The 144179-nt window shown below is 32.7% G+C and overlaps 1 pseudogene; it reads left to right on the top strand.

The window, feature by feature from the left end:
- LOC145260027 (U2 spliceosomal RNA) overlaps window positions 1-47 on the top strand; it is a 139-nt pseudogene extending 92 nt beyond the window's left edge.
- The last annotated feature ends 144132 nt before the right edge of the window (window positions 48-144179 follow it).

Here is a 144179-nt window from a genome sequence, read left to right as displayed (position 1 = left end):
AGGATCACTTTTCTGGATTAATTTAATGTAAAATGATAACACACTTTACAACCAGTCAGTCTCAAAGCCATTCAAGTCATTCTCCAGATCATTCAAATGTTTTTAAAGGATTCCAGTTATTTTTAAGCCTTCAAGTCATTCTTAAGGTCATTCAAGTCATCCTTAAGTTCATTAAAGTCATTCTAAGTCATTTAATTTTTATTTAAGTCATTTCAGCCCAATTGTCGGTCATTTTAGTTTATCCTTAAGAATTTCATGTCAATCCTACATCTACGCATTCATTCATTACACGAGAGCACGCGACTAATGGCTATCGGCCTTGTTTTTACTCTAGACTATATATCAGTTAATATATTATATGTTTGTAGATAGTTATGTGGTTCTCAATTGATTAACTGTGTCTAAATGTGTCGGATATATCCTCAAGAGTAAAAACAATGAACAGAATATTCTCTCGTCATAGCCGAAATCATGTTACATTACTACCGAACATATTTTATTTCACTTCTGTTTTTTTTAATTATAAATTAGAAAATAAATGATGTTGAGTTAACTTACGGCAGCCTTATGAGACTTGCCTTGTTCATTAGTCCTCATATTCCATAAGCAATGTTTCTGACAGAGAGGGGAGTATTGCTGTCTACTAGGTCATAATCTATTCCATTTAAAACTTATCGTTGAAAAGTTTTGTTTTTTTACCAGTAATAGTATTTTTTGATCCTTACATTCAGTGATTTCATGTCTTATCTTGAGAAATTTCCATGAAACATAATTTATTCTGACTATAAAATATTTAGATTAATACATTTTCCTAACTCAATGCTGTAATATTTTAAGTTATAAATTTATTATATTGTTCACTAGAATATCTTGTCCTTTTTTTTCAAGTTTTAACAACTAGTCATTTATTTTTCCATGTTTAAGCTTAATCATATTACTTTTCATGTTCATATTTTTCAATTGTCTACATAGTTTCTTAATACTTTATAACTTTTTAATCCTTTATGTTAATTCTTTATTTCTTCTTTGCTTGGCCGGTTTTTTATCTGTAATTTCTGTTTTAGTTTTTAAATATTCCTATCTATCTAATATAGCAATCTACCTACACATTCATATCCTGTATGTATATTTGCTTATATTTTACTATATGCATTTACTAACATACTTACTTGCTTTATCCAGAATTTGCAGATACTGGCCATCCCCTCCCCTTAAAAACATTTTTATTTTTTATTTTATGCTTTTTTTTTATTTATTATTTATTTTTTATTTATTATTTATTTATTATTTATTAATTATTTTATTATTATTTCCATTTAGTGTCTTTTCACAACTTCTGCTGACATTTTCTTAAGTAATAACCTGTGCATTTCAATTGGGCTCTTTTTGTTCCCCTATGTTTTTCGCGCCTTTTAACGTCATTTTGTCTCAGTCATTTTGACATTTGCTTTTCTCTTTTATATTTAATTCTATCACCATTTAATTTTTTTGTTTCTTCTTCACTGATTTTCTTAATTACATTTAATCTCGGCAGCCGTATCAAACGCATTCTTTGTTTTTCTTTTATTAATATCATTGAAATTTTCCCCCTTTTCCTTGTACATATTTGTGAATTATTTCATGGATTTCGGCCTTTTGGATTATTTTGGACCATCTTCCAATTACGTGATTTCCTTGGATTTCACTTGTGGGAATGGAATTTAAATTAACTTTCTTGGATTTATATTTTTGGATGTTACCGTCATTGGATGATTTACCTTTCACCAGATTGAAATCACCATATTCCCTCTGCTTCACTTTTTGTCATAAAGTAAGATCTTTGACTTACTTGCAGTTTCATCAAATACTTTTGTATGCAAAATCCGATCCCGCATTTTGCCACTTCCTACCCTCTGATGAGATGGAAAGTATTTTTTCGAAACTCTGCGGATTAAGGACTATCAACTTATTAAGTGTTTCCTTTTCAGATTAAATGTTTTAAACTCTTTTTCAACGTGTTTTAACATGTTTTATTAACTATTTGCTCTTATATATATATGCATATATATATATATATTATGAATCATTACCATTTAATATTTTAACAATAATAGTGAAATAAAAATAGCAAATATTTACACCATGTCATTTTCTATATACCTATTTTAGTTAACACCTAAAGCATCTCATATATTTTAGAAATTATCTATTATTTCTATTTTATATAAATTTACAAAAATATATAAAGTTAAAATGTATAAAATTGTTTTATTCTCTGATAAAACCAATATTTATTATATTCTATGTTAATTTGTGTTAACAACATACAGAAGGATATATTGAAGTTGTGAGTACGAAACTAATTTCTGTTTTTATGAAAAATGTATTTCGTATTCCGTGTAACGAGGACAAAACGTTATCGTATCGTAATGTTACTTGTATGAATTTCATTTGTTAATCATTTTATTTTTCGTCACATGTAAATCCATATATATATATATATATATATATATATATATATATATATATATACTCATAATTTATATGTTCAATTTATTTAAAAATTAGTCAATTTTCAAATAAAAATTAAATTTTATTGCTTGAATCAAAGATTGCCAGAATGTTTCCTTTGAGAAGATGTACTTACATTAAACACCTATGGATTAAGGACATTAATTTAAACAATTCTTTGATTTCTAAAAATAAATGTTAAATTTTATTTGAAAATTGATTCTTTTAGATTAAATTTGAACATATAAACTCGCATTTTTATTTGCTGTATCTAGTGTATTCAGCAATCTTGTTTAGCTGGGATTGTCTTATATTAATGTTTTCTTCTAGTCTTCTATAAGACTTGAAACCACTAGATTTCCCAACCTGTAATCTAATTCATTTTAATACCTCAAATATATATACATACACATATATATATATATTGGGGAGAGGATGGGCTGCTGTGTGATAGACGACCCCGTCCCCATGTGTGTTATGGTGGATGTATTTAATGGTAGAGGAATTGAAAAGGCAAAAAGGTCGTATAATGAGGACGAAAACATACCGTTATATGTCAGAGAAAGAAATGCAATTAATTTACATAAACAAACATGAAGAAGTGATAGAAAGAATAAGAGTTCGTTAGAATGAGATTTCGTTACTTGCGATGTGAAAGGCTGACTGGCTAGTCAGGGCGCTGTGGTGGCTCATGCCACCCGGAGCGGTGTTTGTTAGATCTTCACTGCGTGAAGGTCAAGGGCAAAAGAGAAAGAAATATAGGTAACAGGAAGTGACGTAGCTAGATCGCTCTTCTGAGTTAAAGGGCCACAATTTAGTTAGCCTAGGGGTTTCAACTCCCACAATACTCCCTTCCTAGTTAACTGGAAGCTAAAAAAGAAAATTGGAGAAAAATACGCATATATACGTGTGCGTGTGTGTCCACTGTATAGAGAACGAGAGCGATTTTTTTTAATTTAAGTAGCAGGTGAAAATATAGAGTTGTGGCGTTAAAGGATATCAGGAAAAAAGTGTTCAAACTTGTACAACTGTGGAATGGTCACAGGAATGACGTTATGAGTTTGAGTGCAAGTGTTGCGGGCATAGACTGTATTGCCACGTGCGCAAGGGTCAGCAGGGTGGATTGGAGTTGGTTCACTTACGGTCACAAGTGGGCCTGCGAGGAAATTTTTCCGTCTGTAGAGAGCTGTGTCAACATTGTTCAGGTGCTGGGGCGTACTCAGTGGCTCGGTACGGACTGAACGTCCAGGGATGAGTGTATCAGTGTGCATGATGCAGCTTACTCATGTTATCTGGAGAACTTCAGTGAGGTGAGGTGAGATGAACCGTTGTGAAATCCAAACGGGTACAGTGTTTGGTTAACATCTTTGTGTTGGTTGTCACGTTTGTTGCTAGAAAAGGTTGATATCCTGTGAGGTGTTGCTGGAAAGGGTTGATATGCCGTGGGGAGGCTTGTTGTCCCTTATTCCTTTCCATAATTGTGGAAAACTGGATTTGAAATAGCGTGAGAGTTGCTATTTGAGTTTTGCAGTGGGCTTGTTGCCACATGTTCTCCATGATGAAATTGAAAGCTAAAATACTTTTTTCTTGCACATGGCAAACAAAATATTTCGATAAAGTGAAGAAAGTAGTTCGTTGGTATCGTCGATTTTTTAACAGACATCGTTGTTTAAAGATACGCTTCGTTATAAAAAATGTGAAGAAGAGAATAAAATCTCTATATTTTTTATAAGTGCGTGAATATAGATAAAACTTATTGTTCTCTTTTTATTATTATTATTATACATATTTAGGCTAAGTTTTAAGTCGTATTTTCTTTTTAAATTAATTGAAAAAAAGTGTTTTTTTAAATATGAATATGAATACACAAAAATATTATACGACTATAGATAGTATATATTTTGATTGCAGGATAGATGTTACAAATCTTAGATTTACTTAGTACATATTGCTCCCCCTAATATTTACCGTTTCGACGTATACTCTACGTTATTTCTAAATATTTCCCATGCTCACTTAGCTACGGATGTTGGTTCCATATTTGTATCGTCATTAATATTTCTAAAGTATAATGTATGGTTTCGGAATCTGCCCTTGTACCTGTAACCGTAGACCGTATGTTTCTCCTAGGTCTAGTTTTCAATAACGTCGCATGTATAATAGTGTGCATTGTGGTTTTACATGATTATAGTGGCTGTAATCGCTCCCAATTACCGTAATTGTCTCATCTATTTTGGGTTACTTGAACCTATTATAGTTTTAGATATGTTGATGGGTGTTGAAAATAGACAATTTCACTGTGTTTTTGTGTATGACATTACCTATATTACTACAGTGAGAGAATTCTTCTCAAGAATCTGGTAAAATATCGTCAGTGCTTTGTTAAGGATGTGGGAACTGTAAGGTGGAATAAACAATTCTAAATTTATATCTATATATATATATTATTTGTTATTCTCATTTCCGAGAAGTCCCTGCTGATTCCATAACTTTTCCGGATTTGCACTATTAGTGCTTATTATATTGCTATTAGAATTTTTAAGTTTAAGGTTGCTTGAAGCAATATTATCTGATAGCGTCTTTGTTCTACTCCCCCGCCCCGTGATCCATTAGGTTCACCTTTTACGTGATTTATTCTACTATTATATCCTGACTTAGCTAATGTTTTCTTTTAATGTTTTCTTACTACTAAATATATGTTCGTTATAAAATAGTTTCAGTATGTTTTACAGAAGCTATGGATTTTTCACCTAGCATGAGTTAAATGTAATTCAGTATAAAGCTTGATTAAGTTTATTAGATAGTTCATATCTATTGTTATCAAAGGTTATGGTAATATCTTGAAGATTCATTACTTTATGATTATTTTTAGGTCTACATCTCTGAAGAGTTGATGTAACGTGTATAGTTTGCTTCCTAATTTCTGTCCCCAGCGTTCGCAAAAAAAAAACAAAAAACAAAAAAACAGCGAATCGTCTCTATATAACCTCCGTCAAATACATGGTATCTTTTTATACATCTTTTTATGAATGTATAATCCAACTATATCTGTTACCTCAATCGACTCGGAAGAACCCATCGTAATATCAAAGTTAAGCTGTTTTTCTTCGCCAAAAAATATTTTTGTGTTTAATTAATATTCTCCTATCTAGTTTTACTATGCCATTTTCCAAATTAAATTAGTTTCATCTTTGGTTAGCTTTAAAGCGATGTCCAACAATTGCAGGAAATAGATGGTTAATAAGAATCTATGTCAAACATAATAAATTTATGGTTCATCACATGGGTAATTTTTCAAATCAACTAAAACTTCGTCTGATGAAGCTATTAACCACTTATGATTTGATGTTAGACATGATGCTATATTGACTTATTTAACTTATTTCTCCTATATTTGAGGTTCAAGGAGATATTGATCTAATGCTATTGGTTGTTGTTAAAATCTTCCTTGTGGTCCTTTAGCATAAACCTTGGGAACTTCGTAGTATATAATTTAATGCTATTCTAATTAATATCATGTATATCGTTTTTATTTTCAGTTTTATAATTTCTTTTTCAGACCTTCCATACTTAACTTATTGTAAGTATAGAATCCAATACACATTGTAACTATTAAATAAGGATCATTTTTATTTAATTTTTAAAGTTATATTCATTTTGTTAGTTGTTGGATTAAAGTGTTTTATTTCTATTTAACTTCAAAGTTTCCAATCATATAAAGCAATCCGTGTTCTAAGTTCTCCGAAGCAGTTACATTTCCATGATTTGATTTTGTATAGGTTTTCGTATGTTTTGTCCGCACATATTGGGTCGGTAGTTGCATTATAGTTTTGTTGGTTTACTCTTGGTGGTGTTTGATCTTACCGCTTCCTACCACCTTCTTCTAAGTTATGATGATGAAGAACTTACCAACCGGATTCTCTTCGCAAAAGAATTTATAACTTTAGTTATGCCTATCGTGTTAGATGTTATCGCTTGAAATAGCTAAGTTTTTGTGTGATAATGTTACTCCTTAACTATTTAAAAGAATCCAATATAGTATTCAACTCAAAAAGAAGCGCAGTAATATGTTTTTGAAAAAAACAAAAGCTTTTGCGATTTTATTTCACTATGTGCGTATCCAATTCTTTTATACTTAGAAGCTTTATACTTATTACCTATGACAACAAAACGTATTTAAATCTCTCTCTCTCCCTCTCTCTCTCTCTCTATATATATATATATATATATACATATATATATAGTTATTTATTACATTAAATATAAATACCTACAGACACTAGTGTTTCATCCTTTCAGGAATCATCAGTGCAAGGTGTCACGATTAACAGCAGTCGACAGATTCGAACCGGCAACGAACCCCTATCAGACTCCATTAGCAAGGATCAAATCTATTCGGCCACCGGTAACCGCGAAAAATACCGTTGAAATTTAAACATTTATTTTTAAATTTTTTAATGTCTGTCGGAGTGATCTAATAATTATATGATGGTATGCGCATGCAAGCGAGATTGACCGACTTTATTTCAACTGAAAGTACTCAATGATAAGAAACTAGTTCCTTAATCAGTCTGACATAATTATTTACTATAATAATTATAAATATAAATAACTACAGACTCTAGTGTTTCACCCTTTCGGGAATCATAAGTGCAGGGTGTCACGATTAACGCCGGTCGAGTTATTCGAATCCGGCAACGAAGCTGTCTCTGACTCTATTAGCAAGGGCCAAATCCATTTGGCCACCGTTAACCGCAAGAAACACTGTTGACATTGAAACATTTATTTTTAAATGTTTTTACTGTCTGTCAGAGTGATCTAATCATTATATGATGATCTGCGGCTGGTAGCTAAATTGACCGACTTTATTTCAACTGAAAGTGCTCAGCGATGAGAAACGAGTTTCTTAAATGGCTTGACATAATACACACACACATATATCAGGCAATATATAATATATATATATGTGTGTGTGTGTGTGTATGTATATTGTTTACAGAAAGATTTTAGATGAGACAACTCATTGGTACCGTCGGTTTCAAACCCGATAATTAGGACCGTTTTAGATACCCATGTCAAGCTCTGGTCAGCCAATGCTCATCATTTATATTTATAGAATAACAGGTGGCTCTGTTTTAACTGAAAGTATTAAACACATAACTTTGCGTTCGAACTTGTATTTATGTTGCTGAGTCCACTCACAGATGAGTATTGGATGACGCAAGCTTAACATGGGTATCTAAAACGGTCCTATTTATCGGGTTGTAAACCGACGGTACCAATGACTTGTCTCATCTAAAAACTTTCTGTAAACAAGAAAAAAGTATAAATACGCTCTTATTTTCGGATTTTCCTCATAAGTGAGTACTCTGCTGGCTTTCCTTTTTCCAAACAAACTAATTATAATTATACACACACACAAGCACACGCACACATACACACACACACATATATATATATATGTTACTTGTTTATTGTTATATAAACATGCTCACATCCCGCTGCTACAAATAGCCACTTGTTTCAATCAAACAACAGATATCATCAGGCAGCGATTGACTATTCAAAATAGAATAGTCAAGTCGCTGCCTGATGATATCTGTTGCTTGATTGAAACAAGTGGCTATTTGTAGCAGCGGGATGTGAGCATGTTTATATAACAATAAACAAGTATTATCAGCTCTTTTCATTGAGCATTATCTAGCAACCTCGTTGAATTCATTAGTCCATTACTTTTGAATATAAAAAACCCGAGTATATATATATGTATATATATATATATATATATATATATATATATATATATATATATATATATATAATAGATGTACCCGGCCACGCGTTGCTGTGGCTCAATTTGTTAAAATGGAACACATTCCTGAAGAAAAATTGAATTTTGTTCGTTTATTTACTTTTATTATTTTTTGCAATTTTTTTAATCAATAAAAGTTATTTTTCCCCCCAAAAAAGATTTATTTTTTACCATAAATTCTTAGGTGAAAGTTTTTTTTTCAGGAAAACTCCCCCCCTTTTTTTTCTTAAAGAAATTTGGCAGTAAACGTTTCTCTTTGAAAACGGATTTTTTATTATAAATAGAACAGATGAATGCTCCACATGAACACTGTAAATAGTTATGTGAAAGTAGAGAAAAGTTTGATTCTTTTTTTCATGAGAATGTACAAATTATTATTTTTAACAGATGTTCAGAAAATAAACAGAAAAATACTTCCATCATTAATTATGCAGAAAAATAAATAAAATGTTGATTTAATTTTTCAACATTATGCTTATAAATTAGAACTTGCTGAGTATGCGCTGTTTCACGGTTGTTGTAAAAATGGAACGGAAATTTAAATTTCGCTCCGTTTTAATCTTTCTTATTTTTTTAATTGTGCCCCCCTAAAACGAATATAATCAAAACAGTAACATTCAACAATTGTACTTTATGTGTATAAAACACAATATATTTATTTTTAAAAATAGTTAATAACGAAAGGGAAATAATTCCATTTTTAAACGAAAAAGTCAGTTTGGTATATCTTTTTGTTATTTTTTACATAAGTCCAGCTTACCATTCACATTGGAAATGTCGACATTTATAGGTTGTCGGGTACGTTTACAACGAATAAACACTCCAATCTAGTAGATGTATCAGAATTTTTGTAGGAATTTTTGACAGCCCTATCACGAAACTGCGAATAAAATATAGAAAACTCATGATTTCTCTTTTAAAAGTGGGTTGTTTATTTTCTTTATGGATTATACTTCCGAAATAAACTATTATATTGTTTTAAAATTAATAGAAATATTATTTTTTTTATTTTTCAAAAAACAGTAATGAATTTTACGAACTCAATATTTTTCAATTTTTAAACTTTAAAATCTATCAAAATTTTTCTATTGATTCTATTTTTACGATATTTTCAGGATCAATGTGAAATTTTATGCCCTTTCCAATAAACTGAATATAATATTTTAGACAAAGGTTTTTTTTAATTCACGCCCCCCCATTTTCATGTGTCTATTAAAAAGTAAATAATTAATTTACACACCAAAGTTTTATATATCACAAATTGAAGAGTAAAGGTCAATAAATAATATATTCAAATTAAAAACAAAAAAGTAGTGCTTTTTAGAAATTTACCTGTAAAGTTCGAAGATTTTTTAACCACGTTGTTTGTTTTTTCTTTTGATTTTTTAATGAAACCTTGGTCCTAGCTCCTTTAATTCGAAAAAAAAATTAGGGCTTGAGTTACATTTTCCGAGGAGTTATAAGCTTGGAAAACGGAGTGGAATTATTCACTATTTTTCACAAAATTTCTGACACACCTACCAATCTACCCATGTTAGAACGGCTTTCGGAATAGATACCCCTAACCTTGCCAGCATACCCGAAAAGCTATAAAAGTGTACGTGTCGAATGTGAACGAGGAGTTGGACATAATGTAAAAATGTACCGAATTGAAAAGGGAACGAAATTCAAATTTATGTTCCATTTTTACAACAACAGTAAAGCAGAGCATTCTATGCAAATTTTACATAACTTACTGTATTAATGCTATTTTTTAAGCAAAAAATATATATTTAGGTTTGGCTATAAATTCCTAAACTCATTTCACCCTAAATAATTTAGGTGACTGAAATAGGAATCTAATTGAATCTTTAATTTCCTGATAGTATGTGAGAAATTTATTTTTCTTCAAGTTATATCGAATTCATTAATACGGACTTTAGGGGATTTTTTCGGAATGTTCCTGTAAAAATTATTTTTTTAATGTCACAAATTACGATGCTTTATTTATATAAAAAAAGCAAAAATAAATTCTTGCGTTTTTATTTACTACTGAAAACCATAACTTTAGTAAAGGTATTTTTTGTTTAAACAAAATAAAACATTGTCACTAAGAGTTAAGTAAAAATAATTAGTTCATTATATTTTGCGATCATTATTTGATGAATACTGAAATTTTCATTAAAATTGGTTAATATCCTGATTTTTGGTGAATTTTTAAGTAAAGGAAGAAGTCAAAATGTGTATACACTTTGAGCGTCGGCATTCATTTTGTGTGTACCTACCATTTTTCGATGAATATTTGAAAGGAAAGCGACCGCGTGTGGTTAATTTAAATCAAATTTCAATCACATGGTTACATTATCAATAATCATGTGATTAAACCCATTGAAAATTTACCGATATTGTAAACACATTATGTGTGAGACCAAAATATCCTTTTCTGAGATTTTAAAAAAAACGCGAGATCAGGAGAAAGAAATGTCCAGAAAATCGCTAGATTTTTAACTTTTATCATCTGAAATTTCCAAAAATCGCTAATTCACCCCCCCAAAAAAAACTCCATATTTTAACTTCCTAGCATAAAAAATTATAAATATAGTATATTCAATGTATAAATATTCCGTGTTTTCTCATTATATGTTTCTGGAATTATATTGAAGCGGTTAGCTCCCCATAAAGCTTACATATTTTATCAGCTAGTTTTACCTGTTTTTTTTTTCAGAGAGGGTTTTTTTTTGCAAGAAACAAATCATAAACACAAACTTTTTATAATAAAAGTTAAATTGAAATATACTGCAAATTAAACATCACAATAATGGTGCAACATATTTTGATATTAGAAAAATAAAAAAAATAAAAAAAACTTTGTTTTAGCATGTTAGAAGTATTTAGGTTGGTAGATAATTAAATTCTACTGTATTGGTATAAGTTTTTTTCTTTTGCTGTTGTTTCTTGCTTTTTACAATTTTCGACTAAATACTTCTGAATTAAACGGGATTGCTTAGATCGTATTCTAAACTAAACTTCGGAGGTTTGAATGCCCCCCCACCTAAAATGTACCTGGAAAAATCGATTTAATAGTAAGATTTAAGAATGGTTCGCCGAAAAAAAGGTGAAAAACAAAACAAATAATCAATAAATAATTGTTACCAAAGGCAATAAATGCTACTTTTTGTTTACTTAGATGAATGAGTTTATTTTATGTTTTAAACTATTTACAATTGCGGGTGTGTGGGTGCCGAATATCTCCAGATTTTCTAGGATTCCCCGCTACATTGCAAACGAAATCTCCAGATCTATCAGGAAAATCGCTAAATTGGAAACACTGGTCACGTGCCAGGAAGCGGTAATAAATAATTGTCCCTAAATAAAATATGGCCTATCGGTACAAAGAAAACCACCTATTTATCATAGAAAAATTAAGTATAATGTTATAATTAAAAAGAAATATATAAAAACACACATGGATATAGTAAACATATTATACCAAAACGTGTAAGCCATCTGTCCAGTGTTTTTTTTAGACTATTAATTGCGAACGAACCAAGAGTTACATTTATATATATATATATATATATATATATATATATATATATATATGACATTGCCTGTTAAAATTAGCGAAAGTTATAGAGTGTTGCTTTAGAATGAGTGCTTTATGCAAAATGGATAGTTAGATATGATTTAATTTGTGCTTGTTAAGCTAAAAACCTATTATCTCTAACTCTTACTTAGAACTGCATGCCTGTGGAACTATGTTCCGTCTGCCTGCTTCCAACATGACTACAACTTGGATGTGTTCAAGTCCAACGTAAACAAATTCCTAATGAACCGCCCCCTTAAGTAAACACTTCATCAAATCTCCACACTAACGTAATGTACTTGCAATAACCCTTATCCCTGGGTGGCTTCCGGGTTTGATAAGTGGTGACCACTGTGTAAAAAAAAAAAAACTGTGACTGAACGGATACTATAATGCGCAGACGTTACACCTTCTCATGGTGAAGATCCATACCGAATTTAAGCCTGATCTGACCGTTAGTTTCGAAAAAAAATTATAGAATAACAGGTGGCTCTGTTTTAACTAAACGTATTAAACCCCTAACTTTGCATTCTAACTTGTATTTATGTTGCCCAGTTCACTGTATTTTTGTATACCAAATCCTCCTACAAAATTTAAGCCAGATCGGTAGGGTAGTTTCCAAATTAAGGTGTAATTGACAGATAGATAGTGTAAGAGAAATATAATATAGATTATGTTCACAGATGCTTCCCTTTTCTATTTGATGTAGACAGTTGGAGTCCGTCTCGACACAGACTGTGTTTTCCTTGTTATTTATGTATTATTTCTCAGTTGGGAACAGATCAGAGATTATTTACATTTTGTCGCGGGCGATTTTTTTTCCATAGAAATGCTGAATTGATAAAAGTTCACATACAGCGACAAGTTTTGCTCGCACTTTGTATAGGAGAAAAACAGCTTCTTTTTTTTTAATAGACAGCATTTTTTAAGCAACGAATGGTTTATTTCATAGATACGTCCCCGAGTGTCTACGTGTGAATATTGTCCAACAGATGCCCCGTCTTGTCTTTTCAGTCATGCTTCTGAAATAAATATCAATATTTTCAACACAGAACGCGTATACGTCGTTCGGTTCATCCGCTACGCTTAATTTTGAAATTTAATGATTGTACTGACCATTTGTTCTGATAAAGTGCGCTAACCTAAGTGTCATGGTATCAGTTCGATTTACAGTAAGTGATTTATAGGTGTTAGGCATCACAATATTACATTTAGTGAGAAAGTTTTCTCGGAAACAACTGGGCCGATCTTTCTGAAATTTTGTATAGATTTCTATTGTGATGAGATGCAGCGAAGTAGTATCCGTCCAATGCACTGTTAAGGATAATAACAGATCAATGATTACAATACCATATTTACTCCAAAAGTGTAATTGAAAAAATTCAAAAATGATAAAAAGTTGAACCAGATGAAACCGTCAATGCGGCATGAAGCGTAAATTTTAAATCAACTGTCGCGAATGTTGTTTCGTAACAGGTTCAAACGTCTTGTATTTCGTAAACTTACGCGTGGCAGACTAAAATATATTTTAGCTCATAGGTGACAAATATCGATTGCTATTTCGATTGCTGCCCATCCAGTTAATGATTCAAGTAATTTAAAGTTTCCTCTCTTCCTTCAAGAGAAAAGGATATATTTTGTAACTTTCCAGCATGACTGCTAGTAGGGGCGTTACTCACATTACGTCACCGAACTTCTATGCTACTCTATGAGAGGAATTTAAATAAATACAATCTAGGCTAGAAAATTAGATTAGAAATATAATATGTCGGGTCGTAGTTAACTTTTTGAAATATTTTCGTTGGTCTCTCAAACTTGAATTTGAAAAAAAAAATTCCGACAACCTGTCACGTTACAATTTAAAACTACGAGAAGCGTTCCAAAAGTAATGCCTCCTATTTTTTATTTCGCTTGAATATATCAGCAAGATTACAACGTGCCTTGTTGTAATAGAACGAGGACGCGCGTATGCAAATGTATACGAAATGCGAAATTACGTCATTGTAAGGAAAAAATAAAAAAAAGGAGAAGGAGCACGTTAGAGGGGATGATTACGTCCGAAACGTTACGTCCGTAACGAGAAGTCACGTGTGTTAGAGGAATGAATAAAATAAATGTCGTTGTTGCGCGAAAGAATGATTTCGAGTTATTCTTTATCCTAGTCTCCATTGGGACGTAGATTGCATACAATGTGTGGGCCGCGGGTGTAAAAGGTACTACCTTACATTGTTATGATGATTGAACTTATGCATTTATGACCTGAAACTTTTACCTCTCTGTTTCAAATATTTACAGTATGAGGCTATTAAATCAATCCCTGTCAGAAACCTTAATCAGAAGGAGAAATGCATTATTAAATTCCTGGCAAACGTGTAATGAGAACGGTGTGACTATGTATATAAATAAATTCTGGAGAATCAAATGTGGCTCGTTTTAATAATGCCAGTCTCATCTTCGTAGCTCTTCAACCTTTTTTTTCAGTTAAAAAATTAGAGGCTTTACTTTTCGAACAATTCTCGAAGACAAAGTGCACTCCAGACACCCATGCACAGCCATCGTTCCTTGCTGGCAAAAGTGCATTGAGAAGGGCAGTGGCTGTGTAGAAAAATAAATTGTGAAGCACACACACGTCATTCGTTTTAATAGTATTCCTCCCATCTTCGTAGCCTTTCAACTTGTTGTGTTCTAAAAAATAGGAGGCGTCATTTGGAATCGGCCCTCGTATTTTTGTGGTATTTTATTTCAGCTTTAAATTGTATTTTTTGTCACCTTGCAACGCTTTAATTTGAAAAAAAAGCATTTTCGATAGCCTTCCATGATGAAGGTTGGTGCACTTTTCGTTTGCCTGCCATGTGTAAATTCCAAATAGAATTATTGGCAGTTTCTCACAGTTATGTTTTAAAATATAACATTGATATCGTGCTTTAGAATATCATGTTCGTTATGTTTCTTTTTTCAAATGAGGATTACTTATTCTGTTCACATACTGGGTCTTACAAGGTGAAACTCTAAAAGTATCACCCTGAAGAAAACAAGACTAAAGCTTTATTTAAAAAAAACAACTTATTATTGAAAAAATGTCAATTCAAGTAAGTTGATTATGTAGTAGAGCTGACATTAATTAAATGTAACCGTTTTCCACAAGCGCTGGAGGGAGCTCGGCGAATACTCGTCGGATGGCGACGATCAGGCTGGCTTTGGTATAGTGGGAAGTCAATTTGGTCATGTTCTCGACGTATGATGAAACGAAGTAGTCCAGTGGCTTTTGGTCAAGAGAGAAGGGGGAGCCAGTGAGAAAAGGGTACAAAGTCGTAGCACTCTTACTGAAGCCAAGCCTGGGTCTCTTTGGACTTGTGGGCCTGCGCAGAATCCTAATGCCATACCCAGGGTGTGCCAGCGGCTACCTGATAACACTAGGGGATAATCACACTCTTCAGCACATCTAGGTAAACTTTGGTGTGCATTTTCAAGTCGATTTCGAAAATATGAGGTGACAATATGTGGCCCTCACTTGAAACCAAACCAAATACGATAACCGTGGCTGGAAACTGGATTTTTATCACCCTGGGCACGTCACTGTTATTCGTGGCAATGCACTGATGCATTTTGAGGGTGATGTGCGTAGTTCTGTTGTCATCACTTGAATCGGTAGAGAACATAAGTTGTACAGCGGCGCATCCCCGATCTCGCTCATTCAACATTGTGTAAATTTCAGAATTGAATGCCAGTTTTTGTCTGTTCTTTCTTCTATCTCATTTATTCTCCTGGTATTTGTGCACAATTAGTCAACTTTTAGATGGTAAGTAATAAAAAAAAGAAAACCGGTTTTCATCAAACAGAAATGGAATCGCGTCGTATTTTCTACTTTATTGTTCCACTCTGTATTTTCACAACAGTTTGGTCGATTTCACCTCTGACCTCCTTTAAATGTAACTTGGCAAACTCGAGAATCTTTCTCTCGAACTTTGGAATCTGCACAAAATTTGGAATGGAACTCTTCATTTAATCTACCGGAATAGCTCTTGTTCTGCAATTGCACCCGCACTACGCACTGAACATTTTAACTTCAGACGGGGACACGTGGCGTAATGGACAGTTGGTAAAATTCACTCGTAAACGACTCTCATTTTTTGGTTGAAAGTTCAAACGTCAGTGAAGGCCATATTAAGATTCAAACCTGCACACAATCATGACGGACAAGACCAGAACAGACTACACCATCGATTTAATGAATTGTTCTTTCCCATTCGATTATAAAGATTCCTGAGTTCGACGAAATGTAATAAAAAAGTTCGGAGGTTACATCGGTGGAAACGTTGTGGGAATGATATTTAAGATGGGGAAAATAGTGCGATTAATACAAATAATGCAAATGTGTTTCCGTTTGTCTATCAAGATTTAGTGTTAAAAACAGGATCTAAAAAAAGTGTCCAATCCAATAGGTCGCGCAAAATCGGTCAAGCTCTGCCCCATCACCACAATGTTGCATACCTATACCAGTTTAACAGTATTTAATGGAGTGTGCTTGCGTGAACTAATTCTTCTTGAATACATACTATTGATGAACCCGACAAACTACAAAATCCTGCCTTTTCACTGCTGTGGATTACAAGATGCTAGAAACTCTACTACTCCAATGGTTTCTTCTCTCAGACTGCTAGACTTTGAAATTCCCTACCTGTTTCCTACGTTACAGACTTCCTTACTTGCAGAAGTTTAATTGTAAGGTAAACAGAGATCTCACTTCTCATCTTTTCGTAGTCTCCTTTGAGCCGCTCATACCATAGTTGCTACATGCCTGAATTGGAGTGATGAGAATCATTGCAGTTTGAAAAGTTATTTTGCATTGACTTAAAATATGAGAATCGTCCCAACATTAAAGCCTCCTATTTTTTATTCAAAAAGTTGAAAGGCTCAAAACACCGGAATTAGATTATTAAGAAGAGTGCCGTTTTGTACCCCAGAATTGATTTTTCTAGATAGTCACATCCATTTTCAAAGCACTTTTACCAACGATGAACGATGGCTGTGCATATGTGTCCGAGTCGCGCTTTTCTATAAGAAGGTCGTACCAATATAAAAGCCTTCTATTTTTAAGGCAAAAATCGATCAGTTACGAAGACATGGCACCATTAAAGAGAACCGACGTTTTGTGTTCCAGAATTCATTTTTTCTACATGGTCAGCACCATTTTTAATGTTACAAGAAAGGTTCCCCTTTTCTTGTAAGAAAAACATTAGATAAGTGAAAATGAGATTAGGATAGACCGAGATTTGAACTTTGCAAGCAAGGTTCAGAAATGGAATTTAGCATTGTTCAGTTTCACATAAAATAGTTTAGATATGTTGTTGTAAAAGGAATTTTAATTGTTCAATTCTTTTTTATGAAACTGAATTAAAATCTGGTCAGCTAGAAAACAATGAAAAATGTAATTTAAATATGTTGAAAAATAGGTTATGAAAAAATAGGTTAGTGAGAATTCTTTGTCTACAGAAATGGTTTGGAAACATGTGCTCAACCACGTATGTTTAAGCCACGTGGGTCGATCACATTGACAGACACACGTATGACGTCATGACAGAAATGAATCCTCAATATGAGCTAGTTCAGTCGAAGAAGAAGGCAGTCGGGGCAGTCGAGCAGAGAGAGAGAGAGAGAGGGAGAGAGAGAGAAGTCAGCAAATGCAGTCAGAAGAGGGACCCTTTAGAAGCGAAGGGAAATCCTTTAATCATGTAGTTGACTTTGAATTCCTGGATGTAATCCCCATTTCGACCGGTCAAATGGAATAAAAGAGCATTTCATATTTTTATAATTGCCGTCTTCGTGTCGTCATTATACAAACAAAGGTAATATGTAATCATTAATAATGAACTTTGCATAACCCTTCCAAGTAATGTGCCCCCCTCTCCATCCCAAGTAATGTGTCTCTCTATCATAAGTAATGACGGTCACCTCAAGTGTGGTAAAAGAACTGACCACCCTCTCTCCTCGCTAATATATGTGTTAAGAAGAAACACTACAGAAGTGTATAAATGTACCTTCCCCTCATCAATATAAATGCCCCCATCCTATCTCTTAAAAAAGACTCCGTCCCTATGCAACATTAATGCACTTTTGCTGGGAATACTATGAAAATCTCTTCTTTTGATGCATGCTGATGACAGGAGTAGCTTTCTAAGAGTGTCACACTGTCAATTCCTGCAATAAAGAGATTAATTATTCAAGTCATGCACGCATGAGTTCAGTCATCGTAGCAATGCAATAATCAATCGTCTCTGATTCATTTATGCTGAACAAAAAACAAGAGGCATTAGTTTTGAAACGATCCTCGTCAAAAAAATTTGTCAATCAAGATTAAGGTTGAATTACAACTTACTAAGGCCAAGCGAAATTCGAGGATAAATTGTAATGACACTGTATTCCGGATCATAAAAATGCTACGTGAGGGTAGAAAGCGATAAATTAAGGGACAAGAATACGCATGATAACATTTTGAGAATGATTGTTTGTCATTAAACTTGAAGACCATCATGTTGTAAGGTAACAGCTTCGTGTAATGTGCTCGGCAGATGAGATCGCATATGTTTAAAAGAAAACATAGAATGAATAAAATCCGATTACTTCACGAATAATACAAGCGGTGTAATGTATTTCCGTTGGTCTGTCAAGATTTAGTTTTAAAAAGCACTTTATTTAATAAAATCGCAGATTAAACAGACGTATGTTTAAAATATCCGGTCTTTCTTTTTTTCTTCTTCTTTTTTTTTTTGTAAGCAAAAAAAAAAGGTATGAAGCTTTTAAGAAACGTGTCGATTTTGGCTTTTGGCCAAGACATGTTTTTTTTTTCTTATTCAAAGACAATAAGCAAAAGGAAGAACTCTGCTTACACCTGGAATTGCATTCTGTTATTCACCATTGTTTGCCAGAAGACATAAAGAATAAAAAGAATAAATGGGATAGAAGAAAGAACAGACAAAACTGGAATTCAGACTAGAACATTTTATGCCCAAGAGAAGCTGTTTTTCGGTCTCATGGAAAACTTTGTAAATCTGTTTCGTATTCCATTTATTACGCTATGTCTCCTGGCTTTGATAATGTTGTATTTCTACTGTATTTAAAAGAATAAGGGCGCACTAGATATGAGATATGAAAATAAAACAATATATCATGTCAGTCACGTTTATAGATGTTTGCGTGTAAGAGAACATGCAGGGAAATTCGACGGGTCCAAATCGTCAACCAAATCTGATACTCTTTTCATTCAATATAATTTGTGAGCACTTGAGATACCGTTTTGGGCAATATTCCACTGTAGTCCGTTTTATTCGACCATTATCGTTTCACTGGATTCACCTTACTTTGATACCACCTGTGTAATCTTTTGCCGAAAATGACTATTCAAACGTAATACTTTTAGATGATCTTCTTTTCGACAATTGGTTAAGTTTTTACTTCTTTGCAGCAAGTTTCTGTGCCAGATCCATATTTTTTTATTCAAATGACATTTTATTATATTGGATAATGTTTTAATTGTTGTTACATTTGGCCATGCACATTCTTTTCTCAAAATTATTTCTAGAAACAAACAGCATTACTATTAAACAAGGTATAAGGTCAATAAGTTTTATTAAAATTTATCTTTTGGGACATTTGATAATTATGCTGTTGCCCTTTGCATTTGTCGTCCAGTATACGCTTTTGTCAAGATGATTTCCTGGTACGCACGACCTAGATATCTAATAATTACAATTAAAGCGTTTCACATTTGTACACGCATAAAAAGTATGGAATAGTAAAAAAAAAACAAAAAAAAACGGGGACTTACTTTACTTTGATGGAAATCCCTTAAGACAAAACATGAAGTCACTTGATGTAAGGAGTTGACGAGAATGAAAAATTATTACCGAAAAAAAACAGTAGATGCCTAGTAATCTTAGTTTTAAAAAGACCAAAGATATAGGCAGAAAAACGATGGTCAACAGTCTTAAAGATGCTATTGGAATTGAAAGATTTATTAAAATGAGGAGTTAAAACAGGCAATCGATGGAGACATGAGTCAAACGAGATTGAACAAATGAAACATGGAATAGGTCAGATAATTCTAAAAAAAAAAAAGACATGTCATTAGAATATTTATAGAAAATATTGACATTGGCAACGCCTTTATACGTGAGAGAGAAACAGAGAGAAGGAGAGAGATGTTACAGAGAAGTAAAAAGAATGCATTAAACGGCATCACGGATATGTGTTTGCATCTTTTCAAGAATCCTCAAATACAGTAACACAAAATGTCCCTTGTTCTCGCAGTCGAGTAAAATAAAACAGTTTTTCTCTATGTCCTAGTTCAATTATTCGCACTTTTGTCCTCACCTTGGCTATTATTCTCATAACGTTTCGGCCGATGTAACTTCCGATCTCATTCACGCGTATCCTTGAACTTGGTGATCTTTCTGCTGAACTCGGTGATCTCTCTGTCGAACTTCGAAATCTTTCTGGCAAACTCGGAAATATTCACGGATTTTTTTTTTTAATAAGAAGGACTAGCATGCACTATAACCAGCTAGAAGTCAACGTAATTCGTAACTGTATTCTGAGTATCACCCGCCCTGCAGAAGATATCTTCGGCGTCCAACAGATAGTCCTTTACAACTGAGTTAACTAAGTACCTTATCCGTTACGCCGCAGGTAATATTAAGAAACATAACGAAAATTATCTTTCAAATTAAAACACCATGTAAATAAAAGAGTTTAAAGCCCAACTGTGAAAAACTGCCGATAATTCTATTTCACCCTGATGGAAAACGAAAACCTAATTATAAACTAAATGTTCTGACCAACAAAAACTGCTTAAACTTCACGGCGAGTGACTATAGAATTATCCTATTTTAATTTCAAGTGTGACAGACTAAGGAAAATAATTTTATTTAACTCATATTGATGGTGTTAAAAAAAGTCATGCTACCAAGTTGTCATAAGCCAGCATTAAATTAGTAAAACTATCATTAGCATGTTCATGCCATAGCTCAATCTGGTCTGTCAAGACATAATGAAAACTCCACTACATATTGTCCGAAAAATGAGATACAGGCTGTCCCAAAAGAAGCTGATGTATTTAAATTTGATTAACTTCCTCAATATGTAAGTTATGCTTACCAATTTTCATATGTAGGTAGATGTTCCTCTCCGTGATGTTTTTAGATATAGTAAGATATTATAGTGTACTTATTCTAATTATACCTACACAACATAATCTAGGGTATGTTTTTCATAAGGTCTAATCTTAGTCATGAAAAATGATGTTACTCAAATGTCCACCAATTCCGATTACTTAATCCGCCATTACTCTACACCATACTGTACATTTTTGAAGGTGTAATTGTCATTTTGCTGTTGCGTGGGGATTTTCTGATCTCCACATCTTGCAATTTTGCTTATTTATGAATCCATTCAGATAAAAATTCGGACATAATGAGGTTTTGGAGAAAGATTGGAGCCCCATTGGCCAAATCCTGGAATTGTATGGCGTATTCCAGCCCTTTTTCGGATCGTTTGGTTGAAGCTCTTGCACCAATTGAATGTTATATGTAAATTTACCCTCTTCCTAAAGCATTCTGTGAAGAGATGATCGAGAAACCCAAATTTGACTTGATCTCCTTACTGATGTGGATGGATCGTCGGCCACACTCTCTGCTAATCTCTGACGATTCTCATCACTTCTTGCCGTAAGGGGTCTACCAGATTTAGGAAGGTCACATACAGACCCTTGCGCATGAAATCGAGCCACCGCAGCTTTTATTGCATTGGGAGTAGGTGAATTTCTTGTGCTGAAATTCTTTTTGAGTTTCTGATATTGACTCATTCAACCGAAAATACGACTCTACGTAAATATCCGCTCCTCAGTGGTGTAACGACTCATGATGACCTTGAAATGGTTATTCTAGATGATATGAAACAAGAAAAGAAAAATATGAGTAATTAGGAAAGTTATGTTTTTTTTAACCATCAGCTTCTTTTGGGATACCCTGTACTTCGAAGGTAACGCAGAAAAAAAAACTCCATTCACGATCCTCTCTTATAGTTTTGTCGTGCTGTTTTTCTCCCTCTTACGGAATGATGATGTCACACAAGGTTAGGAAAGTGGGATTTGAAAACCCAGTGTCCTAGAGGAAGAGCTTTATGGTCTGCAAACACATATCCGTGGGGCACTGACGAATTCCCTCACTAGGACACCGCAGGTGATTAACAATAAATTGATCCTTTTTCTCAAAGGAGGAAGGCAAAATCTCTAAGGCTGGACAGTCTAGAACTGCACACTACCAAATCCATATCTTAGTGAACACGGAAAAGGCTCAACAATATCTTATATACTATTGGCTTTGGGGACTGTCTGAAAAAAAAACTCGGTCGAGTCAAGCGGACAACAAAGTATTGAGGATTTTTTTTTACTACAATTCAACTCATTCTTGTCTAAAAATGCTTAGCATAATACTAGCACGGAAGGGGCGACTGTGCTAAGGTGTAAATACGCTTACTATGGTATTTTAATTCGTCCAGATTTTCGTATCTGTTATTATAGGGACGTGATTACGAAAGTAAAAAAAAAATATTCAAGTCCCATCAGCTAGAACTGAAATCGAAGTATTCAAAACTGGTGAGGTTACCACTGTACCAACGTGACACAAATACAAACCGATTAAAAAATTAAAATACATTAAAGTAAAAAACAAAATTATTTAAGTGCCATCAGCTAGAATCGAAACCGAAACCGCAGCATTAAAATCTGGTGGCGTTACCACTGTACCAACGTGACACGACTATAAACGGATTAAAAATTAAAAATAAATTAAGATGAATGTACAAAATGTTTACGATTATCCAAGTTTGTCCTATTTTTGACCCTTAAAAATTATTTTAACCGGCTGAAGACCGATAAAAGAACGGCCTGTAAATATGCCAATCATTTGAGGCCCCTAGCGCCGCTCTGCGACTTTGAGTTTTGGGGGGTATAGATTTGTAAAATGTGGAGACAGACAGACCTTCAGACATACCGTCAGACAGACCGTCAGACAGACCGACAGAGAGAAATATAGCCATTTATATATTAAATAAATTTTTATTCGCATACAATGGGGAAAACAACATCAGTCCTCATCAGTCACACTCTCCTAAACTTGATTTCATCTTCATTTCAACGATATATAATAAAAACAAGATTAGATAAATGGATGAACATATTTATTACCATTTTCAGGGCAACCGACAGTGGCTGGAATTCGAGTTTTAAACGTAAACCTCAAGAGTATCGCATTAATGGAAAAGGTTTATGCCTTCATAGCGTCCTTTCTTTCTGATCGTGGCTTGAGAGTGATTGTAGATGCTGTTGTTCTAGACATGTCTATTCTCGATCCAACACTGCTTTTCCCGCTATATCAATGATCTATCAAAAAATAAAGACGACGAGCGATGCCTCCGCTCAGTTTGGAAAGGCCAATGATACCCCCTGTAGGGGCAGCTGCGCGTTTAATTGTGAGGCAAGGCGTGCGAAATCTCCAACCACAACTGTCCTGATTCGACACTGTTTGAGTCCAGTGGAAAAGGGAAGTCCAGGACAACTGGAAACAATGCCGAGATAAGCGGAGGGCGCATACAGCGCCTGAAAGTCCCAGATGGTCACCTATTTAGTACTGACCAGGTTCAACGTTGCTTAACCTCGGTGTACGAGCGGGAAACAATACGTCAACATGATTAATTAGTTAACTATAACGTGTAATTATATTCATGTAGATATTCTACTGGTTTATACTTGCGTTATGTTTGCGTAAAAAGCTTATAATAAACACAAACTTATTTATATATATATATATATATATATATATATATATATATATATATATATATATATATATATATATATTTTAATCCTTGCGCGAAAGAGCAGGACACAAAATGTTTTAAATAATAATAATAATAGAATAACAATAACAAAGATTTTCGCTGGCGAGGACTACTATTGACCGTAACCAGTTATACACTCCTTTTGAAATTTTCATCTTTATTTTTCTCGTTATGTACTGAATATTTGTTAATGAAACCTATATGAAATATGTTCCTTATTAAATTTTAAAGATTTTATATTCTGAAAGATGTTTAAAAAATGTCATCTACAAAAGTTATTTTAAAGTGTTTGTTAAAAAAATAAAGATTTTCTCATTATTCAGACCTGTATTACAAAAAGGATGTTGCAAAAAATGAGGTGTAATGTGAGGAGAACTACAAACTGAAACAGAGAGAATATTCAGACCTGTAATAATACAAATAGGGGGTTGCAAAAATGAGTTTGGTGTGAGGAGAAATACAAACAGAAACAGAGAAATATTCAGACCTGTAATAATACAAATAGGGGTTTGCAAAAATGATTTGTGGTGTGAGGAGAAATACAAACTGAAATAGAGAGAAGGAGAGTTTTAAAATATAATCTTAAAAAAATAAGATACAAGTTAGAAAAGCATTTCATCCAAGGCATGAAAATTGTTAAACAAAATCTTTTTTACTATACGCTTTAAAAATAAAGGTACAAAATTTAATTTGAAATTTATTTATCTTCAAAGTACAATTTATAAATTTTACAAAGTAAGGTATAAAAACTTAATTTAAATTGAATTAAAAAAATTACCTTGGATTTATTTTATGTAATGTACATTTTCTTGCAATTTAAAAACATTATCTTTCATCCAGCAATTTGTTTAAAAAAATTGCCTACCATACTCCTCTGTCAGTTTTCGGTCTACAGATATGAAACTTTATATATATATGGTATTCGAAACGATGCGAAATATTATATTTGGGTTTAGCCTAGGAAGATCGGTGCAAAAGTTTGAAACTTAAAGAAATGGAATTTGCCAGGTGTAGGTCGAATGACGTCATTACGAATATGCATGCGTAACGCAATAGCTATTCCTTTATGTTTTAATTTTTAGCCTTGGAGCAAACATGTTACAATAGCTCAGGTATTAATGTCAAATGGAAAAAAATAATCGTAAGCTAAAGGTTTCTGTTTCGCTTGTCGATGGTGGTGCACGAGTCATTTTTTAAAAACTTTTTAAATCATTACTATAATAATACGAAATCTGCATTAATTAAAATATCATATTTAAGCGTATTTTACGATCGGGTAAATCCAAGCGACTTGCTAGTGTTTGTATAAATCAACCTACTTAAATTTCGTTAAAATTTTCATTGAGATCTTTTGTCATAAACACCAAGGTTTCAGTGGATTTACAGCCATGGAATCTACAACGACACAGTTAATAAATAAAGTCTATGTAATACATGTTTGTGTATTTTAATCGATTTTTTATAGTAGAGTAAATTAACTTTCTTTTAAGTACATTAAATGTGAATGGACTTCGACCGCGTTTAAACCAACGTGATCAATTTATAGTTTTATCGACATAGACTACTTATTTATTGTAAGCTGAAACGATTTTCAAGAGATTTATGGATGGGCCAACAGAAAACAATTACCGCGGTTCCTCAACTATTATGTAAAATTGATAGGTCAATGTTCTTTGAGTTTTTTTTCCCCCCGAAGAGCAATTGTAAGCGTTGAATCAAACTCAGGGTTAGCGCTAGCAAATATATATCAGGTTAACAAGAAAGTTCTGGCGGGGTTTTTGATCTTTAAATTCAGATTAACATATCTCGGCTTTAACAAAAATGTATTGATTGAAATAAGCATGATCACATTGAACACACTTTTATCAATGCAAACAAGTGTATTTATCTCAGAAACGTTGACATCTGCATGCGTTGTTGAGGTCGCTTATGAATTTGAAGAAATTCTCGCGCAAAACGTTGTCGAGATGCTTAAAAAGTGGTAGTCAGTAGGTGAGAGGTCTGGAGAGCATGACGGATGAGACAGAACTTCTTAGGCCAATTCTTTCAACTTCTGCAGGGTTGGTTAAGCAACATGCGATCCATCATTGTTGTGGAGGATAATTGGGCCTTTTTGTTCATTTATTCTGAGTGTCGTTGTCGAAGTTTCTGGTGCATTTCATCAATTCGTTTGACCACACTTCTCTGCCGTAATAGTTTCGCAGCATTAAAATCCTGGAATGGATGAGATCGACTGCAGATCACCAAATAGCCACCATGACCTTTTTTGGTACAACTTTTGCTGCGAGAAGTGTTGTGAAGCTACCTCGACATCTAATCGCTGTAGTGAACACCACAGATTATCGTAGAGAACCCACTTTTCATCGCTAGTCACATTCCTGTCAAGAAACGAGGTGTTCTTGTGCAGAAAAAGGAAAATAACACTTCATAACAGCCATTCAATTCATACTTCATAACAGCCATTCAATTCATACTTCATAACAGCCATTCAATTCATACTTCATAACAGCCATTCAATTCATACTTCATAACAGCCATTCAATTCATACTTCATAACAGCCATTCAATTCATACTTCATAACAGCCATTCAATTCATACTTCATAACAGCCATTCAATTCATACTTCATAACAGCCATTCAATTCATACTTCATAACAGCCATTCAATTCATACTTCATAACAGCGATTTTTAGTTGTCATTCAATTCGTGAGGCACCAATTTATCAATTTTTTTTTTGTCTTTCCAATCTCTCTCGGGTAGTTGGAAATCGTCTTTTACGTTACGTCTAATTCAGAAGCAGATTCCCGAACAGTTGTGCGAAAATTGGCTTCGACTAAGGTTCTTAATAGATCGTTATCAACATCCTACGGCCAACTACTACGTTTATCATCTTCAAGACTCTTGTCGCCGCCGCGAAATTACTTAAACAACGATCGTCCTCTGCGTCTAACAGTGGTTCCTGAGCCAAACGCCTCGTCGTAATCGCGAGCTGTTTCAGCAGCTTTTCGGCCTAGCTTGATTTGACATAAGCAAATTGTGCGAATTTGTTTTTTTTTTCCATCTTGTATCAAGTTCTGAAAAGAAGACCTAAATGTTTTAAAATTAATCTAATTTAAACGGCTATACAGGGCGAAAACGCTGTCCAAAATAATATATAAAGTAAAGGTAGTATTATGAAAAGTTATTAGAAAATATATCATTTGAAATCAAAATCAACAACTCCGAAAGAACCTTCTTGTCAACCTAGTAGATAACTCAATTATCAGAAAAAGAAATGTCATGTTTATTCAGATATATTATTAAAAATCATACATTTATTCAGAGTGTATGAAACAGGTGATTCTATTTTGGGGCATTGGTTTCCTCCGATATATTTCTAGCCAGAATTATATCCAGAAAGAAACTGAGAACTTACAAGAGAAGCTACGTGAAGACTGCGAACATCTAAAGTTATATTATTTCTGTGGAACAAATTGAATTCGAATTTGGCACCCCCAGGTCGTCAGTCCGTGTCTTTAACCACTCTTCATGATCATATCGTGTGAGTCCGAAAATTATATCACTAGAAATGTTTTCCCCGATATATTTTAGTCACAATTCTTATCAGAAAGAAAAGACATTGGTTATTCACGTGAATTTGCCAATAGCCTAAGTGAAAGTGATTTTTGTAAATCGAGCTGAATTCGAATTTGGAACATTCAGGCCGTAAGTTCATGTTATTCACCACTTGACCATCGTCAGGTCGAAAATATTGTAATAGCCATCCTTTTTAAATGTAACCATTTTAAAGACTCTCGTCGCCGCCACGAAATTTCTTAAATAATGTTAAAACACTAAACATATATTGTTAATTATTGTTTTTTTTACTCGAAATAAAATGTACCAACATTTAACAGTTACATTTCAGAGTTTAAAAGCTATTTCTATACAATATTATTACGAACCAATGTATATGCCTACGTTGGTGCTATTTTTGCCAGTTTGGACGGAAAAAATAAAAACGTATAAGCGCGAATAACTATATAAAATTTCTAAAGATAAATATTGTGCGAGCAAGAAAATAAAGACTGTTTTTTATAAACAAATAATGTTTTATATTTTTTATAAACAAGTTTATATGTTTTATATTTTTTTATAAACAAGTTTATATGTTTTATATTTTTATAAAAAAGTGTTTATGTTTTATATTTTTATACACAAGAGTATATGTTTCATATTTTTTATAAACAAGTTTATACGTTTTATATTTTTTATAAACAAGTTTATATGTTTTATATTTTTTATAAACAAGTTTATATGTTTTATATTTTTTATAAACAAGTTTATATGTTTTATATTTTTATAAAAAAGTTTTTATGTTTTATATTTTTTTCTAAACAACTTTTTATGTTTTATATTTTTTCTAAACAAGTTTATATGTTTTATATTTTTTATAAACAAGTGTTTATATTTTATATTTTTCTAAACAAGTTTATATGTTTTATATTTTTCTAAACAAGTTTATATGTTTTATATTTTTTATAAACACGTTTTTATGTTTTATATTCTTATAAAAAAGTTTATATGTTTTATATTTTTTATAAACAACTTTATATATTTTATATTTTTTATAAACAAGTTTATATGTTTTATATTTTTATAAACAAGTGTATATGTTTTTCATTTTTATAAACAAGTTTATATGTTTTATATTCTTATAAACAAGTTTTTATGTTTTATATTTTTATAAACAAGTTTATATGTTTTATATTTTTATAAACAAGTTTTTATGTTTTATATTTTTATAAACAAGTTTATATGTTTTATATTTTATGAACAAGTTTTTATGTTTCATATTTTTTCTAAACAAGTTTATATGTTTTATATTTTTTCTAAACAAGTTTATATGTTTTATATTTTTATAAACAAGTTTATATGTTTTATATTTTTATAAACAAGTTTTTATGTTTTATATTTTTTCTAAACAGGTTTATATGTTTTATATTTTTTCTAAACAAGTTTATATGTTTTATATTTTTATAAACAAGTTTATATGTTTTATATTCTTATAAACAAGTTTTTATGTTTTATATTTTTTCTAAACAAGTTTATATGTTTTATATTTTTATAAACAAGTTTTTATGTTTTATATTTTTATAAACAAGTATATATGTTTTATATTTTTATAAACAAGTTTTTATGTTTTATATTTTTTCTAAACACGTTTATATGTTTTATATTTTTTCTAAACAAGTTTTTATGTTTTATATTTTTATAAACAAGTTTATATATTTTATATTTTTTATAAACAAGTTTATACGTTTTATATTTTTTATAAACAAGTTTATATGTTTTATATTTTTTCTAAACAAGTTTGTATGTTTTATATTTTTATAAACAAGTTTATATGTTTTATATTTTTATAAACAAGTTGTTATGTTTAATATATTTATAAACAAGTTTTTATGTTTTATATTTTTTATAAACAAGTTTATATGTTTTATATTTTTTCAAAACAAGTTTTTATGTTTTATATTTTTATAAACAAGTTTACATGTTTTATATTGTTATAAACAAGTTTATATGTCTTAGATTTTTTATAATCAAGTTTATATGTTTTATATTTTTTCTAAACAAGTTTATATGTTTTATATTTTTATAAACAAGTTTATATGTTTTATATATTTTAAAAGCAAGTTTATATGTTTTATATTTTTATAAACAAGTTTATAAGTTTTATTTTTTTCTAAACAAGTTTATATGTTTTATATTTTTATAAACAAGTTTATATGTTTTATATTTTTTCTAAACAAGTTTATATGTTTCATATTTTTTAAACAAGTTTATATGTTTCATATTTTTCTAAACAAGTTTATATGTTTTATATTTTTATAAACAAGTTTATATGTTTTATATTTTTTATAAACAAGTTTATATGTTTTATATTTTTTATAAAAAAGTTTATATGTTTTATATTTTTTATAAACAAGTTTATATGTTTTATATTTTTCTAAACAAGTTTTTATGTTTTATATTTTTATAAACAAGTTCATAGGTTTTATATTTTTATAAACAAGTTTATATGTTTTATATTTTTATAAAAAAGTTTATATGTTTTATATTTTTTCTAAATAAGTTTATGTTTTATATTTTTATAAACAAGTTTATATGTTTTATATTTTTATAAACAAGAGTATATGTTTTATATTTTTCTAAACAAGTTTATAAAAAATAAAACATATAAACTTATATATAAACAAGTTTATATGTTTTATATTTTTTCTAAACAAGTTTATATGTTTCATATTTTTTCTAAACAAGTTTATATGTTTTATATTTTTATAAACAAGTTCATATGTTTTATATTTTTCTAAACAAGTTTATATGTTTTATAATTTTTCTAAACATGTTTATATGTTTTATATTTTTTCTAAACAAGTTTATATGTTTTATATTTTTATAAACAAGTTCATATGTTTTATATTTTTATAAACAGGTTTATATGTTTTATATTTTATAAACAAGTTTATATGTTTTATATTTTTATAAACAAGTTTATATGTTTTATATTTTTATAAACAAGTTTATATGTTTTATATTTTTATAAACAAGTGTATATGTTTTATATTTTTTATAAACAAGTTTATATGTTTTATATTTTTCTAAACAAGTTTATATGTTTTATATTTTTCTAAACAAGTTTATATGTTTTATATTTTTATAAACAAGTTTATATGTTTTATATTTTTATAAACAAGTTTATATGTTTTATATTTTTATAAACTAGTTTATATGTTTTATATGTTTTCTAAACAAGTTTTTATGTTTTATATTTTTTCTAAACAAGTTTATATGTTTTATATTTTTATAAACAAGTTTTATATTTTTATAAACAAGTTTATATGTTTTATATTTTTTCTAAACAAGTTTATATGTTTCATATTTTTTCTAAACAAGTTTATATGTTTTATATTTTTATAAACAAGTTTATACGTTATATATTTTTATAAACAAGTTTATATGTTGTATAATTTTTCTAAACAAGTTTATATGTTTTTTATTTTTTTCTTAACAAGTTTATATGTTTTATATTTTTATAAACAAGAGTATATGTTTTATATTTTTATTAACAAGTTTATATGATTTATATTTTTTCTAAACAAGTTTATATGTTTTATATTTTTATAAACAAGTTTATATGTTTTATATTTTTATAAACAGGTTTATATGTTTTATATTTTTTCTAAACAAGTTTATATGTTTTATATTTTTTATAAACAAGTTTATATGTTTTATATTTTTTCTAAACAAGTTTATATGTTTTATATTTTTCTAAACAAGTTTTTATGTTTTATATTTTTATAAACAAGTTCATATGTTTTATATTTTTATAAACAATTTATATGTTTTATATATTTAAAAAACAAGTTTATATGTTTTATATTTTTATAAACAAGTTTATATGTTTTATATTTTTATAAACAAGTTTATATTTTTTATATTTTTATAAACAAGTTTATATGTTTTATATTTTTATAAACAAGGTTATATGTTTTATATTTTTATAAACAAGTTTATATGTTTTATATTTTTTATAAACAAGTTTATATGTTTTATATTTTTTCTAAACAAGTTTATATGTTTTATATTTTTATAAACAAGTGTATATATTTTATATTTTTTTATAAACAAGTTTATATGTTTTATATTTTTTCTAAACAAGAGTATATGTTTTATATTTTTTATAAACAAGTTTTTATGTGTTATATTTTTATAAACAAGTTTATATGGTTTATATTGTTATAAACAAGTTTATATGTTTTATATTTTTATAAACAAGTTTATATGTTTTATATTTTTTCTAAACAAGTTTTTATGTTTTATATTTTTTCTAAACAAGTTTTTATGTTTTATATTTTTATAAACAAGTTTATATGCTTTATATTTTTATAAACAAGTTTATATGTTTTATATTTTTATAAACAAGTTTATATGTTTTATATTTTATCTAAACAAGTTTTTATGTTTTATATTTTTATAAACAAGTTTATATGTTTTATAGTTTTATAAATAACTTTATATGCTTTATATTTTTATAAACAAGTTTATATGTTTTATATTTTATCTAAACAAGTTTTTATGTTTTATATTTTTATAAACAAGTTTATATGTTTTATATTTTTATAAACAAGTTTATATGTTTTATATTTTTTCTAAACAAGTTTCTATGTTTTATATTTTTATAAACAAGTTTATATGTTTTATATTTTATCTAAATAAGTTTATATGTTTTATATTTTTTCGAAACAAGTTTATATGTTTTATATTTTTTCTAAACAAGTTTTTATTTTTTATATTTTTGTAAACAAGTTTATATGTTTTATATTTAAATAAACGTTGTCTAAAACAATAGCGAACTTCCGTACATTTTTTATGTTTCCATATTTTGTCTGGTGATCTTTTTAGTGTGTAAATCGAGAGAACACATACTTAGATCATTCGTAGACATTTATGCTGACGACACTATGGTAACAGATCAAAGGCCGGAAATTACTAAGTTCTCCCTGGTAATCTCTCCTATGATATTGAGTGTATGGTACAATTGGGGCAGAGGTGTTTTGTCACATTTAATACAACTAAAAACAAGCTTCTATCTTTACATCATCAACTCTCTGATTCCCATCTGGCATCAACTGAAATTAATGGCTCTCATCTTGAAGAAGCTTCATGTTTTGACAAGCTTCTGGACTTGACCTTTACTCCTGGTCTGAAATAGAACACGTACTTAAAATCTGTTGTCATGGTCACTGGAAAAATGTTTGGATCATTCTATCATTCCGGTAGCTTTCTCACTGCTAATGCAATTCTCCATATATGTAAAAGTCAAGTACATTAAGGGATTGAGTACTTTTGCCACATCTGGGCAGGTGCTCCTAGAAGCAGCTTATCCTTCCTTGACATACTACAAAATAGACTTCGTAGCTTAGTGGAGGATGCCCTTTTCTCTTCCCTGCAACCTCTTTTTCACAGAAGGGACGTTGTGAGCCTTTCTTTGTTTTATCGTGATTTCCAAAGCAAGTTCTCGTCTGAGCTCTAATCTCTGGCCTCCAACTCGCCAATCTTTCACGAAAAACACCCGTCTAGCTGAAACCACTGTCCCCACTCTTTATCTGTGCCTAAACCTAAACAAAGATTCCATGAACAAAGATTATTTCTTAGAACTGCACGCCTGTCCAACTCGCATCTGTTTGCCTGTTTCTTAGCTGACTACAACTTGGTTGGCTTCAAGTCCAACAGAAACAAATTCTTTATGAACCGCCCCGTTAAGTAATTTAATTTACCAACTTTCCATGACTAACAAGAACTACGATATTATCCCATTGATCACAATACACTCAATAACTATTATCCTCAAGTGGCATCCGAGCCTTGATAAGTGGTGACTCCTATGTAAAAAAAAAAAATGGTTCAATGTGTCCTTTGCAGTTGGCCGCGGTGGTGTTTTTCGTTTTTCCACGAAGACATCGTCAGCAGTGGTTGCGTGATTATTATTTGCGAAGAAGACTTGTATAGTAGCCGCGATGAATGCGAGCGAATGTTGTGACTGTTCGGTGCGCAGGGAGGAGTGCCTAGCTGTACGGTCAGTACAAGCTCACTTAGGGTGAGGGGTCTACGACTAACATTTTAGTATATTCGGGATGGAATGAAATGCTTTTTGGTAAAGGACAGGTTTTTGCGTGTTAATGTATATAGCGTAAAGTATTTTTTTTTTAACTTATTGGCGTTGGGTTCGTCGTGTACTATATATGTATGTTACTAGCAGGAATGGCTCTAACTTCAGAGGGGTTACAATTATCTGTTTGTGTTGTTATGTTTTTATATTGCACTAGATTGTGTATTATGCACGATAAGGTGACGTGATAGCGTGGAGATTTTGTATTGCATATATAATTGAGGGTGTGTGTGTGTTAGCAGAAGTTTAAGTAAAGCTTTTCTTTGTAGATAGAAGCAGAATATATTTACGTAATGATAACAGTGTTCAGGATGTCTAGAAAACATGTCGCGGAAGAGAGTGTAATCGTGGTTCGCTGCTTTCTCTGTAAATTATTTATTTATTTAAATTTCCTCATAGTTTTCTTCTAACTGGAGATGGTTCGTCCTACCAGATTCAAGATATCCACCGGCTATCTCACACATTCCAACCGAGAGTCTTTTTTTAAAGATTCTAACGTCGCTTTAAGTACAATTACTTAAATCCTCTTGCACTTTGGTAACTTGGTATATATATATATATATTTGGAGTCATCGACATACAGTCCTGTTTCGTTGTATAACAACTCATCAGTGTGCTGCTAGACTAGCATCTCTCCCAAGCCAAAGATTGAACCTAGAACCGTCGTGTTGACAGTCGGCAGTTCTCCCACTCGACTATGGAATTGACGCCCGTAAATAACTCGTCGGAAAGTCTATTTAAATAGACACCCGACACCACTTTTATAGTGCTCAAATCGCCTGTTCGTAAACAAGCAAACAACGAGCTTCGCATTTTCAGCCAATTAAGTAGCGGGTGAGATTATTTACGACAGTGCTCTACCCAAAGAGGGTGGTTTAAAATATAGTTGTAGTCATCGACATACAGTCCTGTTTCTTTGTATCACAACTCATCAGTGCCGCTAGACTAGCATCTCTCCCAAGCCAAGGATTGAACCTAGAACCGTCGTGTTGACAGTCGGCAGTTCTCCCACTCGACTATGGAATATGGCAAGTAAGTAACCGTATTATTTGGCATTTTTTTTATTGGGGAAGTGCTATTATCCACTGGAGAGCCATATATTTAAGAGCTGTCCTGTTTTAAAATCTCCGAAACAGTTACATGGCAAGCAGCTGATGATTCCCGTTTTCTATTTACAAAATTTTAGTAAAGGTATTCTCTTTTCATCGATATGTACGAGGGGCGTGCAATAAGTAATGCCCCTGACCCACTTCCCATAGCAGTAGAGCAACGGAACTTGGCACAGTTATTAGTCGTTCTCTACATAGGAATCACACAGAGTTATGCAGTTCTATCATCGTTTGATGCAGCTCTGGAGACCGTTTTTGTAGAACACCCCAGGTTGGTCCTCCAACCACGACGTGACTTCAGTAATCAAGGCTGCATCCTATGGGAAACGCTTTCCTTTACAAAACAAATTCATGGCTGGGAAGAGGTGAAAGTCAGAGGGTGCAAGGTCGGGAGGTTAGGGAGGATGGGGAAGGATTTTATAACCACACACCCATGCTTCTGATCTGGCGGCATGCGAGTTGTGGACCGGAGCGTTGTCCTGCAGGAGGAGGGTACCTTTGCCGATCTTGCCCAGCTTCTTGATTTTGATAGATTCCATTAATTTCCTCAAAGGTGAAGCATAATTGGCTCCTATAATTGTGGTACCCTTTGTCAGAAAATCTGTCATCACTGCTCATTCCTGGGCCCGAAAGACTGTGAGCATGACCTTGCCAGCGGAGGACTGCACAATTGCCTTCTTTGGAGGTGGTGAGTTCAAGTGCTTCCACTGCATTGACTGGGCTTTGGTATCTGGATCATAGTGATGGCCCCAGGTTTCATCTTGTGTAATCAGTCTTTTGAAAAACTTTGACTGATCTTCTTGGTACATCTCAAAATTCATCCTCGACGCGTTCTCGCTTCTGGAATTGTGTGAGCAACCTGGGAATCCATCTGGCAGACACCTTATGCATATGCAAATGGTCATGAATGATAGTTTCTGCAGACCCTGTACTAATCTTGACATCTTGGGCTATTTGGCGAATAGTAATGCGCCGATCTTCCAAAATGGCAGCCTCAACTTGACGGACAGATGCCTCATCAATGACACAAGAGGGGCGACCAGGTCTTGGAGCTGTTTCCACAGACTTCCGGCTATGTTTGAATTCACGATGCCAGCGTTTTCCAAAGTCATATGATGGGGCATTATCACCATAAGTTTCTTTCATTTCATCAAAAGTTTCCTGTGGTGTGCGTCCTTTAAAATACAAAACCGGATCTCTGCTTGACATTCAACAGGTTCCATTTCACACCTGAGTCAGTTCAAAATCCTGTAAAAAAATAAACCACAATTAGTTCAGAGCTGTAATTTGTCACATAACCCGTAGAGATATAAATCATTGTACATGCAAATTTTCAGCAAGACCAGACAACAGGAAATGGGTACGGAGCATTACTTATTGCATGCCCCTCGTAGTTAAATTCTGTTTTAACTCGAAGACTTTTGCGAAATCGGTTTATTTCTTTTTAACAATTTTAGTTAAGTTCTTTTAAAAAAGTTTTTTTTTCATCCATATATAAATGAATTCTCTTTGGTCATTATAAACTTTTTAGAAATCTGATTATGTAGATGCTAAGTTTGCGATAGGTTAAACTTAATATTTTTTTTCCTTCCGAGAATCTAATTTTTATTTTTATTTTCGCATTTTTTTATTCAAAGTTTCTTTAGGCTATATATATATATATATATATATATATATATATATATATATATATATATATAGTGAATAAATGACAAAAACTATATTCCAAAATTCATGATGTCGACCGTCTTATAATTTATTCATTTAATTCAGTTGACGTTTACAATTCTTGACAGTATCTGTTTCGTAGCGCAAAATCAATCACATAATTATTATATCAATCAGTCAATCTATTATGCCCTTAACTCCTTAGAGGAAATAGCAACAATAAATCTGTAAAAAGGAAATAAAATGTGATTAAAATCCGAAAATTGGAAAGAAGCTGCAAATACCATTAATATTTTTCCATTAAGCCATTTTGAATTTTAAATTTACAACATGATATCGGTGGCGTCATGTTCATTCAAGACTTTTTTTGCCAAGTTTTCGCCCACCATTTGAGGTATTTTTTTTTCTTTTTATGATGTTTTCTCTCTCCTATCTTTTGAAATTCTCAACTTTCTTACGGTCACTTATCACGCAGCATTTTTTTTTCTTTTTATAACACGATAAGTAATAAATAAATGCGTTTCTCTATCTTTTTGAATTCTCAACTTTTTACGGTGATAATTTTTTTTGTGTTTTTACCATATATTTTTTTCTCTCATATTTTTTTTTACAATTCTAAATTTTACGAAATGTAAAAATAAACCATTCTAGACTGAGGAAGCATATGACAAATTTCCTTAAACTACCGGACAATCACATTCGAAAAGTGGTCAACTACATTTTTTGTGTTTTTATCCCTGCTATCATTTGTCCGTCTCTCTCCATTTCTTGCTCACAAATTCTGCTTTCGGTTTCGATTATGGCTGATGGTATCCATGTCCCGTTTTTTTTAAGTAACGCTGTAAATTGAAATATATTAAACCGCATTTTATGACCGGGCAACACCTCCTCCGCAGTTCTCAATACAATTGCAAATTACTTATAACTTGTACTCAGTTACGCCTGACGAATCGCGAGCAGGTTATCCCCTTGTGTTACATAAAGAGTCCCATCTGATGTTTTGTGCAGATTCCCGAGTTCGACTGAAAGGTTCTCGAATTGTTTTGTTTTTCTTGGACCGTTTCCTTTCCATTGAAGTAAAGAAGTACCAGTTCAGAAGATACCTGGTTGGGGATTACGAAACCCTTGCTTTATAATTGACCTGACAAACAGACATATTTACAGGGTTTATGTATTGTATCTCGGAACAGAACAGAGACCTGAAACAAATATCGTCTTTCAATTTTTGCTTTATCTATGCTGTCTTTGCAAGAGTTTTCACACAGCATATTATGAATATAATTTTTTTTTCTTGTTTTGACGCATTTATTTTGAGACTTATTTCTATATATATATTTTTTGTTTGTCTTTTTTTCCTTCACTTTTTTTAACAACATCTGTTAATTTCAGAGATTCAACAAAATAAATATTATTTTCGGTCTCTTCATTCGATTCCTATCGCATAAAACTGATATTTCCCGATTTCAAATTCCGCCTGATCATAAATCAGTTTAATTGCGAAATTTCCGAAAATATTTCAGTATTTCTTTCCCTCGTTCTAAAAATAAGTAATTTTCTCTCTCAGATGAACAGATAAAATCATGTTTAAACCTGTTAATCGCTTGGTCTGTATATAGCTAGGCCGCTCATACGGTAAGTCCGTCCGTCGCTTGGTACGGCCGTTGCTAGAGCCATTCTGAATTAGTTCCGTCTATCACAAGTTCCGTTCGATGCTAGCTGCGTTCCTTTGCAAGTTTCTTACGGCACTAGTTTCATACGTTTCAATTTTTATCAGGCACTAGGTCTGTTCATCACAAATTCCGCATGTCTCTGTCTCCGTCCGTTACTTATTTAATCATTCACTAGTTCAGTCTATCACTAATTATCTCCGTCACTAATTCTCCCCGTTTCTACTTTCGTACGCTACTTGTTCCACCCGTTTCTAGATCCACCTCGCCATAGTTTCGTCCGTTGTTAGTTCTGTCCTTCGCTAGATCCGTCCTTCGCTAGTATTATTCGTTGCTAGTTCTGCCTGTCGCTAATTCCGTTATAATTTTGCACAACTGTGCTTCATTAGCACGTAGAAAAAAAAAACAAGCTTATCCAGAATTATTTGGTTAACCTATGTAATTAAATGCATTCATCAATTCTGTTATCCCCCCTTAATTTAAATATTTGTCATCTACAAAACTGCTTTGTTTCGTATGACTCAAATTAATCCGTGATATTACTTATCAAATATCTTTTCATTATTTATTTTTCATACATTTATATTATTTTTAACGTATTCATAAATTGTAATACTAGCTAAATTGACTAATATTGAAATCTTACTGCAACCAATATACCCACCTATCATCATCATCATCATCATCATCATCATCATCATCATCATCATCATCATCATATGAAAAGTACAAGTCCTATAAACCTGCCACATAAACATTTCCATTAAATTATTCCACTCCTATTATGCAAATTATTGCATTATATGCAAGATAACAACGTTTTTTTTAATTCTCTCTCTATATATATTATACATATCACTTCCACATCTTTTCTAAAATGCCAAACATAATCCCTCAATAATGACAAATAACATAAATCAATATTATTAGATATCATGCATCTTACGTCAGTGGCGATTAACTTAGTGTACATTTAAACAAGGCTCATGTTAAGCGCTTAATAGCCCAGTTGCGTGAAACAGAAATTTTGATAGGTTAAATTAAATACAAGTGACGTAAGCTTAAGGAAAGGGACAAAGGTCAAACGACGTAGACAAAAGAGAGACAATGAGAACTGACGTCATGTTTTCGAGCGAGATAAAACTAACGCTTTCAGAGTTCTCTTCCGGAAGCCATTTGAACTTTTTCGACGTTTTGAAACAGCGTTAAGCAAAATTTATAATAAATAATGTCTATATTGATGTCTGTACAAAAACGAGTTATCCCAGGAATTCCAAGATAAATTGAAGGCATAAGCGTGATACCAGAACTATTAAAAACACTAAAAAAAAAAAAAGAGTTTTCTGGTTAGCCCTTACAAAAACTGCCGAAATTTAATGCATCGAGTTCTTTATCTCTTCGAATATTTATTTGTAGAGTTTGGATGGCTTTGGCTGTTTAATGTCCGCAAGTCCTTCAAACAATGTGGATTGCTTTGGTTGTATTACGGAATATCAACCCTTTCCGTGTTATTTATTGGTGAATTTTGGAAATAGTATTCATGTGACATCCAGTTATTTTGTAGAAGGTTTTTATTATTCAAACTCTTTGTGTCTTCAATCGCTATTTTGTAGTGTTTGGTTTGGTTGTTATATAATAGATTTTATCGGTTTTTTTTTTTGTTTTCTGCCCTGAATAACATGAATGAGTTTTGCAATGTGAGAGGGAAAACGGTTACAGTATTTATGTTTCGTACATTTAAAGTTAGGAAACCAGTTAGGAACTGGAGGGGGGATAGAAAAAGAAAGGGAAAATGGTAAGAAGGAAAAGGGTTGGAGGAAAGGTTGGTTGTTTTTTTTTGTTTTTGTTGTTTTTTTTGCAGAACAAAATTAAGTTTTGAAAAAAAAAAGTAGAAAAACAAAAAGCATCCATTTTAGGCGCATTTCGTCTCAGGAAGCCAACATCTTCAGACAGCCTGATCTGGCAGCACTAGGGATAAAACCGTCAAGATTGATGAACAACAACGAAGATGAATTTGCAAACATAAAATGAACAAAACATTATCAAATGCAGGTTATGAAGACAATCTCGGACAAATGTTCATGTTTTTATCGATTTTCTTAAAGGAGGATTACATGTCATGATATTTGTACATCTTCGTAAAAACTTTCGGAAAGTTCACAAATATAGCACGCCATTGCATTTGCCATTCAATACGTTATGTTCTTGAAATGGATAATCCATGTTTATAACAACAAATGGATACGCGCACTCTGTTACTCTCTCCCTTTCTCCTTCCACTCTTTTTCTAGTTCTTTATATCATTGTCTCACTTCTTCTCACACCGCTTTATCTCTCTACCCTTTCCACCCCCTCTGTCTTGTTCTCATCTTCATCCTTCTCACATTCTCTCACAGCAGTATCTTTCTTCCTCCACCCTTTTTCTCTCTCTCTCTATCTCTCTCTTTCTCTCTCTCTCTTTCTGACTCATCTTTACACAACTTTTTTCTTTCTATCCTTTCCCCTCCTGTCCTCTTTCTCACTCAGCCTCACGCGCTTTCTCTTTCTCCCCGCACTTTTTCTATTTCTTTCTGTCTCTCTTTCTCTTTTACTATTTAACTTTCTATTATTTTCTCTATCTCTCTTTCTCGTTATCGCCTCCCTTCTTTTCGATTTCTATTCTTTCCATCCCCTTCCTCTTTCTTTCTTCGCCTCTCACCCCATCTCTTTGTATTATTTTCAAAAGCAAAATGCTCCAATAAAATGAGTTATTTTTTTAGGTAGGGCTATTCTATTCACACTTATTTTATCGTTGCTTTTTTTTACGTGAATTTTGCTGTTTTTCATTGGTGATAAAATACATGTTGAGCGTTTCTATGGGGTTTTATTACATAAGAATTGACTAAGCATCGAGTCTAAAGTTATCGTAGCTATTTATTTAGCATGTCTGAGCTCCAACCTATGCTCCCCTGGCCTGACTTTCACAAAAAAACATTCGTCTAACTGAAACTAATATCAATGGTTTTCCTCACTCTTTACCTGTGCGGAAACCTAAAAGAATAGATCCTGTGAACAAAGCTCCTTTCTTAGAATTGTACGTCTGTGCAACTCTGTTCCGTTTTCGTGCTTTCCAACTGATAACAATATGATGGTCTTAAAGTCTAATGTAAACAAGTTCTTGATGAGTCATCCTCTTAAGTAATCCAATTTATCAAATTTCCACTACTTACGACTAGTACGGCATTTCCCCATTGAATACTGTACAATCATTAACCTTATCCTCGAGTGGCTCAGGGCCTTGATAAGTGGTGAATCCTTTGTAAAAAAAAAAGAAAAATGTATAAGACGGCATTGTGGGAAATTGAGCAGCAAGATGTAAGTTGACGTTCCGTTTAAACTTTTGCATGTTAGTAGAGTACGGAAAACAGGAAGGGGAGGGGGATTCTGAAGTCTAGCAATCTGAAAGAATCTCGAATCTGTTTATCGGGTTAACAGAGAGAGAGCGTTTCCGGAGAGTGCTACTTGCTTGAGGAAACCAGCTACCCGGGCTTTAGACACGATATCAAACGATAGGCACATGGAAACATCAACGGGTGGATATGTCGTCGGTTATAGCCGACGACATATCCACATGTAACATGGGTCACTTCTTGAGTCTTTATTACGTCGTTACAGGCATGCATTACTATCGTCAGCATTACTGGCAGGGGCCTCATGCTGGAATTGAAGGCGTGTACAAAAATAGCGAACAAATGCATTTTTATAAAACATATGAGTTAGTTTACATTTAATACTGGTGGAGCATACCCATTGAAACCCGATGCATACAGGATAACTGCTATCTACGTCTGTTACGAATGAGAATCCAAGCTTCAACTGTTTAAAACAATTGAATTACAATTCACTTCCACTCTTTTTCATTGCAAGAGGGGGACAGAGAGTGAACGAAAGAGAGAGAGAGAGAAAGAGAGAGAGAAAGAGAGAGGATGAAATACATAAAAAGAGAGAAAGAAAGATATTCATTAAGTATAAGCATTGTTTTGTTTTTGTATGCCTCGATAACGAGTGTCTTTAGGCTGTGATCTTTCGAACCCAAGGGTCTCAGATCGTTTCGACTTAAGCATTGTTTTGTTTTTGTATACCTCGATAACGAGTCCCTTTGGGGTGTGACCTTTCGAATCCAAGGGCCTCAGATCGTTTCGACTTAGTGGTTATATCATAAACAAATATCACTCTTAGCTCGAGTCATATTTGATTGTCTGTATTTTGTGAGATGAGGTCCTAGCGAAATATGGCCGAGTGGTCCTAGACGTTGTATCAAAGTTTACAGCTACCCAAAGGTGCTGAGTTCAATCCTGAACGAAGGCAGTGAAAAGTAACATTCAAAACAGAGAATCAGCAACTATGTCCCAGCGCCTTGCTGGAGTCCGAACACGGTACCCCCGTAATAATAATAATAAAGGGTTAAGTTCGAGACTCCAAACAAACGGTTCCCCAGTTCGATACAAAACACCTGATGAAGGCCGGAGGGCAAAACGGCCGAAACGTTGTGACTATAACAACCAAGATGAGGAAGTCAGTCCGACAATCTCAATAAAATCATATTTGATTGACGATAGTCACTGAAGCGGTCATGTTTTACAATAATAACGTCTTTCTTTCTCGCCTCCCCACGAACAGAGTCAGCCACAAGTTAGGTATAAAGTTTATTAATGTACGGGGTGATCGCTAGAAAAGCGCGAAATTTGTTAAAATTTTATTGCATCTGATTTATTTGCTTCTCCAATCTTGATTCTCAAAATTATGGATGGATACAAACTTTCAAAGGCATAGGATTATTCTTTTAAAAAATGAAAATCTGATTTGGGGACAGACAAAATATTTAGTTGTGTTATTAATTTTTAACATTGACAAAGGATCACTTTGTAAGAAATTTGAAACGAAAATGTCTTGAAGCAGTTGTTAGTTGTTAAAAAAAAAAAGAAAAAAAACAATTCCTCGCTTTTGTAAAAATATATTACTGTTTGACAAATACCCCGCTTTTCTGGTGAACACCATGTAGAAGCCATAGCTTCCCCGCCAAGACAGCGCTCTTCATTGTGCTACATATGTGCTGCAAGAGGAAGAGGGCAAAATTGTTCATTAATAATGATTAGTAGGAAGAATTGGTATTAGTCATCCCAAAACAAATTTACTCTAGAAGTTTACTTGAAAACTACTGCGCCGATCTGTTTGATATTTTGCATGAACATTTATTATAACGTGCAATGAATTATGTATTATAGTATCCTTCAAGGCACAGTTAGGGGAGTAACAGATAATAATGCAAAAACAAGCACTAATTAATCCATATTGCATCACTAATTTTACATAAAGTACTTAATCTAAGTCAAAGCTTATAACTTTTGACGGTTTTCAACGAGGTAGAAATGCCAGTTCGTATTTATTCATAACTATTTCAGCCTGGTGTTGCCCGGGTGTTTGGAGGTGTATGTTGAGCAAAAAAAAAAGCTGTCAATTTTTTTTTTAACTTTGACCACTATTAATACCTCTTAACATTTCTTATTTTGGGCTCAAATCAAGTTATTAAGTTGAATCCATGTCCAAGGAACCTATATCTAAAATTTCAAGTGTTTAGACCCAAAATTGTCGGATAAGTTTGGTAGAGTTCTTAAAGGTCAAATCGTTGAACTTTGACCCCTTAACCAAATTTCTGGCCAAAAATAGAGGCAAAGATTTCCCCAAATCTCAGTACCCTGTATATAAAATTTTGAGTCTGTAGACTTAAAATCTACAAAGTTATTGCTTAAGAAAATGTACACAGACACACACACAGACATACACAGACACGTTCACTTTTATATATAATAGATTGTCCGGGTGTTTGGAGGTGTATGCTGAGCAAAAAACAAAAAAAAACAAAAAAACGGTCAATTTTATTAATATTGACCACTAGTATGACCCCTTAGCATTTATTGTTTTGGGCTCAAATCAATTTATTAAGTTAGATCAATATCCAAGGAGCCTATATCTAAAATCTGAAGTGTTTACACTCAAAATTGTCTGCGGAGTTTGGTAGAATTCTCAAAGATCCAATCCTTGAACTTGGAACCTATTAACAGCCAAATTTCTGGCCGGAAACGGATCACAAAGATTTTCCCAAATCTAAGTACCCTGTATATCAAATTTCGAATTTGTAGACTTAAAATTGGCAGAGTTATTGCGTAGGAAAATGTACACAGACACACACACAGGCACACACACAGAGACACGTTGACTTTTATATATATATATATAATTGATTACATCTGTGTGTCTTTGTGTGTATATATATATATATATATATATATATATATAGATAGATAGATAGATAGATAGATAGATAGATAGATAGATAGAAAGAGATAGGGAGAGAGGGAAAATAAGAACGTCAAAGACAGAAAGTTATCTTCCATCCTTTCTTAATTTGATACTCTTGCAAAAACCTCTCGATGCTTTTGTTCGTTGCTTTTTTTTTTTTTTTCACTTTGAAATCAATTTTCAACATTTGGCCTCATTCTTGGTCTAACGACCCAGTGGCTTTTCTGACGCCATTTTCAATCGTTACAGAAGATGCGGCCCAGTAGGACCCTCTCCATGCTTACACCGACGCAACCTTCGCTATCGGTGCCATTCATCGATACACGTAGGTAGTAATGTCGATCTTGAAACGCTTTCCTGGGAATCCTTGGTCGCTATGTGGAATAGTTTCGCCAGTTCACACATGCGCATGTGTGTAGCAGTGGTCATATTTGCATGCGTCCGACTCTAAATGAGTCCTAGCATGTCGGTAAGAGCCTTTGTCTGTCGGCAAACACGTGCCATGCTTTAGTTGCAATAGCACTGAAACTGTCCTCTCTGGTTTACGATCAAAATAATATTAAAAAATTTTTTTTGTTATTATGAAAATTGCTCCCAACAAGGTCTGAAGCCACCTGATTTAATGTTACATATTAGCGACTCTAATCCGATGAGCAGTTTTTATTAGGTCGTGTGAAGTTTGGCAAGGGTCACATTAGTGCATATCAGGATGGTTTTAATCTGTAAACAGAATTGTATTAGAAACGAAAAGACAAGGACAAACATTGCTCAAAACACGGAAAACAAAACACAAAGTTGAACGATCGCGAATGGCGAATTACGTCACGATTTTAGAGCGTAAGAAAACCAAGATTTTGAGTTCAGTTTATTTTGGGAAGCCATACGAACGAGACACGGCACAATTATGTAGAAAACTCGATCTCAACGATTCTTACGATGTTTGTTTCGCCTGTATTACTTATTTTGTTTAATTAGCAATCAGAAGTTTCGAAAATATGAATTATTTCGTCATTTAGTCTCAATTTGCTTAGTCTATCCAATAAAACCTAAATAATGTAACAGACATCCCCCTTAAGTGACCCTTCTGCGTGAAAAGAAGAGAAATAAGTGAATGCACAGTGAACGAGGCATAAAAATGACTAAGTTCAGCATTTACCCCTCACCCCACATTCATTTAACCTCAAAAGTCCTTAGGGGACGTCAAATCCTGGTGAAAATGAACAAAAGATGCAGTTTTAGGCCTTAACATATGTATATTTGAGTTCAGCACCATGCACAACGGCTAAATAAACAAACACAGACAATTTTAGACATATATGGTAAAATAGTCCCAAAGATTATATAGAAATCAGTTAGTTACAACTTTTCAGAAAGTTTTATAAAAATCAATTTTTTTTTAATAAGAACAAAAGTGTCAATTTTATTCATTTTATCCCGAAAGGCACACCTAGAGTGGCAACCGGAGTTTTACCGGAAAATCCGTTCTGTTACTTTTTGACTCATATCATTTTTAATGTTTGTGCAAAATTTGAAAAAATTCCAATGCGTAGTTATTGAGAAAAGTGCGGACAGACGAACGGACGAATGGACAAGTGTGAATTAACTGCTCCACTTTCCTTTTGTTGGTGGAACAAAACAGCAACAAAAACTAAGATGTCAGTCAGTAATGATATAATAGGGAAATGTTAATTCACGTTTTGCATTTATAAATGTGATTCAAGGTTGTTGCTAACGATTAAAAAGGATGTAGAAAAAACTGATTGAATTAAACGCATGTGACGCGTAAAAGAGAAGTGTGCTAAAAGTTCGTATAAAACAAAATTTTATTACTCAAAATATTACAGTAAGATGATAGCAGAAACGAAAGCTGATTGTCTCAAAGCGAGATGTTTATTGACTTTGAAAATCCCAAAATTCATGAGCGAAATGAAAACAGTTAGCAAGAAGGAAAGAGTTACGCAAACCTGCAGTTCTTGGAACAAAAGCTATTGGAATCAGAAGTTCTATTACAATAAGGTATCAAAACAGCGAACTTGTATATATATATATATATATATATATATATATATACAGAGAGAGAGAGAGAGAGGAGAGAGAAAGAGAGAGAGAAATAAAAAGGAACAAACCGTATTATGTGTTCATCAACGTTTCGTCTTTATTTCGAGACTTCCTCTGGATTAATCGAAATAAAGACGAAACGTTGATGAACACATGATACTATTTGTTCCATTTTATTTCTCTATTTTGTCGGAATACTATTTCCATTATTTTCATCATATATATATATATATATATATATATATATATATATATATATATATATATATATATATATATATATAAAATAAAAAGAAAATAAATCGGATTTACATTTTTGGATTTTACCGTCATTGCATACTTTACCTTTCACCAGACTATCCATTCACGTGAAATCACCCTTTTCTTCACCATATTCCCTCTGCTTCACTTTTTGTTATCAAGTAAGATCTTTGACTTACTTGCAGTTTCATCAAATACTTTTGTATGCAAAATCCGATCCCGCATTTTGCTAATTCCTACCCTTTGATGAGAAGGAAAGTATTTCTTCGAAACTCCGCGGATTAAGGACTACCCACTTGTTAAGTGTTTCCTTTTCAGATTAAATATGTTTTTAACGCTTTTCAAAGTGTTTTTAACATGTTTTATTAACTATTTGCTCTTATATATATATATATATATATATATATATATATATATGCATATATATACATATATATATATATATATATATATAATCATTGTAATTACAATATATTCACTATACAGCAACGTCCAAAACTAAGGGACAGAATTTTAAAATCTAATATTTGTTAGAAATAACTGTGAAAAGCTGAAGTGTTGACAACTGATAGTTGATATCATCCATAATAGCATACTAAAATTTGAATCATTTGCAAATGATAGAAAAACAGAATTATAACACTTATTTATTTATTTTCAAAATAGGAACGTCCAAAAGTAAGGGACAAAATTGAGAAAAACAATGTAAACAGCCAAAAAAACAATAAAAATACATTTACAATGAAGATTTAATAAATGAGTCCTTGCTCTCAATAACAGCTGCACATCTTCGATTACAAGAACGAATCAGTTATTGACAATCCTCGATACTAATTTTAGACCATTCTTCTTCACAAATTCTCCGTATTAATGGGATTTCTTTCCATAACTTTTACTCAGATGGTCTTCCACAGATTTTCTATTGGATTTTAGTCAGGACTTTGGGGTGGCCAATCCATAATTCGAAATCTTGCTCGCTAAGGTAACTCATTACCACATTTGCCTTGTGACATGGGGCATTATCTTGTATAAAAGTAGCCCTGTCTTAACCTGAATTCTGTATGATTGGCACAGCATCATCGTGAACAATGTTTTTTTATAGATCTACGCGTTTACACGAGTTTCTAACCGGACAAGGGGCGTTCTACCGTTGCTAGAAAACATTCCAAATACCATGATGCTTCCGCCCCCCAAACTTTACAGTTTTCTTAGTACACTTTGCACTTAATCTTCCACCAATACCTCTCTTTACATTGTTTTTTTCCATCATTTCCAAATAAATTAAAATTGCTTTCATCACTGAAAAATATTTTGCCCAATTTTCATATGTCCAAATTACATACCTGTTTGCAAATTCTGATCTCTTCTTATTCTTCGAACTAACAAGTGGTTTCTTCCCTGGGGTTCGATTAAACAGCCCAATTTCTTTCAGTCATCTAGAAACAGTATGTGTTGACACATTAACACATGAGGTACTATTCATAACCCTTTTAATTTCTGTGCAAACCTTTAAACGGTCCTTTAATGACATACGGTGCATTATTTGATCTTCTCTCGCCGAATTTTGCGGGGTCTGCCAGTTTTAAAACACTTACTATTTTGTCAGTAGCATTGTAGAATTTGACAACCCTACCTACACCATTCTTGGAACGTTTCACTTTCTCTGAAATCTCTCTAATGGTGTGCTTTTCCTTGTGTAATTTCAGAATAGTTGTCTCACAGAGTAATCAAGATTTTGACGTTTCGCCATGGTTCCGGCTTATGCAACGTTTACAAATAACTAAGTAAGTTTTATTCTTTAGAGAAAATCAACAAATGTGAATATAGCATAGTGTTTACATTGTTTGTTTTTTTTAATTTTGTTCTTTACTTTTGAAAGTTTCACTGTTGTAATTTCTAACAAATATTAGGTTTTTAAATTTTGTATCTTAGTTTTGGACGCTAATCTCTCTATCTCTCTCTCTATCTCTCTCTCTCTCTCTATATATATATATATATATATATACACATATAAGATGTGGGTGTAGTTTGCTTGAAGCATTGTATAGTATGTAGTTAAATAGAATTGTAGAAGGCGGTACGATGCAAACGTAACGGAAAGACACAAGCCGAAGCAGGTGAGAAATTTTATTAATACAACTTATAAATACATGTGTACATATTCATATATTTCATATACGCAATATATTTATATTTGCACAGTGGTCACCTGGGAAAGTCGGTCTGGTGGTGTATCCGTGTTATATAATATTTCGAGAAAGATCTCTTCGTCAGATATTTACTGTACTTTGATTAAACGTGCTGTTGTAAGCAGTAACTGTACCGCCGCAAATCATCGCTCGGAACTTGTAGGTAGTATATGGTTAAGTTTTTTTTTCCAATTCAAGATTGAGCAACGCCGGGCACCCATGCTAGTATATCTATAAAAGTAAACGTGTCTCTGTGTGTCTGTGCGTGTGTGTGTACATTTCACTACACAAAACCCTTTCGATTTTAAGTCTACAGACTCGAAATTTTATATGTGACAGCAAACTTCTCCGACAATTTTGAGTCTAAACACTTGAAATTTTAGATATAGGTTCCTTTGACATGAATCTAACTTAATAATTTGATTTGAGTCCTAAACAATAAATGTTTAAGGGTCATTATAGGGGTGAACATTTAAAAAAATTGACCCCTTTTTTTTGCTCAACATACACCTCCAAACACCCGAGAAACGCCGGGCCTGAATGCTAGTATATCTATAAAAGTGAACGTTTCTGTGTGTCTTTCTGTCTGTGTGTCTGTCTGTGTACATTTCCTTACACAATAATCCTGCCAATTTTTAGCCTACAGACTCGAAATTTGATATACAGGGTACTGAGATTTGGGAAAATCTATGTGATTGGTTTTCAGACAGAAATTTGCCTGTTAAGGTGTCAACGTTCAACAAGTTTATCTTTGAGAACTCTACCTAAATCCTCCGACACTTTTAGGTCTAAACATTTGAAATTTTAGATATAGGTTACTTGGACATTGATCTAACTTAATAAATGAGTTGAGCCCAAAACAATAAACGTAAAATGTCAATGTTTTTTTGTGTGTGTGTGTTTTTTTTTTTTTGCTCGGCATACACCTCCAAACACCCGGGCAACGCCGGGCACCCATGCTAGCATATATATATAAAAGTCAAAATGTCTGTGTGTCTGTGTGTGTACATTTCCCTACACAATAACTCTGTAAATTTTTAGTCTACAGACTCTAAATTTAATATACAGAGTACTGAGATTTGGGAAAATCTTTGTAATCCGTTTTTGGCCAGAAATTTGGATGTTAAGGGGTCAAAGTTCAGCGATTTTACCTTTGAGAACTCTACCAAACTCTGCAGACAATTTTGGGTCTAAACACTTGAAATTTTAGATATAGGTTCCTTGGACATGGATCTAACTTACCTTGATTTGAGCCCAAAACAATAAATGTAAGGGGTCATAATAGGGATTAAAGTTTTCAAAATTTGACCTCTGCGGTCTCTACCAAATTACTCAAACAATTTCTGGTCTAAACATTTGAAATTTTACATAAAGGCTATTCAGAGATAAGGAAAACTTTTTAATCGATTTGCGTCGAAAATATTTGGTTACCAATATATAAATGTATGTATGTATGCATGTTTGCATGTCTGCCCAAAACTTTCGATCAAGGCGAAGGAATTTTACAAAATCATTATCATTTTAAGATCGACCTTTTAGCCGACAAATATCGAAAAACTGGTAAAAAACATTAATATCTTCACCTTCAACTGGGCACTTTTCTACAGGGGGGGTCGCTTTTTTTCGCCGATATTTTTGAAGTTATCCTCCCCTTTCGATTGTCTAGCCTTAATTTAAACATAAGTCACTTCCGGTTTGGCGGTCGTCGTAAGAGCAAAGACGTCAGTTTTCCCCCCGTTCTTTTCCTCCTTCGCGGTACGGGTTCGAACCTTCCTTCCTACAACCACTTTTTTTTTTACCTCAACCTACACCTCCTAATATCCGGGCAACACCGGGCTGAAATGCTAGTTTATATTATTTATAAAAAAGACTAAAAGTAACCGTGAAAGAGCTGGTGTAGAGAAGAAAAGGGAAGATCAATCAAATCCACCTGAAAGCGTATAAAGTTTAGCTGTGTTTATCTCGCTCCGACATTGATATTAAAAGCCTACCTTTCTATTTAGTTATTATTAAAACGCACTTTAGTATACTCAGTTATGGATATACGAACGACTACATAAAGTTTAACTAATTTGTATATTTCTAAAAAGAAACGAGCGTTGATTTAATACTTATGCATTTATTATATTTTATTATTATTGGTTGAATTTCACAATTAAGCTGCATTAATTTATGCACAGTTTCTACATTCTACATAATTATGTGGATTTTAAGAAAGAAACGTTCTAGTACACAGATATATATATATATATATATATATATATATATATATATATATAAGTGGCCTTGCCATTGTTTGTAAAATGTCTCTACCAAATTACTATCTGAATATTTTGTCTAGACTTAATATTTTATATATATTTTTATATATATTTGGGCCCGTGGTTGTCAGGCTACACAAAAACTTTCATGCGGGTCTTAATTCAGATGAATATATCTGGGCTTAGACAAAAGGCTTCCGATCAAAATAAGCACCATCAGAATGGAAACGTAAAACAAGTGCTTTTTTATGTCCTAAACCTAAAAGTCTTGTGTTCTGGTTGCTATGAAGTCGTCGAAGGCGTTTTTGATGACGCTTAGGTTTCTGGGGCGTTTCTCATGCAGAAAGTTGTCCATATGCCGAATATCGAAACAAAAACGTTTAGCTTATGATTTACTTTTTACCTTTTACACTAATGTCTGGGGTGTGAAGACATGTTTGCTTCAAGGCTACAAATTAAAACATGAACCAATAGCTATTACGTTACGCATGTATATTCGTAGTGCCGCCGTCCGACCTTTACCTTGCACATTTCTTTTTTTTTTTAATTTTCACACTTTTGCACCGATTTTCCCCAGATAAACCCCAAATATAAAATTTCACAAGGGTTCCAATAGCCTATATATTAAGTTTCATGTCTATAGATTAAAATCTGACAGATAATTTGGTAGGTAAAATTTTGTAATCAAATATATATATATACGAATGCATAAATATATACATAGAAAGAAGTATGTGTGTCTACTATAGCCATTTTTCGCAAATATTATGCAAGTATAAATCATGTAGAATATCTGCATGAATATAATTACACGTAATAAAAATGATCATCCAATAAGAAAACCGAAAACATTTAATAGAGAATTAATAAAGCTAGATCTTTATCAGATGAATGCAATTCCACGATGCATAAATAACAAAGTTGCATTGTCTTCTTCTATAATCTATAATATAATCCTTGTTTAAATGTATGTATGTATGTTTGTATGTCTGCATAAAACTTTCGACAGAGGCGACGGATTTTCACAGGATCAGTGTCGTTTTGAAGCACGACCCTTCGGCCGACAACTATCGAAAACTCGGCTAAAAACATTGATTTTTCACCCTCAACTGGGCATATTTATACAGGGAAGGGTCGCTTTTTTCGCCGATATTTTCGACAGATGTCCCTATTTTTCGATTGACTAACCTTAATTTAAACATTCGTCACTTCCGGTTTGGTGATATGCGCAACAGCAAATTAGTAACGTTTTCTTTTTATTTTCACGTTCTTTTCCTCCTTCGCGGCACGGATTCTGCTTACTACAACTTTTTTTTATTATTTTGCTCACCACACACCTCCAAAAACATGGGCAACGCCGGGCACGCAGACTAGTTTTAAATAAATAGAAAAAAGGCTTTTAATATGAATATCAATACACAAAAAACATTATAGGAGTAGAGATATTATGTTTGTTCATCTGTCAAAATTTAGTTTGAAATTCTGTTTTCATTATTATTTTTTTTTGGGGGGGGAATTAATTTTAAAATTTGTATATCTATATAATTATAAAACGGAAATGACCTTGTAACGATGTATGTAACCCACTTTCCGGTTTACGACATCTGGTTGCGCATCCCCGCATGACCTGCGCACTGAAATATTAAGTTATTATTTCGAAATTATTATTTAACATGGGAAGAGTGGGGTTTAAAATAACTTAAACGTAATACAGAAATGAACGATGTAAAAAAAAGCAGACAGTATTAACAATTGTTCATTTGTATAATTTAAACCCGAAAAAAAAACAATAGAACAATTGTGACACTGAAATACTAACGTTATTATTTCGAAATTATTATTTAACATGGGAAGAGTGGGGGTTTAAAATAAACAATAAACAAAAAAACAATTGGGATGCTGAAATATTAACGTAATTATTTCGAAATTATTATTTAACATGGGAAGAGTGGGGTTTAAAATAAACAAAAAACAAAAAAAAAATTGGGACGCTGAAATATTAACGTTATTACTTCGAAATTATTGGAAGATTGGGGTTTAAAATAACTTAAACGTAATACAGAAATAACGATGTAAAAATGTAGATATATCAAAATTTGAATTTAACTATAATAAGTATTATGGTGTCTGTTCAGTGCACATATACCTATAAGTATGGCCAACCCCTTATAATTCAGTAACTGGAAATTTTTGTTTAGAAAAATAATCAATTATAATAAACAGAACGACTCATAGAAATCTATCTACATTTTTTTTTTCATTTTAATATGCTTTCATAGAAATGTTTCTGTTTAGTCAAAAAAACTATTTTCTTTACGTCACAAGTGTCACACTACTACATGAATTCAATAGCTAATATAACATACTGACCCAACGGGTCACGGGTAGTCTAGTATATATTATTTTTGTTTGTCGAACATAATTTTTATGAAGGATTTTCGGTAGATAATTGGATGTAGGTTCGAGATTTCATTTTAATTTAGCTATTCGGCGAACGTTTTAAATTGTCTTTTATTAATATGTTTGCTGTAAATTTTAGATTGCTTTGTCTAATATAATTTTGACCTTGTATTTTTTAGTCTGTCGGACGTAAATTTTTAATTAAATTTCTTTTGGTCCGTCGTGAATTTTTAATTGCATTTCCTTTGGTTTGTCCGACGTAAATTTCGAATTGCATTTTCATTGCTTAGTCAAGTATAAGTTTACCGTAAAGTGTACATTAAGAGGTCGGGGCTATAGTTAGAATATAATTTTCTGTGGTCCGTCAGACATTAATTTCGAATTGCTTTTTCTCGGGTTTCTTGGGCGTAGATTTCAAATTGTACCTATTACTTACCTCCCTACGAGGGCAGAGTTAGACACAGAATCATTTTTTAATGTAGAGTAAAATCCAGACCCCCCCCCCAAATACACAAATACACTCTGGATAGAAACAAAAATAAAAATTGTCTTAGCCAAGAAGGATTTATCTTCCACTGACCGAGGACAGAAAAAAGTGAATTGTAATATCAGAACAGCTATTCTGATATCATACTTCACTTTTTCTGTCCTCGGTAAGTAGAAGAGAAATTCCTCTAGACTGAGAAAATTTTTATTTTTGTTCCTATCCAGAGTGTCATTTGGGGGGGGGTAGATTTTATTTCACACTAAAAACCGATCTTGTGTCTAACTTTGCCTTCATATTTTTATTGCCTTTTGCTACGTACGTTTGAAATTGTATTTTTATTATTCTCTCAGATGTGAGTTTAACACTACATTTACATTCTGCGGTGAGACGTAAGTTTGAAATTTTATCCTAATTCGTCTCCCGGGCGTAAGTTCGAAATGTAATTTTAATTTGCTTAAAGGATACAATCATCAAATTGTGTTTACATTTGTCTCGTACTAAAGTTTTTAAAAAATGACGTTCATTTGTCTTAATTAGAAATAATATTTTTAGTACTCAGTCATGATTAATGTACATGATTTGTTCAAACCGAATGATCTCATTGGGTGTAATTATTTTGCGTGTATAGACCCTGGTTTTATGCATGTTTGGTTCACAGTAAAGAAATTTTGCGGGTATTTGTTTGCCTGTATTCTTTTCCTTTTCAATTTAAATATCAGTTCGATTTTGCTGGGATTGGAGAATCATACAGGATGCCAGGCATTCACCTGCTATTTCATATACTCCAAACCAAGACATTTTTTAAACGAACCTAATCATACCATTAAGGAAAATTGTTGGTCCCTCGAGAAAAAGGAGGGTGGGCCTGTAAATTCACCCTTGTCTGTTAATTCGTTCGTCTGTTCGTCTGCCCGCACTTTGTTCAATAACTACGCCTTGGAATGTTTTGAAATTTTGCACAAACATAATAGATGATATTATTAAAAAAAGTAACAGAACGAATTTTCCGGGAAAACTCCGGTTTCCCCTCGGATTAAAATGGCTAAAATTGACACTTTTGTGCTTATTAAAAAAAAAAAAATTATGGCTTGGATTTTTATAAAATTTTCTGAAAAGTTGTAACTAACTGATTTCTATATAATTTTGTTTATCGCGAAAACTCTTAGGTGTGCTCCAAGGGCTCTTTTAGGGCTAATAAAAATACTCCATTTTGGGGACTATTTTACTATATATGTCCAAAACTTTCTGTATGGGCGGCAAATGATGGACTTAGTCGTTTCTTTTTTTTTTTTTTTTTTTGCATGGCGCAGAACTCAAATTTACATATGTTAAGCCTAAAAGTTCACAGTTTGTTCATTTTCACCAGAATTTAACGTCCTCTGGGGACATTTGGGGTTAAATGGGGGAGGGGCAAATGCTGAACTTAGTAATTTTTTATGCCTCTTTCACTGTGCACACACGAGGGACTATGCATGCTCCATTGCTTTTTATTTACTCTTCCACAATTAAATGGGTAAATGTGCCAGAGAGTTTTTAAAAGTACTTTTCGTGAGTCCGGTTGTCCATATAATTACTGGAAGGATGGAGATCATCCTAAAATTCCGGTTTGTTTTCCTGCCAAACATAAGACCTTGATATCACGGTATCTTCTCTCAGCATCATTAGTGACACTGTTTGCCACTAAAGTTACTATTTCCTCCCCCTTGTCTCATATAACGATGTCAAGTTCAATAGCTCCGTATTCTATGTATGTATCTGTAGGAGTTGAATAGTCACAGTTGATAATGTATGACTTATTGCTAACGAAGTTTTAGCGGTATATGTTACTTTTTCAATTTTCTTATTATTTTGTTTTCGCTGGGGATATGGCATCCTACCAGATGCCAGACAACTATCCACTCTCAAATACTTCAATCCAGAGATTATTCTAACCATCGCTTTAAGAGCAGTTGGTTGGAACTCTCTTAAACTAATATGATATATTCGTCGGGTAGTTATTAAAATCCTTGTTCATGAATCTAGTAGCTTCTATAATTAGTGGGATGAGGGAGATCTTCCTAAAGTTCCAATTTCTGTTTATGTCGTATAGAAGACCGTGGTATATCGTTCTCATCTGCTTCTTAGTTCTTAAGCTAGTATCATTAATGACACTGGCGAAGGGCGATTTGTTTTATCTTTCTTGCCAGCAGAATTATGTCGGGTTTAATAGTATCGTTTAAACGTATCAAACTGTAGAAATTGCATAGCCTTAGTGTTTTGTTTGTTTTCTGTTCATATTTTTTTTGTTTTTGCTGGGGATAGGGCATCCTACCGGAAACCAGCCATTCATTTGCTATTACAGAGATTCTAATCAAGGGCTCTATTTTGGATTCAGACTGCCACTGCAAATCAATTGTTTGTATCTCTCTTGCACTTGAATCACCGGTTATTTTATTTATAAGGTTGCTTCTTCCCCCCGTTCTAAATAACACTATGTCAAGTTAAATAGATCCGTTTTCTAAGTATGTAGCTGTAGAAATTACAGTCATAGCCGTTGGTTTAAGACTTATTTCCAACTGTTCTATTAAACATAATAGCAATATAAGTAAGACAGTAGATATATAAATGTGTGTTTTTCTGATATATGTTTTCGGGAATTGCTGTACTTCTGATTATGCGGGTTTGCATATTTTTTTATTTATACTAGCAGGTCGCTCGGCGTTGCCCGGTCGTAAATTATATAAAATGTGGTATTTTAATTGATGCATATTCCGTATTTATAATTATAGGGCCATTTTTTCTATCGATTATTATAATGTATCCAATATAAAGTAGTGATTTAAAAATAGAAAAGAACGATATGTGTTACCCCGGTTAGAATAGTTAAAAATAACGTTATTTTAAATCTATCATGGTGGATTAGTGCGTGCAAACAGGTCTATTCGACTACTACTTATAGGGTCATCTGTTTTTATTTCAAATTCGACCCCTTAGAAGCAATTTTGCCAGTTAAAACCAAAATCTAAATTGGGCCTTAGGTTCTAATGCCCTACATATAAAATTTCAAATCTGTAGACCCAATAATCAGATAGATATTTGGTAGAGACTTTTCGACACACACCAACAAGGCGACGTTATATATATATATATATATATATATATATATATATATATATATATATATATATATATATATATATAGTGAATGCATTGTAATTATGGTGATTACATTTATCCAGTGTAATTACATTGAGGTTCTTAAATAAGGATTGGTATATATTATAAGAAAATATATTTCTACAGAAATATATGATGGCAGCAAACTCGTTCTCGAATATTGCCATTACTTAATACATCTCTGGCTCAAATGAGGCAGACATGAGCGCCACTAGCAGCACGTGCCGGGCAGTGATTTCTATGAACCTTCTGCAATCCTGCACATCTGCTGATGATCGGGCCAGGCTGTGGTGCCCTGAACACCTTCCGGTCCAGACCTTGGATGTTCCAGGGCCTTTATTTCCAGTGAAACCCATATCCGCATCAGTCCTCATTGTCCGTTTGCCGTTTTAGGCTACAGCCAGCCTTTTTGTTATCGAGTTAAACACTGATTTTCAAATGTATTCCATTACATATCAAGTAATGCCTGTGCTTGAAGCTTTTTATAGTGAGAAAAGACTTTGTACCGAGACAATCCCACTCTCTGAACAACTGCCACATTGAACCAAAAAGAAGAGCAAGTCAACATCATTGGAAGCAACAGTCGCCGCAGGTTTTATATCAGGGTTTTCCTTCTCCTAGAGAGATTGCCTTCACCACGGCTTACGGAGCCCTCCCCATCCATCATGCCATTTGATCTATTACTGGGACTTAGGTTGGTGGGCACCAGAGCATATTGCACACGCTGGGAGGGGGGCATGCATGCCCTTAGCTTTTGGTTAAAAGAACCTTGGCACACAAGGCAGTGGAGATCCAGTTATAACGGCGCAGGACACTCGCGGTTCATCAGAGCCCCGTCTTCGTGGCAGTGGTCACGAAGTGCACGTGTGGTTGATTTGTCTGGGAGAAGCACAGTATGACGCAAAGACATCTGTGTACTTTTAACACACGTCCACATCAGATCTTGACGACAGAAATATATATAGATATAAACACACGCACACACACATAAACACACATATATATATTGTTTTGTTTTTGTTTTGTTTTCTTAGACATCCAATATTTTTAATCTCGTTTTATTTTGCAATTTATAACTACAATAAATTGCGGTTTCACTTAATGCCTTAACTAGCAAATTCTAGCATTGCTATAAATATAATTTGCTGATTTCTTTATGTCCTCTGGTAAAAAGAATAACAAGAATAGAATTCTTTCAAACTCCACCGAATAAGGACTTTGTAAATTGTTTTTTTGGAGTATTCAGTCGAACAATAAATTTTGATTGTAAGTTCCACTTACAGTTTTAATTTTCTTATATATATATATATATATATATATATATATATATATAAAGAGAGAGAGGAATTAAGAGAAAGAGAGAGAGAGAAAGATAAACATTTCCATGTCCTAGAACCTTCTAAACCTAAATTCTACGAAATTATGCAGAATGTAGGAACTATGCATAATCAGCATTTAGCGTGATAAACAAATCGTCTATTACTTAACATGAAAAACCTAATAATTAAATTAATGAACACGTGTTTTTCAGAGGAATATCAAAATTAACATTCATGTAGTCGCTCGCATATACATGACTGAGTATATAAAGAAGTTATGTTTGAATAATCTTTAAATAAAACAAGTAGGTGTTTAATACCAATGCCATAGAGAAGGAAAGAGAGAGAGAGAGAAGATTCTTCTTATAAATATATATTGATATGTATGCATTTGATATGCGTACGTTCATGAAGCGATACATAGGTATGATTCGCCCGGGTGAACGTAGAAATATGTTTTATTTGTGCCAATCGGAGAAAGTTAATTTCATTGTTTCGGAGGTTCATGTGTTTTTGATTTGTTTTGCCGATAGCTATTTTGAAGGGAGAAGGGTAAACATAAACAAAGCCGACGGAAAAAAAATGAAAGAAAGTAAATAGAAATAAATAGTAAATAACAGAGATAAATATTTACTTATCGGCATAAATATAATCGCAATTTTTCAATTACATTCTGTCTGACTCGCTCCTTCGTGTTATCACGCTCACACACAACAACTTATATATATATATATATATATATATATATATAAATATATATATATATAAACACGTATAAGCGAGGGGGAGATCGGGCTTTGCACGGTCGTAAAATACGCTTAAATATGATATTTTTATTGGGCCAGATTTTGTATATATTTTTCGTTATTTCAAAAGTAAACAAAAAAAAAAAGAAGAAAAGTTGCCATCAGCTAGATTCGAAACAGAAGCATTCTAAGCTGGTGATGTTACCAGTGTACCAACGTGACACTCATACTTAATAAATCTTTAGCATACTTTTTAAAGGCTCAGTAATGAGACAAAATTTCGATTCCAGCTGATGGCACCTAAGTACATTTTTATTATATTTTTGAAACCACGACTTTATAATAACATATATAGAATCTGGACAAATTCTATATATATATATATATATATATATATATATATATATATATATATATATATATACATTATATATACATTATATATATCATATATATATATACATATATATACGTTATATATACATTATATATATCATATATATATATATATTATATATATTATATATATTATATATATATTGTATGTATATTATATATATTATATATTATATATATATATTATATATATATTATATATATATTATATGTATTCTATATATATATATAATATATATTATATATATATTATATATATATATTATATATATATTATATTTTATATATATATATATATATTATGCATAATATATATATATATATATATATATATATATATATATATATATATATATATATATATATATATATATATATATCATATATACTAGCAGGCCGCCCGGAGTTCTCGGATCGTAAAATACGCATAAAAATTATATTTTTATTCATTATTCATACAGAAGCTGAGACATCTTCAGGCGCGTAGTAATTTTTTTCACAACAGTTCACTTCTTGTAAGTAAAAAAAAAAAACTCGAGCCAAGATCGAAACCAAACCCGCAAGACAGCGAATCAAGTACGATTACCATTAGTCCTGCTTGACAGAACTTTACTAAGTGTTTTCAAACCTACTTATTCTTAGCCTAAAGAGGCTGTCATGTCTCACAGCTGCGCATGCGCATTCGTGAAACAATTGACAAAGAGATAAAAATCCGTTAACCGCACGTAACAATATTTCAATTTGGACTCCTTGGCAGCTCTTTTCTCCCGGATTAAAATCAATTAAAAAAGTCTGAATACCCTATATATAAAATTTAAAATCGGTAGATAAAAAATATTTTAGTATATAGGTTGACAGTATCCCTCACACACATTCTAACCTTTATACATATATAGATATATTAATTTTTCACACATCCGCACTAATTGTGATTCTTATCGGAATTTCCACTAGCTTCTGACGTAAAATACATAATATCTAACAATAATTTATTTTTGGGTCATTGGTTGGGAATGATGTTTGGTATTTTAGGAAAGATGCGTAGGAGATTAGATATATAGGGAAGGGCGAAAGAGTGTTATCTTGCATGTAAACAATAGTTTTGATAATAAGGATGGACTAATTTAATTTAAGGTTCATGTGGCGGGTGTATAGGACATTTATTTTATGAGATGAAGTGCGTGTTAGACTAATATATAGATAAGTGGGTTGGGTGATTTCAATGAGTTTTTCATGTTAATTCATTTGACTAGTATAAACCGTATCATGGTTCGGTTGTTCTCTAAAAAGAAACATTCACTTCGAACGCATCTTTGTTTTATAAAAGAATATACGGTGGATGTTTATTAGCTGAAAGCTTCTGGTTATGCGGTGATAAAATTTCTCGAAAGCACGTGATGTTACGTTGTGTAAAAGTTTAGTCAAAATCGGACTTTCTTTCTTTAATAGGATTTTTTCGACTACCAACGTTCTATACTTATCGGATGCATTCTAATTTAAAAAAAAAAAACTACGTAAGAACACCTCCAGCAACATCAAGGACCTTCGTATACAATTTCATAAAATTCGATCCAATCGTTTCCGAGTACGTAGCGAACGCGCTCACCACACACACATACATACACACACATACGCCCACACATGGACAATGCTCCTTTTATATAATAGTAGTTAGATAGATGATATTTATATTTCCAGTCACACATATTTAATGTTAACTCGTTTTTTTTTTTTTGTCTGTCTTTTTTATTGGCAAATAATGTCTGCATTTACGTTAGAGTCTGTGTTCCTTGAATAGGATCGCTGGTTGAGTTTGAATAAAATAAATACGTATTAGATACGTTTGAAGCCAAAAAACGCATTATTACAAAATAAACATATATTTATTTTGTTTGAAATTTATATTGCAATTTAGAAATATATTTCGAAGATACACTTCATCATCAGTATGTCTTTCTTTCTTTTTTTTTTGCCATGTTGTTGTTGGAACATAGAATCAGTAGAAGTCCGTTTGTTGTTTTTACGGCAGTCTTTTCAAATGTCGGAACGCTCGTTAGGGTTTGTGTTCTTTGATAGAAGCGCAGGTTGAGTTTGAAGAAAATAAATACGTATTAGATTGAAGACAAAACAACGCATTATTACGAAATAAACATTTTTTTTATTATTATTTATATTGAAATGTCTGTATTTGTTTTATTTAGATTATTTGGACTAATCTCCTGAAATTGAGTTTAACTCGGAAAACGTGTCGGTCGATGCAATCTCCAACCCTTTTCAGGTAACTCTTGTCGAACACTTTTTGTTTTTTTGGACACGTGGCAAGGACTCGTTGAAGAGTGGATTACGTACGTTGTAAAGTCCAGTTGTAAGTTACATGCTTGATGGTCATTTTAAATAGTTTTTCTGCCGCTGCCCACTAAGCTAACTGGCGCTTTGATTCCAGAGTTAAATAATATCTATCTATGTTCCATCCGTTGTAAAATCCATTGATGCAAAATCGTTTTTTGATTTATTGAAACAATTGTAAACGCTCTGAATCATCAACATGTTGCTGTTTTTTGACAGACTTGAACTCACGTCAAGTTTTCACACTGACAAATGTTCATTCTAAATGGTAAATACACTGCTTTCTGATATATATTCATCTCCTTTGCTATCTCAAACAATTTCAATTTACGAGAAACCAAAACGAGTTTGTGGACTTTTATTTATTTTAGAATACCTTCTGGAACAGCATTTGGCTTCATTTCTGTCTGAACTTATTTAAAATTAGCACTTTGCATCTTAATCATTGTTATCGATGGAGCAGAGTTAGAATAACACTTATCAAGCCACATGGTTGTATGGGGCACAATAAAAATACAATCGCGAATTACTTAATAGTTTTAACCAGCCATGGTCGACGAAAAGAGAGAATGATAAATTAAGTCCGTGCAGATTCATTTGTTCGAGAGAAAGACTCTTGACTTTGATAAAGAGCTCTTTCAGTCTTTGACAGAATATGGATATCCACGAAGAAGTGTCTGCCGCGTGATATATTTGTGACAGGAGGTGGGCTATTTCAAACCACACCTCTCCTGAGTCGGCATTGTTAAATACCAGTGGCACATTAAGTGTATTTACAGAACGACTGGAAACAAATGCCGAGATAAGCGGAGAGCACATATAGGGGCTCCTTACGTCTTTGACAAACTATGGATACCCATGAAGGGGTGCCAACACGAAATTTCTGTGGCAGGGGTTGCGCAATCTCCAACCACACCTCTTCTGAGTCTACATTATAAAATACTAGTGGCAAGTGAAGTTTATGTTCAAGACGACTGAAAACAAATGCCGAGATAAGCGGAGAGAACATACAATGCCTAGAATGTTCAAATTGTCACCCACCTGGTGCTAACTAGGCTCAACGTTGCTTAACTTCCGTGATCTGACGAGAACCGGTGTGTCAACGCGATTATGTCGTATATGGAGAGCACATACAGCGCCTAGAATTCCCAAATGGTCACCCATCTTGTACTGACCACTCAACGTTGCTTAACTTCGGTGATCTGACGAGAACCGGTGTGTCAACTCGATTATGCCGAATTTGATAAGAGACACTTTAAAAAGATCAGAGGTTACAGGGGATGAAACGTTTGGCGTATAACATTCAATATTAGAACAGTACAACTAGCAATGCTAATAATACGTATTATCAATCCTAATATAAAAAGTTAAGGAATATTTTGTTGTTATTTCTCTCTCAACTGATATAACACCCTCGTAGATTTTCATTTCATCTCATTTTTACTTACAAACTAAATCTAATTTAACCAAAGTTTCATTTAATCGATCAAAGAAGTAAAATACTATTTCAAATCATACATATTTAGTGATATTTGTTTGTATTATTGTCTGGCTTTTTTTAATAGGAGACGTTCATCGCTTATCAAAGCTTAAAAAACACTTTAGGATAAGGATTATTTAGAATCAGGTAGCCGGCGAGACAACATCGTCATGATCCAAAATTGTTGAAATTTATTAGTATTTAATTATTTCAAAAAATGAATCAACAGGAACGTGTTTACGTTAGACTTCAAAACAGCTATGTTATAGTTTGCTGGGAAGCAGTTAAGCTGTATTGTTTTCCGCGAACGGTCAGTTCTGGAAGGCTACATTGCTCATGAAATTTACTTTAAAATTTAATTTTAGGCATGAATAAATAATAAAGGACATTGTAAACCGTTTTGGTAGATGGCGAATGTTCCATAGATTGAAGATTAGTTGAGCACGTGTGATGAAACTTTCGATAGAGCAGATATAAATTAACTACGCCTCTTCTATGAGAAAGAGGTATAGGGTAGGGACTGGGCTTCGCTCAATAAATTTCTTAGTTCTTTTTATACATTATCCGCGTAGGAAAAGGTACCGTTAGCAGCTCCTGCCCAGATGTGGTAACAGTGCTCTATCTTAGGACGTATTTATATTTTCTACAGATAGTTGATTGCGTCGGAAGAAAGATGTATTTTCGATGCGTAGAATGATTCAACCATTTTACCAACGACATTGGGTACGGATCTGATTCAATTCTGTCTTTTCGGGTAATGAGTGAAGGTAAGCCACGTAAACTTGCCATAGCAAGGCTCTTCCCCAAGAGGAGAGCAGATCATTTCATTGGGTCAAATGGGGATCACAGTCCTGGTTATAAACGGGTAGTTTGGTTTTGGAAGCAGTAATAGTGACCAGCTATTTTTTCCATTGGATCACACACTTATGGTCAGTTTTTATTGAAAACTAATGCTCTATTCTCTCTCTCGTATTGACTAGATTTTTTTTATTATTTGATGTAGATATAGAGATCAAATTAATAAGACAAATCTAAACTTAATCTATATATCTCTAAAAGTGAAAACGAGGTTAGGAGAACATTTCTCAACCTATATACTCAACGAATGTTTGATCTACAGACTTGATATTAAGTATATAGCGTATTAAGACATGTGGAATATATTGTAATTGTTTTCGTCAGGAAAAGTGGTTGCGGGGTCGAAACTAATCAATTGACACTTTGGGGTCATCAGGTATTTATCTGTTTGTAAATTCTTTTATATTAAAAACACTTTTTAAAGTTCGTAGCAAGCTGGTCTAATGGTTATCGCACTTGACTCACTGTCTTTAGGTTTTGGTTTCTATCTCAGCTCGAGTATTCTTTTTTTTTTTTACTTGCAATAAGTGAACTGTTTAGTAAAAATGTAATACTCGCATACAGATGTCAATTTTTTTTTCAACTGTTTGTGTTTCATTTTTTTAAGGATTGAACGTTACGTTTACTACCGGGCAACGCCGCGTAAATCTTCTAGTTTAGTCGATAAATAAATAAAAATAAATTTTCCAATCATAATTTTTAATGGTTACTCTCAGTCTCTTTTATTTATTTTAATCTTGAACAAAGCGTATTACCCATTTTGTGGTTAGGGGTCACGATTGGGGACCAGGTATAACAGGAACTTGTGTTGAGTGGCGAGATCCCATTCAAACTTTTTAATATCAGTACAGTAGGGGAGGCACTAAGCAGTGAACGAAATCTAACGACTATCAGTTTGAGAGAAAAAAAACTATTTATCACCTCCCAACTAACTCGTCAGGGTAGAAGAACGCAAGTGAGATCAGTACCCTTTGTCTATACATCAATGAGATGATTCAAACCGGTATGATAACATACAAGCAGTATACAGATGCTAGATATGTCTATTTGTATATTTGTACAGTCCATGCGAAGTGTTTGCGATATCATTTAATAAATGTTCTAAATATTTTTCACTTTTCCAATTCACTTTTCCGATTAAGTTGGACGTTGTTTTCATTGGACGGACCATGTCAGAAATCAAGGGAAATGGATTTAGAACTTATTTTATTATGACAATTTTATGAGGCAGTTATTTCCTGTTTTCATGGAATCTTTAATAAAGTGTCATCATCTCCCTTTCCCATACTTTTCCAATTCTTATCGCCACATTTCAGTTATATTATCTTCTCATATATATATATATATATATATATATATATATATATATATATATATATATATATATATATATGAGGACTTCATTTAATCACAGGAATTAATATAATATCGATTTATGCGTAAATTTAAGCATTTACTTCAACAGTGCTCAATACGTAGGTAGAGCTAAGTAGAAAGTTTTAAAATATATATGGCGATTAAGCTACACAGAATATTCCGCGTTTCACCCACGTTGGGATTCATCAGGCTTATGCAAGGATTTTTTGGGTGTCTCGGGTTTTTATATACATCTATTGTAGTGTCTCGGGTTTATATATACATCTATTGAGTTTTTTTCGCCATATATATCTTATAACTGGCTAGTGGATATATATATATATATATATATATATATATATATATATATGTATATATATTATATACACGTTTTACGTACATAACTGTTAACCAATTAATTATAATCAGGCAGGTAATATATTTATCAAAATAAGGTTATCTTTATCATAACATAAGGTACAGACACACATGTAGATTTATATATATATATATATATATGTATGTATGTGTGTTATATGTAATATATATGTTATAAACATATATATATATATATATATATATATATATATATATATATATATATATATATATACATACATACATTAGTGCTGGAATGATTCACAATTACCGATTTACTACTAAAATCTCGATTTCATTATAAATATCGGTTGCTATTCTTTATAAATCGCTAAGTATTTAAGTATGAAATCCCCCCTTTCCCGATTCCCATAAAAGCATGTTTAAGTGGCAGATATTTTCTCAAACGTAGAAACACACTTGTGGGATGCGAGGATTTATAGATTTTTGTGAAATCAATAAATATTTATTATTTTATCATTATTACTATCAGCTGAAAATTTTGTTTTAAACCAAAAAAGCAAAAAAATAATTAAAAGAATCTATTTTAGCATCGAATTTAGTATCCCAAATGATTCCAATTTTTCAGGATTGCTGACTCCGATTCGGATGACCTGTCCCAACAGGAATATATATATATATATATATATATATATATATATATATATATATATATATATATATATATATATATATATATATATTCCATAATGGGATACAAACTTTAAATATTGAAATTAAGAAGGGAAGACTTTTATGATTCATTATTAAAAGTAAATTGTGTATATATATATATATATATATATATATATATATATATATATATATACGTATATATATATATATATATATATATATATATATATATATATATATATTCCTTTAATCTTCTCTCCAAAAAGAGGGGGAACAGGAAAGGAAAGAAAGAGAAATGGGGAGCCAGCTGACCGGTTTCGATCCTCGCTTCTCAAAGCTGTGTCGAGGCAATTTTTAAAACAAAGAATGAAAAAGCGATTTAAATTGCGTTTTATTTAATTTACGGGGAGAAATATAAAAGTGGTAGAACGATTAAAATAAAACAGCGTCATGGTCGAATACCCTAGAAATTAATCACGTTCAAACCCAGGAGGCATTCGCTTTGCTTGCAAAGGGAAGGTTTTCTAAGTCGAACGTGAATAGTCTCCAAGATCTTAAGGTGCTAAAGTTCGCTGCACAAGACGGGTTTTTAAGTAAATGATCAGTAATTGAGTGTTAGTAACAACGTCAGTTTTTTTTTTTTTTTTTTTTTTTTTTTACACAGTGATCACCACTTATCAAGGCCCGGAAGCCACTTAGGGATAAGGGTTATTGGAAGTACATTACGTTAGTGAAGAGATTTGCTGAAATGTTTACTTAAGGGGGCGGTTTATTAGGAATTTGTTAACATTGGACTTGAAGACATTCAAGTTGTAGTCCGGAGGGAAGTAGGCAGACGGAACAGAGTTCCACAGGCGTGCAGTTCTAAGAAAGAAGCTTTGTTCATGGAATCTGCGTTTTGATTTAGGCACAGATATAGAGTGGGGGAAATTTTTCACAGTGGATTCAGCTAGACGGGTGTTTTTCGTGAAAGATTGGCGAGGGGGACCAGAGATTGGAGTTCAGACGAGCATCTGCCATGGAAATAACGATAAAACAAGGACAGGCTCGCAACGTCTCTTCTGTGGGAAAGAGGTTGCAGGGTAGAGAAAAGGGCATCCCCCACTAAGCCACGAAGTCTATTTTGTACTCTGTCAAGGCAGGATAGGCTGTTTTTAGCAGCTCCTGCCCAGATATGGCAAGAGTATTCCATCCTTTGACGTACTTGGCTTTTATATAGATAGAGAATTGCATCCGTAGTGAGATATCTTCTGGAGCGATAGAAGGATCCCACCATCTTTCCAGCGACCTTGGCAACAGACTTGATGTACGTGTTCCATTTCAGATCAGGAGTAAAGGTCAAACCCAGAAGCTTGTCAAAACACGGGGCCTCACCCAGACGAGAGCCATCCATCACAATTGATGCCAGATGGGGATCAGAGCGTTGATGAAGTAAGGATAGCAGTTTGGTTTTGGATGCATTAAAGGTAACCAACCACCTCTTCCCCCACTGAACACCGCGCTCGAGATCAGAGGAGAGAGAATCAGAGAGAACTTTGTCATTTACAGCCTTTGATGTGTTGCCGTAGATGGTCGTGTCATCAGCATAGATGTCAACGAATGATTTAAGTATGTGCTTAGGGAGGTCATTGATGTAGATCAGGAAGAGAGTTGGGCCCAGGATTGACCCCTGAGGGACTCCAGCATTTATATTGCAGGCCTCCGATTTTTGTCCATCTACCACTACTCTTATGAGCCTATCGGAGAGAAATTATTTAATGATTGAGAAAACATTTCCAGTTATACCGTAGCTGGAAATCTTGTGAAGTAGACCCTTATGCCATACCTTGTCGAAGGCCTTTGATATGTCGAGAGCAATTGCCCTAGAAAGGAAGCCTTTGTCAAGAGATTCACTAATCCTGTGGGATATAACCATCAGCACATCTGCGGTAGATCTTGCAGAGCGGAAACCATATTGTGTGTCACTAAGAAGGTTATTCCTGCTGAGGTGGTTGACTATTTCTCTATTTAATATGGATTCCAGCAACTTACTCATAACACACAGGAGACTTATTGGTCTGTATTGAGAGGGAGATGACTTATCACCTGAGTTCTTAAATACAGGGCAAACTGATGAGGTCTTCCAGGGAGTCGGAAAGCACTTCTCCTTAAGGCAGCGCTTAAATAGTTTCGTAAGTATGGGAGCAAGTTCTGGTTGAAGCTTTTTTAACACTATAATTGGGATGCCATCAGGGCCAGTTGCTTTACTGGAATCTAGGTTCTTTATTAGCTTGGCGACCTCGTGCACGGATATTTGTATGTTACCTAGCTTGTTCTCTGTTATAGGAGGAAATATGGGGAGTTGATGGCCTTCGTCGCATAGGGTAGACTTTTTATAAAATCAGCAAAATAAAATGAATCTTTAAGACAATATTTACTATAATGTTGTAAAACAGGTTGTAAAATCAGCAAAATAAAATGAATCTATATTTTTTATTACTCTTTTACAGTGGTTGCTGGCAGACCTAAAAGCAGGTTGTAAAATGGCAAAGATCCATTTTGAGACCTTGTGTTGCGATGACCTATCATAGAGAGAATGGGTCTTAATTGGATATCCGCTTTATTGGTTTTAGGGAGACCATATAACCTTGGGCGGATAGATCCACAGGGTCTTATCTCACTAGCTACGGTTGTCAGAAGTACACCGTTTTTGACCCACTTGACAAGTTTCTTTTGAGATTTGGTTTCCAAGGAGGCGGTTGAATCATGAGTTGCGACAGGGCCCAATTTTTCAAATTTGTTTTTGTCATCTAATATTACTGACATTTTGTCAACGTACTCATGATGATTTAGTTTAACCACCCCTGACCCTTTATCTGGTCTAGTAATGACTAATGATGGGTCTTGTCGTAGGGTTTTAATAACTGTCAAATGCTCTTTGCGCCATTTAAACTCAAAATGCGACACTGGTGTACTGGCGTAACTGTGAGCAAGGTCATTCAATTTTGCCTTGAGATCCCTAGTTTTGGTTTCAGAGACCGGTGCAAGTCTCTCCGCTTGGGCATTGAAGATTTTTAAGTTCCGAAAATACCTCTTCTCGTTTAACACCGGGCAAAGGAATACACAAATCTAACCCATGATAAATACCATTAATTCTGAAGGTGATAAGTCATGGGAAGGTAAATTAAAACGTTACTTCAAATATTTGGGTTGATAGTACCCCAAATTTTTAATATATTAAGTGTTGCAATTTGTTAATATCTCGTTCTTGTAAAATTGCAACATATAGTGCAAAGCAAACTTTATTAAAGCACGAAAGAATGCTCCCTACTTCCCTCCATAATTGAACATTTTCACTCTTATATTCCTCTAAATTCAATGCTAGTTTATCCAAAAAAATGATGGATAAACTAGCATTCTCGATTTTGTGTCCAAGTTGCAAATTCGCTTTTTTATTTTAAATAAAATAAACGAAGGACACACATTATTATTGACACAAGAATGTAAAAATGTTATATTATCTTGCGTCGATCTAATTTTACTTTTAATTTAAGAATATACGTTAATTTCTTAAGTAAACTCAAATTGTACCTCGTCTTCAAATATTTCATAATGTTTTTAGGGATACAATATTTAAATATTTCAATTAAGAAGGGATTCTGTTCATGATTCATGATTAAAAGTAAATTTGTATATATATATATATATATATATATATATAGATAGATAGATAGATAGATAGATAGATATTCCTTTAATCTTCTCTCCAAAAAGAGGAACAGGAGCGGAAATAAAGAGAAATGGGGAACCAGCTGACCCGGTTTCGACCCTCGCTTCTCAAAGCTGTACCAAGGGAATGTTTAAAACAAAGAATGAAAAAGCGATTAAAATTGCGTTTTATTCAATTTTCGGAGAGAAAAAAGTGGGAAAACGATTCAATTAATCGTTTTCCCACTTTTATTTTTCTTTCCCCGTAAATTGAATAAAACGCACTTTAAATCTCTTTTTCATTCTTTGTTTTAAAAAGTCCCTCGATACAGCTTTGAGAAGCGAGGGTCGAAACCGGTCAGCTGGCTCCCCATTTCTCTTTCTTTCCTCTCCTGTTCCCCCTTTTCCCCAGCTTTTTTGGAGAGAAGACTAAAGGAATATATATATATATATATATATATATATATATATATATATATATATATATATATATATATATATATATATATATATACAAATTTACTTTTAATCATGAATCATAACAGGCTTCCCTTCTTAATTGCAATATATATATATATACATATTTTTTTTACACAGTGATCACCACTTATCAAGGCCCGGAAGCCACTCAGGGATAAGTGTTATTGGAAGTACATTACGTTAGTGAGGAGATTTGCTGAAATGTTTACTTAAGGGGGCGGTTCATTAGGAATTTGTTAACATTGGACTTGAAGACAACCAAGTTGTAGTCCGGAGGGAAGTAGGCAGACGGAACAGAGTTCCACAGGCGTGCAGTTCTAAGAAAAAAGCTTTGTTCATGGAATCCGCGTTTTGATTTAGGCACAGATATAGAGTGGGGGAAATTTTTCACAGTGGATTCAGCTAGACGGGTGTTTTTCATGAAAGATTGGCGAGGGGGGACCAGAGATTGGAGTTCAGACGAGCATCTGCCATGGAAATAACGATAAAACAAGGACAGGCTCGCAATGTCTCTTCTGTGGGAGAGAGGTTGCAGGGTAGAGAAAAGGGCATCCCCCACTAAGCCACGAAGTCTATTTTGTACTCTGTCAAGGTAGGATAGGCTGTTTTTAGCAGCTCCTGACCAGATATGGCAACATTATTCCATCCTTTGACGTACTTGGCTTTTATATAGATAGAGAATTGCATCAGTAGTGAGATATCTTCTGGAGCGGTAGAAGGATCCCACCATCTTTCCAGCGACCTTGGCAACAGACTTGATGTACGTGTTCCATTTCAGATCAAGAGTAAAGGTCAAACCCAGAAGCTTGTCAAAACACGGGGCCTCACCCAGACGAGAACCATCCATCACAATTGATGCCAGATGGGGATCAGAGCGTTGATGATGTAAGGATAGCAGTTTGGTTTTGGATGCATTAAAGGTAACCAGCCACATCTTCTCCACTGAACCACGCGCTCGAGATTAGAGGAGAGAGAATCAGAGAGAACTTTGTCATTTACAGCCTTTGATGTGTTGCCGTAGATGGTCGTGTCATCAGCATAGATGTCAACGAATGATTTAAGTATGTGCTTAGGGAGGTCATTGATGTAGATCAGGAAGAGAGTTGGGTCCAGGATTGACCCCTGAGGGACTCCAGCATTTATATTGCAGGCCTCCGATTTTTGTCCATTTACCACTACTCTTATGAGCCTATCGGAGAGAAATTATTTAATGATTGAGAAAACATTTCCAGTTATACCGCAGCTGGAAATCTTGTGAAGTAGACCCTTATGCCATACCTTGTCGAAGGCCTTTGATATGTCAAGAGCAATTGCCCTAGAAAGGAAGCCTTTGTCAAGAGATTCACTAATCCTGTGGGATATAACCGTCAGCACATCTGCGGTAGATCTTGCAGAGCGGAAACCATATTGTGTGTCACTAAGAAGGTTATTCCTGCTGAGGTGGTTGACTATTTCTCTATTTAATATGGATTCCAGCAACTTACACATAACACACAGGAGACTTATTGGACTGTACTGAGAGGGAGATGACTTATCACCTGAGTTCTTAAATACAGGGCAAACTGATGAGGTCTTCCAGGGAGTCGGAAAGCACTTCTCCTTAAGGCAGCGCTTAAATAGTTTCGTAAGTATGGGAGCAAGTTCTGGTTGAAGCTTTTTTAACGCTATAATTGGGATGCCATCAGGGCCAGTTGCTTTACTGGAATCTAGGTTCTTTATTAGCTTGGCGACCTCGTGCACGGATATTTGTATGTTACCTAGCTTGTTCTCTGTTATAGGAGGAAATATGGGGAGTTGATGGCCTTCGTCGCATAGGGTAGAATTAGCTGCAAAGTTCTTTGCAAATAGTTTGGCCTTGTCTGACGCTGACGAGATGACCTCTGGTCCATTGATAATGGTTAGGATAGAACGCACACTTCTGTTCAGGATCCTATTTGTTATTTGCCAAAACTGGTGGGATCCAAGCCGCTGATCAGCTACCTTGGATTTAACAGACTGGGCATATAGCTCTCTTGCATTTTTATTACTCTTTTACAGTGGTTGCTGGCAGACCTGAAAGCAGCTTTATTCTCAGTGCATCTATTACGTTGATAGCTAGGGAAAAAGTGATTTCTGTGCGCGCTAGCAGCAGCACATTCTGGGGAGAACCATGGCTGGCTGGCTATATATACATATATATATGCATATACATATATATACACACATTTATATATATATATATATATATATATATATATATATATATATTAGATTGATACAAAAGCAATATCGTATTTTGACGTTTTACTTCAAAAGATCATAACTCCCTTCATAATAAACTTTATTAATTGAAATAAGAATCAGTAGAATCGACTTATTTAGTTACATAAAAGTGTTGTCCCTTCTCATGTAAATACGAAAGCATAATAGATAAGTAAAAATGATATTAGGATAAGGATAGAATCGAACCTTGTAGGTAAGTGTTAAAGGCAATGAAAAATGGAATGTTAGAAATTTCATTGTAAATTCTATTAGAAATAGTTAAAATATTGTTAATGTCGGAAAAAGAGTCGATTGTCCATTCTTTTAGAAATCTGGATATTAAATGTCTCAGTTAAATGAAGGCATAATGCGAGTTAAAATATATTGTTTAAAAATAGGTAAGAATTAGAATTGAGGATTCTTTTGTTTACCAAAAATGTGTTTGGTAAAACATATGTAAAGCCACGTGAAAATTAGTCACGTTTGAAAACCACACTTCTGACCTAATAAACAAAGGAGATTTCTACATTAGGAATCTAAGTGTTCGGAGTTAGAAGTCAGTTGAGAGTCAAGAGTTGACGAGGATGAGGTTATCAGAGCAAATCACATACGGTGATAGAGTTGGGGAGTGGGAGCCCTTAGAGGCGAAAGGTATTAGAGTAAACCATGTAGTCGAAAAGGCTGGAATTCCTCACATCATCGATCGGTCGATTCAAAAATACAGAAACAACTATGTTTGTAACTGTTTGTCTCGTGTCGTCATTCTTCACAACCAGAAAAGGTAAATGTAATAAAATATACATTTACGAGTGATAAAAAAACTCGATTAAAAATTAGAACCCAGAACCTTATTGTTAAAAATAACTCCTCGCCGGCGACAAAAATGTTGGAGCAAACCAATATTGCGTACAAATTTCAATGCCCCTTAGGCGAGTGTAACTCCGAAAATAAAAACGCATATATTGGACATACAAAAACAACATTGTCCCGTCGATTAACGATGCATTTGAACAGTACTAGCTCAATATACCAGCATTTAACAAATCAACATAGCTGTCCCCCTCTAATCTTAGAAAGGTCCTTGTGGACAACACAAGGATTTTGCAACGAGAAAGTAATTGTAAAAAATTAAAAATACTTGAAGCACTATATATAAAAACCCAGCACCCATCTATAAATAGCATTAATTTTGAAAGTAGCAATAATGTGCTGAAATGTGTAGCATAACCAGTATGCGACTGGTTTTACTAACATTGCCTTTTATCATCCTAATTTTTAATCGAGTTTTTTATCACTCGTAAATGTACATTTTAATCGACTTTTCATTGACCCTTTTATCATTCGTAACTATATATTTCACTACTATTTTTATATTTTATCTCCACCTGATGATGATTCAAGAAAAAATCGAAAGCGTTCGTGTGAACCATGGAGCATTTGTAAATACTTTCCATCTATAAGTTAAAAAATCTTACGAAAGATCGAAAAATGAAAAAAAAGAATCATTAAGCAAGGTATATCTGTTGTTTTTAATAGTGTTTGCCTTAATGAAGGAATGCTGCCTAAATACACTAATATATATACATATATATATTGAAGGAATTAGACCTAGGGTCTAACGAGCAAAGTTTATTTTAATGTACTAGTAAATGTATTAATACTATTAAAAGAAACCAGTGCTCATTGTAATATATAATAAGCTCGATAGGCCTAGATATCCTAGTGCTATTTTAATATTGAGTAAAACGATTCATAATTTTGAATTAGAAATCAGTTTAAAAAGGAAAACAAACAAAATCAATAGATTGTACGATCGTTTCGGAAACGATGTTTTTATTGAAATAGACAATATGTCTTGAATAATAATTTGATAAAAAGATTCAACCATGCAGAGAAAACATTTAACAAGATGCCAAGGGACAGTTGGACTGAAACAATGACAAGCTTTAATAGCGGGCGGAAAAAAGGAATATCTGTCTTACTACAAAAAAATGCTAGGTTTATTTTGGTATCTTTAAATACACCTCCAACATTTTTGCTGATGAGGAGACATTGGTTAAAGCAAATCTTTTTATCAAATTATTGTTCAAAACATTGCATATTCCAATAAAAAAAACATCGATTTCGAAACGAACGTACAAGCTATTCATTTCGTTTGTTTTCCTTTCGAAACTGATTTTTAATTCAAAATTATGAATCATTGCACTCGATATATATATATATATATATATATATATATATATATATATATATATATATGTATATATATATATATATAATACGGCATAATTCGTGTTAATAAATCAGTTCTCGCCAGATGATAAAAAGTCATATATATGATAAAAAGTCATAAATATGATAAAGAGTATAATAGAGAATATAGTTGGGACATATGAATGCAAACTAAAATTTGAGGGTCAATATTTAGAAAATAAATCAATTCAATAATGTAGAGAAGAAAATAATTACTTCATACTGAGGATCAGTGTAATATTAATATAGATAATTGCTTTCAATTGTATTATTTAAAAAGAAAAAAAAACGAAAATATGGCGATATATAAATCCTATGGCAAACGGAAAATAAAACAAAAACTTGGAAGAGAGGAGTGAAGGTAGGTTCAACTGCTGAATATCTTAAATAGAAATTCGAAATGTGTTGATATTTATATTAAATAGTTTATTTCACCGTCTGAAGACAGGTTGTTTTAGAACATCTTTGAAAAACATTATGTTAGAAATTTTCAGCATCGTCACGAAACAATTGTATATGAAAATACACATTATGATATTCTCATTTTTATTTTTGCTATTATGGTGTAGAGAAGCTTTATATATATATATATATATATATATATATATATATATATATATATATATATATAATGCTTCTATACACCAAAATAGCAAAAATAAAAATGAGAATATCATAATGTGTATTTTCATATACAATTGTTTCGTGACAATGCTGCCTAAATGCACTAATATATATATATATATATATATACTCGGGTTTTTTTTATTACAAAATTAATGGACTAGCGAATTCAACGAGGTATATATACATGTATATATATATATATATATATATATATATATATATACGTGTGTGCGTGTGAGTGTGCCTGTTTGTGTGAAAACATTACAATTACAATGTTCTGTGATATATAAGACAAAATAAAATGATAAATAAATATTGACTACACACTGAAATGTTAAAACAAAACGCAATATTTTTCTCATAAAAACGCTATAGAATTTCAGACTTAAATTTCCGAACTTATATTTGCAATTTGAATGCATTACTACAGTGTTTAGTTGGCTATTTTGTTTTTAAGTGCCTTTAATGAGTTTCAGCTTTTTTGCAGCAAGTAAATATTGTCGTAGACTCTTAAAAATTCAGTAGGTTTTATCTTCATAACTTATGAGATGACTGAGGAAGTGTTATAGTTTTAGGCTCAAAGAAACTGCTGCAGCAGGAATTGGAATACATCCTACTAAAGTCTGATTTTCAGAGCTAGTTAATTTCAAAAATGTAATCTGGATATATGAACACTTTAGAAGACTAATATGCAATAAAATTATGTTTAAAACCTAGTAAGGATATAAGATAACCGTATGGAATGCTTCAGACACTTTTTTGGAACATCTTGTATGAATAGAGCATTAGTTTCTGAGTGGCATAAGAGAATCAAGAACGGCAGGGAGTCTTGAGGGATAATTAGATTTGTTGGAAGAGTAAGGAATCACATTACTAGAGTTGATAGGCCAAATAAAAAATTTAATTGATAAGGACCGCCGTGTGTCTATACAAACAATAAATGCACAGTTCGATACCAGAGTAGGAGTTTTACACACAATTATTCGCGAAGAAACTGCGCATGCACCTGTCCATAACTCCATCTTTGTCGAAGAACACCCCATAATTTTATTATACCATATTTCTTCAAACTGAAACATAATTATCAAAGTATGCTTACGCAGATAGATATGAAAAGTATTTATTAAAGGTTGTGCCTATTTCCATTCTATGTAGGCAAGGCGCGAACGCAGACCCCAAGATTATATTATACCAGCCCTATTTAAGTTAAGACATACTTATCAAAATATTCTTATGTACATCTATATCAAAAACACTTATAAGCGTTATAGATCAAGATGGACATCAAAACAGTTCCTTACTCTCCTTATAAGCCAGACCTTGCTTTCAGTGCTTTTCCCCCCTTAAGCTTAAGGAAGCTTTAGAGGCTTTGAGACAATTAAGAAGATGAAAGATGTCTTGACGAGGGTTATTGACAATATCACACAATGTGACTTCTATGGCGCCTTTCAGATGTTGTTAGAATTATGCAACAAGTGCGTTGATGCCGGAGGAGATTACTTCAAAGGAGACTTGAGTCTCATGTGCGTACATTCAATAAAATTGCGATTTGAAAAAAGCTTTGAAAATCAGTGAAGGCACTTTATATATATATATATATATATATATATATATATATATATATATATATATATATATATATGGATCTAGGTATATATACTTGCAAAAGTACCCGATACAAAAAATGGACTCTGATTTATGAAAGGATGATATGTTATGAAAAGGAAGGGTTGTAAAGAGATAGCTTCTAATTTGGGGGTATCAAAACCAAAGCAAAATATGATGAAAGTAAAAATAAAAATAGATAAACCCCATAATTTAGTATACCATACCTGTTCACACTGAAACACTTATCACAATATTCTGTGGATCTATATTAAAAAACCTTGTCAAACTTTGTGATATATTTACATTCTATAGAGGTCAGGCGCGAACGAACACCCCATAATTTTATTATACCATATTTCTACAAACTGAAACATAATTATCAAAGTATGCTTACGCAGATAGATATGAAAAGTCTTTATTAAAGTGTGTGCCTATTTCCATTCTATGGAGGACAGGCGCGAACGCAGACCCCAAGATTATATTATACCAGCGCTATTTAAGTTAAAACATACTTATCAAAATATTCTTATGTACATCTATATCAAAAAGATTTATAAACGTTTTTTTTTTTTTAATTTTAATTTTTTTTATTTCCATACTGTGTGGACCAGGCACGAACGCAAACCCCATAATTTTAATGAACCACTGTTCTGCCAAATCAAACATACCCATTTCTCTGTCTCGATACAACTTCTATCATTATATGTGATCAGTTTTTTAAAATAGTCAACAATATAGGAGCCTATTCGTGACCAGACACACACACACACATACACACAGACATTAAGCTTTATATTATATTATATTGTATATATATATATATATATATATATATATATATATATATATATATATATATATATATATATGTATATATATATATATATTAGTGATGGGACGATTCCAATATTTTTGCCGATTGCGATAGAATTACAGATTCCTCACTTAATTCCGATTCTGAAACAATTCCGATTTCGATTCTGATTCTTTATAAATTTCTAAATATTTAACTATTTACCCGTTTTCCATAAACACACATGTTAAATGTGCATATAGTTTCTAAAAGCTAAAAACAAACTTGTGGGGGATGATCTAAAGATTTTAGTTTTACTGGTCGTTTAAAATTAATAAATATTTATTATTTCCCCATTACTACGAGTAGAAGATTTTGAACAAAATCAATTAAAAAAAAAACAATAATTAAAGGAATCGTTTTTAGGCATCGGAAAATAAGCACAGATTGTCTCGATTTCGATACTCCAAAAAGTTCCGATTGTTCTGATTCCCGATTCCGATTAATCGTCCCAACACTAATATATATATATATATATATATATATATATATATATATATATAACTACTTAATTTACTCACATAAAATTAATATACGAAAGTATAGATTTATGCGTGAACTTTAAGTATTTACTTCAAAAGTGCTCAATACGTAGGTCGAGCGCATAAGCCTGAAGAGTCCTAGAGTGGATGAAACGCGGAATATTCAGTGTAGCTTAATCGCCATATATATTTTATAAATTACTCTCTCTCTCTCTCTCTCTCTCTCTATATATATATATATATATATAAATATATATAAATATATATATATATATAAATTACTATATATTTTATAAATTACTATATATATATACATATACATATATATATACATATATATATATATATATATGTATATATTATTTTAAAAATGTAATCACATTTAAAAAAAAAAAAAAATAATAAAAATAATTAATAATACAGGGTGTTCCAAAAGTCTTGGGCACATTTCAAGTCCTCATATCTTCATAACTCTGAATAGTAGAAAGATGAAAGTAATACCATTTTAAAGCTAAATGCATTAAGTTTTTTGTAAGGCTTTTGATATTTTTCATTTCTTTTTAGATCCAATATCTTAATAGTTCTTAAGATATTTAATGTCAAAATGTGTCCAAGACTTTTGGAACACCCTGTATATATATATATATATATATATATATATATATATATATATATATATATATATATATATGCATGTATGTATGTATATGTCTGTGTTATAATTTAATAATGAAATATTTATATCCACAGTGTATATATTTGTTATGATATAAAGTTAAGTGATGTTATGAGATAACCAAACTTAAATTCATTCGTTTTTATTATAGAAACGAAGTCCACAGAAAATTAATAGGTTTTAGCCGTTTATATGCATTTGTTTTCGATGAGTAGAACCGTGGGTATGTGTGTGCGTTCATATCAGAGTACGTATGCTTATGACCGTGTGTACGTGTTAGTTTTACTATATGTCTTAATTTGTTTATTAAATGAAAAAAAACAGGCTTTTCATGGTTCCCAGAGTGGATCAAAATAGCAATTGTGATAAATTTAAAGAAATGTATTTGATTGATATGAAATATTTCGACTCAGTGACTACGTTTTGTTTAGTTTTTTTTTTTCATGACAAATCAACCGCACGTGATGATACCATGTCAGAAATTGTAGTCTGCAAATAAAGTATTTGTTGGTAGCAAAGTTTAGGTCCATAATCGCTTACTTAGTGTCATTTTGATCAAACGGACTTCTACTAATGGTTGTTTTATAAGAGTTGGAAAAAGTATGTTTATTTTCTTAATAGTCTATTATTAGAGGAACGGTATGTCTTTGAAAAGCTTTTACTTGCGAATGTTTTGACATTTTTGGCAGTCGATTTCTGAGACTAGGTGATAGCAGCAGGTACATGAATACGCTGTTTCTACTTTGAGCATATAGATGTGAGTTAAGCATGTGTTTCTATTGTAATCCTGCTTTATGATATCTTGCCTTCGATCAGGTAATTAAGTTTAGTGTTTTCCAGTTTAAATGTGGGTTGATGTTTTTAGAGTTTGTTATGAGGAAACATGCCCCATGTGTATTTTTTTTCAAGTGAATTGATATAAAAAAAACATACTAAACTTATGTTACATATATATCTGGCTTGTGATCATCTAGGCTATATAAAATGGACAGTCACTTCATTTTAAAATGAACACGAGACACTTTTGTTTATAATAAGACTATGCTTATTTATTATATACATTTCACAAATGACGGCGGTGGAGATTAGTGGCATAGGGTGTGTCGCAGAATCCTGTATCAGTCTGTGTCTCGTTTCTATCTTTCTGCCTTGCTTTCTTTCTCTCCACTCTTCTTATTGATATCACTTCAACCTATTAACCTTTTTCTCAACAGTTTCTTTATTGCACTTTTGCTGGTTTTGGTCTGACACATGACCGATTGACGTCATGGATTTAGGTCGTTCTAATTCCTGCATTTCCCATTGTTTCTCTCCTGCTTGCCTGGATGCAGCCTAGGTAACCTTTCCTGGGATTGGCCCATTGTTCCTTTGATCGCCTGGAATTTCCATTGTGTTCTTTTTGCTTGCCTGGACACAGTTCGCCTGCACCTCTACTTAACACTCATAAAAACATATCAAATTACAGAACACACAAAATCAATTAAAGTTCCACTATAGTTAATAGTGTATGTATATCGATATAAAAATATAAAATAGTGTATGTATATCGATATATAAATATAAAAACCCAATAAAAGTGTATAAATCGAATAATTTATTCTGCTAAAGACGCAGTCATTTTATGTCATGAACATAGTATACAAATGTAAATAGCCTATGTAGAGAATTTATAGAAACAAGTGACTATACTGATAATAGTTTTAGTACTTATGCAGAAAAGGGCCGTGCTATCGTCGAAATCGACGGGGCGGTTAAAAAAATCGGCGAAAATACTGAACGAACGTATCGTAACTTTTTCGTTAACACGCTTGACAAGTTATTCACTAAAAATATATTGTTTCCCGTATGATGCTTATTCAAGAGGAATATTTATTGAAAGATGAAGACAATTTCAATAAAAAACATTATCGAACAATTTTTACACCACTTAATAAAACTTAAAATTCAAATCAAGAAAAAAAAACGTGATGTGTCTGAATCTTTTAGATCAGGATTGGTTATTCGTATAAGTTGGATTCATCGGACAGCTACCCAGTCATGGCTGACGGAACAAAAGCACGCTACCCCCGTGAAGTAAATAAACGGTTCCGCTCGAAATTCCATCTAAATTCCCGAGTTCGACAGAAACATTCCCAAGTTCAACAAGATACACCTGAAAAAGATCGAAGGTTATATCGATCGGAACATTGTGAAAATCACACTCACGACGAGAACAGCTGTCCGATGAATCCAACTAATACAGATAACCAATCTTCATCTCAAAAATCAAACACGGGTTTTTTTTTTCTTGATTTGAATTTGAATTTTTATTAAGTTGTGTCAAAATTGTTCATGCTTTTAAATAGCGAATTACTAAGGACCTCTATTCAGTCATGACTGATGGAATAAATGCACGTTACCCCCGTAAAGTAAATAAAGGGTTCCGCTCGAAATTCCATCTAAATTCCAGAGTTCGACAGAAACATTCCGGAGTTCGACAAGATACACCTGAAAAAGGTCGGAGGTTATATCGGCCAAAACGTTGTCAAAATTACACTCAAGATTAGAACAGTAGTCAGATTAATAAAAATAGTATGAAAAAAAAACTATATTCATTGCAAGGTCTGTTTTACGAAGGAATATGTATTTATTGAATAATAAACAACTAATCGGAAACAAATATTCTTTCGGGTTTTAAAGTGATTGTTGTCTTCTTTTCTGCTTTTTTGTAAATGAGATCTTTTATGTTTTAATCGAGATAAATATTTAGATTTTTGTTTTTAAATAAAAAATCCAAAATAAAAATATTTTCTTTATGATTTTGTCTATTAGGTTTCAGGCGCTCAGTATTACAGCACAATCCGACGTTTTCCGTAAACAACCCGAACGATTCCAACGATGGCAACGCCCTTATACTGCATAAGTACCTTTCACTTTTATGCATAATGCAATTGCATTTGCTGCATCATGTTATCATTAGCCGCCAACCAAAGGTGCTAAACCAGTTTAGGTGACTATGGCAGTAGTGAGAACATTATGGAACTGATACCTTTGTTACCAGAAAGAATATTATTTATCTTTCTCGTGTGATGCGTTTGATGTAGTACCAGTGTGAATTGCATTTTATCACGTTGGTCTAAGTTCATATTTTCCCCGCTTTCTCTCTTACCTTTTTTTCTCTCTGCCATATTTCATCTCTTTTATTTTCGTTCATTTCTTTTTATTGTTTTACCTCGTTGTATTCCTCTCACTTTGTCATAATATTTGCGTGTCCTCTGTCCACCAGGACAATCAGTAGTTGGTAAGAGTTCTTATAATTGTCAAAAGAAAAGGAGCGTTGACTTGGTATCACAGAGTATAACAATCACGTTTTCTTTTCTTTTTTTATTTTGCCCCTTTCTTCTATATAATGGCGGCCATTTTTTTTTCTTTTAAGATTGAGCTCTAGACTTGGAAATATGCGTAATCCGCCAACATGCCAAGCATATACCATGATATCGTCATGTTTCTCACGGGCGCGATTGCATCAGAAACGTTGTTGTGAGATGAGTAATATCGCCGCAGCATGTAATCAGCTTTGTAAGACCTGGAAAACAAAATAGTACGATTAAAATCTAACTTGCGATTTTATAACACCAACGTATTTTTTACACATCTATGTAGACTTGGCACTTGGCATCTCCAAATTAACAACGAGATAAAATTAGAGGCGTTTCGTTGTAAGTCACATTAAAAGATTATTGGGATCAAATAGAGCGATCATACACATTTATGAGCTACTTAGCATTATCATCAGGGCAGAAACGATCCCAACTCATGAATTATTATTATTATTATTATTATTATTATTATTATTATTATTATTATTATTATTGTTGTTGTTGTTGTTGTTGTTGTTGTTGCTGTTGTTGTTGTTGTTGTAGTAGTAGTAGTAGTAGTAGTAGTAGTAGTAGTAGTAATAATAATAATAATAATAATAATAATAATAATAATAATACAACTTGCGGTTTTCTCTGGAGTCTGAGTGACAAAAAATTTCTCCACATCCCAGTACTCTCCAACTCTTTCGATAACATTTGCAAAAGAATTTGCATTATTGCAACAGCCGTTTAACATTGATTTCAGTCGTATTCAATGGAATTTGGGTGGCAATAAGCTTACTTAAGGTCCCAGTCCTTTTTGCGCTCAACCAGCGATGGTCTGATAAATGCTTTCTCCTCGGTTTTTTCATCCTCCTTGACTCTCATTTATTTGATGTGGTGCCAGTTTATGGTGACACACACAAAAGGGGGGGGCGGTATGTTACAGTTATACCCTTGATTCCATGTGATGTCCTTTTGTCTTTTACATCTGTAGTCGTTTCTGTGTCTCCAATCTGTGTCTGTAGTTCGTGTCTGTCTCCACATTCAAGATTTTTCCTTAACATTTCTACAGTTTTCATAAATGTTATCCGTTTTATCTTCTCGGACATCCCTCTGATTCCAATCTCTCTTATTCTTTTTACAAGGTTCTTTAATATCGTTCCTAGCACTCCTACTCTTAGTGGTGTTATTTTAACTTTCTTTATTTTCCAGATTCCTTTCAGTTCTCTGCCAGTTCTCTGGCCAGTTCCTATATTTGTTCTGCTTCTTCGTGTCCCTCATCTGTTGTCCCTCTGTTGTCTGCTGGAACGGCAAAATCTACAGTCTGACAGGACTTTTCCTTCTTCTTAACTATTATGATATCCGATCTTCTTGCTTGGATCGGTTTATCCGTTTGCGTTTCCATGTCCCATAGGAACTTGTAATAATGATTTTACAGTACTGTTGCCGGTTTGTGTTTGTACCATTTAGGTGTTTAAGTTGCAATCGTCAGCATCATTGCCAGTATTCTAATTTCACCATTCGATCGCGTCTATTTTAATATTCTTCTTTTGGTTAGTTTGCTGCATTCACTTATTATGTGGTGTATTGTTTCGTCTTTTTATCTGCAGAGTCTAAATTTGCTATTATCTTGTGTCTTGTTGATCTTCGCTTGGATATCGTTGGTAAGATAAAATTAGATTGAGCGAAATTTATATATATATATATATATATATATATATATAAATCACGTTATCTTTTGCGGCTGTTATTAGGGATCCAGTGTTCCTGTTTGATTTTATTTTTGTAATCATTTGGTGGTGCTGTCGTTAGTCCAATCTTTGTCATCGTTATGAATCGTACGTGCAGCCGTTTCTCTTCCCATTTTTTTACCTCGTCTTATTCTGCGTCTCTTTTTTCTATTTTGTCTGTTTCTCGTATTTTTCTAATTAATTTCGTGGGTTATTTACACAGTCTTCTATACAAACCAGCCCTCTTCCTCCGCCTTTCCTTTTTCGCATATATTCGGTCAGTATCAAACTTTGGATACGGTGCATTATGTATAACCATGAGTTTTCCGGTTTTCTGATCGAGATTCCTTAGTTCTTTTTTGATCCAGGGTATCTTGACAAGGTCCACGTGTTTATTACTCTAATTAAATTCTACTATATAGTTTAGTTTCGAGGTGTTTTCTTGCTCTTCTGGGGTACTCCTTTTAAATTTTCTGTTTTATTTTTTGTTTCTTTGATGGTGTCTGCTTTGAACTCCCTTAGAAATAAGTTTAATTTTAATTATTATTCTTATTATAATCATCATCATCATCATCATCATCATTATATTTTTATTTTAAATACTCTTACTTAGGCGAGTGCATAACATACACAAAATATTGACATTCCCCCATATTATAAAAAAACTATATTTGCCTAAATTATTTAGAAAATATTGGCCATCGCTTAAATTATAAAAAAATAGGTGCATTTGCATGAATTATAAAAAAAAACAATATAGGCATTCGCTGAGATTATAAAAAAAAATATAAGCATTCGATTATATAAAATTATAAGCATTCACCTATATTATAAAAATATTACGATTCGATTATATTAAAAAATATATAAATTAACCTGGATTATAAAAAATATAGTCATTTTCCAATCGAGCCAGAGATGGCTCGTGTTGCCGAGTTGGAATCTATCGACTGGTGTTAATCGTGACAACCTGCACTGAAGATTCATGAAAGGATAAAACACAAGTGTCTGTAGGTATTTAATTATTATAGTAAAAAAATAATTATGACAACCCCTTTAAGAAACTTGTTTCTTATCGAGGAACACTTTCAGTTGAATTAAGTCGGTCAATTTAGCTCTTATGCATAGATCATCGTATCACGACTGACGTAAAGAACATTTAAAATTAAAATTCAACGTTATTTCACGCAGTTAATGGTAGCCGAATGGATACGGTCTTTGCTAATCGAGCCAAAGATGGCCTGTGTTGTCGAGTTCGAATTTGTCAACTGGTGTTCATCGTGACACCATGCACTGAAAATTCCCGATAAGATGAAACACTAGTGTCTGTAGATATTTAATTATTATAGTAAAAAAATAATTATCTATCTATCTATCTATATATATATATATATATATATATATATATATATATATATATATATATTCAAGCAAGTCTGATTGAACACGGCAAAGTTATACTTTTTGCCGATCTTTCTGGATATCTTTTCAATTTGCCGAACGGTCTTTTTATTTTCAGCATACATGTTATACGCACTTTTCTTATAGTATAGTATATTTAGTTTCTTGATAGTTATGTAATACTGTTAGTACATGTGTCCTGGTGTTTAAAATTTAATTAGACTTGCTGGATATATGACTTGCTGACAATATATATATATATATATATATATATATATATATATATATATATATATATACGAGCAAACAGTTAATGAAACATGTTAAAACACTTTGAAATGAGTTTAAAACATATATAATCTGAAAAGGAAGCACTAGATAAGTGGATAGTCATTAATAAGCGAAGTTTCGAAGAAATACTTTCCTTCTCATAGAGGGTAGGAATTAGTAAAATGCGGGATCGGATTTTGCATGCAAAAGTATTTGATGAAACAACAAGTAAGTCAGAGATCTTACTTGATAACAAAAATGGTGAAGCAGAGGGAATATGGTGAAGAAAAAGGTGATTACACATGAATGGATAGTTTGGTGGAAGATAAATAATTCAGTGATAGTAAAATCCAAATATATAACTTCAAGAAAGTTAATTGAATTTCCATTTGCACAAGTAAAATCCAAGGAAATCCCGTAATTGGAAGAAGATGGTCCATAATAACCCAACGGCAGAAATCCATGGAATAATTCACAAAAATGTGTACAAGGAAAAAAGGAAAAATATCCAATAATATTAATAAAAGAAAAATAAGATATACTTTTCACTCTACTGCCGAGACATACCCGAATTTTATTATATATATATATATATATGTATATATATATATATATATATATATATATATAATAGTATATATATATATATATATACTATTATATAACTATATGTAAAATATATTTTAAGACACTTCTGTGAGTACAGCATTGTCGTAAATAATCTCACATGTTACTTAACTGGCTGTAAATGCGATCATCGCTGTTTGTTTGTAAACTGTAAAAGTGGTGGACAAATGTTTGTTTGAAATAGACGTTTGTGGAAGCTATAAAAAGGCGCCGCTATCCTGGGTCGATTACTAGAACTGCCGACTACCAGCGCGATGGTCCTATGTTCAAACTCGTCTCGCTAGACGTGCTAGTCTATCTGCACTGATGAGTTGTGATACAACGATACAGTACTTTATGTGAATTACTACAATATATATATATATATATATATATATATATATATATATATATATATATATATATTGTTGAAAATTCAAAGTCTCACGTTTTCTTTTTTATAACCTTCGTTTATTTCCTGGATTTTTTCTATTACAGCTGTTTCATTAATGAGTTGGCAATTTTATGATTTATGTTTCCGTAAAAATATCCTGTCCCTACCAACGTCTTTAGATGTTTTTCCATTAGATTTTTACAACAAATGGTATACCTTTAGCATGCTGGACATCGTATTCGGGTATTCAGTTTAGACTGAGTGTTTGTGTCTGTGTCTTTATAATCTATGTTACTTTGACTAGTATTAATTTCCACTGTGTCTTAACTTTCTCCCGTTAAAAATAAACAATTTTCTGACCAAAACAACGAACTTGAGAGCACGGATTCGCACTTTTGAACTGCTTGATCCAAAACAGACTATGTTGGATTATATTATCTGAATCTGATACGGATAACATGCAATAAGTGCATTATCCAACCCCCTTCTCCGCCCGTCCACTGGTTGTATTTACTGTGAAAACATCGGTTCGGTGTCACAATATGGCGTCATTTGTTCATTTATCATATTTTTCGTTTGCGAAATTTCCGCATTCTCTATGATTGCAACAAGGCAAAAAGAAAACAAAACACCGTTTCTTAAGCCAGACAAATGGTCCTCTTTTTCGTCTTATCTTTGAAATATATCCCTTTCCTCTCTCTCTCTCTCTCTCTCTCTCTCTCTCCATATATAGTGAAAGAAAGAGAGAGACAAACAGACAGAGTATATATATATATATATATATATATATATATATATATATATATATATATATATATATATATATAATTCTTGGTTAGTTAGTTATTCATAAACCGATATTTCTACATTACAAATTAAATTGAAATTTTCAGACAGTCTATCCTTAGAGTCGAGGAATGTTTTTATCTCATTAAAATAAATTAAAATTGCAAATTATAAACTTAATTAAAATAAAAATATTTTTCGTAAGTCTATTATGCGAGACTCTTCTTGGTTCTACTTCTGGTAACTTCCGTTTCAACCTCTCACAAATTCGTAAATTTTAATCAGTAAGTAAAAAAACATCCCATATTTTTTACATTCAAATTCATTTGTTTATCTTCCCATTTTTTTTATCTTTTATTTATTTGTCAATCTTAAGGCTTTTCACCTATCAAACATTATATTTTAATTGTTTAGTTTCTTTCACGGCATTGTTTACATAAATAAAAATACACAAACAATTTTGTTTCACTTTTTCTAAACTATAAAAAATAAGAAAGTTGCTGTTTAATTTTAACGACTTACCCCAGCGTATTATAAACACCATAACTTCCCCATTTAATAAACGGCTTTCGGATTAAACCCCCTGCAAACCTAACAAGCCTATCTTAACATGGGGAGGTTGGGGTGTTTATAATACGCTGGGTCAAGTCGTAAAAATTAACATAGTTGCTATTTTTATTGTAAAAATTGCTTTAAATTTATTTATTTGACAAAAAAGGGCATTTTCTATCAAAACTTAATAAGAAATACGAATAAACATTAGGTATTTTGAGTTTTGTTTTTTTCTGTATTTTTTCTGTTGATGTTTCTACATTGAAAATTTTACTTTACTTTTCCTAAAGTTAAGCCGAGCCGACCGCTAAGAAAATAATCACACAGCACTTAAATTTTAATTCATTGTAAATTTACTCAAACAATACTTTTGAAAACAAATATTTAGAATAAAGTGGCGCTTATGCACTTATGTTATCGTGCTATTATTTTAAAATAGTACTTTCACGTTAGATTCAAGTTTTACAATACCTTTTCGTTTATTAAATTTTTAGGTGAAAGTACAGGTAACCCGGCCGGTTTCTAACGTGTGGAAAATCTAGCTCCGGAAAAAAAGGTACCCATGAGAGTAAGAAAAATAAAAATTGCCTCAGTCTCGAAAGATATCTCCTCCTTTGATCGAGGAAAAAAAGATGAAGTGTAGTTCACCTTCTGTTTCTGTCCCCCCCTCTTTCTCGCTCTTCCTCCTTTATATCTCTCTCCATCTCTCTCCCTCTCCCTCTCTCTCAATCAATCTTCCTCTCTATATCACCATCTCTCTTTGAGCCCTTTGTTTTCTCTCTCTATCTCTCTCCCCTTCTCTCCTTTCCTTTGTCTCGCTCCCTCTTTGTTTCGAACTCTCCTCCTCCCTCTGTCTATCTCTCAATCTCCTTCTCTTTCTCTATTTCCCTCTCACTTTCTCTTTTCTATCTATATATCTTTCTCTCTATCTCATCCTATTTTAGTCTACTAAATTTATTACAGTGAATAAGACATTCGTAAAACATGGATAAATCCTATTTTAGTCACCTAATTTACTTACTGAAAGAATAGAAGTTTTTTTGGAAATTACTGCTACCTAAAAAAGCACCAAGAATAACTGGTAAAACCTTTCTAATTAAATTGATTTTGGAAGCCATTCGGTGACAAAATGACATAGCCTTTGCCCTTGCTGCATGCGGAATACATGCGACCTTATTACCAAGTAGAAGAACTATTTATTCTACTTTGAAGCATTCAAATTTTCAAAAATCTTATGTTCGATATCTCCGAAACATCCAGTATGGGGAAATATATTGCAGAAATGCAAACTTATTGTTTGAGATGAATGCACAATGGTACGCAAAAAAATTAAGGCTCTTGGTCGATCCTTGCAAGATTTGCGTGGCAATGTCAGACCATTTAGGAATGCAGTAATATTGCTTGCAAGAGATTTCAGACAAATGTTACCTGCAATTCCTCAATCAACACCATCAGATGAAATAAATACTTTCCTCAAATACTCTACTTTTGGGTGCCATGTAAAGACATTAAACTTAACTGAAAATATGAGTGTTCAGTTGCAGACTGCTCGATCCGCACAGAAACTTTTACATCACTTGTGGGAAATTGGGTACGGAAAATTCCAGCTGATCAGAGTTAAAGGCGAAATTCCTTGACTCTTAACTTCTGTAATTTTATTACATCCAAAGAGGATCTGGTTTAAAAAGTTTTTGCAGATATTCAAATTAATTATACGAATTCCACTTGACTGAGTGAAGGAGCCATTCTTGCAGCTCCATACAAATAAGTCCATAAACTTAACGCTATTATTCAACGTAAAATTCCAAGTGAGGTAGCCAAATGCAAATCCATCGACACTGTTGTGGAAGTAGATAATGTGGTTAATTATCCCATAGCTATATTTCCAGGGATGCCACCGCATGTACTGCAACTGAAAATTGACGTACTAATTATCATGTTGTGAAATATAAACCAATCTAAGCTTTGCAGTGGCACATGGCTTGCAGTAAAAAAATTAAGAAACAATGTCATGAAAAATACAATCTTTACAATACCTTTCACATGTGAATATATCTTCATTCCACGCGTTCCTATGATTCCACCGGATACACCATTACACTTTCGAAAATTGCACTTTCCAATTTTAGTGTCATTTGTAATAATCATCAACAAAACTCAGAGAACAATTTTTACAATTATGTGGCTTAGAGTTACACGCTAACTCTTTTTTCACATGGACAATTTATGTTACGCGTTCAAGAGTCACCAATCCAGAAAATCTTTATATCAGCTAAGTAAAAGGAACAACAAAAACTAAACCTATAAGAAACATGCATTCTCGCATTTGGAACTTTTTCCATTAGCCAATTTGAGCTATATATATATATATATATATATATATATACATATATATATACATATATTTATCTTCCCCCTTCTCTCTTAAACGCACTTACATACAAATAATTGAATTTATTCAAAAAGTATCTTAAAAAAAATAACATATGTTCGTTATTTATTTATTTTTGTTCGCGATACTTTTGAATGAATTCAATTATTTATATGTAAGTGCGTTTTTACCTAAATGTGAGTTGGGAATTATTTTCCCATTTACCGATGTGATACCGTCAGATGGGGAGCGGCATACATATTGTTTTAAATATAATTAACTGGCACGTGTTTCGTCGTCTAAGACTTATCAGAGGGCTGAATCTAGTGAGATTCGAAATGGGGGCCCCATGGAGAAACCTACACCTCTACCAATGTCTTACCTCGTGCGACTGCTGGATAGCGCGATTTTTATGTAGATATTATATATTTGTTTCTGTTCGCGATACTTTTTGAATGAATTCAATTATTTATACGCAAGTGCATTAATACCTAAATTCGAGTTGGGAGTAATTTTCTCTTTTACAAATTTGGTATCCCCAAATCGCGGGTGGAATATATATTGTTTAAAATATAATGAACCATATATATATATATATATATATATATATATATATATATATATATATATATGTGTGTGTGTGTGTGTGTGTGTGTGTGTGATGAGAATAATAGAAATAGTATTCCGATGAAATAGAGAAATAAAAAGGAACAAACCGAATTATGTGTTCATCAACGAAATAAAGACAAAACGTTGATGAACACATAATTAGGTTTGAAGCCTTGTATATATATATATATATATATATATATATATATATATATATATATATATATATATATATATAAATATATTAGGTTCTTTTGTGCATTGATATTCATAATAAAAACCTTTTTTCTCTATTTAAAAAGAGAACTATTGGTCGTGGAATTGAATTCATCTGGAAAAGATCTAGCTATTTTTCATATGCTTTTACACACTCATGTTAATTAATTACCTATCAGTTTTTCCTGTTTTAATGGGATGATCATCGTTTGTTACGTATTACGTGTAATTATATTAATGCAGATATTGTACATGATTTATATTTTCGTAATATTTGTGTAAAAATATTTATGGTAAACACAAACCTCTTTCTATATGTATTATGTGTGCGTATATATATTTGTTTAAAAAGTTTGCCTACTAAACTCGTCCGTCAGTTTTTAGTCTACAGATATGAAACTTAATATATAGTGTATTCAAACCCATGCCAAACTTTATATTTGTTTTAGCCAGGGAAAATTGGTACAAAAAAGTGAAAATTAAAAAAATGGTATTTGCCAGATGAAGAGCAAAAGACCCCATTAGGAATATACATTCGTAACATAATAGTTATTGGTCTCTGTTTTAATTGTAAGCCTTGCAGCAAACATGTCTTCATAATTCAGCAATTAACGTCAAAGGAAAAAGTAAATCGTAAGCTAAACGTTTTGGTTTCGATTCTCGGTGGTGGCGCACGAGTCATTTTTTAAAAACTTTTTGAATCATTACCATTTATAGGGTCCAAGACAAAATGGGCACGTGCTTTCGTGTATGTCCACGAAAGGCTTTTTGTATTGGGGTCCTCACGTCTGTTAGATTCCGGGAGAAGTTTTCTCATACTTCCTAGATTGTAATATCTCAGATTCACAAACAGACATTTTCTCTATCTTTTTTTTTTGATTGAGTTTTAAAAAATTTCCTCGTTTGTTTGTCTTTTTCGTATGAATAAAGACAAAACTAATCGAATGCAATAACGTAAACGCCAGGAAGTATCTGTTCTGTAATTGGTACTTCGTCAATGTAGGGGAAACCTTCATGCTGAGACAATTATTATTTATTTAGATACTGCCAGAGTGCTTCATTTTGGGGTGAGCTTGTCTCCCCCAAATTAAAAATGACCTTATGTCTAATTTGCTTTCGTGGGAAAGAGGAAGCTTAACCGGCCCCAGGACAGCGTTCAACGTTCATTTCTGTGTGTGTGTGGTGACCTCTTTGATTCTTATCTTAATTACACACTCTTGAATTCTCTATTTCCTTTGGTCTAATGGTTGGCGAGAAGATTAATTGCTCCACATTCTCGAGCGGTCCCACGTCTTTCTTTTTCTTTTTATTTCTTTTTTTTAATTTTTTCACGTTCTTGTCCCCATACCGAAGTTTGGGTTCGAGCCTGCCTGCCTACTACCACGCTTTTTTTTTCTTTTTTTTTTTGTTCAACACGCACCTCCACACACTCGGGCAACACCGGGCTAGAATAATAATAAATACGAAGTCTGCATTAAAAAAAAATAATAATATTTAAGCGTATTGTACGACCGAGCAATGCCGCCCAGCCTGCTAATTCACACACTAAAGCACTTACATATAAATAATTGAATTCACACACACGTAACACACTTGTGTGTGTGTTATTTATTTGTTTTATTCGCGATACCTTTTAAATGAATTCAATTATTTATATGTAAGTGCTTTTTTACCTAAATGCGAGTAAGGAATAATTTTCCCTGTTTAAAATTTGGTATCGCCATAGCGGCATATATGTTTTTTTTTTTTTAAGATAATTGTCCATTGACACGTGATTTGTATTCTACGATTCATCATATACTTTTTATTTGTTCTACATGAGCATTAATATGTCGCTACATATTCATGTGTCTGTTTAGCTCAGCCAGTTACTTGACACTGGAATTATATATATATATATATATATATATATATATATATATATATATATATATATATATATAAAGCTTAATGTCTGTGTGTGTGCGCGTGTGTGTGTGTGGTCACGAATAGGCTCCTATATGGTGGACTATTTTTAAAAATAAAACTGATTACATATAATGATAGAGGATGTATAGAGACACAGTAATGGGTATGTTTGATCGGGTAGAACAGTGGTTCATTAAAATTGTTGGATCTGCGTTCGCGCCTGGTCCACAAAGTATGGAAATAAATTTAAAAATAAAAAAAAAAGCATTTACAAGTTTTTTTGATATAGATGTACATGCGAATACTTTGAGAAGTATGTTTTAACTTAAATAGTGATGGTACATTAAAATTGTGGGGTCTGCGTTCGCGCCTGGCCTCCATAGAATGAAAATAAGCACACACTTTAATATAGGATTTTCATATCTATCTGCGTAAGTAGACTTTGATAGTTATGTTTCAGTTTGAAGAAATATGGTATAATAAAATGATGGGGTGTTCGTTCGCGCCTGACTCCCATAGAATGGAAATATGTCACAAAGTTTAACATGGTTGTTTAATATAGATCCACAGAATATTGTGATAAATATTTCAGTGTGAACAGGTATTGTATAATAAATTATGGGGTGTATCTATTTTATTTTTACTTTCATCATATTTTGCTTTGGTTTTGATACCCCTAAATTCGAGCTATCTCTTTACAACCCTTACTTTTCATAACCTATCATACTTTCATAAATCAGAGTCCATTTTCTGTAGGCTGTTTTAGAACCCAGTCAAGGACGGGTACTTTTGCTAGTATATATATATATATATATATATATATATATATATATATAGATATATAGTAATGTGATTGATAATTTAAAATTCAAATTCAAATAAAAAATAAAAAATCTGTTTCATAAGAAGGAACAACAACAAAGTTAATAACTTGTACGATCGTTTCGGAAACGATGTTTTTATTGTGATAGACATTAAGCCACGGATAATAATTTTGACATATAGCTTTTTTTTCATCAGCAAAAGTATTGTTTTTTTTTTATATGTAAAAGACACCATAAATTAACCTAGCCATTTCGAAGTAAGGTAGATGTATCTTTTAACTGTTCGCCTTTTGAAACCGTAATTATCGTCAAAGCATTCATTTGGATGTTGATTGTAGCTTTGCCTCTCCATCTATTTTATTTTTACTCGGAAATTATTGAGCTGATTAGGCTGAAGACTTTATGGAACTAAGAAAATTATTACTGATTCCTACTTATTTGGATGTACATCAAACTAATATAATAACTGACAGTTCACCGCACCTTATTCTAACAATTATCAATAGAACATTTCAGCCAGCCAGCAAGTTTACAAGTTAACGTGAATCGGACAGATAGACTAAGAAAATATAATAGCACCTTAGTGCGACTAGAGTAATAACTACCCCCAGCAAAAATCGAAACTCGACTACCTAGATGACAATGGGTGCTTATACCTGTTATACTATTTTAGCTGCTGTAAGGTAGGTTGGTTATATAATACTGATTGACGTAGTCCAAACGCCAAAAGCTTCATTTGTTTACACAAAAGGGCATTGTTTTATAGACTAGTATCAGTTTATTATTTCACTCCCCAGTATGCTTAACACAGAAAAAGGATTATTTATAGTCATCCACAGACAGACTATAATATATTTCGCACAAAACAGAATTTATGATGCATTTAATATTTTGTAATCATGTTCCGAAAAATTCAACATTCACAAATATTATGTTTACATGTTTAAGAAATGTATTACCAATTCCATTGCAAGGTAAAGATAATGACAATTACATGTGTCTTATAATTTTATCTTCATAATAATTTAACTAATTCGTTATAGGAGGCGACTCCAATAATACATACATATATGGTTTCGAATGTCTAACTGATGAGTCCAAATAAGGGCGAAACTCGACCCTTGTACTTCCGGTTCGTTGACTGTCATGGCTCTTGGTGGTTGTGACTTTGTTTCGCTTTGTAATTTAGTATATATAATCTCTGACATTCTGAAAATCTAATCATAAATTGTTCGCTAGGTTAGCATAGCTGGATGCCATTGTCCTTTCGAGTTACAACTCCAACTTGTGAGACATCAGCTTGAGGTTATTAACTTGCTGGATAACCGCGTCCCTTGTCAAGACGAAGTATCTCCATTTCACAGTCGGATTTTGGTACGGTTTGCTAGATCTGTGTTAGTTAATAGAATTTCTTGTGTGCGGGGCGTTTTCTCAGTTGGCAGAATGCTTGCCTCGTAGGCAAGAGGCTCGGGTTTCGAATCCTTAGTTTGGATGTATCTAACTGATGAGCCCAAATGTGAGCGAAACTCGAGTCTTGGCTTTCCGTTTCGTTGACTGTCATGGCTCTTGTGGGCTGCGGCCTTGTTTCGCAGTGGAATTTATTATATATATATATATATATATATATATATATATATATATATATATATATATTCCACGTAAAAAGATATTAAAAAGCTAATATTAATTGAATTTAAACGAGGATCATTGATAGTGCTCAGTCAAAGAGAGCAAATTATAGTTTTTATTTTTCCTTTATATAAATATAATTAAATCTTGCTACGATGTGTAGACCGTTTCGATCAAGAAAAGAACAAAATGTAAAAGGTTCAAGACTATTTTAAATTTTAGCGAAGAGAAAATATACTTTGCCATGATTGGCGTGCAGCAAGGTTAATGTTCTTAAGAACTAACCACTTTTCAAGCATCTCGACAACTTTCTGCGTGAGAAATGCTAAAAAATCTAATCGATATTAAAAACAACTTTAGCGACTTCAGCGTCACCAGAACGTAAGATTTTTACGTTCTTGTCATACATACACGTGTTTTGCATCGGCAAATGTGTGTTGAATCTAATGATGCTTATTTTGATCAATATTTTTTTGTTCGAGCCCAGATATTTTCATCTGAATCTGAAAGTTAAATACCGGAAGAACTTCCTTGTCAGCCTGGTATATATATATATATATATATATATATATATATATATATATATATATATATATATATATATATATATATATATATATAGTAATTTATAAAATATATATAGTAATTTTTAAAATATATATGGCGATTAAGCTACACTGAATATTCGGGGTTTCATCCACTATAGGATTCGTCAGGCTTATGCGCGAATTCTGTGGTTGTTTATCGTTTTTATATATGTTGAGCATTTTAGTTAGCCAATCAGCTTTCTAGTATCCACCGCGCCCCTTCCTGTCAGCCAATGGGCATGCATTTTATCGAACAAAAGATCTGTTTTAGAACTAGGTTAGTGGTTTAAGGCAGACGATTTTCCTCCTTTCTTTCTTTTATATATATATATATATATATATAAATATACATATGTGTACACACATACATGTACACACACACATATATATATGTATGTATATATATGTATGTATATATGTATATATATATATACATTTATGTGTGATCGTTTATGTATATTCATGTTTATTTAATTTATTTATTTGTTTGTTTTCTATTGTTTTGTTATACTTAGCTCCTAAAACAGTCGAGCACTCTCAAAGAATTTATTTCACCGCATTAAAAATAGATATGGAAAGCGATAATTTCGAAACATCGCTAAAAAAACATCCCCACACCTAGCAAGTATAGCTATATTATTAAATTAATCCAAAAAAACAGATGAACTAATACGCCGAATGCGATGGCGAGCAAATTTCGTCCTTAAAAATGAAAACGTAAACAAAAAAGAATCCTATGGTTTTAAAACCTTTAAAAATGCGAAAACAGTAGACCTTTTGATAAACTTTGAAAATTACCTTTTAAACGTAATTAAAAACCTAGAATTCCAAAATCTACCTAACACTTTCCAACGGAAACTACACAAAATCTTTAGAAACATAAACAACTCTACTAAAATCTTTGTAAAAGCAGATAAAACCAGAAACTTTTATAAAATAGATAAGCAAGAATATAACAAACTAATCACAGAAAACATTACAAAAAACTACAAAAAACTAGACACAAACGAATGCGACTACATCGATATAATAAATACTGAAAGTAAACAAATTACCGATGAACTAAAAATTAGCGATAAAGTTGGCAAATTGAAACCTAGAGAGGCATACATTCTGCTTAAAGACCACAAATGGGACTTTAATAATAATCCCAGCACCCGCCTGATGAACCCAACTAAATCAGAAATAGGTAGATTTAGCAAAACTATACTTTCTACGGTAAACAAACAAATCAAAAGACCTAGAACTAAACCAGTGGGCAAATACTACGGAAGCAATGACCTGGTTTAAAAATATAGAAAACAAATGTACGTTCATACAGTTTGACATCATAGACTTTTATCCCTCGATATCCGAAGAACTTTTTAACATTGCCCTAGAATTTGCCGAGGCATACACTGATATATCCTCGGAGGAAATCAAGATCATTAAAAAATGTACAAAATCAGTTCTAATAAATAACAATAACCAATGGATAAAAACTAAAATGAAAAATTCGTTTGATTTGGCGATGCGTGCCAGAGATTCTACAGAGGCATCAGATCTTGTGGGATTATTCATTCTATATACCCTCACAAGCATATTCGATACTAAGGGTATCGGCCTATAGTGAGATGACGGACTAGCTATAATAAAAAAAAAACTCCAACAAAGTCAAGGGAGAAAACTTTAAGAAAATCATACACAAGGAAATGAAAAAATTAGGCCTAAAAGCAGACGTATCAGCTAACATAAAAATAACAAACTTCCTGGACGTCACGTTAAACTTAGATAAAAACACATATGAGCCATACTTAAAAGATAACGCTACTCCAATTTACGTAAACCCTAAGTCCAACCACCCACCATCAATTATAAAACACATTCCTAACTCGATCGTAAGTAGACTCAGTAATAACTCAAGCGATGAAAATGCATTTAACAGGTTAACCAATATCTACGAAACAGCCCTAAAAAATAGTGGATACAAAAATATCGATATCAAATATAAGCAACAAAACACCAACAACTATAATAAAATTAAAAATAGAAGAAAAAGAACTATGATTTGGTATACGGCCCCATACAATCAAATGTTAAAAACAAAACTTTGCAAGAAATTTCTAGATCTTATTGACAAACACTTTCCCGCAACCAACCTTTTACGCAAAATCTTCAATAAAAATACCTTGAAGTAATCTTACAGTTGTTGCGAAAATTTAGAGATGATAATTATAGCACATAATAACAAAATACTAAATAAAAACAATGTAAACCACAAAATAAACAATAAACAGTAGACACCATGACAAACATAAAACCAACACTAGCAGAAATAATAATAATAATAATAATAATAATAATAATAATAAGAAGAAGAAGAAGAAGAAGAAGAAGAAGAAGAAGAACAGACCAACCCCGGACAAGACAACCATACCATAAATAAAAATACTAATAATGAACAAGACAAATGCAACTGTAGACACCGCACACTTTGCCCAGTTCAAAATAAATGTCTAACAAAAAGCGTAATTTATCAAGCAACAATAGTTGCGAAAGAAAACCCGAATAACAAGAAATATTACGTAGACATGACTTCCTTAGATTTCAAAACCCGATACTATGACCACAAAAGTACATTCAAAAACAAAAAACACCGTATAAAAACAACACTAGCGAATAAATACTGGGAACTCAAAGAAAGTGGACATTCGCCGGTAGTCGAATGGAAAATAATAAGACAAGCTACCACGTGCAGACATTTAGATGACCCATGTAAATTATGCCTCCATGAAAAATTTGCTATCCTGTACTTTAAAGAACCCCAAAATCTATTAAACTGTAGACGAGAAATAGCACACAATTGTGTTCACAAAATAAAACTTGCTCTGGGATAGCGATACAAAATAGCTTTAAAACTAACAAAACAATAGAAAACAAACAAATAAATAAATTAAATAAACATGAATTTACATAAACGATCACACATATATGTATATGTATATATATATATAGGTATGTATGTGTACATGTATGTGTGTACACATATGTATATTTATATATATAAAAAAAGAAAGAAAGGAGGAAAATCGTCTGCCTTAAACCACTAACCTAGTTCTAAAACAGATCCTTTGTTCGATAAAATGCATGCCCATTGGCTGATAGGAAGGGGCGCGGTAGATACTAGAAAGCTGATTGGCTAACTAAAATGCTCAACATATATAAAAACAAGAAACAACCACAGAATTCGCGCATAAGCCTTACGAATCCTATAGTGGATGAAACGCCGAATATTCAGTGTAGCTTAATCGCCATATATATTTTAAAAATTACTACCTAGCTCTACCTACGTTTTGGGCACTTTTGAAGTAAATACTTAAAGTTTACGCATAAACCTATACTTTCGTATATTAATTTTATGTGAGTAAATGAAGTATATATATATATATATATATATATATATATATTTATAGTAAAATTTAGTAATTTAAATTTTATGAGGTGAAATGGTTAAATTTCAAATCTAGAATTTTTGTTCTATGCAAGACAAAGAATGCATTTGAATAAGTATATCTCCTTAGCAAATATTATAAAGGGTTATACCTAATTAGCTAAAGACAATAAACATAGAACACCATAATTAATTATTCTTATTGGCCGGTTGTCAACATTCGCTTAAATAAATATTTTTGTTCATGCAGATTTCGTATTTATTATTATGGAACAAATTCTCTATCGATTATTATGTATAATAATTATTCTGAAATTAAAAAAAAAAAAATATATATATATATATATAAATATATATATATATATATATATATATATATATATATATATATATATATATATATATATATATGGGTCCTATCGGCTAGAATCGAACCCAAAACATTTAGCGGTTTAGTCTTCGTGGTTACCATGTGCGCTATCGATAGATCGATAAGAAAGGTTAAGAATTTAGCCACTTCAATTTATGAATGTAAATTCTTGCGCGTGTGCAAAAGAAACAACTTTAGTTTACCTAATCCTGCCAAGCCCAATTGCGTGTTCAAATTTTGCTTAAAAAGCTGTTACTATTTGGGACTAAAAACTTAATAATAAGTGTTTCACGGGTACAAATGACCTATGTATCAAGTTTCAAGTTCTTAGATCAAACATTCAGAAAGGAATTACATAGAGACTGTCTCGCTCACATAGCCGAGGTAACTTTATATATATATATATATATATATATATATATATATATATATATATATATATATATATATATATAGCCAGGTATATACATACATATATATGTATATATATATATATATATATATATATATATATATATATATATATATATATATATAGGAATTTAATAAAGACTGTCTCGCTCACATAGCCAAGGTAACTTTATATATATATATATATATATATATATATATATATATATATATATATATATATATATATATATATATATAGCCAGGTATATACATTTATATATATATATATATATATATATATATATGAATTTAATAGAGACTGTCTCACTCACATAGCCAAGGTAACTTTATATATATATATATATATATATATATATATATATATATATATACAGGTATATACATTTATATATATATATATATATATATATAGCCAGGTATATACATTTATATATATATATATATATATATATGAATTTAATAGAGACTGTCTCACTCACATAGCCAAGGTAACTTTATATATATATATATATATATATATATATATATATATATATATATATATATATATATATATCCAGGTATATACATTTATATATATGTATATATATATATATATATATATATATATATATATATATAGGAATTTAATAGAGACTGTCTCGCTCACATAGCCAAGGTAACTTTATATTTATATATATATACATATATATATATATATATATATATATATATATATATATATATATATATATATATATATATATGCACGTTTTTCACCCTATAGGCTCATAGGCAAATATATGCATAAACATATTTAAACGTAAAATTAAAATAAACGATGCATCTAATAAGAAATAATAAAAATGAATGATTATTTAATTAATGTTTTTTTTTAAGGTTATGCAACTTAGCTTGCCTTCATAAAGTTATTCGCATATTCATGGCTTATTAAATTAAGAAGTTTATTTTAATCTTTATAAATAGAAAATGTAGGCTTTTAACATCCATGTCAATGCTAAAAAAATCTTTGTAGATATGTGTGGGATTTTTGTAATGTCTTAAATAGAAAGGAAAGTTTCCTGTTATATTTTCTGATCTTAATGTTTGTGTTAGTGGACAAACGACCTAATGTTGTTTCCCAGCGTGAATAGGAATGCATCATATTTGCAAAGGTTTTCGCCGAGCACGTGTCGTCGTTAGGCAGGTTATTACGTCACAAATTAAAACTTATTAACTAATGACGACAGGAGATCAAGAGCTTTTAAACATTGTACTATACGGTCCTTGTCCTCTTATTGAGAAGAATTAAGGGAAACTTTGTCATACTTGACGTTAAAAATTGTAACATTAATCTTAGCAGAAGCATTGCATTACACATTCGAACACTAAGAGCGACCACCAAACAAGTTTGATACGATAATTGTGTAGTAACTGTTCTATTGTTGTTACATAGCCCCCTTTCCTTTTGGCTGTTGTTTATTTACCGCGAGGTAAAAATACCAAGTTGAGAAACTGGCGTGGTCTATCCTTCTCTCGGGGGTAGATTGGACCCTCTTAAGCCGTGGTAGGCATCCCATCTAGTGATGGCGTCACGATAAAAAATACCCTCCACAGCCCTGGTGAAGCATCAAGTATTCAGCTACTGACAAGATTTGAATTACACTACACACTCGTGTAGTGAGTTCAATCTCGTCTACGGTCGCGCTGGATGAATTGTTGTTTATAATATAGTATCTTTTTTATAGCTATGAGAGCATCCCTACAGTAAGTAATAATAAAGGAAATAGTGTTACTAAAACAAAACCAAAAAACAAAACAAATAAACCAATTTATTTTTGCAATATTAATATCAAAACGTATGCATTGCAGAGCTGATTTCAACAGTCATATTGTGCGCGTTTACAAACAGAGTTGTTAAGCCGCCTCTGAAAAAAGGGTTTCTCCCGAAATATTAAGGATCTAAAAAAGTTGCCTCAGCAAAGCAGTGTCATATATGTATGTTTCTAATAATTTCGCTAGTATATATAATTTTTATTTTTTTTATTTTTATATTATGTTTGGAAAAAATAATTATTGGAAATGTTAAAGGCTATTTTGCGTCAAATATAATTGTTTGTCTCGAATGTAAACTAAAAACTATTTTTATTGTGTTACGTGAGACAATCACTGTTTCACACGTGACATTCTAAAGTTCAAATCTTCAAGTGAATATTTTATTCTAAAAGGTACTTTTTAATATATGATCATCAAAGGCATATGCTCTAAACGTTGACTGTGATAATAGTAAGTCAGTAAGATTGTTCATAGCGGAGATGCTAGTCGTAGCCAAAAAAAAAGTTTATGTTTTTTTACCATCTTCTTTTGAGGCAATCATAAAATAAATCAATAGCTCTTTCCCTGTAGAAACTCCTAGATATTAGCAAGCTTTTAAGTCTCGCGTTTTACCCAGGTTTTTAATATGAAATTTATATCTAATCTGTTGCTAAGATCACTTGAAAACTAGTAGGATAATTGTGCCGCTTACACAATTGCATGTTTTAACTCTTATCCACCTGAAACAATACATATTACCATTTGGAAAGGGAAGAAGGGGGGAAGGAAAAGGGAAGAAGGGGAGGAAGAAAAGGAAAGAGGGAGAGTACGGAAAGCAAAGAGGGAGGAGAAGGAAAACAAAGAGGGAAGAGAAAGAAAGTATACAGGGGGAAGGAAAGGAAAAAAAGGGAGAGCGAAGGAAAGGAAAGAAAAGAGGGAGAAAAGGGAAATAAAATATGAAGAAAAAAGGGGAAGAAAGTAAAGGAAAGGGGGAGAAAGGAAGGAAAATGCATAGCATGAGAGAATGAATAAAAAAGAAAGAAAGGGGAAGAAAAGAAAAGACGTTATCTACAATAACACTCTATAAGGAGTTGAGCAACGAAATGCTTGTTCACAGTACATTTAAATTTTTATATTTCAGTTCCGAAAACAGGGACCGAGAAAAAATTCACAAATCTAGCAACCCACCGGAACAACCTATCAGAGTAGAAGGCTTTCGGGCGTACAGGGACCTCTCTATTTAAGGGTAAGATGTTGTAACTTGTCAAGTTGGACTATTTACGTCGAGGGATGGGGCATAAGCATAGTCAATAAAAACAGGTAATTTATTAGACTAGCAGTTCAGTCCGGCTTTGCTCGGGCCTTATGTACTGTTTATAACTTGCCCTATGTGTGAATGCCCTTTGTGTAAATTTCACTTTTATAGATATACAGATATATTTGTGTTTATATATAAAGAGACGATGGTCTTAATTCGGAGCCAATAAATGACAATGAGCAATACAACATATAAAAAATCGTATACTGTATAACCTCCACACGTCGTTCTAAATTCTGGAAATATAAGATCAGTTGAATAGAGGTAATTTCAACCTCTTGAGTTATAGTGGACTTGTTGCAATATTTTGTATATACTGTAAAGTAAGTTAAAGAAAATTGAAAGATTCTACTTATAGACACTGTCGATCGAAATTGACCTATCAAATGGAGCCACGTTAAGCAAGTAACCAATCAGAAACGAGAATCGCTTCGTAAAAATCTTGGATCTTGTAGTATTTATGCACATATGTTTTTGTGTTCACCTGCAAGTAATCTTTGATTTTTTTTTATCTACAAACTTTTAAAGGTCAAGACTTTTACAGATCAGCCACCCACCGAAATTTCTTTTTCATCTCCAGGAGCTATACAGGTCAGTTATTAATCGGAAAAACGGCTTTTAATTTAAAAAGGATTAGATAAGAGGGTAAACAAATTTAATGGATTAAAGTCTATTTACATGTGCAAATAAATTAAGACAAAATAATTAGAGCTAGTGTACGATCCTTTCAGGGACGACATAGTGTTTATTTACATGTAATCTCATCCGCGCAATATGAGAAAGGGGTTGTAATACGAAAAAAACTATCAAGCACTGGAAGGAATTGAACCCAATATCAACTGTATGGACAACCTTTATTTATCTAGGTCTTGGCGATATCATTTAAATTAATTACATTTTTGAAAGAATATATTCTGCCGGCGTCTAAAACTGATAAAATAATGAAGTACTTCTTTTTTCTTACTTATAATTATTTTCTACTTGATAACTTTTCGTAATTTTTGGAGTTTATATTAATATCGACATGACACGTAAGTATGAAATATTGTTTTTATCTGAAATTCAGTTGTTCGAAATTCCGTTATAATGCAGAATCACACAAATTTGTTTCAAGCAAGGCAGCATTCCCTGTCCAACTGCGATGTCGAACTATGGCTGGTAAAAGATAAAATAAAAAAAAACTAGTATATAAAAACCACAGATTCTATTTCTACGAAGAGAAAATACAAGAAAATCGCTTGAACATTTTTAATCGCGTCATTTTATTTTTAAGTTGTAGAATTAAAAAAAAAATCCATGGAGTCATAGTTCCTAGTTCGCTGTAATTTATCATACCAAACCTCCATACATAATTTCAGCACGAGCGGTCTAGGAAAAATGGAATTATAAAAACTTAAAAAAATACTTTACGTGGAGAAATCTACGTTTCGACACTGTTAATCGTCTAGTTAGGACTCAACAAGCATTATAAACAACTAGTCTACCCGTGACCCGTTGGGTCAGTATGTTATATTAGCTATGGGATTCATGTATGAGCGTGACACTTGTGACGTAAAGAAAATAGTTTATTTTATGGCATAACAGAAACATTTCTATGAAAGTATATTAAAATGAAAAAAGAATATAGATAGATTTCTATGGATCGTTCTCTTTATTATAATTGATTATTTTTGAAAAAAAATTTACGGTTACTGAATTATAAGTGGTTGGCAATACTTATAGGTAAATGTGCACTGAACAGATACCATAATACTTATTATAGTTAAATTCAAATTTTGATATATCTGCTTTTTGTTTTACATCGTTCATTTCTGTATTACGTTTAAGTTATTTTAAACCCCACTTTTCCCATGTTAAATAATAATTTCGAAATAATAACGTTAATATTTCCGCGTTCCAATTGTTTTTTTTTTGTTTTTTGTTTATTTAAACCCCACTCGTCCCTTGTTAAATAATAATTTCGAAATAATAACGTTAATATTTCAGCGTCCCAATTGTTCTTTTTTTTGCGGTTAAATTATCCAAATAAGCAATTGTTAATACTAGCTGCTTTTTGTTTTACATCGTTCATTTCTGTATTTCGTTTAAGTTATTTAAAACCCCACTCTTCCCATGTTAAATAATAATTTCGAAATAATAACGTTAATATTTCAGCGTCCCAATTGTTCTTTTGTTTTTTGTTTATTTTAAACCCCACTCTTCCCATGTTAAATAATAGGAGGAGAAATCATTCACGACTGAGACAATTTTTATTTTTGTTCCTTTTCTCCACGTTAAAAAACGACCCTGTTATCTAACTCTGTCCCGTGGGGGGGGGGCATCGTAAATAGGAATAATTTCGAAATAATTACGTAAATATCTCAGCGTCCCTCTTGTTCTTTTTTTTGGGGGGGGGGTCCGCATTTAAATTATCCAAATAAACTATTGCTAATACTGTCTGCTTTTTTACATCGTTCATTTCTGTATTACGTTTAAGTTATTTTAAACCCCACTCTTCCCATGTTAAATAATAATTTCGAAATAATAACATTAATATTTCAGTGCGCATGCGCAAACGGACGTCGTAAACCGGGAAGTTGTTTACATACATCGTTACAATGTCATTTGAGTTTTATAATTATATAGATTAAATGAAATTCTGATATACATTAAAGAAATCTATAATACAAATCAAACCTGTCTGTTAAAATGCTTGTATGTCTGCCTAAGTCTTTCGACAGAGGCGGCAGATTTTCACAAGATCGGTATCGTTTTTGAGCTCGAACCCTTAGACGACAAATATCGAAAACTAGGCTAAAAACATTAGCTGCTTAACCCCCAACTTGGCACTTTTCTACAAGGAGGGATAGCTTTTTTCGCCGATATTATGGAAAGCCATCCTCTCTTTTCGTTTGTCTAGCCTTAATTTAAATCTACGTCACTTCAGGTTTGACGATGGGTGCAACAGCAACGACTTTCAGGTTTTTTTTGGGGGGGTTCATGTTATTTGCCTCCTTCGCAATACGGGTTCGAGCCCGCCTGCGTACTACCACTTTATTTTTTTATTTTATTATTTTTATTTCTTTGCTCACGATACACCTCCTTACACCCGGGCAACGCCGGACACCCAGCCTAGTTATTTGTATATCAATAAATATACGAATCAAAATAAAAATCGAATTAAAATTAATTTTTAAAAAATATAGCAAAAGGTAAATAAATAAATAAATAAATGATATAATAAGATCTATGCACGCAAAGCGATCTTCAGCCATCTAGCAACAATTAAAACATGTCCTTAATGTCGCCTCAAACGTAGACCAATCAATCAAGAGTTTTCTGATATTTTCTGTAAATTCTTTTTCAATAAACATTATGCTCTTACATTTAACTTTTATTTAGACTCAAGCATTTTGCTGAGTTCTCTTCCTACAAACAACGCGCCTGCGCAAACACACAGGCACACACACACACACACACACACACATATATATATATATAAATATATATATAGTGCAAAATCTTGTTGAAAATTCAAAGACTCGCGTTTTCTTTTTTATATAACCTTCGTTTATTTCCTGGATTTTTCCATTACAGCTGTTTCATTAATGAGTTGGCAATTTTACGATTTATGTTTCCGTAAAAATATCCTGTCCCCACCAACTTTTTCAGATGATTATCTATTAGATTTTTACAACAAATGGTATATTTTTAACGTACTGGACATCGTATTCGGGTAAAAAGTTTTCCTCCACAGCCATGCTTCCTCACTTCCTCCATCTTTTGGTGATATATATCTCTCTCTCTCTCTCTCTCTCTCTCTCTCTCTCTCTCTCTCTGCTAGCAGAATAGACAAGACAAGACCATATATTGGTATTTATAGATACATTGATCGAAATTAGTAAAGAAAAGCTGTAATTTGAGAGGTGCAATATATTATTTATTAAGGAGTAAATAGCACCTTCCCAATTATAGCTTTTACTCATAAAATCGACAAATAAATCTATGTATACCAATATATGCTTTTTGTCTATACTGCTATTATATATCTATCTATCTATCTCTTTCTCTCTCTCTCCATATATATATATATATATATATATATATATATTATAACGTCTAAAGAGCAGAGTTTATTTCGATGAATTAATAAATGCATTAATATCTTTCAAAGAACAGTGCTATAATAAGCTCAATAGGTATATGTATCCCTTTATTTTTCCTTTTGAAACTGAGTTTTAATTCACAATTATTAATCTTTTATTCAATATATATATATATATATATATATATATATATATATATACAAGCAGAAGTACCCCTCGTTGACTGGGTTGAAAAACTACCTACAGAAAATGGACTGTGATTGCTGAAAGTATGATAGGTTATGAACAGGAGGGGATTGTAAAGAGATAGGTTTTGATACTCCAAAATTTTACCCTAAGCAAAATATGATTAAAGTAAAGATAATTTTCGCGAAAATATATTTTTTTACATCAACTTTGTTTCCATTCGTAGCCAGGATTGACCAACAAAATTATGTTTCCTTAACAAGGAGAAAATATTATATATATATAATAATATAAATATACAAGAAATAAATGTTACCATAGTCAATATAAATTACTTTCATGGTAGAAAAGTTCATTGGCTTGTATTTTATAGTAGTTTGTAAAATTTTTAAATAAAAAATCAAAATGGCAGAATTTTGAAAGGGAGAGCCCCGTTTTCAATTTGAAGGAGGTGCACCTGAGCATTCTGTGTTACCAATGTAAGAGAGTTCCGTCAACGTAAGGACTATTTATAAACATATTTTAATGTATTCCGTTATTTTGTGCGTAAGGAATATTCGATTATGTCATGTGTAGTTTATATAAAAATTTATTTAAGTAGTTATCACCTCATATTTCGTTTTAATTTCGGTTCGCTGAAATTATTTCAAGTAAAGAGCATTAAAAACTATTTTAAAACAAAAAAAGATGAACTGAATTTTTATTGAGCATGGTAACATTTATTTCTTGTATATTTTTTTCGGGTAGTCGTTTGTTGGCTTTTCTGCTAAACACTCTTACTGAATAATATCGACGAAATATCGAAAAACAAAGAAACAAAAACAGTTTTGAAAAATAATGAAGCTTTGCTTACTTTAGTAAAATAATCCTAAAGAGCAAAATGGGATATTAAAAAAGTAAACACGTAATTACTTTAGTTTTTTAAGGCAAAGAATCGATATAAATATGAATAAGGAGAAAATGCCGCCCTTTTCAGGCAGAACAGCTTCGTTTCAGTTTTACAGTATTGAACGGTGTAGTATTGCGCCGTCAGATTCAGGGTTGTACTATTGTAATGTAAAGAACATGCAGAAAGGGTTGTAATCAACTGATTTCCTTCTAGTACACTGACAAAAAAAACTTAAACAGATATATAAATAAAAATAAAAAGGTTATGTAAATGTTTTTTAAATACGTAATCACGTGAGCAGGATTTTTCCTTCTTTTGGCACGATAACAAGTAACGTTCTCTTTTTTTATTATTGATGTATTTTCGAAAGAGTGCCACGTGCAAGTGGGGAAGGAAAAACAGAGTTATGCAAAATTTGTGCCGAGAATTGTCTAAAGTTCTGACTTTGAGGGGAGGGGGCTTTCACTTTAATAAGAACGTGGATTTATTAGGTGAATTTATTCGACACAATATGATTCAACTCAAAAAACTAAATAAAAGCTTAATTAAGATTTAAGTTAAGGTGTTATTGTGGACCCTCGTCCCTTTTAAAAAACCTTGTTAAACTTTGTGATATATTTACATTCTATGGAGGTCAAGCGCGAACGAACACCCCCATAATTTTATTATACCATATTTCTTCAAACTGAAACATAATTATTAAAGTACACTTACGCAAATAGATATGAGAAGTCTTTGTAAAAGTTTGTGTCATATTTCCATGGAGTACAGGCGCAAACGCAGACCCCACAATTTTAATTTGAAACGTACTTATCAAAGTATTATTATATATATATATATATATATATATATATATATATATATATCAAAAACCCTTGTAAACGTTTTTTTTTTATTTTATATTTCCGTACTTTGGGGGCCAGCCGCGAACTCAGACCCCACAATTTTCATGAACCACCGTTCTACCAGATCAAACATACCGATTCCTGATCCTCGACACATTTCTTATCATTATAGGTAATCATTTTTTTTTTAAATAGTCAACCATATAGGAGCCTATTTATGACCAGACACACATACACACACAAGCACATAGACGTTCAGCTTTATATCATAGATATATATACAAGCAAATGTACCCGTCGTTGACTGGGTTCAAAAACAGCCTACAGAAAATGGACTCTGATTTATGAAAGTATGATAGGTTATGAAAAGGAAGAGTTGTAAAGAGATAGCTTCGAATTCGGGGGTATCAAAACCAAAGCAAAATATTATGAAAGTAAAAATAAAATAGATAACCCCCATCATTTATTATACCATACCTCTTCACACAGAAACACTTATCACAATATTCTGTGGATCTATGTTAAAAAAACCTTCTTAACCTTTATGACATATTTCCATTCTATGGAGGTCGGGCGCGAACGAACACCCCATAATTTTATCATACTATATTTCTTCAAACTGAAACATAATTAGCAAAGTATACTTACGCAGATAGATATGAAAAGTCTTTATTAAAGTTTGTGCCTATTTCCATTCTATTGAGGCCAGGCGCGAACGCAGAGCGCACAATTTTATTATACCATCCATATTTAAGTAAAAACATACTTATCAAAGAATTATTATGTACATCTATATCAAAAACACTTGTAAACTTCTTTTTTAATTTTGAATTTTTTTCCATACGTTGTGAACCAGGCGTGTACGCAGCCCCCACAATTTTAATGAATCATCATTATGCCAGATCAAACATACTCATTCCTGTGTCTCGATGAATATTGTATCATTATATGTGATCAGTTTTCTATAATAGTCATCCATATAGGAGCCTATTCATGACCAGACACACAGACAGACGTTCAGCTTTATATTGTATATATATATATATATATATATATATATATATATATATATATATATATAGTGTCGGCAAAAAGTCCGCACTTGTAATTTTTTCAAAAGCTTAATTTAATGTAACTGTTTAAACAACCATATACCTCATTTGATTCGCCTTTTATTCCTCTATAATTTTACCAGTTCATGTTTGACATTTTATTGAAATATTCTAGTGTTCGGTCATTTTTTTTTTAAAATCACTTCAAATTGAGGAGGCAAAAAGAAAGTCCACAACCAAAGATTCGCTTAAAACCAGCTTTAATTATCGCCCCTAAATAAGTTTAAATTATCCAGCAACATGCAACAAAGCATCTCTAATTGTAATTGATGTTGTTCCAGGTTATACAACGTAACATTTAGTCAATATGCCTCGACTTTCTCTTAGTGATCGTCATGAGCTCATTAATATCAACCTTTCTGGTTTATCCTATCGAGAAATCAGCCCCAGATTGAGTTGTGAATGGAAAACGGTACGAAAGACTGCGCAGAAGTTCCATAACACCGGCAGTGTTCGTGATACACCTACATCTGGTCGTACTAGAGTTACTTCGAACAGGGAAAACAATACTATCATGATCCATAGCGTATTAAACAGATTTGAAACGGCTGCTCAATTCCAAGCTAACAAAAGTGCACTCTTGTTAAAAAGTGCTCTCTTTCTACTTTCAAAAATAGATTAAAGAAATTTAATTTGCGAGAAAATTTTACAAGACGCAAGTCAATGATTTCTGTAAAGAACAGAAAGCGCCGTCTAGACTTCGTCAGATGCAATGAAGATCATGACTCTTCACATTGGCCAAAGTGCTTTTTAGTGACGAAATCAAGTTCAATAGGCTAGGCAGTGATAGTAGGCAGTACGTCGGTCGGTTGAAAGACGAATAATTTAATCCTAGGTTCACAGTTTCAACGCTGCAAGGTGGTGGAAGTTCAGTTTTGGTGTGGGGCATTATTAGTACCAATGGTCCAGGGTATATAGTTATCTTGCAAGGTCGAATTAATTCGACCAAGTACATTAATATGTTGACTGAGCATTTTCTACCCTTCTTTGGTCGGAATTTGGATGATAATCCCATCCAGATGCGGATAAATGCTCCCATTCACACAGCTGGCAGTGTCAAGATGTTCCTGGAAGAGCATGATATTTCGTGTTTGGATTAACTTGCACAATCTCCAGACCTCAATCCTATCGAAAACGTATGGCATTACATCAAGCAACAGCTACGCAATTATAAAATTTCAAATTTGGAAAAACTTTGGACAAAAATTAAAGAAAAGTGGGATGCCCTTTCCCCGGAGTATTGCTGCAGGAATTCCCAAACGATTGCAGGCTTTCAAATTGCAGAATAGCCATGCTACTAAATATTAACTAGTTCATTGTGTTCCTGTTGTATTTGTGTTGCATTAATGTCCTGAAGTTACATTTAAATATCTCCTTAATTTGAAGTAGATTTTTAAATTGAGTTGAACACTAGAATATTTCAATTAAAAGTCGAATATGAACAGGTAAAAATTATAGATGAATAAAAGACCAATCAAATGAGGTATAGTTTGTTTTAATTTTAATTTATCTTAAATTTGCAATTTTTGAAAAACTTACAAGTGCGGACTTTCTTTTTACCGCCTATATATATATATATATATATATATATATATATATATATATATATATATATGCAAGATCAAAGTAAAAGAAGTGACAATTTTTTACATTACATGAATATGGACGCATTCAAATTTTTATAAATCATATATATATAATTATTGATATCATATGCATAGTTTACCTGTTTTTATGATAAACTTATTACGTTGCGCGAATATTTTTTGTATTACAGGTTTGATTACAAAGTTTTACTGAACTGTATAATCTAATAAGATTAACCTAATTTCCAATACAATTTAAAATAAGATGTACACTTTAATGTGATTAAATTTTAGGGATAATTTGGAACTAATATACAACTTTCATATATCCTCTCTATCGTCGTCTTTTGTTTATATACATTTATATAATGTAGACACATAGATATGTTCAGGTATAGATCTATACTTTAACAGACAAATAATAAACGAAAACTTGAAATAATAAAAGCATCTATTCTATAAATGCCAGTCGTCTGGTTGTGTGCGTGTGTGTGTATGTGTGTGTGTGTGTTTGTGTGTGTGTGTTTGTATGCCTCGCTAAAGCTTACAAGATCCAATTAGAATTATACCGGTACCGTTTTAAAGGACAGCGACTCGGATGCATAATATGTAAAATAAAGAAGAAAATATTCATTTTTCTACTTTAACGACCGCGAAATCTGGCGGGGTCAAGTTAAATCGTCTCTTTCTAAACAATTTCAACATCTGTGCACGCGAAAACTGGTCATATCTCGGGTACGTCGAATAAAGAAATTTTGTAACTTCATGTTTTGACATTCGCCCTAGCCGGATCGTTTGGATCCTTTTTCTCATAATAGTTAGTTCTTGTGTTCGCACCCACCTAACGACAGAAATTGTGTTTTTATTTTTGACATATTTTTGAAAATGTTTATTTCGGTAAGCTTGTGCATTTAAACAGGTTTAAAAGATAATGTAAGTATTTTTTTTTAATTGTTTTGTACTTTGTATTATGTACTTGAAATATTTTATTGGCTACATTGCGAGCATTGCCAGGACCGCTGCAAAGAAGGTAATCTCTCTTCAGCGTACTAGAAATCTACTAACGCCCGAAAGTATCCTGTACCTCTATAAGACCACCATTCGCCCATGTATTGAGCATTGTTGTCACATTTGGGCTGGTGCATCCGCTACTAGTCTCTCGCTCCTAGACAAGATTCCAAAGAGAGTCGCCAACCTGATAGGTCCTGAACTGTCATCTAAGTTTCAGCGTCTTTCCCATCGACGGAATGTTGCATCCCTCTGCCTGTTCTACAAGTATTTTAATGGTGAATGTTCCGACGAACTGCAAGCACTTGTACCTCCTTGACGTAAATACCCCCGACAAACCCGACAAGCAGTTAATCCCATCCATATACTATAGGGATCCCTAGATGTAAGAGAGATATCTACTCCAGTAATTTCTTCTCCAGGACTGCTAGATTTTGGAATTCCCTTCCAGATCCCTGCTGCCCTAACTGTACTGACATGTTCAAGTGTAACATGAATCGGCATCTTGCTGCCCAACTCCCTACATAATACCCCTGTAGCTTAGGTACCTGTTAGTAGATCCCTACATCAAAGTGGCAATGTGCCTTGTTTTGGGTGAAAATGTAATAAAAAAAAATTTAATTAAATTTTTTTTTTCTTATTTCGATTTTTTTTATCGGCGATTGATTTGGCCAATGTTTCACTTAACAATCAAATTACTATTAAATGCATGATCATTAATTCTGTAAATCACAAATATTTTTTTTTAAATCGTAACTTCCTAATACTTTTTTCTCGCTCACACGCCCATATTTCGAAGTGGATGTTTTATTGCACAGTAAAAATAATTAAATTAACGCAACTTCATTTTATATATAACCCGGGCAACGCCGGGTACCGCTGCTAGTTACTAATTAAACTAAACAAAAACCATTACCAATAAAATATACTTTACCAAATCGTAACATCATGAATTTTTTGTAAAGTTATTAAAATAATTAAACAATGAAATAAATATACACGTTATTAAAAAATATTTTTATAAATAAACACAGATAGTGTACGGTCGTTTCAGAGTCGATATCTTATTTAATTAGATATAATCTCAGCTAGCACAGTGGGAGGAAGGGGTTGGGCTACACTTTATTATAGGAAGCCTACGTACAAAATTTCAGTCGGATTAGCTTAGTTGTTTTTGAGAAAAACCTGAACCCATAGCGCGGCGTACTAAGAGAAATATAATATAGATGTATATTGCATAGATTAGCTGTGAATCGAACCCCTGTCTCTTGACACATTGGTAAACACTCGAACTGTTACATCAAACTCTGTGTATTTTGCAAAAAAAAAAACAAACTTATTTTTTCTTAATACGTGTAAGAGTTTTTCCCTATTATTTTCTCTCTTGACACCCGCATTCCTTTTCCAACAACTGTTAACAGCATTTTTTTCTTATTTATTATGTTCTTTTAGTATAAAGGTAAGTTTGGAAGCTGAGTGAGCATAAAAAAACATAATTATTCAAAGAGATTCTCGCGAGAAGTCTATGATCACGCGAGATGTTGCCTTTTATTGTCTCTTCTCACGATTAAGACTGAGTGGGCAGAATGGACCGTGTCGCAACGAAAAGGTAGAAACAATAAAAGTGTATACATCCGCAGAGAGAACGTTTGAATACGTGAGACTTTTATGTACAGATGCTCTTGGGCCTTTCTTTGTAGACTGGATCTTTTTTGTGCGATGGAATTTTGGCAGAGATTCAAGATGAGCGGAATGGATAAGTAGGATACTGACCGTTTCGTTTGATGTTCAAAAAATAACTCAAAACACGCACGCACACACACATACATATATGCACATGAACACACTGGCACATACGCAAACATATATACGTGTGGCATTCAAAAGGTGATGCCTTTTATAATTTTTATTCAACTCGAGTGGGTCAGAGAGAATTGCAAATTGAATTGTTATAATGACTGAACTTATGCATTCATGGTCCCAAAGCTTCATTTTTCTGTTGCAGATATTGCCGGTATGAGTCTTTAAGAAAACAATTTCTGTCATGGACGTTCGCCAAAAACAGATATGCGTCATTTTTAATAGAATTCATCCGTGCAGAAACGCTTGATCAACATTCACCAACGCCTGCTGAGCGTTTACAAATTAGATACAGTTGATGTATGCACAGTTAGAAGATGGGTTCGTAGATTTCAGAGGTTACAAATATGTCTTAAATAACCAGCTGAAACTGAACAAAATATATTCTATTGTGGGGAGGGTAAGGAAACCCACTTGTGCACGTATCAGATTTTAAGGTTGAAAATCCGAACTTTAAATGTTTTATTTTTCATCTTTTGTGTTTTTTTAGCGGGAAATTATTTTAATATACAGGGTGACCAAAATAAAACAGGCCTCAACTCTAATTAGGCTCCGTTTCTTAGTGTTTTTCTCAATGAAATGAAACTTTGGTCATAGCTAGTTTATTATATTCAAAACATCACATCAAAACACTAGGGTCTTTGGCCTTTTTTCTCCGTTCTACAGCATATGTTCTAGATGGCCTCAATTTAGCTTTTGGTTTTTTTTTTAGTCACCCCGTATTAATAGTTATTTTCCTTCAGATTAGCAAAAATAAATTATGTTTTAATTATTTTCACGAAAAACACTACTTTGTAATCTTTGAAAAATAAATTAATAATTTTCTGTCAGTGAACGTAATATAAGATATGCTTTGAGGAATTGATACCAAGAAAGAAAAAAATTGATAAATAATTGTGCATTTTGCTTACAATACGAGATTTCTTTCGGCAATTTGTAGTTACGTGATATTACCTCATAGACCATAAGATCTACAAACAGTTATTCGTATTAGAAACAGTTGTTATCCCCCTCTTTTCTAAAATTACGTCAAATTCTAATGAAAGTCCTTTTCACAACGTATGCATTCAAAGAAACTTATAATGTTGGTTTGCTTTGATTTGATTTGATTGCTTTGCTTTGCTTTACAGCAAATCAGCCGTTTTTTGTTGACTATTGCTGAGTTAGTTTTAATTTAAAGGATGTTATTTTTGTAGATATAATGCGTCAGAAGTTTATGTAGCTAGGGCGATACATTTATCGCCCCGCTCTGTAGGAAACGGGGAGAGTTGTCATTCGGGAGGCAGGTTGTGTTTAAGCCAGAAGTTTGACTTTAGGGATTATAGATATTAGTCCTGGTTTGCGGGTGGTTTATCGGCAGAGTTTAGGTTACGTCTGTAATGTAAATTTAAATGCGGAAGCAACCGAAGACAGCAAGTTGTCAGAAAAGCAACAAAACTAGTGAAATCTTGATTTGTTCATCTAATAAAATGAAAGATAGTTGCCTTTCCTTGCATCTGTTTCCCTCCCATCTCTTTAAAACGTTTTACTCTCTGTCTGTCTGTCTGTCTGTCTGCCTGCCTGTTTGTCTTTCTGGTTCCTTCTTTCTCTCTCTCCCCCTCTCTCTCTCCCTCTTTTTTCTCTCTTTCTCTCTCTCTCTCTCTCTCTCTCTCTTTGTCTTTATTTATCATAAGTTTTTTGTCACCGGGAGGGAGAAGAATTAGTTTGTGTTTTTCTTAGCATTAGATTGGCGAATGCAGACTGACTCTCGATTTTTTTTTTATTTTTTTTTTAGTGTAAGAAACTTATAACGTAACTATCTTTGACTACATCTTTATTTATCTCCCTTTCTCGCGGCTCCATCCTTATTAATTCCTCTTATGTTTTTCTCGGCATTCCCATGTGAACTAAATCTGCTACATCAACGACTTTACCTTATATTAACCAATCACATCCACTATTTCAACGAGGCCATACTGTGAAAATCTACACTCCTGCACGCATCTCTAGATACTCTACAAATGTTATTTCATTATGAGGTCATTAAAACGATGCTTGCCTTTAAGAATTCCATTAACTATCCATCCTGTCACTGAACGTCTCTAACCAGGCTTCACTTCCGAATGCACTTCTATAATAGAATATCTATGTACGCCGTTGTTTTCTGTTTCGGTAACCTAAATACTTAATTCTTTTTTCATTTTTCTATTTGAATTCTGGATTCTATATATTGCTCTTTTTGCTTCTCTCTTTGTCTCTAAATATATACCATTTTCCCCTACATTTTTAATTGCTGACCCTTACGTTTCCGCTTCTCTGTAATATATTCCTCCAACCGATCATTCAACCCCCATGTAGCTCTATGTCTTCGAGGTCCTTCCCTCTACTCACACTTCTTGTGTATTACATTAAACAGTGTAACCGTCAGCACTTTCTACCGTTCTCCGTCATTATTTGTTCGATAAATACGCGTCTCACATGCATACATTATTTCTGCATACATTTCGTTTTAGCTGAGAAGCTTTCTACTGAGGTGATTATTTTCTGGAGAGTATTAGGTCAAGTACTATTTTTCGCAACTGAATAAATATAGAAATCACGATTAGATTCTTATTATTTTTCGGGATTATTTTTTATTTTTTTAATTTTCAAAAGCTTTTGGCGGTAAAATCACTCCATTAAATCTCAAACACTTCAAAGAATTTCAACTGAAAATATAATTCCATTTCTACATTCAATGAAGAATTGGCGAGTCAACATATGTCAGTAAATTAAAGAAAACAAACGTAATATTCTTTCAGTTTGAAAGAGGCTTTTAGAAAAAAAAATGCCATTTGGAAAAATCATCAAATTGTTTTGCGAGAAAAGTGGTCGATTTCTACTAAGTAATTATCTTTCTCTTTCTGCGAAAATGTTATCTTTCTATAACGTATTCGACAGAAAGAATAAGAGACGCCATTCAAAGGGAAAGGCGGTATTGTTTATTTGAACCGGAAGTGAAAATTTAAAAGCTTCCGTACAATTAACGCAGTTAATGATACAAATGTTACGATTAACTGCTTTGTGACAGAACAATTAAAAATGTAGTTAAAACTAGGGTGTGACAGACTGTCAGTTCGACTCATTCACAACCAAAGATTTTACATAAGTACGTGGATGCATATACCAAAATAGCATTTAAAACTTATGCATGGCAGACTAACGAAAAGTTTCTTTCTAATTTTAGCATGGATAAAATGTTTAAAATTCTATTTAAAACGCCAGCATAACAATATCATTTCAAATATACGCCGGATAGGTTTGATACGCAAACAATTGACATGGACATTTTATTAAGGGTTCATATAAAAAAAAATTAATGTTAAAGGTGATTATCCAATGAAAATTGTATTTAAAATCTAAGCATGGTAGGCTGACGAACATTCTATTGCAAACTTTCTTGTGATAGACCGACGGAACGACGTGTTATTAGATGGATGCGCATAGCTAAAATTGGTATTCTCAAACTAAAATGACGAACATGCAATCTTTAAGTTTAATGTGACAAATCGACCAAAACGCTATTTCAAATTTTAGCTCACAGACGATAAAGATACTATGTCAAACTTAAGCATGCCGGAGTGAACAAAACATTATTAACATATCTATTGCATACGTGGATATTTAAATCATGTTTCAAATTTACGAGCGATAGAAGGCAAGTATGAACAAGCGGACAGGATCTTTTTTGTTATCTGAAATTGTGAATTATTTAAGGAGGGTAGAAATTGATTCTTATGTTTACTTTCAACAGCCTAGTAACTCCTACTGCCCTTAATTTGTTTTTTTGCCCTCCCATTCAATGAACATGTTTCTGACAAAGAAAGAAAGAATTGTTTTCTTCGTATGAATATAAAAGAGCGCGCACGCGCGGACGTCAGTTATATGCAAATGACGTCACGATAAGGAAAAAGAAAATATACTATAAAAATGAGAGAGCACGTTAGAGAAGATTATTACGTTAGAGAATGGGTTACGTAAGGGTCGTAACGAGAAGTCACTAGTGGCAGAAGAATAAGAGATAAGACTATTTTCTTAAACTCTGAAACAGGAGTTGAAGTCCTTTCTTTTTTCCTTTTTGTTGTATTCCTTTGCGACTGATTCTACAGCGTGTGGGTCCCGGGTATCTATATATTAACGCATGTGTAAACGTCTGTAACATTAAATGAATCTATCCATCATAGACGATGGCTAGTTTTGAGCCTTGGAGTATTTTATTACTTTTTAGTTCCTTATGTGGCTTATATAGCATAATCACGTTGACACACCGGTTCCCGTTAGATCACTGAAGTTAAGCATCGTTGAGCCTGGCCAATATAAAAATGGGTGGCCATTTAGTAATGCCAGGTGCTGTGTGTGCTAAGAGTCTGAAGAGCGATGGACTTCGTCAGTCTATTCTTGCCCAAGACACACTGCATGAAATAATGCAGCCCCGCCACGACTACGGAAGCTAAGGAACACGTATTGTCATTTATCAAATGGCTTCCTGCCTTGTGCTGAGCGATTTTCAAAAAAAAAAAATAATAAAATTGTATTTCAAAACTATGCCCGACAGTCAGCAAAAAATTCTATTTCAAATTTTACAAATCAACGGTCAGGATCTCTTGCTTGGACAAATCTAAATACAATTATTTATTTTCAAGGTAATTGTGACTAAGTATACAGTTTGATTTTTAGACACCCCTTCCTGTACTTGTACAGCTTGTATGAGATGGTGGTCGGCACTTACTGATTTGCTTCGATGGAATCGTCGGGGTAAGTGTATGTGAAATATTTGCAGCAACTTTCTACGTTAAATAATTCAAATTACAATAATTTGACAACCAGATCGAGATACTTTTTGTAAGACGACTTAAAAATAGGCCGGAGTTTGTAATCGCAGCATGTATTTATTTGAATACACTCAATCTCTATTGCTCACTGTCGGTCTGTCTTCACAAACACACATACACACAGACACACACACATTATATATATATATATATATATATATATATATATATATATATATATATATATATATAGGTATTAACACACACGCAGAGAGACTGTAAAAGGCGGTGGTCAAATGTCTATATAAATAGACAAGCATTTAAGCCCGGCGTTGCTCAGGTGTTTTGCAATGCATGTTGCACAACAAAAAAAAACTGGTAGTAGGAAGACAGGCTTTAACCCGTACCGCAAAGAGGGAAAAGAACGGGGTAACACCTAACGTTTATGCTGTACGACCACCGCCAAACCGGAAGCGACATTTTTTTTTAAATTAAGGCTAGACAATCTAAAGGAGAGAATAACTTTAAAAAAAAATATCGGCGAAAAAAGTGACCCTCCCCTGTAGAAAAGTGCCTAGTCGAAGAGGAAGATATTAATATTTTTAGCCAATTTTTCGATATTTGTTGTATGAAAGGTCGAACTTAAAAACGATACTGATCTTGGTAAAACCCGTCGCCTCTATTGAAAGTTTAAGGCAGACATGCAAACAGACATACATACATACATTTATATATTGTTAACTAAAAATTATCGACCCAAACTGATGAAAAAGCTTGCTCTATCTCTGACTACCCTTTATGTAAAATTTCAAATATTTAGATCAGAATTGTTTGAGTAATTTGGAAGAGACCGCAGAGGTCAAATTTTTAAAACTTTGACCCCTATTAGGACCCCTTAAAATTTATTGTTTTTTGCTCAAATCAGTTATTAACTTAGATCCATGCCCAAGGAACATATATCTAAAATTTCAAGTGCGTAGACCCAAAATTGTCGGAGGTGTTTGGTAGAGTTCTCAAAGGTCAAATCGTTGAACTTTGACTCCTTAATCGCCAAATTTCTGGCCAAAAACCGATCACATCGAATTTCTCAAATCTTAGTACTGTGTATATCAAATTTCGAGTCTGTAGACTAAAAATTGACAGACTTATTGCGTAGGGTAATGTATACAGACACACACACACACAAATACACACACAGGCGCACACATACAGACACGTTCACTTATATATATATATATATATATATATATAGAGAGAGAGAGAAAGAGAGAGAGAGATAGATAGATAGATAGATAGATAGATAGATAGATATTTGATGATATCATTAAAATATATACAAATCTACTGAAAATATATACAACGCGTACAATTTTCATCGATATATGATTTTCCACAAAAATACAATGTTTTTTACTAATTAAAGAAATCATCATTAATCCTACTGAGAATTTGTTCCTTAAAAATCTATTATATAAATCTCACCTGTCGGTTTAAATGTATGTACGTACATACGTATGTATGTATGTATGTATGTATGTATGTATGTTTAAAACTTTCGACAGAGGCAACAGATTTTCACGGAATTGGTATCGTTTTGAGGTTTGATCTTTTCGGACGACAAATATCGAAAAATTGGCTAAAAACATTAATTCCTTCACTCTACACTGGGCACTTTTCTATAAGGAGGGGTCGCTTTTCTCGCCGATATTTTCGAAAATCTTTACAAGAGTTCTTTAAGAAAATAATATATATATATGGATAATAATTAAACTATTTTTAATTAATTAATTTTCGATTGACTAGCCTTTATTTAAACCATTCGCATCTTCCAGTTTGGCGATAGTTGCAACGGCAAAGACGCCACGATTTTTTTCTCATTTTCTTTTCCGTTTTCACGGTTCGGGTTCGAGCCTGCTTACCTACCTGCCTACTACTATTTTTTTTTTCTGAACACACACCTCCAAACACCCGGGCAACGACGAGCACCCAGGCTAGTCTGAAATAAAAGAAAACGTTTTTGCTGTTGCTAGCAGATTAAACATTAGTATAAAAACAAGAAAAGGATCTCCGCTGAATAGCTACACCTAGAGAGATCACTAATTTTACAAGAGTTATTTAAGAAAATAATATATATATGGATAATGATTAAAATATTTATAATTAATTAATTATTGAAACCCTCTTTTTAGAGAGACAACGTTAATAGAAATTATATAAGTCGTCTAATTTAAGTTAAATTAATAACATAAATAATAGAGGACATAGCAAAGGCTGCTGCAAAGAAGGTGGGTTCCCTCTATCGAGTTCGAAGACTACTCATGCCTGAGAGTATCCTGTTCCTCTACAAGGCCACCATTCGCCCATGCATGGAGTACTGTTGCCACATCTGGGCTGGTGAATCTACCACTAGTCTCTCCCTCTTAGATAAAGTCCAAAAAAAGAGTTGTAATCGGTCCCACTTTATCAACTAAGCTCCAGCCCCTGTCTCATCGCCGCAATGTTGCATCACTGTGCCTGTTTTACAAATATTTGAATGAAATATGTTCTGATGAACTCGTTTCACTTGTACCCCCTCGGCGTACATATCCCCGACAAATCCGCTTAGCAATAAGATCTCACCACATCGCTGTTGATGTCCCTTTAATGCCAGAAAGCTTTCTATTCTAATAGTTTATTCCCTCGAACAGCTAGACTTTGGGATTCCCTTTCTGCTTCCTGCTTCCCTGGCTGTACTGATATGAAGAAGTAAATCTTTCCTAGACATGGCCTTAAATAATAGACCCTTAGGTCAAAGTGGCGATATGCTTTGTAAGGAGGGAGCATGATTTTTCTTTAAAAGTCCCTATTCATGTGATCTGTTGAACATTATAAAAACGACTTAAATATATTGTCCGCTTTGTACAAGGTGTTCCAAAAGTTGTGGGCACATTTTTACGTGGATAATCCCGAGAACTAATACGTATATATAAACGCAAATGGTTAATTCAGAAAGCTTGTAATCTGAAGTTTTTCAAGGAATGTTCAAAGGTGTTCGACATTGAACTATTTGTCACACGATCTGGAAGGCAGTTCGAACTTGTTCAACCACATATTCTGAAGTTAAAGAGCGTCCTGTTGTCTTAGCTGGGCGTAAATACCCATCCGCCATGAATTTACCATGCCATCTCACTATTGACCTTCTTTTCTGGTGTCTGTTTTCCGATTTCTTTTTTTTTTTTTTAGACAAGTGTCCATGATTTAGTGTTCGCTAATTCAGGCACACAAAACTGGTTGTGAACGGCATTACTGGATCTGAAAAAATATTTAAAAAAAAAAAACAATGTATTTAGCTTTAAAATGACATCAGTTTTGATCTTACTACCATAAGAAATTAAGCAGATATAGGAACTTGAAATGTGAACAAGACTTTTTGAACGCACTGTATAAGATAAATAGGTTTAATACGAATAGCTAATTAATCTGAACAAATTAAACTTACTGTATATGCCTGCAGATATTACAAATTTTAAAATTACATTCTCTTCTTTCCAGTGTTAAGTGAAGTTAGCTATGGAGCTTAATCCAAGGCTTCAGTGTAAAAGATTGATTTTGCAACTGGATTCGAATGCTCTGGCCAGAAGTAATTGTTTCCTATCATAAGATTTTACTTTCTGCAGATAAAAAAATAATAAATATTTAAAAAATATCATTTATATACAGAGTAACTAAGAAAGTTTCACTCATTGATAAATTTTAATTTAAAGAAAACAAGAATGACTTTGATAACATAAGTCTGTAAAACTAGTACATATGAGCGCGTGGTAAAGTATCAGCAGCCGTGAGGGATGGCTGGCTTGCGAAGAGATTAGCAGCAGCAGTGGCCGAAAAATACGCATATGCAAATTAGGAAGTGTGCGCGAGAATATAAAGGAAAGAAAGGAGAAAAATACACCACCTGGTCGGGAGAAGCATGTCCGCGTGGAAGAAAATAGATGTGTAAATTCGAGGACGATAATCGGCCGGCGGTGGCCGACATGCGGTCGGGGGAAAGCGAGGGATAGCGTGAGACATTTTAAGTGGTGCTGAGACGGGAGAAAAATGTGTAATAAAAACTTGTTAAAAAAGGAAAAATGCTGACCCAGATTTTTATTTCTTTCTTTCCAGTTTTATTTTTATGAATTATCAAAGTAAAGTGTAACCCCACGTAACGTTACGCATCGACGGAATCATTTATAGATGTAGCATATAAAAGTTTTAGAAGTTCACTTTTTAAATGGCTGCCTTTAATGAGTAATGAATATGAAAAAGTTGTAACTACGTTTCCAGAACAATGAGCATACTACAAAATCCATAGGATTGTTGTTGAGTCTTGTGGCCGGCCATTTTGTTTTGTCCAAAAGCCTTGACAACATGAATTATCTTGCTTTCGTTTACGATAGAACGTATGAAGTATTGTTTCAATATCCTTGTCTGCTGATAATAAACAGCGACTATTTCTCTACGTCAGGTTTTCCTCGTAATATTACAAAGAACTAACTCCTAAAGACAAAAAACAATGACAAAGATGATCAATATTGTACAGAGGACTAGTTTATCTCTGTAATTGCAAACAAAAACACTGTTGGCTTAAGCAGCTTTTGGGAACTTTCTGATTTATGTTAGAAGGTTGAAGTCATAAAATGAGCTACTGAAACGGATATTTTCAAAACATTATCCTTGCTCTTTGAAAAAGGCTAAGGAAAAATTAAAACAGAAATGTCTGCAAACTCACTCCGCCCCTCTCTCTCTCTCTCTCTCTCTCTCTTTCTCCATCCCTTTCCTGTTTTTCCTCCTCTGTCTCATACATCTTATTAATAGAATCATACCACGTCCCATCTGCACCGCTGAAGATTAATGTGTCTTTGGTTTTTAGTTTGTTTTTCTTTTTTCTGTGTGTCTAGAATTATATTCGAGGTGTTCTGGCTTTTATTTTTCTTGTTTACATGAGAAGAATCTTTATGGTGGAACTGAATCGTGTATGAAGTGTTTGGCCATTTCCGCATACAGAGCACAACAAACCTTCAGGCTGAATGTCATTAAGCTCAAACTATGACTGTTAAACTGTTTATTATGCTTACTTATATTTAACCAAGTAAAAATATTTATATAGTCACCAGTAACTTCGTGTGCTGACTTCGATATTTGCAAACCACAGATTATATCATATAAATTATTTTCATAATTCAACACGCCTTATCCCGCTGTTGTGAATATTTGAATAGCTAGTAGCCACTTGTTTTACTACAGAGACAGCGCAAACGTTGTTATCGCTTCGACCGGCATTGTGAATTGAAAGTCATGTTTAATTTCAGAAAAGTTTCCGATGGGTAGCTATTATCTACGAGTCCTAGAGATGGCAAAGAGTTATCAGGGTGTAGCTGATCTGTATAAACTTTGGACATTAAAATGTTGCAGGCAAAAAAGCAAACACCTTTCTCGTGTAAACACGAAAAACTTATGTGTAGTAATTCCAAAAGAACCAATATTCTTAAGGAACAACTCCGGTTTCTGATTGGTTGTTAACAGAACGTGGCTCCACTCGATTGGTCAGTTTCAATCGCCATGTCTATAGGAATCTCCGAATTTTTTTTTTAATCATACCCTCATTAAAATAAAAATAAAAATATTCCAACACATTTGTTATTACTAAGGACAATATTCAAATGATCTCCACTAAAAGTTCGATTTTTATAATTTTTGTGGTCATTTACTAGTCGGAAATAGTGTAGGATCATTTTATTTATCGTCTACCACTCTTCTCTTTCTGATTATCTAAAAATGATCCTATACAAGAGTGCTATTATGAGCTTTAACTATATCGGATGATGTCCGAATTTAAAAACTTTTGGGAAGTTGGTCGGAATCGTGTACAGTCATTTTACAACGTAGTTACGATTAGCCACAGGTCCCATTTCAATCGGAGTTAATGTTCCATACAGAATGTGGTTTTATTTTATTTTATTTTATTTTATTTTTATTTTGGGAATGGGTACAACGTTAAATTTTCTCGGTCTGAACAAAAACTTTTATCATGACGATCAATGGCAGAGTGCTTCCATCATATGCGATCCTTCTGCAGCAGTTTTCCCAGGGCGAACCTCTCTCCCGTCTATAAGTGACCTGTCTCCCGTCTATAAGTGACATTTAAATCTCAAGTTATTTTGAGTATTGAGTACAATTGATTTTCATAACCCCAAACGGTTCGTCTCACTGTGCTGAATGGCTACGGAAACAGCACTCAGGACGCTTGTGCTTTAACCCGCGGGCGCATACATTACCGCCAAGAACAATATTCGAATTATCTCAACTAAATGTTCAAACCTTATTGAATATATTCTTGCAATTTACTCGTCGAAAGTTTTCTTTACCGTTCATCTATTTTGTTTTTTTCTTTCTTATGCAGAGTGTTGCTCTATCAGATTCTTGGTGTGGCCTTAAACTGCATAGGAAGATTAGTTCCTTATGTTACAATGTTAGCGAGTCTAAAGTAAACCCTTATTTACCACTAGCAGTGTTACCCGGCGTTGCCCGAGGGAAAAGTGTAAAATTACGTGTATTCCTCTCTAATTTCCCTCTCCCGTTTCCCCTTTTCTTCTCCACAGTCTTTTCCTTTTTTTATATCAAGTCTATTCCTCTCCATGGACACATACACATATACTTAATTCGAGTCAGCGCAAGGAAGAAACTTTTTTAAAATAATTAGAATTACTTTCCTTTATATGATAACATTATAAATGCATGTACGTCTTTATAATATTAAATGATATAAATGTCTATTTTACTCTCAAATAATGATATAGTTCTAAATTTTAGATATTAAACATCCGGGACAACGCTGATTAACAAAATGCAAACTTTGTGGGGGTTTTTTCAGTTTAAATATTTAATCAAGTCATATAAGCGTGCACATATACAACTAATTTTTATATAATAGATTGCCTTTGCTAAAGTAGTACGGGTCATCGTTATATCTATGGATTAAATAGAATTTCTCCTGAATACAAAAACGTAAAAACATTACAAACAACAAATAAGGTATGATAATATGTTTTAATTTCCAAAGTTATAATAGGTTTAAGGGAATGGTATTTGAGAAAAACAAATATTTACTTACATGCTCCATTGCTTTAAAAGTATTGAAAACTGAATAAGATTGATTGAAATGTAAAGGAAATCAAAAACGTTTAACTTTTATAGCATTTTCAAACCATCACATTTTTCTTATCATTACGTATGCATTTTTGTATGTTAAATATAAAATAAGTTAGAACAAAAAAAAGCTACCCGGTTGGTAAAGAGCTTCCTATCACATTCGCTATTTCATCTCCGTCCACTTTGTCTGATGCCCTCCAAAAGTCTGTGGAAAATACATCCTCCTGAGAAAATATGTTCCTGGCAAAAAAATAAAAAATAAAAAAATAAAAAATCCCGCAGGGATTCTGGTTTAAAAAAAAATCCTTGTTCTTGGCAAAAAAAAAATCCTGGTTTAAAAAAAAAAAGATTTATTCCTTTCCTTTTTGTTACGATTTTTTCTTTTTTTTTACGGAAAAAGTTGAAAAAAAGTTTCATAAAAATAAACAATTACTGTTATTTGTTTAAAAATATCCTACTAATATCACTTTATGTTGAATATTTTACGTAAATAGCTGAAAAAACGTTTCATTAAAAAAATTACTAACTATTATTTGTTTACAAAAAATGTTTTATATGTATTTATTTTGCAAACAGAAAACAATTTCCACAATACTACTAACAATAAAAAAACATAAATGAACAGTAGGAATTTGCTTTTTATTTATTTTGGGTGGTTCTACATTTACAATTTCATTTTGCAGTTATTTTATAGCGTTGTTTTTATTTTATCGGCAACGCTCGGTTTTATCCTGCTGTTGACGTCATGTACCGGACAAAGCCGAGCAAATACTGAGTTATGTCTGGTTCGTTAAATGCATAAGTTATTATTATTATTATTATTATTATTATTATTATTATTAATAATAATAATAATAATAATAATAATAATAATAATAATAATAATAATAATAATAATAATAATAATAATTGATTTGAGCGACAGCGGGTCGCTGGATCAATTATTATGATTAGAAAAATAAACAATTAGTTTAGGAAAAAGTGATTGACAGGAAATAATAATAATATCCCTACAAAGAAATGTAAAAATAAAAATAGATGTAAACATGATTTTTGGTTTGCATGAATAAATAACTAGATTGAGGTTACATCAGCTGTTGTTCTGAGACACGTAATGAAATATATATTTGGCGAGATTTTAGTCATCAGAGATTTTTGACATCAGAGAGAACGGACGACCCAAGGGTGGAGTTGGTCTCTCCGTGACGCAGGGAGCGGCGTTTCCTAAGACATTGTAATCTTTTAAGATGTCGGCCGAAATCTTGAAAATAAATGTTCGTAAATAATTCAGGTAAGTGTTGTGTTATTTACATCTGTTAAAACGAACTGTTTGTCTACAACTGTTTGCAATACGCCCACGTCAATCGTGTTCTGTTAGAACTGTTGTATAATGTAAAAATATACACACTAGACGATCAACTAAATGATACGATGTATATATATACACGCATTTACACGTACACGAATATACAAATAAAATATAAAACCCCACTATTCAACATGTATGTCGTTATGGAACATATTCAAATGCACACACAACGTACCAAAACGTTATGACACTAACAGCATATAATCTGTATAAATCTTGAACTTGAAATCGAGACACTGTACGGAACAATAGTTCAATAAAAGTAATACAAACCAGCAGGACCTGTGGAAATTCCACAGACGACTCATTCATACACATTACACAACGTAATATTAGTAGTTTACATCTTATGAAATCCAAAAGACAATCAAGAATGAAGGTTAGTTTTCGGAGAACAATAATATGAAATGATTGAGAACAATTGTTCATTTATAAGACGATATGGCATACTTGTTTACATCGTCTTAAAAACGGCCATGTTGTAGTCTCTAGGGAAAAACTTCCATCGAAACGGCTTTCACAGTTTTGAAGTTCTTGTGAAGAAACTTTCAAAGTATTGCTTCTGAATAAAATTAACTTTATTTGGTAGCGCCATGAGAAAATCTCTGGTATGTTAAGAGTGGAAGGTGCCGAAGTCTCATTTTCGCTTACTGATTTTCTAGGAGGTGTCGGTTATCTAGTGGTTAACGACACGAACTGACAACATGGTTATCCCAAGTTCGAATCCAGTTGGTTCCATAAAATAACTTTTATTAGGATGTTGGAAACCTTCACGTGGTGCGCTCTGTAAAGCATGATGTCTTTCTAGAGAGGATTCTGACTAGAATAATAACAGGGAAACCGATGCCAACAATAGCATCTTCGGATTCACAAAGTTCTATGATGGTGATAGATTTTCTGGCGTTAAAAAATGTGGGACGTGGTACATCTTAATTGCTCATTGATTCTTCACATAAATAATTGTAAACATGGACATTGACAGACCGTGCCGTTTAAACTGACACATGAGATAAACATGAAAGAATCACTCAGCAACCGGATATAGCCTATCTCCCGTAATTCGCTTTCCATTCTAAGGAAAATGTTTATCGACACTTGTATTACGTCAACCGAATCAGAAAAGCGGGAGTTCCTAGAATTCAACCTTTACGAAGATTACCGAACAGTAGCAAAGAAGAGAAACATACGAAAAATAACTACAAAATTTCCGGGCAATTTGACTGGAGTCAAATTGTTATATTTTGTAGTAGGGAAATGCCAAACATACTCACTCACTACTTCGGTTTAGACCTCAGATTTCCTCAATTCTTTTTTTTATCTTTGAAAACTAAAATATATTCTAAAACTCTATATATTTGCTCCCATTTAAAACCCTCTCCTTTTTAGTTATCGACTTATTAGTTTCGATCATATACACAATGGAGACAGAATTACCGGTCTACTCTTTAGAAATGGTTGGTAAGGTGTTATTATTATGCTGTTTCTTTTTATTGTAAGACGATTTTATTAATCCCACTGTCCACCTATTTATTCCAATGATATTATATATACACACACACACATATATATATATATATATATATATATATATATATATATATATGTGTGTGTATGTGTGTGTGTGTTTGATTTTTTAAAACGGTCTATTAGCGTCTTCGTCTCGAAGATCGTTTTTACTTAGAAAATCGTCCATATTTTATTTGTACGTAGATAAGTAATATTTTTATTCATTTTCTTAATATTTGTAAAAGTAGCAATATACGCACATACATATTTCGAGGTTCCTACCTATCTTCCACGTAGCTTGACTGTGTCTCTAGGAATTATAATATATATATATATATATATATATATATATATATATATATATACTTCATTTACTCACATAAAATTAATATACGAAAGTATAAATTTATGCGTAAGCTTTAAGTATTTACTTCAAAAGTACTCAATACATAGGTAGAGCTCGTTAGTAAGTTATAAAATATATATGGCGATTAAGCTGCACTGAATATACCGCATTTCATCCAATCTAGGATTCTTCACGCTTATCTGAACCTACGAAACCTAAAGAGCCATAGAGTGGATGAAACGCGGAATATTCAGTGTAGCTTAATCGCCATATATATAACTTACTATATATATATATATATATATATATATATATATATATATATATATATATATAATTTGAGGTTGCTATTTTAAAAAGTATGGTAACCAGTGAAATACAACGAGGTTAATACAAGAATGTATTTTTGTGAATTTTTTAATTTATTTATTTTACTATTTGTTTATTTACTTATTTACCGGTGTCCTCATTCATTCATTTTATCTTGGTGTTAGGGAATAGGGTTAGGGGTTGAGGAGTTGGATTCTAAAGCCAGAGCTATGTAGATGTTATGTTAAACGAGTATGAGGTTAGGCTGTCTGTTGCCACTGTTTGTCTGAGACTTCAAGGGTGAGCGTGTCTTAAATTCGTTTTTATTCTTTGTTTTAATTTAATATTCCTATTTGTCTCTACTAAAAGATTAGGATTTATCCGGATTTGTTGACCATTCCTTGGGATTCTAGTGAACGGTGCAGGGGGGGAGTGAGGTGAGGGGCGTAAGAAAGTAAGGAAAGAAAGAAGTAGGGGAAGATGGAATGGAAAAGAAGGAAAGAAGGTGAAGAAGAAGGAAGATAGAAGAAAAAGAGAAGGGGAGAGAGGGGTGGCATCATTTGTGGGATAGTGGTAGATTTGTTTTCTCTCGCTTAAACAAAATCGTTTTTTTATTCTTTATTTTATTTATTTCTATTTAATTAATTAATTAATTTATTTTTATTAAATCTTTATTTTATTTTATTTTTTTTTTAACTTTTATTAGACCACTCTAATATTTATTCCTATTTCATTTGCTCATTTAATGTTTGTTTATTAATTGGTGTATTTGTAAATTAGTTATTAAAACTATTCATAATGATAATAATTGCGAAACTCAGAATATATGTCATTATTAAACTTATGATGGTTAAATGCAGTTATTTGTAATGGCAGCGATAATGATTAATCAGCTAGAAGGGTGATTGGGAATTCCTCCCAGTTATTTGCTACTAATTAGCACTGATATAACTTTACTGGGAGTTATTTTAATTATCTGTAAATAGTAATACACACGGATTATTATACTGATATGTAATATAACCACTGGGAATAGATGAATACAGGTTTTATCTAGAGTTATTTTCAACGTTTATATCATATGGAGTCGTGCATCATTTATTGTTTAGATTTCGGTCACACTTAGTAATTGTGGTATATAAAAGATGTGTCAATATTGAGGGTTGTAATTTTAAAGTGTTTTATTAGAGTGTTTCTCTTTAGTGGAAATATAACTATTGGTTTTAAGGAGACTAAAGTTAATGTTTGCAGTGTATGCTTTCAGTTACTAGATAATTGTGTTCTTTATTTTTTATTTTCTTTTTTTATTTATTTATTAATTTATTTTATATATGTTCAAGTTGTACCAGATGTTATCCAATTTTTGTTAGTATCAAAGTTAACATACAGACAGCGAGCAGAGCAGCACGTATACCATTAAGCTGAATATTAGTTTAATATTTACGTTGCGGGTGAATATTTTAACGGGATTTGAGGGGAAAGGATTATCAGAAGTTTAGCAGATATGCATATGCCAAATATAAATTCTGTGGTACATGGGTGGATTCGTTGGGACTATTAAGTATTTATAACATTGTAGGAAATTTGCTTGCAAGTGTTAGATGTGTGTGGGGGTTCTTTTTATGCATGTTTTTTTCCCAGGATGAGTGTGGTTTTGGATTTAGTGAATGTTGAATTTGAAGAGATTGTGATGTGTAGGTGTTTAGCTATCGGATATTGCATGAGGGTTGTGTTGGATTTTAATTTAATTGGAATTATGGGGGGGGTAATTAGCAAGTGAGAAAGCAGATGTGATTTATAATGTCTGCAATTTATTGAGGTTTCCTGTTTCTTATTTAAGAGTTTAATACTATCAAATTGAGCTACAGTTGCGTCAATAACTTAGAAAAAAACTAAAAAAAATTTAATAACAAAATTTTAAGCAACAACATGGAACAAAATCTGGGAAACGAAATAGTAAAGACATGCAACTGCCTTAATAAATCCAAATGCCCCCTTAAAGAAAATTGCCGTACAACCTCTGTAATTTATCAAGCTAATATTTCAGCCAAGGAGGACCCCACTACTTGCAAATTTTACATCGATCAAACTAACAATACATTTAAACAAAGATACACAGGTCACAAAAGCTCTTTCTAAACCCAAATTACAGATAAAACATCATTGGCTGCATGCTACAATGATCTAACAAGTAAAAATTTAACACCAACTGTTGATTGGCACATCCTAAAAAGAGCAAAAACTTGCCAGTCACTAAATCCCCTTTTCTTTCTTTGCTTGAATGAAAAACTATTTATCACAAAATTTAAGGATAGGGATAAACTCTTAAATAAGAAACAGGAAACCTCAATAAATTTCAGACATTACAAATCACATCTGCTTTCTCACTTGCTAATTACTCCCCAATAACCCCAATTAAATTCAAGTCAACACAACCCTCATACAATATCCGGCAGCTAAACACCTTTACATCGAAATCTCCTCAAGTTCAACATTTAGTAAATCCAAAACAACAATCTACATGAGAAAAACCACGCATAACCCCCCACACACCTTACACTTGCAAGCAAATTTTCTACCATACTGGATGTTCTACAAAATTAGATAAAATAATCCAGAATTGGATAAAATAATTATGAGAATTAAGAAAAACATGAAATATCTAAATCAATATAAAAATAGAAAATTTTTGAATTATCATATCCAAAAAAGAATACAAAAATAGGTCTCTTACTCAATTAAACAAAAATTAAATAAGATTGCGAGTAAAAGGTAAGTTCAGCTGCTTGATCCTTAAAAATAGGCATCTTGAATATATTCATATGCATACATAATATTATTTTAGAGTCTGAAAAGAAGTTATTTTTTGGAATATTTTAAATAGTACTAGCAGGATCCGTGCACCGGTGTTGCGCGGTGGAAGTATGTCCTACCCTAACCGTAAAAAAAAAACGATTAAACAACGGTTTTTAGTTGGAGCAAGTTCTGGCCCAGTACAATCGCGGGCATTGGAGCACGAGGAACAAAATGAGTGTACCGTACTGAAGTAATAACGGCCGTATATATAAATCCATTCTAAACACACACATTTGATTATGTGCCGTGATTGTTCTCTGTAGTCATTTAACGTGTCAACATTGAAAAATAAATAAAAAAAAACACTGCTGTGGACCTAAGCAATTATTCCTCTTGCCTTTAAATTTTTCCTATCATCGAGTACAATCATATTTCCAGATTATAAAAAAAACAATTAAGCTATTATATTTAATGACTGTAATAGTTGGGAAGCAATTTGTAATAATAACGTACTAATAAATTGAAAACAGACTTATTTTGACACATTATATATTAATGCTGCCCCTAGCCGTTACATATTTCCCTTTTACGGTTGTAAGCAGTATACAATTTTTTTACACGGGGTTCACTACTTATCAAGGCCCGTAAGTCACTCGAGGATAAGGGTTATTTTGTGTACAATAATCAATGGGATAATATCGTAGTAATAGTGGGTATTTGAGATTTGATAAAGTGTCTTACTTAAGGGGGCGATTAATCAGGAATTTGTTTATGTTGGACTTGAAGACGTCCGAGTTGTAGTCAGGTGGGAAACAGGCAAACGGAAGAGAATTCCACAGGAGTGCACTTCTCAGAAAAAAGCTATGCTCATTTTTTCCAAGGTATTCAGTAATATGATAGAAATGATGTAAATGTTAGTGGCAGCATTAACAAAGTGACTGGCCAAAAAGTGGATGTTCATTGTAATAGATTTGTAATTCCAAATACAAGCCTGCCTTGACTGAGTACAAAATAGGCTTCGTGGCTTAATGGGGGATGCCATTTTCTCTTTGCTGCAACCTCTCACCCACAGGAGGGGCGTAGCGAGCTTATCTTTGTTTTATCGTTACTTCCATGGCAAGTGTTCGTCTGAGCTCCAATCTCTGCCCCCCTCACCAATCTTTCACGATAAACACCCGTCTAGCTGAAACCACTGTCAAACATTTCCCCACTCTTTATCTGTGCCAAAACAAAACGTAGATTCCATGAACAATGCTTCTTTCTTAGAAGTTCACGCCTGTGGAACTCTGTTCCATTTGCCTGTTTCCCACCTGAATACAACCTGGATGTCTTCAAGTCTAACATAAATAAATTCCTGATGAACAGCCCCCTAAAGTAAGACAGTTTATCAAATCTCCAATACTAATAATTACTATGATACTATCCCATTGATTACTGTGCACGCAATAACCCTTAACTCCGAGTGGTTTTTCAGGCCTTGATAAGTGGTGACTAAACTGTAAAAAAAAAATCCTGTAAGCTCTGATAATGGCTTGGATAAATTACGAATAAGTGAAGAAGTGCAGAATAGAATAAATTAAATGGAAGGTGCAGCGTTGTTCATATCCACCAATTCTATTTTTCTAATCTTGCGTATCTACAAAAACACAAAAAATAACAATAATGACTTGTAAGGTACGTAAATGTTTATATATTTACGCACACACTCTTTGTTTTTTGCAATTTTATATTTTTATTTATTTAAATCTGACTATAATTATCAATTTTGTTTTTTGGCCTTTTTTTTCTGAAACATTTGGTTTAAAATATTTAGTAGAGCATGCCAACTCAATTACGATCAGCTATTGGACACGTTTACCTTTATAAAACCTTTAAAACCAACATAACTTTCAGATTGCACAATTTAATTTTTTTTTCTTTTTTTTTTTCATAATTTGAACCCGGCATAACTCAACGCCCGATTGCGTTGCTTGGGACACAACGTTAACCGCCAAGCTCCGTCGATTATGAAAGAGTAACAAACGCAGGTAAAACAAATGAAAGAAACTAGTCAACATAACAATTTTAACAGAAACAAATAAACAAAGCAAAATATAAACAAACAAACAAACAACGACCTACCGTAACAAATTTTTGGTTTTATTTTTTGTAATATAATGAGTTTTTTTTTTTACTGTAATTTGTTTATTTTTCTGTTCCAACGAAAACGTTGAAAACAAAAGAGATAAGCAAATATTTTTTTTGTTTGTTTTTAAGTTTTTGTGTCACAAAGAAACTTTTTTTTTTCAAGAAAAGATTAATAATTTTTTTCCGGTAATGGTTGTTCTTGACATGGGGAAGTTAGGAAGGGGTGTCAATTCAGAAAGCCGTTCTTAACATAGGAAGAGGTATCTATTCCGAAAGCCGTTCTTGACATGGGGAAGTTGGGGAGGTGTGTCTATTCAGAAAACAGTTCTTAACATGGGGAGGTTGGGAAGGGGTGTTTATTCCGAAAGCCGTTCTTATTATGGGCAGACTGGGGGTGCGCTGCATGTGTGTGCATCTCCACCCGCATCCATTCTTCTCAGATCTTCTTTTGACGATGATATATTTCTCACCACAGGAAACGCAGTTTTTATTTTTTTGGGGGGAGTCAGCAATTAATTTTTTACTGACAATATTAGACTGCTTATTCCAGCGTCATCAAATATTTTTCCAAATTGGAGATATTCATTTTTTTTGTATTCGCAATTTTCAGGTATGTGCTGCTTATTGAAGTTAATGATTTTTTTTTTCAATTTTGTTTCGAAAGTTCGTCTGCTACTTTGCAATGCATTCATTTGCTGAATAACGTCTTACGTCACATTACAATACAAACCCGAACACATGACGTCATGTTCCGAGCAAAGCCGATCGGTGCTGAGTTATGTCTGGTCAAAATTATGCACAAGTACCATATATATATATATATATATATATATATATATATATATATATATATATATATAACTATTTTTTTACTATACTAATTATTAAATTATTAAATACCTACAGACACTAGTGTTTCATCATTTCAGGAATCTTCAGTGCAGGGTGTCACGATTAATACCAGTCAAACGATTCGAACCCCGCATCACGAGACATCTTTGGCGCGGTTTAGCGAAGACCTAATCCATTCGGCTACAATTAACCGCGTGTAATAACGTCGAATTTAAACATTTTAATTTTAAATGTACATTTATGTAAGACAGAGAGTGATCTAATCGTTATACAATGATCTATCCATAAGAGCTAAGTTGACCGACTGTTAATTCAACTGAAAGTGCTCAACGATAAGAAACGAATTTCCTAAAGGGGTTGTCATAATTATTTTTTTACTATAATAATTAAATACCTACAGACACTAGTGTTTCATCCTTTCGGGAAGTTTAGTCGATGTATATATATATATATATATATATATATATATATATATATATATATATATATATATATATATATATATATGTATATATATATATATATATATATATATATATATATATATATATAGTAATTTATAAAATATATATGGTGGTTAAGCTACACTGAATATTGCGCGTTTCATCCACTCTAGGATTCTTCAGACTGAAGAATCCTAGAGTGGATGAAACGCGGAATATTCAGTGTAGCTTAACCACCATATATATTTTATAAATTACTAGCTAGCTCTACCTACGTATTGAGCACTTTTGAAGTAAATACTTAAAGTTCGCATAAATTTATACTTTTGTATATTACTTTTTTGTGAGTAAATGAAGTGGTTATATATATATACATATTTATAAATATATATATATATATATATATATATATATAGAGAGAGAGAGAGAGAGAGAGAGAGAGAGAGATATTGTGGCAACAAATTCGTTTTTGAACATTGCCATTACTTGATATAGCACAAAAAAGATATACAGAAACACGAAAACAAATAAGTGATGGGCCGCACGAAGGTGGCTGTTATGCCCTGCCAAATTCTGGCATTCTTTGGCACACATCGTTCAGACATGTGCGCCACTAGCAGCACGTTATTGATTGTCACTTATATGTATAATCAAATGCCGCTTCAAACAACCTGCTGTTTTGTACGTCCGCCAGCAGTGGACACAGGTTATATCTGACAACACAAGACTGCTTTGTGGCCCACTGCGCTGATGAATATTCTGGTGGCTTATCAGCCCAGTTGCTCAGATATAATCTTCCACACACTTCATACTCCAGACCAATTTGGCGCCCCCGCGGATCCGCTGCTCCTTGCACGCTCCCTTTCCGGATATCACGTTTCAGCCGCTCATATACTCATATATATATATATACTAGCATGGGTGCCCGGCGTTGCCCGAGTGTTTGGAAGTGTATGTTGAGCAAAAAAGAAAAAGTAGTCAATTTTTTTTTAATTTGACCCCCATTATGACACCTTAAAATTTATAGTTTCGGGCTCAAATCACTTTATTAAGTTAGATCCAGGTTCAAGGAACCTATATCTAAAATTTATAGTGTCTAGAACCCAAAATTGTCGGAGAAGTTTGGTAGAGCTCTTAAAGGTCAAATCGTTGAAATTTGACCCCTTAACAGCCAAATTTCTGGCTGACACCCGTCACATCGATTTTCCCAAATCTTAGTACCCGGTATTTCAAATTTCGAGTCTATAGACTAAAAATTGACAGAGTTATTGCGTAGGGAAATGTACACAGACAGACAGACAGACACACAGACAGCCAGACAGACACGTTCACTTATATATATATATATACTCATATGATATATATATACATAAATACATACTCGTATATATACATATATATACTCATATATATATATATGTATATATATATATATATATATATATATATATATATATATATATATATATATATACACTTGTGCCCGAAATTATTCATACCCCCCTTGAAAATTGAGTTTATTAGGTGTAACTTTTGTAAGAATTTATTGTTTACGTCCATATTGATACATATTCTTAATAAACCTCTTCTGATCATTTTCGTCATTTTAAAATCTCGGGATACTTGTAATAAAAGAAATATACAGCTATTTATAAAATCTGCAATGTTCAAAAATAATCATACCCCCTTATTTTTTCAGTATTAATCGAGTTTCTGACTGTTTGTTTCCTGTTTGATTCTTATTTTGAATGCTTTTATACAACCTTTGATTAATTTCATTTCGTTTTTTGCATTTTTCAGAAATTAAAATGATATCAACTGAAAACCAATAAAAGAATAAAAATTATTAGAATGGGGAAGAAAAAAGAGCTTAGTAATGATCTTAGGACTAAAATTGTGAATTCACATAAGGATGGTTTAGGTTACAAGTCAATTTCCAAGAAATTTGAGGTCCCTACAGCAACAGTACAGAGCATCATCAAAAAATTCCAGAGCCACCACACAACAAACAACTTGATTGGTAGAGGAAGGAAAAGGAAACTGTCTGCTAGATCCACCAGGAATATTGTAAGAAGTGTTAATTCAAATCCAACCACCACTAATAAGGACATTTTAGAAAATCTGGAGTCTTCTGGCATAAAAATATCAAGGCAAACATTGCAAAGGACTCTGCATGAAAATGGTCTGAAAGGAAGAAGACCAAGAAGGACTCCATTGCACACCGGAAAACACCTTGCAGCACGTCTAAAGTTTGCTAGGACCCATGTGAATTCTCCAGAGTCCGTTTTCTCAAGTATTTTGTGGACTGACGAAACAAAAATTGAATTGTTTGGCCATATGGATGCTTCTTACGTTTGAAGGAAGAAAGGAGAAGCTTAAAACCCAAAGAACACCATACCCACGGTGAAACATGGTGGTGGTAGCCTAATGTTTTGGGGCTCCTTTTCGGCTAGTGGTCCAGGTAGTTTGGTCAAGATAGATGGAACCATGAAGAAGGAGCAATATTTGGAGATACTCCAGAAAAACATTAGACAGGATAAGGAGAAGCTCCATTTAGGACCAAACTGGGTCCTTCAACAGGATAATGGTCCAAAACATACTGCCAAAATAGTCAAGAAATGGTTTGAGGATAATCAAATTAATGTTTTGGAATGGCCTAGCCAGAGTCCCGACCTGAACCCTATCGAAAACCTCTGGCACATATTGAAAACTGAGGTTAAAAAGCGGAAACCTAGAAATTTGAGGGATTTGGAGAACTACTGCATTGAAGAATGGTCAAAAATCAGTGTTGATGCTTGTAAAAACCTTGTTGATAAATATCCCAAACGGTTACAGGCAGTTATTAAGAATAAATGGCATGCTATTGACTATTAGTAAGAGAGGTATGAATAATTTTGAACTAGTGCCATTATTGTTTTTCTTTGTATAATGTTTCAAACTTGCATAATTTATTTATTTGTTGAGTTTAAATTAAATGCTTATGCTTGATTTATTGTTTGAAATCCCTTTAATATTGTCTACCTTCTGTTTGAGCAATATTCTTATAGAAATCTCAAAGATCCGAGGGGTATGAATAATATCGGGCACAAGTGTATATATATATACACATCACAGAAACAAATAGACACTCGTAGAAGCAGTTTATTTAAAAATGTAATTTATTGAATAAAATAAAAATACACGGTCACAAATTTCTACTAATAAGTTGAAATTCTTTGTTGTTTCTAGTCCTGGAACCCTTTAAGGCATGACATTGATAAGTTGATGGATATTATCTTGAGGATTTTCTTGCCATGTCTGACGCAACAATGCTAAAAGTTCAGGCTAAGAAGATGGCTTCCTTTAGTTTTTTCGAAGGTTTTGGTGTAAAATGCCCGAAGGGTTTTCAATTGAACTCATTATCCGCGACTGACCTAGCCACAGAAGTTTATTCATTGCATTTTGCCTCAACCAATGTTTTGTCGCCCCAGCAGATTGACGAGGAGATCAGTTTTCCATGAATGGGAACACACCGGGTACATTTAACCACTTGACTATATTGGTAAGAGTCCTTCATGTAATATTAAAACATATTTGTCAAAACTGATATCCCCTTCGTATTCCACCAGGTCTGAGCGTCTATGAATCAAAAGTGCACACCATACGACAACCAATCATTTCTCATATGTTGGCTTTGGCTGCATTCTTTTTAAGTCAAACTCCTGCTAAGAAATACTTCATATCCATACACTTCCTCCGTCGGAAAATAATGCAAACATTATGTAATTAAATAGCATTGATTCGAAAGGTCATAGGTGTCTCCACTATTTCATGAGTCCAATCTTTTCTACGCTTCATATTGGCAAGACATAAGAGGAGTCCTTCTCGCAACTCTACCATATAAGCCCGGCTTGTAAAAACAGGTTACAGCTGTTCTGACACTGACACAAGCTTGTGTTACAATGTCAGAAGTTTTGCACCAGGTTCCTCTTCAACATTTCTTTTCAAAAGACGCAATGTTCTTTCGGGCGACCTACATGAGATTTTGAACACTCTTTGTCCTTTCTCATTAATTACATAGTCACTCTGTTTACAGTAGGAAGGGATATAGAAAGATGTCCTGCTATTTTACGTTGACTAAGACCCACGATGTTTCCCTGCAGAAATTCTTATAGGTCTAATGCTCCTTTGCTTCATGGCATGCTTCAATGAAGTTAAATGTATTTTAATGAAATGATCTAAGTTTTTTCAGCATTATTCTCATCTGTAAATATAAATAAGCATATAATAACTTTAAGAAAAGATAATTATGTTTCTTTTCTATCATGTTTTCAAAAATTGATCGAAAACATAAAGTGCATATGTTAAAACAAGTGATTATTATACGATTGATATGTGGACTCAAATATATGAGCCAAATGTGTTAATTGTTAGGATGGATGTAAAACACTATTACAGTTATAATAAGGTATATCTATTGAACATCAATTAAGATAAACTATATATATTTTTAAATATGTTTATATATATATATATATATATATATATATATATATATTTACTAAACGTCTATGAATTCATTTCGTAATTACAAAATTAAATCGTGCAACAAGAGAAAATAAAAGAAAGGGGAAAAAGGAATGCATAGGCTAAGAGGGGCTAAAATAAAAGTAAACTGTCTCATTTACAATATTGTATAGTTGGTATATATATATATATATATATATATATTTATACGATTGCAACGTCTTGTCAGACGAGTGCCACTCCCTCATGCATTTAAAATCCATGAGCCCAAATGTCTGAGGGAGTATCTATACAAATATGATGTTACAGAGTCTTAGCTTTGTACGACAGCTAAGTCTCTCTCTCGGTTCAAAATGTTGAGATCCAGCAAGAAGCAAGAACAAGATAGCCAGCAACACATTAAACTGCAGACCAGCTTAATGCGGGTAAGGGTCTTCCGCTTTATGTTTTTTTTTTAAATCAGAGATTTGCTTCTCCTAGAAAGGTTGCCTTCACCACGTCTTACGGGAGCCCTCTCCACCCCAATGCACATATACACACACACACACACACAAATATACACGGTGCTAGTTGGCCGTTGACCCAGAAAAAGAGTTCATTCGCCCTTTGTATATATACCACTTATACAATATATATATATATATATAAATATATATATATATATATATATATATATTGGCAATCTTATAATTTCCAATCTCAGCTACTATTTGTCAGAATTGAAAAATGAAGGCTCTTTGGAAAGTTAATAGCCTGAATTATGTCTGGGGCTATGTTACATGTGCGCTTAAAGTCACACATTAAGAGGATCATTAATCATCCAGAACCTATATTTGGTTCTATTTTATAGCCAGAAATGCTTTTCATCATAGGCATCTGTTTTCCTAGTTTTCCTAGTTTTGCATACGAATTGCAAAATATCTGATATTTCCTCAAAACCTGTTGACTTGATAGAAGGGAGACACAATCTTACTGCTTTGGTTGAAATGATCTGAAATAACAGCAAGGGGAGACTTGATTCCAATGATTTCTTATATGTTATATCTCCCCTCTTTGGTTTTAATAAATGAAGTACATTTAACAGGGAATAAGGATTATTTGATACTGAAAATATTCATAATCCTATTTTTTAAAACAGGGACCACATATGAGCATATATCGAATCAACTCTTATATTTCTGTAATTTAAGATCATTTGAAACCATAGCAGCAATTTTAGTCTCTCCGATATCAAAGCCAGAAGTTTTGAGGAAATATATATATATATATATATATATATATATATATATATATATATATATATATATATATTCGTGTGGGTGTGCGTTTGTGGGTGTATTTGTGTGTGTGCGTGTGTGTGTGCGTGTAAATATATATCCACCATATATATGTACATCTATATATGTATATTTTATATACATCTCTCTCTCTCTCTTTCTCTCTCTCTCTAGCTCAGATAGTTAGGAGAATAGAGTAAATTCAATTATAAGAGAAGAGATTATCGGGATAATATAAAGCTCAACAAATTTCATCAGCGCTTATATAGGAAAGAATAAGATTGGGAAATGAAGTCACAAAAATTATATATTGGTAAATATAGAATGGGTCATTTATTAAATAAAGGCATACAAACATTTAGTTGGAGGATAGAGGCGACTCTTTATACTCCAAATAAATGTTTGCATACTTTTATTAAATAAATGAACCATTCTATATTCACCAAATATGGTTTGTATCTTCATTTTCCAATATTATTGTTTCCTATATATATTATATATATATATATTTTTTTTTCTTTACAAGATAGTCACCACTTATCAAGGCTTAGAAACCACTCGGGGATAAGGGTTATTGCGTGTACAGTACGTTAGTGTTGAGATTTATAAAGTGTCTTACTTAAGGGGGGGCGGTTTATCAGGAATTTGTTCATGTTGCACTTGAAGACATTCAGGTTGTAGTAAGGCGTGCACTTCTAGGAAAGAAGCTTTGTTCATGGAATCTACGTTTTGTTTTGGCACAGCTAAAGAGTGGGGAAAATGTTTGACAGTGGTTTCAGCTAGACGGGTGTTCCTCATGAAAGATTGGTGATTGGAGCTCAGACGAGCACCTGTCATGGAAGTAACGATAAAACAAAGACAGACTCGCAACGTCTGTCCTGTAAGACAGAGGTTGCAGGGAAGAGAAAATGGCATCCCCCACTAAGCCACGAAGCCTATTTTGTACTCTATCAACGCAGGTAAGGCTGTTTTTAGCAGCTCCTGCCAAGATGTATAATATATATATATATATATATATATATATGATTGCAACGTCTTGTCAGACGAGTGTCACTCCCTCAGACATTTAAAATC

This window comes from Euprymna scolopes, chromosome 35 (genome assembly GCF_053919585.1).
Source record: "Euprymna scolopes isolate OS-2025 chromosome 35, ASM5391958v1, whole genome shotgun sequence".
NCBI classification, from domain to species: domain Eukaryota; kingdom Metazoa; phylum Mollusca; class Cephalopoda; order Sepiida; family Sepiolidae; genus Euprymna; species Euprymna scolopes.
Note: the sequence above shows the minus strand (reverse complement) of the source record. Positions and strands in the feature narration are given on the sequence as shown.